Here is a 141,852-nt window from a genome sequence, read left to right as displayed (position 1 = left end):
CGAGCTTGTTTGTTTGCTGTGATTATTGTAAGATTGTGTTGTATCTATGTTTTGCCTTTTTTCTCCTGTCATGATTTGACTTGTTTTATCATCGTTTCAATGACTAATTTAACGTCTTGCTACAAGATAACAGCTGAAAATTTGATTAACGCTAGCACATTTACACTGTTGCTGATCAAAGTGTACTATCCCTTTAAAAATAAATAACACATAAATATGGTTAGAGTGTTAAAGTGGCAGCTCTAGCCTGTCACATTTTTCTCTGTGTCGTGTCTCCCTCTTTCTCTGGAAAAACTAAATAAAATACCAGATGAGGGTGGACCCTTTGCGGTGGAAAAATAACTGGGGCTAGATTATTAAAAAATGACCTAAGTACAGCTTCTGCCAGGTTTTGTGCAGCACAATATGAATGGCATGCTGACAGTTGATCATCTTTCAACGTTCATGCTAGCTGACGTGGCCTGAAGAGAAAACCTGGACATACAGGATTCACACGAGAAGAGAAGTGGAGACATCCTGTTTTTAAGACTTGTGTCATTCCAGGCATTTATAGCCAGCAGTGCATCAAAGCCTCCTGACTCTGGAGGGGGGGGGGGGTCATCACGACTTCCTACTTGGAAACTTCAAACTGCATCTCATGTCTGGAGGAGAGGAGACCTATAAACCCCGGGGGCTGTAAACTAACTTCTAGATTGCTCTGATAGCATCTGCGAAGTCTGTTTTTATGTGAAGTGTACAGTGCTGAAGTGGCAGCTGTAATGGGATGACTAATTGTACAAACATGCATTCAGACGCTGTTTTAATGGCACTGCAGTTGAGCTCATCAAAAGCAATTTGATCATGAGCCACGGGAGTAGAAGGGATACAGAAGCGGGGGTTGGAGATGAGAGTCAGTTTCCTCTTCTTTGGTTTAAATTTGTTTTCACCATGTTTTATTATCAGGGTTTAGAGAGTCAAGCCGTTCAGGCTTGGAACCACATTTGACAAATGAATTTTGTCATCGGGAACAAACAAAGCCACAAAAACCTCGAGACACAACTCCAACAAACCTCCTGATTGACTGGAGTCTTATATTTGACATTTGCACGGCAGCACTTCAAGGATGATCACATCCTGGGAATTAACTACCTTAAAACATCAATATGACAGTTTGAACAGCCTATATGAACTGATGGAGACTGATGTGAATGCCATTGTTCAGTGTATGTTTGTGCACGACCGCTGAACAAAAAATAAATATGGAAATAGATGCGTGCCTGTGGCAAATGTTGTTGGACATGGGGTTGTTGACCTGCATGCGTCCTACATGCAGTGTGTGTGTGTGTGAGGATTTGCAGATGTTAATATCAGTTCTACTTCATTGTGTATTTGCAGGTGTGTAGAGGCCCTTAACAACACACTGTACTGTATGTCTGCCATGATATGAAGCCAATGATGCAATATTTGCATGTGTAATTTTTGGAAGCCAAAGCAGTGAGACCCATTTATCAGCTCTCTACAGAGTGCAGCTGACAGGCCATTAACCTAAAGAAAAACTGCATGCTGTTGTTCATAGTTATTGAACTGCACAGTCAATATCAATCACTACTTTGCTTGTGAAAGACACTCACCCCTGTCCCATCGTCCGGGCTGCACAGAGACCGGCCCGGAGACAGACTGGACTCGATGTCGCTCCCTGTGAAGTCGTCCTCGGACTCCTCGAAGGACGAGGCGGAGGACAAGCCGATGGAGGAGGAGTTGGACAGCTTCCTCGGGGACCGCATCAGCGCGGGGGACCCTCCGCAGCCGCTGTCCGAGCAGGGGGACTCGTCATCCGGGTGAGGGTCCAGACACGAGCCGGTGCTGAGCTCCGTGCGGTCGCTCAGCAGGGCCGGTGTCCCCTGAGAGCGGGTCGGACTGGGGTCTCTGGTTATGATGAGTTTCGGGATGGTTCCTGGGTAGCTTTGGCCTCCTGTGGGGCCATGGGGGGCCTGATTAGAGTCCTTTTCACCCGGACAGCAGTTGTTCTGGTCTCCGGCTGCTTTGGGAGCGGAGCTACAGTCAGTTTTTGTCATGTTAGCCTCCGCCACCGACAGCCCGCCGGCCAACGCTTTATCCGGGGGCAAGTCAGACAAAGTCCGCTCAGTGTCCGGGTCAGAGGTGAGCAGCGGGGTTGAACTCACACTAGTCCCGGTTAAATCTCCAACTTCACCCACAATACGACCCTGGTTGTTTCCCCCCAGTGGCTGATCTTCCATGGCCCTCGTCGGGGGGTCCGAGGCATTGTCCTCTCGCTCGGGTTTCGGCTCCTCGCAGCCCGCTCCGCTGACTTCTCCGGTCCGCCTTTCCAAACCTGACGCATCGGACGGGCCAGCCGCTGCCTCTCGGTTCACAGCCTCGGTGTTATCATCTAGGCCGGGCGGTCTCTCAAAACAACCCGGGGATGCTTGGTGTTCCCCACTCGTCGACACAACCTCGTCCCTCGGCAACTTTCCTACTCTGTGATCGCGGCGCGCCGCTGGATCTCCGGCTCCGTTTCCGCAACCTAAATCCGCTTCTGTTTGGCTGGAGTCTCGCTTTCTCCTCCCCAAACACGACAGCACTTTATTTTTCATCGGATTCCTGTTTAACTGGTCACTGGTCCGTCGCTTCTCTCCGCTCCTAGGTCTGCGGATACGGAGCCGCTGGGCTGTCTCGCCTGCTTTCCATTTCGCTCTGCCAGGGGTGGCGGCGCTGTGCGAGAGATCCGAGCGCGTTTGGCCCATCCTGCATGCCGTAGTAGTAACACTGGCCCAGACACACCCTCGTTGGTTGATCTTGAATAGTTAAAAACCACTTAGACTGTGACTCCTACTATGTACAGTAAGCCATTACTCACACAATCCACTCATTAAGCCTGGGAAATTTTACATTGCTCCATGCTTTTCTTCCATTGTCTGAATCTGTGAGGACAAAGAGATGATGAATAATTCAGTAAACACATTCAGTGCATGAAAAACACCCTGCTTTAAACAACACACCCTCTTACCTACCTTCAAGTGCATTAATCAGACCCATAATGTAATCATTAACAGCACACATAAAGCCAAAGTCAACACTGGCTGTCATTAATCACTGTCTGGCTCATTAATCTGTGATTTATAATCAGCTCTGATATTCAGATCTGATTTCCTGGAGGCAAAGAAACTGACAGGGGAAAGTCAAATCAAGTAACCAACACCGAGAGTATATTCACAGGAAAATATGACAGGATTTAAAATATACCAGTAAAGTAAATAAATTCAAGGTAAATTCTGGGAGTTTCAGACTCAGTTTCACCAGAGTTAGTCAGTGTAACACTGCCCTCCAGTGACTGGACACTGTGTCCTTGTCCAAGTAATTAATTAATTAATTAATTAATTAATTAAAGGAGCACTAAAATGATTAATCAGAAGAGAAAGATCTTCAGTGACTGATTTTAATGCCTCATCCAACAAAATAAACAAACTCTCTTTGTTTGTATTACTAAATAAACTGAATAAACAATCTGACCTTAAAGGACAACACAATGTCATTCTGTTTTACTTTATTTATATTTGGCGGACCCTGCCACCTTTCTAGCTTAAAACAGTATTCTGGGGACCTTATTCTCCTCTGAGAACGGCTTGTTTATTCAGCTATGGAAAACATGTCTATTATTACCTCATTAATATTGTAAAGATTCAAATACTGAGTTTAAATTTTATTCTCCAAAACTACATAGTGCCCCTTTAATACTGCATTTTTATTTAGATCCAAGCTGCTGTCTCTAAGTCATGATGACGTATTCATTTGTCCAAATAAAACCACAAGGCGTGTTGACGAAAACACTATTTTTAGCCAGTTCTTCATTTAACAACAAGTGTTCGGCTCCAACTAAGGAGCATTTTCAGTAGCAAATCGATTAATCTTTCACTTTTTATGATTGCATTCGTCTTTAGTCACAACTTCCAGCCGACTGAGAGCTGTTCACAATTTTACACAGCTGTGAGATGGCAGCTGTCATCCTATTAAAGACACATTTCGTCATTTTACAGGACACACAGCGCAGCATCCTGGAAACATTCACAGCATTTTTAAAGTCGACTACTGAGTGTCATTCATTGTCATTTACTGTGGCAGCGTTGCAGTCACCCTGCTGTCAGAGAGGAATGCTCTCAGATAGGAAATGAGACAGGAAGGATAACAATGGAAAGAACAGCTCATATTGAAACACACACACACACACTTCATACTGAAGTACATTCTTGTGTAATGAATATCATAAATAATCATACATGATGACTCACGCCGGAGTAAATGACTGAGAGTCTTGTGCCACGCCAACATTAATTGGATCCTTTTAAACACAAGTGTATGTGGACATGCACGGATGCACACGCAGCAAACAGTGACACACACTTTATGGGAAGATGGTCACTCCTTGGCAAACATGTCTAACACAAAATGATCTGTGACTAAATGACAGTATCGTCTTTCATCTGGTGTCTATATGTGTAATCACTTGGACAAGCCATGAGGCCACAGTGGACAACATTTAAATAAAAATGTCTTTATATACATTGAGGGCAGCATTAGTATACTTTGCATTTTGGGGATATAGTTAGATCTTTAACAAAACATTGCCTGGTGAAGTTCAGGTGGAAAACTTCTTCTTAAATGTATATATAGTGAGATTTTAAGCCTAGGTGACAATACAGAGACAAATGACAATATACAGGACTTCCTAAAGCTGACCTTAAAACTGGCAAAAGAAGAAACTATACTAGGTTTCTGAATTTTCAAAACAATGAAATATGATGTTTAATTTACTGTGACTTTGTAGGTAAGATCATTTGACACATTGTAAAACTATAAATCAGACTCACCGGACAGATCCTCCCGAGTTCCTCATCCTGTGTGAAGCAGCTGTTCAATGCCTGCAGTGATGTGGAGGTTTATAACTTACAGCAGGAGGGGGATGTGCCTGCGGCTTATCTCTTTAGCTAGCAGTGTGTGCAGTGCTGCTGCGTGGAGCATGTGGTTTAAGTGAAAGAGGAAATGCTTGTCAAAACAGGGGCAGGTCTTTGCTAACATTCAAGCTCTGATACTGCATCTGACAACCGTGGTGACAGCTAGCCGGCTAGCTAGCTATCTAGCTAGCTAAAGACTCGAACTAGCTAAACTCAAATTAAAGCGGTGAAGTTAAAACGTAATTAACTCGTTAAATACAGTTTTTAAGAAGTGACCACAACATCTGGCCATTGGTTTAAATGTTAACACCCAAATTAAAGTGTTTTAGTCATAAATTGTGTCTAAATACCGTTATGACAGCACGCGACATGTGGGTAAGGTGGCTTTAAAGGTGCTGCCTTCAAATGCTCCCGGAAATCTCCCTTTGGTGACTTTATTGAGGACATTTAAAGAAAACAATGTTTATTTTTTAACTGGCAGACATAAAGTTGACACACCCTTTAGTCAGCCCAGCAGCTTAAATTAAAGTGACTCTACAAAATAAAAGTGACATTATGAAAAATGATCTATTGAAATAAAACAGGCTATCAATCAAACTTTATTTGTATAGCACTTTTCATACATCAAAGTAACACAAAGTGCTTCACACAGTAAAAACAATACCACAATTCCACCGCCCACCCCCACCCCCCCACACACATACATACATACATAACAAGCAAAATGTAAAACAGGAACTTAGGGCACTGAGGAAGCTCCACCTTGAGTAAAACACACAGTTAAAACACAGCCATTAATAGAATAGAGGGACAATACACTGTCAGTAATACTTAAAACACTATAATTCACAAAAAATGGGGTCAAAAAGCCTGAGACCCCCATCCAGAACCCGTCCCAAGGGCAACACCACCCTCTCCACCACAGGCGACGACAAAGGTCCAACAAGAGAGGTATGGTATGGTAAAACAGAAATAAAACCCTGTTAGTATGAGATGACATCACATGTCATTTGAATAAGGTTGAGCTTTAATGACTTCTTGAATTTATTCATATCATTTTTCATTCATTCATTCATTCATTTACACATTTTGGGCCCCTGTATTGGATTGTTCACAAAATGCATTTTAATGCATCAATCTGTTTAGTGTTCTCTGACAGCACTTGAAAGCAGCATTTAGCTCAACGCGCGTTTTCTATTGTAGTTTTGTAGTTTTTGCATTTATATGTTTGTCTCTAACGTCAAAATAAACACATGAACATGTTTGTCACTCACAAACCACGTTTTGATCCACTGCGGTTCTTTTATAGGAGCATCGTTCATGTTTTAAAAAAACGCAAACATGTGTAATTTTGGCACGTCTGTGTTTCCGTAGATGCGGAAGTCGTGTTTCACAACCATCAGCAGGGCCCCGGCGTGACATTCACCGGGTTGTCAGAGTCGGGGGTTGTGTAAACGGAGGATTACGACCACCCTGTGCCCGACCAAGCAGTCTTCAAAATGAGAGTACTAAAAGCGGGGCTGTCTTTGGCAAAAACGCATGTTTTGGCACCGGGAAGCGTCACTCTGAAAAAGGTAACATTAGCTAACCTGCAGTTGAACTGATTTGACATCAAACCTCTGCCGAGCTGCCCTGCCATCAGTCCTCTGCGTGTCACAATCGGTAAACAGACAGAAAGTGGGTTGAATATCGATCTTCTTCTGTTTCATCTCCTCAGGTGCTGATCAACAGCTGTCGGACATGCTCCTCCGGTGTCTTTCCCAACGAGAGGATCCGAAACATCGGGATCTCGGCGCACATCGACTCCGGGAAGACCACCCTGACCGAGCGTGTCCTCTATTACACCGGCAGGATAGCTGAGATTCACGAGGTGAGCACCGGGGCAGTGTTTGCCAAGATGTGGCTGTCAGGTGAGGGTTTACAGGTTCACAGTGTCCAGCATGAGCTGTGTTTCTTCTCCTGTAGGTGAAAGGGAAGGACGGTGTTGGAGCCACTATGGACTCTATGGAGCTGGAGAGACAGAGAGGCATCACCATCCAGTCAGCTGCTACATACACCGTGTGGAGGGATCACAACATCAACATCATTGACACACCAGGTACTAAATATTGTGCTTGATGTAGGGTCCATTGTGGACAAAATGTTGCATGTGACCCCTAATGATTGACCCCCTCTTTGTGGTAATTTTGCAGGATCTGCCTTTAAAGGAAAAGTTCACCCAAAAATGAAAATTCAGTAATTATCGACTCAGCTGCATGTCGATTGAAAGTCAGGTGAAGTTTTGAAGCCCGCAAAACTTTTTTTTGGGAGCTTCACAGCAAAACAATGTTGCAGCATTCTCCTAAACGACTGAAGCTGATGGGGACTTGTTTGAAAACATAAAAAAACAATGGAAAAAAATATACAAAATGGCTCCGTCTGGTGTAATCCAAGTTTGCAGAATCCTGTAGATCCCATAGTAGTTTGAAAATACATTACTTACTCCCTCTAACGCTTTTAGGTTAACAGCTTCAGTGAAGATTTCTGATTTACAAAGGATGCAAAGAACATCTTTTCATTTTATTTTCACTCAAAATTATAGAAATATATTTTCTAAAATCAGAGTTGTAAACTTTTAGTCCCTAGTATGGGTGAAGCTCCAAAAGTATTGGATCATACATTTCCCATGACGCAATTTGATAATATCTCTTAATCCCTACTTGTATGGCAAGTGTCCTTCAAACCAAATGCCCCCAGTTTGTAACACAGACTCTCTGGTCTTGAAGCCCAAACCAAAATAACCCTGATGACCTCAATACAAATATATTTTTCAGACTTTGATCATCTAAAAAAAAAAAATCTGTGGAGTGTCCTGGTAAAGGCCCGTACCGTCTCATGTGATGTTGCACTTCAGTGGTGTGTATTCTCAAGAAGACACTGGAGACTTTGGCACAGAAACCAAATAATATAAGATTTCATTTTGGAGTCTGGTGCAAGAAAGAAGAGTAAAATTTTCATAACGTCATGATGTAATAATAATCAACAGATTGACTCATGGTTATTTGTTTAGGAAGTTTGCAGTTGCGGTGTAGAAGTAATTTAGTGACTTTCAAGAGACAGAACTTACCCCTCTTCTCATTTCTCAGTTTGTACATCCTTGACTTCTTTCCCTGCTTCGCCGTCTTAACAACTTCCGCAAAGTACACACCTGTGCATCCTCGCTCATAGCTCCTCTAGCAAGCCTCCTCTCTCCTCAAGGAACATTTCAGGAATTGAGATATCCTTCAGTATGGCACACTGAGATTGATTTTTAGGTCACAGGCAGGAGGAACAAGGAGACGAGGAGGCACAAAATAGAGAAATGAGGAGAACCCTTCGATTTGATTTCACTGACTGTCTCGCTCTCATTTTTCAGTGCTTTACTGTTTAATTATGATTAATATGATGCCCACAAAAAACACAAGCTGCAGAAAGTAAAACAAGAGAAGGTTCAAGCCAATATGTGAACAAGGATGAAATGATGGATCTTTACCAGCTCTAGGACTGAAGTTTCACCTTTTCATGTTTACAGTGTTTTTCTTTCTAAACATCAGTGTCCCTGTTGTTCCTCCAGGTCACGTGGACTTTACCATCGAAGTTGAGCGAGCGCTGCGAGTGTTGGACGGAGCCGTGCTGGTTCTGTGTGCGGTGGGAGGAGTCCAGTGTCAGACCCTGACGGTGAACAGGCAGATGAAACGCTACAACGTCCCCTTCCTCACCTTCATCAACAAGCTGGACCGCACGGGCGCCAACCCCGGCCGAGCCCTGCAGCAGATGAGGTATACACGTACATACCACAGTGAATCCAGTAGGCCCCTTTTGAACATTTGCTGATTTATACGTTTTAAATGAACCAAACAATAGACATGAAATTCTAAACATTTGAAGGGAGACTGGATTTAGACTCATGTAATAAACTACACCTACATATCTTTACCTGTTCACATGAGCTCATTATCCACAAACAATGTTGTAATCAGCTGTGGTTTTCCTTCCTTTATTTTTGTTCACAATTACTATATATATAAATATATAATAAATAAATATGTTTTGTCTTCTCAGAACCAAACTAAACCACAACGCAGCGTTTGTGAACATTCCCATCGGCCTGGAGGGGAACATGCGCGGCATCATTGACCTTGTAAAGGAGAGGAGCATGTATTTCGAAGGACCTTTTGGGTGAGGGATTCCTACTTTGGTAGCTTGAAGGGCATGAAGAGGTCCATTTCTGACATGCTGTTAATTTTTTAAAATCTGCATTGTAAATAACACTCTAATATGTTTTCGTGTTTATTTTACTGATTCTTTAACTGCAAGGGAAGGTAGTTTTAACTGTAAATGGGATTGAAGACAGCTTGGCTACAGGCATCAGTGACAAAAATCATTAAAATAATGATCTGTCAAATTAAAAGTGTTCATTTATATCCTTGTCACAAAACTCCTCAACAATGCAAAAGCTGATTCAAAGAGTTTCTTCCTCCCTGCAGTCAAAATATCCGTTATGATGAGATCCCGGCAGATTTTCGTGCTGAGGCTGCAGACCGGAGGCAGGAGCTGGTGGAGTGTGTGGCTAACGCTGATGAGATCTTGGGAGAGATGTTCTTGGAGGAAAAGATTCCAACCAATGACGACCTGAAGGTTTGTGTCTTTTAAAGAGAGAGAATGTGTGTGAAATCTGAGGGTTTTCTGCAAATTATAGCAAGAAAAGCACCTTTCCTCCTGTCATAAGTAATGAATTATTCATCATGGGTTTTAAAATAACTTTCATAATGATTTTTTAATATTACATATTAAGTAAACAAAACTAAAGAGTGTGAGGTTGTACTCACACTGTATGTGTATACCTATATCAATTAAATTAATCAGTGTAATCATACTAAACCTTATAATTTCCAGAATACTATAATTCTACTTTATGCCTGGTATAAAAACCTTAGATAATGTAAAAAACATCAAACACTATTATGTATATTGAACGTTTCATTTATATGGAAGTATATTTTATATGTTGGCAACCAGCACAACATACACAAGTCTTAACATGCTTGGATCTCAGATGGGAGCCGGCTCATAGAACCAGCTCATTCAGGACCGACACATCACCTGTCTATTCTCTAAACTCAACAAACGCGACCGTGAAAACTGTGAAAATTGAGACATGAACCCTGTTTGTATGTCTCTCGTGACTCCGCTGTCTTCTAGGCTGCAATCCGCAGAGCCACTGTGCAGCGTCTCTTCTCTCCAGTGTTGGTGGGCACAGCATTAAAGAACAAAGGCGTCCAGCCTCTCCTGAACGCTGTCCTGGATTACCTGCCGAACCCCACGGAAGTCAAAAACTATGCTATCCACAATGACGAGTAAGTATAAAATAGAGTCAAATTAAATGCAATTTTTCATTTAACTTTTTTTTTTACAAAATCTTCAAAATCTTAAACAAATGTTGTGCACTAATGTTTCTGTTAGAGATTCCAGTACAACAAAGATTGAAATGGATCCGACAAGAGATGCTTCAAACCCTTATGTTGGTCTGGCCTTCAAACTGGAGGTAAGATACCTTTCTTCTTTATTTGTGCAATGTTGCTCAACAGGAAGATCTCAATCTGTCATGCTTTGTTGTTTCCTGTGCTGTTTTTTCTCAACAGGCGGGCAGGTTTGGCCAGCTGACATATGTGCGGGTGTACCAGGGCTGTCTGAAGAAGGGGGAGTACATCTACAACACACGCACGAGCAAGAAAGTCAGAGTTCAGAGGCTTGTGCGTCTTCACGCTGACCAGATGGAGGTGAGGACGTCAACAGGCTATCAGAGGTCACAGTTTTCCATCTGTGGTTTGCAGTTTAAGCATCAGAGGAACATGACTGGTCAAAATGGCGTTGTTCCTCTTTTGGCAGCAGTCGAGTGTCAAGATAACAACCACATCCCCTGTGACATCAGAGTTTCCATCCTTGCATCAAAACAACACATGAAAGTGTTTAATATTCATTGAAAATAAGACATTTGGATCAACTCACATCATTTTTTTGTTTCCTTTCTATCCATGCTCTTTCAGGATGTGGATGAGGTCTATGCAGGAGATATTTGTGCTCTGTTTGGGATCGACTGCGCTAGCGGAGACACTTTTACATCCAAATCCAGCGCTAACCTCTCCATGGTGAGTAATTTTAAAGGAGAGCAATTCATTATTTTTTGTTTTTTCCCTTCCTTCAGTGTTTACATATGGGTACTTGTGCATGTAAGAAATCTTGAAAGTTAAAGAGGTCAAAGTCCGCACCAACAGAAGCTCCCCTCTCCCACAGAAAACACTGCTCCTGAAACGCCTCGTCAGTAGTCCCGCCTTTATTTCCGTGACTTTGTGACATCACACTACGTCACCATGTCAAACATTTACATAATTAAGTTTGACATATAAGAATTGATTTAGCACAGCTGCTCTGTTGTTGTTAGCGGTGCTGGCTCAGGCGTGTGTGAGCTGACCAATCAGAGCAGACTGGGTATTCAGGAAGAGGGGCCTGAAAGAGACAGGTGCTAAAACAGAGCGTTTCAGACAGAGGTGCTGCAGCACTGGACAGTATGAGAAGTCTAATGTGTTTTTTGAGCATTAAAGCATGTAAACACTATTCTAGTAGTAACCCAAAATAAAATTATGAACCTGAATATGAGTGTAATATGTCTCCTTTAATGTTTTTACCTGTGAAAGTGCAAGAAACCTGCTCATTTTAAGATGTTTTGGGGAATTATTCTGATTTTTATTCCTTTACTCAAAATTTGTTTTTATCTCACAGGAGTCTATTCATGTCCCCGAGCCAGTCATTTCCATGTCAATTAAGCCAACCAACAAGGTAAAAAAAAGTTAATTTACCCATATTTACTGTAAAAATCCAACTCTAGAGTCTAAACTGCATCTTTTAACTCTTCTGTTATTTTCTTGCTTCTGACTAGAACGACCTGGATAAATTCTCTAAAGGTATTAACCGTTTCACCAGAGAAGATCCAACGTTTAGAGTGCATTTTGACACCGAGAGCAAAGAAACCATCATCTCAGGCATGGGCGAGCTGCATCTGGAAATCTACTCTCAGGTACGCAGTCAGAGGATGTTCTGCATGTTTAATTCACGATTTCTCCGACTGATGGTGTTTTGATATCTAGCGAACTTGTGATTTGTTGAGGTTTGGAGTTGTCAGATGTTCTCTGATGACTGTCTCACACTTATCTTTGTAGATATGATTTTGTCGTCAGTGACTCTTAGTAAGAGAGACACCACAAACCAAATGCTTCCTAGCGGCGCTTTTGGAGTGAGATCTAAACAAGATGTCTAAACCTCAGAATCATACTTCATATTAATATCAGTCTCTGCAGAAAAAATGTTTTTTTTCTTCATGTTTGAAGGATTTGTCCCTTTTTAAATCTCACATACCTTACCTGTTTTTTCCCCTTTTTGTGTTTTGGTTTATTGTTTCAGAGGATGGAGAGGGAATACAACTGTCCCTGTGTGATGGGAAAACCCAAAGTGGCTTTCAGAGAGACGGTCACCAGTCCTGTATCGTAAGTGCTGATCTCCTGACACATACACGAACTGAGGCAATGGGGTCTGTATAAACAGTTTATTTTGGCTAAAATACTATAGCAACCAATAGTAGCAGATTTTACAGATAACATTATATATGATGGATTCATCCACTTTTTAATAGTACAAACTTTCTGCAAGCATCAGCAGCAAGTCTTGGCTTGGCACCCGCAGAATTTATGCTTCAATAGCTGAATACAAAATGTGAGCACCATCAGTGTGATGAATGTGAGCAGTTTAGTTTGTGTTTGGAGGTTTTTCACAATCATGGCAGTGTGGCAGCTGTTCCATCTGCAGCACTTTAACTCCCTCCGCAGGAGACCAGGTGAACAGCAGTTTCCAGTGAATGATTTCCTGCAAGAAATAACAGATTGTCAAATTAACACGAGATATAGTAAAAGTAAAACTGCACCTCAGGTTAGCATGTTCTTCTTAAGTAACTGGTACCAGACCAGTCCACTTTAAGATGCCATTATGGTGTAAATTAGCTTGAAATGGGTTTGAACAAGACTTTTTCTTCAGTCACATATTAGTCTGAACAAGTTAAGTTAACACATAAGTTGTGGAAGTCATCAGTGCTTTGATAGATGAATGAATAGATTTAATATTTGTTTCGGGTTACGGTGAGTTGCAGCTCTCGGTATTTACCTGGGACACCATCTCATGCAGCGCTATGTGATAGTCAAACTTCAGCTGGTCATTCTCAGTTGGCTGCAGCAAAAATAAAGCCAAATGATAGAAACTGAGTTCAGTAAATATGTCACAGGTTTCATCGTCAAAACGTCACATAATGGGTGAATAATTGGTCTGCCTTTCATACAAAACCTGCCTAGTATGCCTGAAGAATGTCTTAAAAAGATGCTAACTCTAATGTGCTGAAGCTCTTGATTGCAGCAACTTATTGTGGAAATGCACAGATTATTGAGCAGACGCAACCACAGACAGGACGACCTACCAGCTGCGTGACGTTTGCCACCTGGGCCATGTTGTACAGCGTGTTTTCAGTGGATTCGTTGAGCATGATGAAGCTGGAGGCCACAGTACCGAGGTGCCAGAGAGGCTTCATGTCAGGCTCGATGTGACCATAGCTATCTGTTGGTCAGAACGTCAGAGTGTTATGAAGGAAGTTAATGCATGCACAATGAAAGATCATGACGCTTAGATCTTGTCATATAAACTTACTTCACTCAGAGTTCACTCAGAAACCACAAATTCAGCCACAGCTGAAAACCCCAAAATGATGCAATTTCAAACTGCTGATGTTGTGCAATACCTGACTTTTAAGTGTTGATTAGGAGCAATAGTGTGCACAGTTTGCTTTATCCTACATACCAGGTAGATATTGTGCCGACAGCAGGCTTGGGTTCTTCTTGTACTTCTGGTAAAACTCTTCTTCTTGAGCTTTAGTGTCGATCTTATGGAGCGCCTCACACGAGGCCTGGACCTGGGCCGAGCGCTGCTCACCCCTCGCAAAAATAACCTCTGCAGAGCACTTCTCAGTAGTCTGGATTGATTTATAAAAGGGGAGGACAGTGAATTTTAAAAGAAACAAACGTAAAAAAAGTCAGGTTTGATAAGAAAGAGGTGAAGGGGAGTTTACAGAGCGAAGGCGTTGTCCAGACAAGTGAGTCAAGGTTGCATCACACTGCTTCCTTTTATCTGCTGTTTAGTTAAATCTTGTCAAACCTGCTCACTCTGAAGCCAGAGATTATTCAGCTGCACAGTATAAACAATACATTTTGTGTAAAATATCTTCCCATAAGCACGATGTGAATGCAGTGCCAGAAGCTGTTGCAATTTTAAAGATAAACGTAGCCAGTTAAGATCAGTTAAAACTTTTTAACTACCTCCACAGATGAACCCAAATGACTGCTCAAGTAAATCTTGCAGTGCAGGTCAAATGTTTTTAATTCTCTGGTTCAGAAACAAAAGTAAGTAGTTCTTTCTCTGTTTTTATGGTGCTTTTTAACTTACAGGCAAGGATAAGTGACTAATTTACAGGTCGTTCTGTTGATTATAACTCTAAAACCACAAAACAACTTCAGAAATTAAACATAATCTAACACACATTTGTGAAATCTACATGTGTCATGCTACTCTAGTCTGATGGGTTCTTGGCTCTACCTAACCCACATGTGTAATAAATAATCCTTTCTTACGTTGCCGATCATCTCCTGCACTGAGATCTCCAGCTGATACTTTCTCCTAGAGTCTGCCACATCCTTAAAAAAGAAGAAATAACCTCAGTTGATGATATTTAGAGCTCGTCTCCTCTCACCGTACACTAAAATGAAACAGTCAACAGACCTCTGCGTTCCCGCTGTGGACCCTCTGCAGTCCGAACAGCCTGTACGGGGAGCCGTAGCGGGTGTTGAGGTAGTGTTGGACCACTTTGGCTGCCCTCTGAGCGGGGTAGTGATTGGGGTTCAGCTCTCCAGTCGCCATCACATCCTCTTCAGCCTCCTCTTCCTCGAATAATTCTGCCTGTTATTCCACAGAAAGTACAGACTGTAAGAGCAGAGTTATGAGTCTCTATGTAATGAACAGGGATGGGCTTCAAACCCCCGATGGACTTTAACCCTCAGGTGTCAGCAGGGTGGAGTTCATCCATAAAGCAAAGTGGAAAGGAAAGCTGATTTGCAGAGGTCGAAGATAAAGTTGGAAAAAGAGGTTTACAGCTGAAAAATGTGATGAATAATGAAATAAGGGAATCTGATCTTGCCTGTAACTGGAATGCTGAAACTCCCTGCCTCTGAAATCGACAGATGGAAACTTATCTGTCCAGTGTTCAGTGTCAGCTGCTCCTCATGCAAACCGAAACACTACTTCCTACTTCCGGTCTAACACCAGCGCTGTTTGAGGGCAGCCCCCTTTCTTAAAGAGACAGAGCCCTTTTCTGACTCCTATCCTCCCTGTTAAATCAGCTCCTCATAATAATATAGGCATGCAGAAACTTTAGTCTGTCAGCCTGGTGTTAAATTACACGTAAGGATATAACTTATGCAACTTTTAATTTATGATTTTAATAAAATGATTATTGTTCTTCTGTTCCTACAAAAAAAATGTTAAACCAAGAGACTCTTCTGTTTCATTCTGTTAGGGTTCATTGTAAATGACAATAATAATAGTTAGAATAATTGCGTGATACTGTGAAACCTTGATATTTTCTGGAGACGGTTATCGTACCGTTTAAATGTCATCCCGTAATACTTTTTAAAGTCAAATTTAAACAATTATCAGATCAAAGTAATTTCCCTACGAAATCAGCGTGTTTGTTTTGATTTGTGTATCTTGTGTGGTCAGATTTGTAATTATGAAAAAGAAGGAATTTAAATTAGCAGACCGAAGCAGAACCCGTTCAGTGTTGGTGGAAAGGGGGCCAGACTGAACCCTGATTGACGGATGTTTCCACTTTGTCACTCCAGATGGTTCAAAATGTGGATGTTTTGCTCCTTTTTCTGCAGGTTTGACTTCACTCATAAAAAGCAGAGCGGCGGCTCTGGGCAGTATGGTAAAGTTGTTGGAGTCCTGGAGCCTCTTGAGCCAGAGCATTTCACCAAGCTGGAGTTTGAAGACCAGACTATCGGAACCAACGTCCCAAAGCAGTTTGTACCAGCTGTTGAAAAGGTTCCTAATTTACTGTACTACAGCGATACAGATGTCTTAAAACTATTAGAAGTGATTTGAAAACCTTGAATTGTCTTTCATCACTTGTTTTTTTCCCATCATGCTTCAGGGCTTCAGGGAGGCCTGTGAGAAGGGACCCCTGAGCGGACACAAAATCTCAGGCATCAGATTCCTCCTGGAAGACGGAGCTCATCACATGGTGGACTCCAACGAGATCTCCTTCATCCGTGCAGGAGAGGGCGCTCTTAAACAAGGTGAGGGCTTCCTCTGATCTGACCTCCTGCTTCATTTGATTTCAGTCTGTGTTGTCATGAGTCTATGTCAATGCTGGTTTCTATCTGCTCTCCTCAGCTATGGAGAAGGCCAACACGGCCATCCTGGAGCCAATCATGTCGGTGGAAATCGTCGCGCCTCAGGAGTTTCAGGGAGTAGTGATCGCTGGTGTAAACCGCCGGCACGGTGTTATCACAGGACAGGACGCAGCTGAAGGATACTTCACTCTGTACGCTGATGTGAGTCCAGTTGATAAGTTGTTCACAAACACAAAGTATCTTCTGTCCTTTAACGTACAGTATCTGTTCTCTTAGCCTTCTCTACTATCTGTATTTGACTGATTTCAGCCTGTGTCTCCTAACAGATTCCACTAAACGACATGTTCGGCTATTCTACAGAACTACGCTCCTTTACTGAAGTAAGTTCAACCTCAAACACCCGACATCTGTGTATGAAGGCTAATCCATGTTCTTATGTATCAGTCTTGCAGTTTCATTCTTATGAAACTGGTTATTAAGCTTTCCAAAGTAGTTGTAGTTGTTCTGACTGACGACTGAAGGAGACAAAAACCTAACACGTTTTATCGTTGTGTCTTCAGGGAAAAGGGGAGTACACCATGGATTACAGCAGATACCAGCCCTGCCTGCCGAGCACACAAGAGGAACTCATCCACAAATACTTAGAGGCTACAGGTCAGCTGCCTGCCAAGAAGAACAAGTGGAAGAGCTAAAAAGAGTCCCAACTGTTGAACTTTGACATGACCACCGTCCCTCATCATTAATTGGCTTTAATTTGTGGAGCCGTACAACTTTGACATTTTCCTTTCGTTTTGTAGTTCAAGCGATTCCGTCTCCCTCACGTTTGACCCCTGTAGGAAATCTATTTATTACCTTGATTTTAGCCTGATTTGACGTCTTCTCGGCTCTACAGCTGAATGGTGGTTGGTAAGGAAAGCTCTGTGTTTTCACTTGAGCTTGAAATGGCTTTTGTACTATGTACAGAACAGTCTTGATGTAATAATGGTTGCAACAAAGATATATATCAGTCTTTTAAAGTCTTGGTCTTTTTCTGTGCACATCATTTATGTGTCGACAACTTGTCACAGTTTTCCTGAGCAATTTGTGTCGATTTTTCTCATGAGCAACGCAACTTCAAAAACAGATGAAAGCCCGCAAAAGGAAACATTTACACACCGAAGCCAGTGGATCTAGTTTCTTCCTCACCTGTCCAAAGATTTCAGTTTCCTCCACTGTCTCTGGGACGCTGTTGGGATGAGCTGTTGACATGTCCGCTGAGTCAGCCACAGGTCTGATCGTCACACTGGGGCTCCCAGTTACCCCAGTTAACACAGCCAGAACAACAATGATCCTCAGACTCATCGTAGTAAGCCTGAAAAACGCAGATGAAGAGAAAAGAAAAAGAGCACCTCTGTGAAAGAGTGCAGGCAGCGAAGTGAGCCAGTGTGGAGTTATGTAACAGAGGAGGGAGGGAGGGGAAGCAGAGAGGAGACACTGTCCAGATCCTGCTGTCTTCCTGTTTATTTTTTGGTCCTCTAAACTAAACAAACTGCTCCACTTTGTCTGGTTCTGTTCTTCGTACGCCCTCGTGCAACTCTATTAAGCTGTCAGACCCTAAGACGTTCAGCATCCTCACGAGAACAGCTGATTAGTTTAGGAACAGTTATTCTGTCAGAGCTGCTGCTCATGAAGCAGCTGTGATTAAAATGTGAGCTTGATGGGTTGCAGCCTCGCCTGATAGATTGAATGTATTGGGAGCAGGAGCAAATTAACTGTGTCCTGGCAATATGGGAGAAGTTAAAGCCCAAAATCCCAAAAGGAGAATTGTGTAAGATCAGAAAAGTGGCTAGAAAAGTAGGAACCTCACAATCAGACATTTATCAGAATTGTTTCGCAGAAACAAGACCACTTTCTCAGTACCTGATTTTCTTAAATAGTTGAGTTCATGAACCACAGACTGACATAATGATAGGCCAAACCAAGGGATGTCCTGCTTGGCTTTGTCTTAATATTATTTTCTGTGTTTGGCTGCTGAAAAGTTTTTTGTGTATGGTACATTAAAGAGAATTGAGAGTGAAAAGATAGAATTTTCCTTTAGATATAAAGTTGATTCTTGAAAACAGTAGTTGACAAAAACATTAGTTTTTGATTTGTCAACCATCAGATTGGCAAGAGTCACAAGTAGCTGTAATATCATCATGCAGCTGCATTATCTTTTCTGCACACGGCTAAAAAGGAAATGCACATCAAACACAAACTGAGCCCTACAGTAGTAGGACTGCCCTCATACGGATATGAACGAATCAGAATCAGAAAGAGGCTCTTTAAGATGGATCCGCGACGGCCCCATCGTCTACGTGATATGGAAGGACAGGAGGGAAGTTTCAGTCTGCTCCACATTGCACACGGCACACTGTGTGAAAACTGTGCAGAAGAGGATGAAACTGCCAGATGGCTCACTGTTAAAGGTACAAATCCTTTCATCGACCAGACCTGCTCATCCAAAATAAAACAGACCATGGGCGCAGAGACCTGTTTCATCACCTTCTGGACATTGCCACGACCATCAGCAAACAAAACAGGTGACACATAAAGCGTTCATGTAGGAGCTGACAGCTGAACTCTTTGGCAAGCCTCTCCACGCATCTCCTGCCCGGGTGTCAGCAGGTCATATTCCTCTTCCTTTCATCGATGCCAATGCAGAAGACTCCAAGGATGAGAGTCAACGTGGGAGGTGTGAACACTGCCACAACCAAGGCAGGCGAAAGACCACACCGTGGAAATGCCTGTGCCTGCAGCTGGACAGAAACTGTTTTACAGTATGGCATAACAGATGAAAAAGTGCACATCATATAACATAATATGTTCTGTGTTTTTTTTAATACATGTTAAATATTTTGTTTGAAAAAGAAAAGCTGTTATAAGGCTCATTGTTTATTTGCACACATCCTATAAATCTTGATCGTATATATATATATAAACATCTACTCAAAAAAATGTATTACAAAATTTCATTCCAGTCATGTATTACAATTCCCCATTAAAAATATAGCTTTATATGTTTGTTATAAGCAGAGATAAGAATCAGAACAGCACAACAGAAGTGTGTCTCCCTCTCAGCCTGAAACGTGACAGGAGGCAGTCGTGCTCGTACCACATATGTCCACAGGGGCCGTCACAATCTACACAAATGAAAGCTCAAACAAACTATAATCACGACCTCTGTGCTGAAACATATCAGTGAACGAACTCTTCTAAGACAGCATCAACAAACACAGAACATTATAGGCATCATTAAAATAAGTCTTTATGGCACAACAGTTTGGACTGCATCAGATTGTACAGGTGTATCTGTATTTACACTTTACCTCTGTAATCAAAGCTTAAAAACTACATTCAAGACATAGAGCACATCTCAGCCAACTTGCTCTTCTTCCTCCTCTTCTTCACCTGATGGAAACCTGGCATACTCTGAGCATCATGTCTACTTGTGCAACTTGTCTCTGAGACTTGATTCTGCTGTCTTTTACATTCATCCTTGTTATTTTTCCCCAGCTGCACGCTGCGGGGCAGATTATCAATAAGTTCGTAGAGGGTAAAGATGCAGAAGCAGATTTCGTCGTAGGCTGTTCTGGTGCCACACTCAAACAGGCAGGCGAAGGCCACAGCGGGTGGTGCACCAGGTGAGGGTGGCAACTCCAGATAGGCGAGGTCAGAGTAGGCGCTGGGGCCCTCGTAGATCACCCAGGGGCCGCGCCAACTGTCTGGATCACGGGGAAATAGGCTGAGGAACACGCCCAGATCCTTGCGTGCGGTGGTCCATGTTGGGTGGGAGTATACCACCCAGGTGGGGGTGAGAAAGTCTGGAGGGGAGGTATGACTGGGTGAAACATTAGTAGTGATTTTTGGAGAGGGAGAGTTGGTGTGATTTGAATAGTTCATGCAGGAAGTCCAGTGTCTGCAGTGATGTATAGGCTGGTGTAAGTGATGGTTAAGAGAATGACATAAATGTATAGGGGCAGGAAATCCCACAATGCTACCATGGCAACCATTTCGGGGCTCCACCAGCCGCTGCACCAGCTGCCCCTCCTGAAACACCGCTCCGTCATCCAGACTGAGGGCCTGCACCCTGTATCCCAGAGGGCTGCGAGCATTGCAGTACAACACGTTAGTCCCATCCTCTTCATCCACAGACACCATCTGACACTCCACGCTCTCCGGCCCCGGCACTGCCTCCCCGAAACGCCAGCTTCGCCCGTGGGTGTCACTGTGAAAGCAGAAGGCATGGGGGGTGGTCTGGCAGAGCTGTCCGAAACACTCTTTGCACTCGATGTGGTAAGCGTAGGCAGGAATCAGCAGGCGGCCGGACTTGAGCTGGATGCCATGGCCCGGGCCCAGAGCAAAAGTGGCCCATTCTGCAAGGACAGAGGGGGAAGAGACAGATTCAAATGTAGTGACACAGTCATGAGTGATACACTTGAATTAAACAAATAAACTAAATAGGGAAATGGCATAAGGGGCCATGACACTTAAAGGATAGGTATTAACATGTTTTTGGTCACTGTAGTCATTTCTCCTGCGCATAGAAGAGATCTTTTCTTTACTCAGTTCCAAAGTAAAAGACGAGAAATAAAATCCACAGTCCTCTTTCAATACTTTGAACACAAACAAGCAGGCTGCTTAACGGAATTCACGGGGAAAGAAGGACAGATGGACGGACCTGCACGTAGAGGGGTTTTACAACTACATTAGGCTGCTTCTGTACATGACAATGGTAGTACTCGACAGCATCACGGATGACTGGAGGCAGAACCACTTTTTTTCTTTGCCTCTTCCACCACAGGTTATAGCATGGGACAGATACATATCAATAACTCGCAACCTTCATCTTAGCGACCCTGATATGGTAGTCCGTTACGACAGAATAAACCGACCATCTCAAAGACATCCACCTGAATCCCCTGATAGACACCATGAAGAATGCATGCAAGTCATTTCATCACCCCCACAGAGACCTGGTTGTGCATGAAACAACGGTTTCCTCCAAGGCTACAGCTGGGATGGAAGCAAAACCCTCATAGCAGGGATTCAAGCTGTTTGCCTTGGTTGATTCTGAGACTGGCTACACTGTGGACTTTACAATTAACACCAGCAAAACAGACGTTCCCTCTGGACATCCTATGATGTTGTGATGTCCCTTGTGCAACCAGGATACCTCAGCACAGGCTACCACATCTATAAGGAACAATTTTTTTTCTTCAGGGCTCTTCATGAGCGCAGGTTTGCTGCCTGTGGGATTTACAGGGAGAACCGCAGGGGCTGCCCTCACACAAATATGAATGCCCTCACAAAACAATCCATAAGATGGATCACCGACGGCCCCACCGTCTACATGAAACAGAGGAACAAGAGTGAAGTTTCAGTCTGCTCCACAATTCACACTGCAACTCTGGTAAAACTCTACAGAGGAAGATGAAACTGCCAGATGGCTCACTGATAAAGGTACAAATCCTGTGTCTCGACCAGACCTGCTCAGTCAGTATCACTCTGCACAACATAGATCGTCGTGCAGACATCTGTTTTATCATTTTCTGGAAGTTGCCATCACCAACAGCTTCATCATTCACAAAGAACTCTGTGCACTCCAGCAAACAAAGCCCATGACACAGAGCGTTTAGAGGAGCTGACTGCTGAGCTTTTTAACATGCCTCTCCACACACCTCCTGCTCTGGCACCTGCAGGTCATCTTCCTGTGCCTGTCATTGATATCAGTGAATTAGGACCCTGTGAGAGAGCCCCCGTGGGTCGCAAGAGGTGTGAACATTGCCACAACCAAGGCCAGCGAAAGGACACACCGTGGTAATGCATGGAGTGTGGTGTTTGCCTGTGCCTGCAGCTGGATGATATTCATTTGCACACATTGTATGAAGCTTAATCTGTGGTATTAAGTCATTATTCATTATTCAGTCCCTCTTACATTTGATGAAAGTAGAGTGACAGACAACACTACTCAAAAAACTGTAACTGTCAGATTGGGAAAAAACAGCACCCTCTGACCTTTGATAGTATCTCCTATGACCTTCTTGGTTAAGTCGGTGACAGGACTCCAGGTGTCTCCGTCGTCAGTGCTGCAGATGTAGCAGAGACGGGTCACATTCTTCCCCGTCACCAGCTGATAGGACTCTGATGTGTGGCCGAAGACGGCGATGAAGAACAGGAAGAGAGTACCCGTGAACTCATCGTACACCGGGCACGGGTTCATGGACCGGTGGCCTGGCAGAAAGGCAGTGCCAAGGACACGCATGTCCTCCCACTGGAGCAACAAAGAGAAGAAAGAAGGAATTAAAAATACCAGATTATATCTAAACAGAGGAAGTAAGCTCAGAAACAAGCTGGATCAAGAAAAATAACCAAAATTAAAGGATCGGTTCACATTTTTGCTTTTACTGAAGTTAAATAACAGTAGAGTTCACTGACTAACACTGACCTCCACATAGTTCCTGTAGAAGGTGCCTTTCCTCATGACCAGCAGGTGAGCCTGAGAGTCGGACGGGCTGAGTCTCTCCTCACAAAAGGCCAGGAAGGATCTGGAGCGGGACAGGTAGAGCAGCGCTGGGACTCTGTACGTCACTCCGTTTGCCTCCTTGCGGAAAAGCACCGTCCTCGCTGGGAAATAGGGCGACCTCATGCTCTCTGGTGTGTGTTTTTTTTTCAAGGTAACTCTAAATCCTTTCACGAGGAGAATCAGAATCAATATTTCAGGATTTTGATGCTTCATCTTGACTTTGACTGCTCTGACAACTTATGATAAAGATACGAAAACATGCCTGTTATGTACAGGAAAGTAGGTTCCCAACTCCAGTGTTGCTAATCCTAGACTAACCTCCTATTTTAAAGTTTTAAGAATACCAGTTAACACCAGCTTGTTATAAACTACTGTAGGTATTATTGTGCACTTGACACTGAAACAGAAACCTGTTCCTATTTAAATCTGTGGAGGCAGAGAAGGTGTTCCTGGCACAGTTTCGCCTACTACCAAGCTGCATGGAGAAGAGAAAAAGTCTAAAGAGGTCAAAACTCCAGCAAGACTTGTGGCATACAAAACAACTTTATTATCAGACCAATGCATTTTGGCTTGATGCTTTCATCAGGGCCATCCAGACTCTTTAAATCTGCAGGAATTTTAATGCTAAGCTTCCAGTTTCTTCTACCAATGACATGTTCTTATATAACTGTTGTTTAGAGGTAGTTAAACATCACATCCTGCACGACGATACAATGATCTTTCATTCTTGGCGCTTTTGATCATTTACATGCAAGAGAATTAAAACCCCAAATACATTTTAATCCAAGCACAATGTCCTAAATATGAACGATGAAGTTTAATATATGGTACATACCTTAAACTTCAAGCTTTACAAAAGATCCAATGAGCTTCATTTCTAGACACAAATAGAAAAAGCATCCTTTCACTCATCCCACGGAGAGGAGTTGTGACAAACTGTCACAAAACTTGCTGACAAATTCTCACTGTTTTCAGCAACTACGGTATCACATTTAACACATATCCATCTGCTTAGTGAAATCTGTCATTGTAACTGCATTATAAAGAGGAAGTAGCATCTGATGCACAGGTCACGAGCAGGAAAAAGTAGAATACTTACATTCAAAGTGCTCTGTGAGAACGTGCAGCTTCTTTGTGAGGATATACAGTATGTGTCAGCATTTGAATGTTGGGTTGACAGTGTGATGTGTGTGTGTAGTTAGTTTGTGTGTGTTTTCACAGCCTCTCCGCTCTGTTCCCTATTCAGTGCGGCAGTGTGGCACGCTGCTCACTGACCCAGAAACTAACCACACTCATCACATCTACAGCTTTGGATGAATCAGCGGAGAGCAGCCATTGTGGAAATGAAGGCCAGAGGGGGGGACCCGCTGAACAATCATCTGATGATCTGACTCCTCTGTGTCCTGTGTGCTGCTTCGTTTTCTGCAGATTGTGCTTGGCTTGTATTTCATGCTTGTTGTGTTTGAGATAATGTTGTAAACTTATGGGACATAATGTGCAATAATGGGGCTCTATGTGCAAAATCATGGACATAATCACTGAACATTTGAAATAACCATGTATTTAAGATTTGACATCATACAGATATATGCTACTTCTCTCTCTCTCTTTCTCTCTCTCTCTCTCTCTCTCTCTCTCTCACACACACACACACACACACACATCCATTCTCATCCTTTATTATGATATATATACCAAGATATATGTAAAATATTTTACAGTTTGCAAATCTCTGCTCATTTATTTCCACATTATTATTATTATTATTATTATTATTATTATTATTATTATTATTATTATTATTATTATTATATAACGTACTCCTGAGGGAATCAGTTATATTGTTCAGACCCACAGCACTGTGCATGAAGCACAGAAAATCTGTTTGGTTTTGACCAATGACAGGAACATTTTGCCCTGAAGTTTTCATTTCAGGCAGTGTTTCCTCACATTTTTTTTATTACCCAGCATCAACTGCCACCTGATAAATATTAAAAGTCAAGGATATAGCAAACTACATCGATGCTAGGTCGATAAATGCTGGTAAATGTCTGGCATTCCTGGCGAAAAAGCAAAATAAATCTGCCTGGCATACAAAACACAGGGCATAGTGAGCTGACTGAGCTATGACGACATCAATGAGCGACGTAGCCCCACATGGCAGCCTGCTGAAGTTTTGACGGCACTTGCAAAGGTAGCGTAAATCTGTAGCCTTAAAGTTATCAATAATATCAGAACAGTGTTATAATTGATTTTCAATCAGCAGATTAACATAAACTTGTTTTTAATCGTAGCTAAACCGTTAGCTGGAAGTTAGCTAAATGTTTGCTTGTAGGCTAACACATTAGCAGAGCTGCTGTAGAGCGAGGACTGTTTGGTTTGATCTGGTTTGACATTTAAATTCTGTGTTTTCAGCAACTTCTTAAAATAGTAAGTGAGGCTCTTGGGTATTTAAACGTCACGTGGCGTAAAGCTGAGAAGACAGCTGACAGGAAACCATTTCGTTACAGCTCTTTAGCTGCAACTTTTGAGCACTTGAATACATAAATCAAAATGTTTTCATGTTTAATCATGCTTATCTGCCTTCTGGGTTATTATGTTCAGTTTACGGCTGCAACCAATTATTCTCTTCATTATTATTCAATCTGCTAATCATTAATAAAACATTCAGTTTCTTGATCAATCCTTAAAATACAAGACAATGGTGACAATGCTCATTACAAGTTCCCAGAACACAATTTGGCTCATTCAAACCCAAATATCTTCCGTTTACTGCCACTGAAAACATAAAAAACACCACAAACTCATGTTTCTCCCTGTTAACTTCCATGTCCTAGGGTCAGCATGGCCAAGCAGTGGTCTGAGGGCCACTCCACGTCCATCCTGTGTGTTGGAGCGTCTTCAGGCCCAGAGGGTCTCCTTGCTTCAGGCTCCGAGGGCGGAGAGGTTACTGTGTGGAGCCAAGAGGGAACCATCATAGGCCGTCTGACGCTCCCTGGTGAAGAGGACAGCACGAGTGTTGTGTTTTCACCTGCAGCTCCGAGCCAGCTGTATGTGTCGCATGGAGACACAGTGAGTGTGCTCGACCCCCGAAACCTGAAGGGCCCCGTGGAAGAGTTTCAGGGTGCAGGGGAGGAGGAGATAAACGCTTTGGCACTAAACGAGACAGGGTCATCCCTGGCAGTGGCTGATGACTCCGGGGCAGTCCGGGTATTGGAGCTTCCTGGGGGGAAAGTGTGCAGGACTCTTCGTAGGCACACAAACATTTGCTCCTCTGTGGCCTTTCGGCCTCACAGGCCCAATAACCTTCTGTCTGCTGGATTAGACATGCAGGTAAGGGATGGTTTAGAGAGTTAAACCATTTGTATACATGCCATATGACAACACTTAATGATTTGTTTTTTGTTGCTTCAGGTGATGCTGTGGGGGCTGCAGAAGACGCGTCCTATCTGGACCCTCAACCTCCAGGATGTAGCAGAGGAAGAAGACGACCATCAGCAGCGTCCTGGTCAGCTTTTCAACCCGCCACTGGCCCACTGCGTTTCTGTGGCGAGTTGTGGGAACATTTTGGGCTGTGCTGCAGAGGACGGCCGGGTGCATCTGATGCGGATCGGCAGCGGCTCTAAACTGGAACAGCAGGGAGCGGTCAAGGCTCACAGTCAGGGCGCCTCACAAGCCCACTTTGTTAATTTCCTCCCTCACCCTTACTGGCTCGTCACTGGGGGGAATGACGGCCAGGTCGCCCTGTGGGACCTCAGTAAGCACCCGGTGGTGACTCCAGAGGCAAATCCCAAAACACGAGTGACAGCAGCCCCACGCAGGAAGGGCAAGAGCAAAGCAAAGAGGAAAGAACAATCCCAGGACAAAGCAAAGAGCCCACCGAAGGCTGAAGCAGAGAAAGAAGAAGCCGAGGATGAGGTGGCTGCAGGTTCAGAGGAGGTGATGGAGGAGAAGCCTGGGCCCAAACTGAGCATCAGTCACGGGGACAAGGTGAACTGGTTGTGTCCTGCTGTGCTGAAAGGAGAACCCAGTGTGGTCGTAGCAGATCAGAGCTCCAGTCTGACGGTCTACCCTCTGACTCAACTATAGACTCGAGCACTTTGCAACATATTCTGTAGTCTTTTGTTTCAGTCGTAGCAATACACCATTTCCACTTGCCTTATTTTTAGTTTACATGCATTTCTGAAATAGTACACACTCCTGTGTTTGATGCTGTTAGAGCTGACAGCATCGATATTTAGACTTCTGGTCTAAATGGCTATTGGTATAATGTTGTGACAGTAAGATCCTGGTCTCCTTTTAATTAAGACTGAACTGTGGCCAGTAACGTAAGTGGTACAAAACCAGTACAGGATGGTAGATCTTTACAGATGCAGGCAGACATCACATAAATTGTTTTTTTTTTAGTTTTTACACAATATTCAACAAACTACATGTGTAATTGATGTTTCGATTTCATTGGAAGCAGCTCTACTAATTTGATATGGCTTATCTGATGGGTTTGCGTGTGTGTGTGGCCTCCTTTCAAACATCCTGCTGTACTTATGCATCTTTGTGGACTGTAAAAACTACCACATTAAGACAAAAGAAATCTGCATGTTTAACTGAGTGTGTGGTGCTTTTTATAGAGTAAAAACATCTCAATCTAAACCAGGTGCCAGACAGAAAGACAAAGTTTTTAAATAAATGAAAGCTGTTCCTAAGATGTGACATTTCAAACACACTGCTCCGTCTCAGACTTAAGATATTTAAATATGCACTGAGCTTTAACACAGATCACACAGCCACATTTCTAAATTGCTCGGGGCTCTGTGGCGACCTCGTCCTCTGGGGAGCTGTGCTGCTATTTTTAAAATTAATATAAAGCAGCACCTCGTGAACCAACAGCGAGCTAACCCTCATGTGATGTATGCTTAAGATTGGTTTCTGTGTGTGTTAATGATTAAATCATGTTTGCTGCTTACTAACCATTACAGGCTGAATCTATTTGACACCAGACGGACTGTATCTCTTCTGTTCCTGTTGATCTGTGGACTTTACGTCACCGTCAAGCATCAAAAACTTTATATTGTCAGTTTTTAAACAAGCCAGACAACTACAAACACAAAATCTGAATAAATTCATACATTCATTGCAAATGCACTGTATTCACGCAACACTTTCAAACAAATAAACGTCATTCTTTTGCAAACAAGCAACACTTTTCTATAATACCAGAAAAAAGGCACAAGGCTGACTGTTTGAGTTAATGAATACAATTCACACCTATCTGTCTTAACAAAGGCAGCTTATACATCAGACTAGCTGAGTTTAACACAAAAATGGTGAAAATATGTGACAGCCAATAAGAATTTTCCTTTAAATCGCAATTATAAACAGCAAATCTTGTAATTTACCTAAATTCTTTAAACCATATATTCTCTAAACAAGCCAAATAAGCGTTTCAAGGCGGATGTTCACAGTAAGATTTACACTGAATGAGCACACGATCATTTCTCAGCACTGCAGAGCACCCTGACGAAATGCTACATCAGTCTTTTTGGTGTGTTTTGATTGAATATGTGTCAAACATTCTTCCACCTTTAATGTCATTTTATACTGACAGTCAGCACAGATTGGACCGCTGGACTGCTTTCCCTGTCAAATAAATCCTCCACTGAGATGCAACTGTCATTTGAGGTGACAGTGGACACTGATCCTTTGGGGCAAATTCTGCACCGAGGATGTTCAGTTGCTGATGTTACAGTTTAGCCAGGCTCTTCTCCAGGCTCTCCAAGTCCGCATCTCCGTCTTCACCCTTGCTGCCGCGGGCGCTGCACTCCAGGAACTCCACCTTGAGCGGCAGCTGGCTGAACTCAAAGTCCTTTCCTTTTTTCCCCAGGTACACACTGCCGCCCACAGAGCCGTCCTGAGAGCTGAGGGCTGCGGAGCGCGTCACTCGCAAGGTGTTCCTATGAGAAACGAGACAGAATTGAGGCAAAATGGTAGTTCAATCCCAAACTAAAGTGTCCGTGAGCAAGACACTGAATCCTGATTGCTTCTAATGGCCAAGCCAGCACCTTGCATGGCCTCGAATAGTGTGGGTGAATGGGAAAAATTCTATAAAAATGTTAATTTACCAAACAAAACATGACAAGCAACTCTAACACTTGACTTAAAGGCACTAACATAACAGGAAGAAAACAGTAAAACCCTCCAAATTATAAATAACTTCATATGTCTTTTAACTTATAGGTAATTTAAGAAGAGTCATAAGTTTTATTTGTCTACAAGCCAAAAGATGATCCATTTACTGTCATAGTGGAGGAAAGAAACCAGAAAATATTCAAAGTTATGAAGTTGGAACCTGAAAAAAAACACTTTTGAACTGTTACTTGAACCCATTAATCAATTATCAAAATAGTTGAAGATCTAATTCAATAGTGTACGACATATTGACTGATTGTTGCAGCTCTAATTATTAGTCATTATAATCTACCTCAAATAAAGATGATATGGGGTTGAGAAATACAGCCCAAGAATACAGAAAATGTAGCAGTTACTCACAATTCCTTTTCCAGCTGCTGCTGAATCAGTTTAGCTGATTTTGCCATGGTGATATCTGTAAAAATAAAAATAAAAAAGGAGACAAGTAAATAATGGTGCAACATAACAATCAAAAGTAGGTGTAAGCCGAAAATTACAGTTGTTCCAATACAAGTATTGGAAATGCCCCACATACAGCCTGTATTAGTACACACACAAGTCAATGCACCGATCTGATACTGCATAATTCATTTATTAGAAACAGGATCCTGCTACTTCCCAGCAGTGTCCTGTTGTTGTTTTTTTTACCACAATAGAAGCCAATATCCAGAAATGGCAAACGACTGTTTAACTTTCACGTCCATAACATAACATCCATACAGGATTAGGTGTATAAAGATGTTATGTAATAATAATATATATATATATATATAACCAAGTATCAGAATTTGATAAAATAAGATAAGATATGATAGAACGTTATTAATCCCAAAGGAAATTATTGTGCTGGTGATTACTCCCCCTCATAAACTACAGTAACCTCTAGGATCAGTTTTGGGAAGGAACAAATGGTATCAGTACGTCTGTAATGAAAATAATGAACACGAGGTAGAAAATGTTCCCAGTAAACGTGTTGTTGAACCTTGTTTGTTGCACGCCAACAGTAGAGCCGGGGCGTTCCTGGAGATCACAGTGTCCGTCAGCAACATGTACAGGAACTCTGCCACGTCTCTCACTTCCTTCTGGAAGATGCCGCTGTCCACGACAAACACAATCGCTCTGGAGAGACGAGTGAGAGGGGTGATGATGACAACAGGGTGTGATCAGGGCGAATTAATCAGGTCACCTGTAACTTGACATGACATGTTCTCACCTGGCTGCAGATTTGAACTTCTCCAGGTACTGCGAGCGAAGGCTGTCATGTCCTGGCAGGTCTATCAGAGTCCAGGTGGAGGCCTGTGTGCAGGAGGGAGAGGGTGAATCTGTAAACCATGATCATCACGAAAGGATGATAACTGATGATAAACTTAACTTACCTTGTCATTTTTGGCTTTGTATGGAGCACTGCTGTCAGTGATGGAGGTCTGTGTCCGCTTGTACTTTCCTGACAACAGCTGCCAAAACATAAAATTGGCAATCACTTACAAACATGCATCAGTCTTGCATCAGCAAAGCATCCTCTGCTAGACAACGTGGCGATGAACACCACGTTACAATTACATGAACTCACCCGGCTGAAGATGAGGGTTTTCCCAGAGTCACACAGTCCGACCAGCAGCACAGCACTCCTGACAGTTTTACTGGTTAGAAAGTACTTCAGAAACACTGAAAAGAGACAGCAGTGTCTGATTAAAACACCCTGTTGTCCATTAACCAATGATAATAAATCTGACTGACTTCCGTGCAAAAAATGCCGATTAGGTGTGCAGCTGACAGCTGTTGACGTTAGCTTCGACTTAGCAGTTAGCTTCCTAGCGTGCTAACTTAGCTAATGGCTATAAAGCACACATTATTTCATCGAATTAGCATTAAAATTAAATAAAGTGTCAGCAATGGGTGTCCTGACAAAACTGCTTTCCAACAACCCACTTTGTAAGCTAACAATGCTAAGTTAGCTCAGCGCTAGGCCTAGCCTGCTAAGCTAACGCTAGCATGCTACCTTCAGCTCTAACGGTAAGTCCTCACCACAGGTAACCACAACCACAGCCAGGGCGACGATCACTGCGATCAGAAACACGGGGTCTTGGTCTTCGAGCTGCTGGCGAAGAGACTCAATGTAAGGTTCAAATGGATTTTCTGCCATTTCCACGTCTTCTGCTTTTATTCCCATGTTGCCTCCGGTGCTGTCTGCCTCCATCTCCCCCGCTGAAGCTAATCTGAGAGTGGGACACGTCTTCTTCCTGCTGCAGCCTGTAGGGAGCCGCGGGGCTCAGCAGGGGGCGCTGCAGACCAGGATGGATTATACACTTCAAGATTGATTTCACCTTTGTCTCTCTCTATTTGTCAACAGGGGTTCAGGATACATATGGAAAGCTTATATCCTTAATAAAAGTGTGAGATAATAGTCAAAAGTAATGAGCAAGGTAACAGAACAATGACATATTAAAGGGCCCCTCCAGTCAAAAATGTATTTTTCTTCTTGTCCCCAAAGTTAATTGTTTGAACGTCCCTGTGCTGTTTTCACTTTCATTACTTAAAGTGTAACTTTTCAATCATGCTTTTTCAGCATGATTTGTGACATCACAAATAGTTAGGAAGCCAATCCTGGTTAAATATTCAGCAAACAGCGGCACATGTAACTGTCCATACTGCTCTTTAAATACTTCTGCCCCCTTTCCTTTTTTGTTTTTTGGAAAAGAGAGAAACTTATTTATTTACGACTGTGGTTATTGTGACTGATACCTTCTGGATGTGCTTGTTTTTGTTTTTTCCTCTTTCTTTTCTCCTTTATCTCCTTTTTTTCCTTGTCTGCTGTTATTTCTCCCATTCTCAAAAATAGTAAATATATATGACATAAATATACAGCAAACAGGAGTGTGATGTGGAAACTTAAAGCCTTCAAGTGCACACTATCTATCTATCTATCTATCTATCTATCTATCTATCTATCTATCTATCTACCTATCTATCTATCTATCTATCTATCTATCTATCTATCTATCTATCTATCTATCTATCTATCTGTCTGTCTTCCCCTTTGTCTGAAGTAGATTTAAAGGACAGGTTTAAATTAAGTCCCCCTCGCCTCATTATAACATCAGTGTGTGAATGAGGAGACATTAAGAGAGAGACGCTGCTGTGGGGTTAAGTAACTATTCATCATTGGCCCTCACATTCACATTCACATTCACACCATAGGACCTATATGGGTCGTGGTTTTTTTCGATCGGGACCAGATGCGCTTTTACGCACTCCGTCTCCAGCCCTCACACTCCGCGCGCTTTTTACGCACACTGGATATTTGACTCCTCGGTCCTCGGCACGATGTCAAACGTCAGAAAACCGCATTATTCTATAGGAAGAGGCTGTGTGTCATTCATTCTGGGCTCTTGAGAGGGCCAGTTTGCTGCTCGTCGGGGAGACGAAATGACCGACGCATTGATGGTTTCAGTGCGGCTCGCTTAGACTTTATTTCCCGGTTTCTGTAGGTCTAACATAAAGGGTTTTTATAACTTCAGGAGGTACTTTATCGCGGATATCAGGGATAGATCAAAAGGAGATGATGGCTTTATCGCTTCTTTACGCGCTGTGCATGTGGATCAGCTTAGTGTGTCCGTCGCTGGGAACAGGGTTTGTTTATCGCTTCCCGGGCATCACTGTGCAGCGGCAGCGCATCAAATCGGAGCAGAGCGGCAGCACAGGACCGCCAGGTACCGGATCCCGTACTACCCAACTCAGGTGAGCACATGTGCAGACTGGAGATGGCGCCTTTTCACTGCAGATTTCAAAATAAAACCCTGATTCTGGGTCTTGAATGCTGCAGCAACATTAGATTGCGTTTCAGTTCGTTGTTTGTCGTGTTTTCTCATTGATTAAGCATGATTAGTGAATGTGACATTTATTTAATTTGTGTTTTAGGAACTGGTGCCAGTATACTGTTTCCAGAACTGTGTCCTGTCAGGTGCACAATGGGACAGAAACCACAGTGCAGAGGGTGTTTCAGGGCTGCCGGTGGCCTGGACCCTGCTCCAAAGTCATCAGGTAGGTCCTCACAGCTACCCCCTCCAGCCCAGTCCTCTTCTCCTGTCAGCTCTCTCAGTTGTCTGTGGTGCTGACACTGTCCTGATGCTAAGAATCAGTCATGAATATCGGGCCAAGCAGAGATTTATGTGGCCACAGGACCTCTGTCATGTCTTATTTGTACCTTTTTTCTGATTGGAAATGTTGGTATTGACAGTAGTAGTAGAAGGTCTTTCACAAGAGTAAAACTATCCGTACAACGCTGTAGAAATGTTCTGTTAAAAGTCCTGCATTCAAGTTTTTACTCAAGTGACAGAAGTTTTATCAATACAACGGACTTAAACTTCTTTTGAGAAGTCTTTTAAAGGTTTCCCCCTGAATAAAGTAGACTGAATCCCTCCTCATTGAAGTAAATTAGAAGTAAAACGTTGCATAAAATGGAAATATTCAAGTCAAGTACAAGTAATTGTCATGTTTACAGTTCAAATCTTGCTATTTCCACTGGCTCTCTCCAGTTTTTTTTTGGTCCCTGGTTCTCATGTCCACTGTCAATGAAGCAAAAGTGCCCCAAAAGTACTAAAACAGAAGGAGTCAGACATTAATACTTGAAAGTTAGCTCATGTCTGTGTGTGTGTGTGTGTTTCTGTCTGAAGCTACAGTGCATGTTTCTGAAATCAGTGACCATGTGCTGTTTTTTTTTCTGCAGCTACAGGACTTTGATCAGGCCGTCCTTCAAGGTTGCCTACAAGCAGGTCACAGCGCTGGAGTGGAGATGCTGCCCGGGGTTTGTGGGAGAGGAGTGTCGTGAAGGTGAGAGAAACTCTCCTCTGCTTTTTTTTTCTCCTTCTCTCAGACATCGTAGGGGGGGGAATGTGGTTGGAGGCTAAATCTCTCCAGGACTAAAATAAAAGCCATCTGTGTCTTTTTAGCTGCTCTACCCACATCAGGGCCTTTTATCATGTTTGGTGGTGTGTAGTCGGGCAGTTGGTCTTTTGATATGATTGTAAAAGTTGTTTTGAATTAAGATTGAAAGCCTGTTTTTGATTACTTTTGGGAACTCTGGCTGCAGTTAAACTGCAGTTGAAGGGGATCCTGCGCTCTGCGGTTTTGTACCTTTTTCTTTTACAGCTTCTGTGCTTGGAAGGAGAATCACTAACCGTCTCAGTGAAGGAAAGTAATTTATACATTTACTCGAGTACAATTTGGAGCTACTTGTACTTTACTTGAGTATTTACATTTTCTGCTGGTTTATACTCCCACTCCGCTACATTATTGAGGCAAATATTGTTCTTTTACTCCACTAGAGTTATTTGAATACCCATTTTAAAAAACACTTATTCTGATAATCAGAAAAATACTGAACATCTGATAATCAGTCAGACGGGACAAATCAGATAAATTACTTACTTAAGTGCATTTATTGCCAGAAAATTACTTTTAGATACTTCAGTACACGTTACATCAGATACTTTTAAGGAGAACTATTATGCTTTTTGTCTTTGTCCTTTCATTCAGTGTTTATAGGTTCTTGTGCGTGTGAAAGATCCTGAAAGTTAAAAAGGTCCACACCAACAGAAGCTCCTCTCTCCCACAGAAAACACTGCTCCTGAAACGCCTCGTCAGTAGTCCCGCCTTTAATACTGCGACTTTGTGACATCACACTGCGTCACCATGTCACATAATTGCAGAATTTATACCCAGCAGCTAGTTTTTCATTTAAAAATTGATTTAGCACAGCTGCGCTGTTGTTGTTAGCGGTGCTGGCTCAGGTGTGTGTGAGCTGACCAATCAGAGCAGACTGGGTATTCAAAAGGGGGGTCTTAAAGAGACGGGAGCTAAAACAGAAAACTGATGTGTTTTTGAGCATTAAAGCATGTAAACCTATTGTAGTAGCAGCCCAAAATAAGATTATGAACCTGAAAATGAGCAGAAAATGTCTCCTTTAAAAAAACATTGATTGAGTACAGTTGATACTTCAAGACTTTTACTCAAGTACTATTTGTTAGGGTGACTTTCTCTTTTACCAAAGTAACATTTTAATGTGACAAGTAAAACTTCTGGGTACTTTTTACGACACTGCTTTCTTTCTTTGTGCATGTATGTGTGAGTATGTGCACCTCACTTCACACACATAATACCGTCGACAGCACAGAGGCAGTTTTGCCTGTCTCTCTGAATATCATCATGGCTGCAGAAGAGCAGCTTGTAGAGTGGGAGGTAGTCTAGATCTCGGTGATGGGCAGCTCTGCTCCTGGATCCCGCAGACCGCAGACTCTGAGCCCAGAAGAGGCCAAAACGTTCACCCAGGGGCGAGCCACCACAGTCAGAGGGAGGGTGGATGGAGGTCTGCTGCTCATTTATATACACATTTATATATATATGTGTCCACTGCTCACAACCACAGTGACAAACATGTTTTCACATATTGTATTTTAGACATTGTGGAAACCTGTAAAGGGGTGGTTCAGGCTGAGAAACGGTTGCTTAAAATGCCGAGTTATTTTAACGGCTTTCTATTGAAATTATGTAGCACATGCAGCAACTTGGTGGATATTTTTGTGGGCTGCTTACAGTAATTCTTGAGTAATTGAAAAATGCTGGCATGGCCTGTCCACATTTGTCCAAGATTAACAGTTACCTCAATGAGCAAACTTACTGGTCATAATTACCACACCTTGTTCCGTTTTGCAAAAATTATTCATTGTTGCACTTGGATGGGCGAGGTTTACCACAAGTTAAGAAAACACACATTAATACTAATGGAATAAACACAGACATTATTAGAAAAGCCTTTGGAAACCATTATGGATATACAGCCGTGGATATTATTCCACACAAAGATTAACACATAGCTGTATCCGCTGAGGCTGTAACGCCAGAGATTATGGTTCACTTGAGACCAAAGTGGTTGCAGGAGTGTGAAGAAGTAATCTGGCTGTTTATTTAACGTTTGCTGAGATGTATTTGCAAGTTCTGATGGCTGTGGAGCAAGAGGAAAATTGCCTCCATATGGAGAGACAGAGGGCCAGGAGGAGACAGAGGTGGATGACACAGGACAGCCTGCTTCACACTGAGGAGTGGAGGGAGAGCTGGCAGCTGGCAGTGGAGAGGAGAGGAGAGGAGAGGAGAGGAGAGGAGAGGAGAGGAGAGGAGAGGAGAGGAGAGGAGAGGAGAGGAGAGTGTAACGACGAGTGTTTCTGTCCCACTGGGCTCCAGCTGCTAATCTGCCCAGACGGCAGCGGAGCAGAGAACCGGTTCTGTGGGAAAGTGGCCCCACAGAGACTAATGAGCATGACACTCTTCCACCAGGTCTTTGTAACAGACGTGACCGCGCTAAGATCAGGCTACAGCTCTGAAACAAAGACCGATTCTCGTCCAGTAGATTAACCTCTGTGCAACAGAGTCAGCGAAGTATGAACGCATATCCGGAATACCCTTAAAGTAATGTCTGTTCTTCATAGTGATACCACAGGAGAACATTTCGAAGTTGCACAACAAACTTTGTCATCGGTTCTTCAAAGAAAGCTTTCAATTACAGACACGTTTCTGCTTTCAGTTGTCTTTTGTCTAGTTGTTATTGGAGGAGACAGTATGACGGTTGTAAAAGTAAGTCATGCATCATATTTAAAGGAGACATTCTGCTCATTTTCAGGTTAATGATCTTATTTTGGGTTACTGCTAGAGCAGGTTTACATGCTTTAATGCTCAAAAAACACATCAGTTTCCTCATACTGTCCACTGCTGCAGCTCCGTTCTTCACTTCACTTCTACCCTGAATATAGGCATGAATTATGCAAATGTGTGACATGGTGACAAAGTGTGATGTCACAAAGTCACAGAATTAAAGGCGGGACTACTGACGAGGTGTTTCAGGAGCATTGTTTTCTTTGGGAGAGATGAGCTCCTGTACAGTATGTGCTGGCTTTGTGCTTTTAATGTTCAAGATCTTACATAAGACACTGAAGGAAAGGACAAAAACGTGGTCTGTTAATTATTGAAGCTATAACTAGCAGCCAATTAGCTTAGCTTAGCATAGAGACCTCAGCTGCTGGTTAAGAACTAGTCCGGCACCAATTTTATGCTTCAGTTTATTTTTAGATTAAACCAATGAGGTATAGCATGTTAATTAGTGAGCTTAAGAAAGATTATTACCTTCCAACAGAGCCAAGCTAGCTGTTTCCCTCTGCTTCCATTCTTTGTGCTAAGCTAAGCTAATTTGCTCTTTGCTACATATTGACCATGCGAACACAAGAGTGGTATAAAACTTCTCGTCTAACTCTTGGCTTTAACAAGCACATTTCCCAAAATGTCTAAAATGTCTGAACTATTCCCTTTTGGCGAGTAACAGATTCCTTGTGTCTTTATGTCACTCAGCCAACACTGAGCATGCAGCAGAAAGCGGCTTTGAGCCAGCTGTTTTATCAGAGCGGGAGAGGACAGCCTTCACCAATGAAAATGACATCACCTCTGGTTTTAGTTTGATGGGGTTCTGGCTCCACTTCAGAGGCCCCCGAGGCCCTCAGAGATGTAGATACAGATACATAAAGAAGGCTGGAGAGCAGAGTTAAGACTGTGTAAGCTGAGGAGATGCTTGTTCCTCTCACCTCTGCACACACTCCAGTTTTCTGGACCCTGAATCATTATGTGCCTGGTTCTGGTTCTTATTCTTGTGTTACCGTTGTTCTGACTAAAAAAACTTATAAAATAGCCTTTTATGAAGCTGCAGAAGATTACCTTCTTTGGGTTTGTTGTGATCTGAAAAGTGTTTTCTTTGTTTTGAGTTATAAAGGGATGTTGTACGTTTTTATATGCATGATATCAACAATTTTACAAAATGTGTCATTTCTCCTTCATATTACATGAATATGAGCTGACTTCCATGTCAGGAAGGTGAGGGAAGACAGCTGCTAGGCGAGAGACCGCTGTTCGAGATGATGTTTCAACATTGATAAGTGCTAAACCACAGGATATCTTTAATGATACATGGAGACAATTTCTGTTGTCTTTTTAATGAGACATCCTGACAATTTGTAGGTGAAAACGGGATATTTTTAAAGAGACGTTAGGGTGATTTCCAGCCGTGTTTGTGACAAGAAAATCAGGTAAGCAAAAACATTATTGTTTCCTAACCCTAACCAAGTGGTTTGTGCCTAAACCTAACCAGAGCAGAAGCACAACATTGTCACAACATAAAATTAAAAACTGAGTATTGTGACGTAACACAAAAAAATGAGACCTTCCCCGTCTCTCTCGGTTGCCTATACAAGCCTGTAGCTGATTTCTTTAAGATATAGGGGTAATCATCGTGAGACTCTGTGTCCTCAAGGTCCCAAATATTGACAGATTTGTTGAATTTGTTTAACGCTGCTGGACTGTGGATTTCTTTGTGAAGGATTTTCCAAGACGGTCCAAAAGATGTGACTTTATGCACGTTCTCGTCTCAGTGCCTCTCTCCACTCCGCTAACAGAGAGCAACAGTAGCTAATGTTAGGTTAGAAATGGAGTCTGCTAACTTAAACTAACAACCGGCTTCCAGCACAACACTGAAGATCCACAGAGCCCCTTTAAACACAGAAGAAACACATGGTTTCAACAAAAACGTGCTCTTCCGACATTTATTCTGACGATTGGGTTGTATATTTCGTCCAGTTTGTCAGCTGTGAGTTTTTTCTGCTTTCAGCCTGAAAATTGTTTGACATTCAGCACTTGAATGTGAGCGAATCAGAAAAAGTGATGCTGTACTTTGAGCTGGTTAATGCATCAGTCATTAAACGTAGCCTCACAGTTGTTTTTGGCTTTTCAAAGTCCTCTAGTGTGTTGGCTGCTTTGTGTTTTATCCTCTGTAATAACCTTCTATCATGGAGCTTGTGGCCGAGCCCCACGGCGGAGCTGGTCGCAGCGCCTGGATTTTTCTGTGTTTGCTAATGGAAAGTGGGCGTTTTCTGAATACATTTCGTTGACACCCTGACCCGTCAATATTCTCGACAGTCTGGTTTGTGCTGGCTGTGTACAGTGCATCTCAAGATTTACATTTTGCTTTCAGCAGAGTTGTGTTAACACATGACGGCATGGAACACATTTTGGAGAAATGTGTTCGCAATTTCCCTGCTGTTGGCCCGCTCCTCCTCCTCCTCCTCCTCCTCCTCCTCCTCCTCGTCCCCCCCGCTCCATCACGGCAGCACCTATCTGCACACATGATCATATTAACAGCAGGGATTGTGGGTAACGTGTGCGTATGTAATAAGAAAAGAGTGCCAGGACCTCCCGTGATGAGTGTGGTAACCTCTGATCTCAGGAGAAGGAGTTTAACAGAGTTTAATGCCGGGTGTGCCAGCGTTGGATTACTTCTGAGAAGTTAACGAGGAATTTCATTAAAGAAGTGAAAAGTTGGCTGAAAGCTTTGGGTGTCAAACGTGTTAATTTGTTAATGTTACAGCTATGAAGCTGCTAAAGTCACTGTTTCCCCTCTGCAGCTGGATGAGGAGGACATGAGGGAGGTGTGTTAAAACCCTTTGGGATTATCTACAACAGCAGCTATATTATATCATTTCAAAAATACCTTTCTTCCATTTTTCCATTTTCTCATCTTCTCTCATCCCCTTGCAGGCCTTTATCCTTGCTTTGCCCTTGCTTTTTCTTGCCACCGCCGGCCTCTTTATCTTCTTTATTCCTTTACCGCTTTCCACTTATCTTACTTCCTATGTCCTTTAGATCTGCCGCTCTCCTCTCCTTGGAGTAAAGTGATAAAACAGAACCTTATCCCACATGTGTGGATGTGACTGATGTCTCTGTTACATCTCTGCCTCTGCTCAAATATAGGTCAGATGGCACCCTTTGACCTGCGGGGAGTTATGGGATAGCTCAGCTGGTCCTGGTCCCGGTCTGATCTGCCTGCTGGATGATGATCTATCTGTTCACACTCCTTCTGTGTTTTTTCATTTCTTTCATAAGCTTATCGCCAGGTCTTCCTGCCTCCATTTGTCCCTTTAGCTTTCTGTCTGCAGCTCCGTACATCTGCTTATTTAGCAGGTAAAGTTCCTAAAAAGGTTCCTGGAAAGGTTTCCTGAGTCGATAAGAGCCACATGTGTCCATGAAGGTTGGTGTAATCTGTGGGTTTTTGCTGCCAGGAGCCCTGTCTGTAAGGGGTCTATCTGTCCAGTTGTCTGCAGCCTTCAAGCCCCACTGCCAAATTTCCCAGTTACAAGTTTAGAAGTTAAAAGACATGTTTGTGTTCTGTTTTGTTTTGTTTGCTAAGAAACAAACCACCATTGTTTGTGGTGATTTCTCTTATCAACACTGGGACTAAGCTGTGCACGAAATACAAACTAGACATGACATCTGTTTCATGTCTGTTTCTCATGTCTGTCTGTTTTTCCCAATGGAAGGTTTTTTTGGGGAGTTTTTCTTCGTCCAAATTGAGGGTCAAAGGACAGAGAATGTTGCATGTTGTAAAGCCCCGGGAGGGAAGTTGTGATTTGTGATTCTGGGCTGTGTAAATAAAACTGACTGGACTTAACTACAAGTCTGCAGCTATGCTAGCAGCTCTGTGTTCAGGTATAGTGAGACTTTTAGCTAAATGCTATCACCAGCATGCTAACAGGCTCTCAGTGATAGTTTTAACATGCAGGTATAATGTTTATCATGTTTTGTACACACCGTGGCAGACCTAATTGGTTAGCATGTTAGCATGCTGAACTGAACACTGTTGAATTGCTGGCTTCTACTGCCTTCACACCTTCCATAAGTCTATACTTTTTTCCGTGGTTGACACGCTCCATGCTCTGAAAATCAGGGGTTATGGAGAATTGTGTATTTCTTCTACGTACTTCCAACCTTACATATTCACAAAATTTCCAATACGTCTTGTTAGCGGCTCTGTCTCATTCTCCATTTCATCCAAAAACCATTTGAACCTCAAAAACGTTGACCTTATTTCAGCCGATCACTGGGATCGTCTGTCTTCACCAAATTCACACCACATCACCTCATAGCATGACGATGACTGTACGTCTGCCTGTGCACCAGCAGGGCCATCCATCGAGCTGTGACCGTTGTGTTGCTGTTGTTTCAGCACCAGAGCTTTGTGTGCTGAGATGGACTGGACAGTGCAGCGTTTCGGGATGAGTGGATGACAGAAGAATTAGGTGCACTTTTACGTTGGAGGAGATTCAGTCTGTCATTGTTTCAGGACTACAGGAAGGAATGTCAGATTGATGCTGGTGCCTCACTGTGGGTTTCAAGTCTATTATTTAGTCGTTTACCTTTGCTTACTCTGCATGAAATAATGACTCCATGCATCAAATTTAATGGCAAATTCCACTAATTGCAAAGTATTTCTTCCTTGCAAAGCTTGAGTTTAAAGAAATGCTGTGTGGCCTGTCAGCTGGCATCATGGTGAAGAGCAGTAAATGCTCCCACTGTGGACGACGAGGCATCTTGGTTTGCAAAAAAAAAAACGCTCTGTTCACCGACCTCCACCAGCCACCGCAGCCAAAGTGGGTGTGTGATTTAGTGAGTGAGAGAGTTTGTGACAGTAGGAGTGTGTGTGTGTGTGTGTGTGTGTGTGTGTGTGTGTGTGTCTGTCGGTGCATGTTTGCCTGTGTGTGTGTGTGTGTTTGTGTGGGTGTGTGTTCTGTGCCAGCTGTTCTCCGTGCCAGCAATAGCTGACCACTTGCTGGCTGGGGCCGACACACAACAGGCTCCTGGGACGCAGCCAGCTCTTGGAGGCCGACCGAGGTCTGCACACACACACACACACACACACACACACACACACACACACACACACACACACACACACACACACACACACACACACACACACACAGAGCTTACAGACTGGGCACACACTTGTCTGTGTATCTTGGGAATGTGACAGCGACTCTTAAGATGGTCCAAGAAGATGTTTCAATACATCATCCTTCTGTCCGGCTCACACATACGGACAGAGCGAGTATTTAGTGGCGATGAAAGTGACTGTCCCCAGCTGTGTGCGTCACGGTTTGTTTTGTGGTTGTCTGTCTGTCCGTCTGTCTCTCTGTATGTGTGTGTGTGTCTGTATGTGTGTGTGTGTGTGTGTGCAAAAAACTGCAGGAAACAGAGTGATGTCTTTGATCTATATCCAGGTCTAATGTAGGAAATGTTGCTGTCTCAACAGACGATGCCCACAGTCTGACTTACACTCCTGCCAAAATATCCTGTCTTGTACTGTAGATCAGAACAATAATGGAAGCGATGATTCATTTAGGCGGTCTGTGTTTTTGCAGTTTACCGAGATGAAATATGGTGTTTGTTTTGGTTCCTCTGATGTTTAAATGAAGATTTATCCTCCAAGTTTCAAATCTTATTTACTCTCACTGTTTGTTTCCTGTAGGGAGTTTGATCCGGTCTGCTCTAGTCTCAGTTTTCATAAAAACCAACGTCAGCTTCGCAAACACATTTCAGAATACACATTTTGGTAAACACAACGACATTTTGGAAAACACAACATTTCACAAAACACACCAGCATATTGGAAAACACAACAACAACATTTTAGAAAACACAATATTTCGGAAAACAAAACACCATTTCACAAAACACAACAACATTTCAAAATACACAACGACATTTTGGAAAACACAACATGTCACAAAACACACCAGCGTTTTGGAAAACACAAACAAACACAACAATTTTCCAGAAAACACAACATTTGTACAAAGCACAGCAACATTTCAGGTTTTTTTACCCAAATGTTGGCGTGCTTTGTACAAATGTTGTGTTTTGTGAAATGTTGTGTTTTCTGAGATATTGTTGTGTTTTGACCCTCAGGGCCACCATAGTATCGTCTTATTTAAGGACATGTAATTTGCCTCATTACCCAGCAATCTGATATTTTTATTAATTGCATTTTACACAATTAAAATATTCTGTGTCTGTTGTAGCATTTTCACATGTTCTTGTCTTCTGTACCGACAACATGCTAGACTCATTGTCAGTTTTAGCATCTGAAAAACAGCTCAAACATAACAATCTTTCCTTCTCTTCCCTTTGGAGCAGAAACTGTTCCCAATTCTCTCTGTTTATTTGGCTTCCCACTAAAGACAACACGATTCTGAATCTTTCCCATGAGCTGAGCGCAATCCAAGAAAAATAACCCTGTCTTATGTTGCCATGGTGTAATTATGGATCCAAACAGACTCTATAGCTGCGGTCCCGTTCTAAACATCAGCTCGAGCACAGCGGAAGTTTGGTTTTCTAACCCAACATAATTAAATTCCAACTGCAGGGACGGAAATCCCGCCCCACCACCTTTAGAAAAAAAAAAAGGAACAGTTGTTTTGCTCTGCTTCACATTTATGGCAGATTGAGTCAGCCCTGGTGTTTTCCTGTGGTATGTGTTTATGACATAATAAGATATGGCTGCTGTATTTCTGGCTCTCAGCGGACATGAAATGAAGATTGGACAGGTTAGCTCGTTAGCAGCGACGAGTGGACCTTGTATGATGCATTTTGAGTGAAAGTACGACACAGTCACCATCACTCTGCACCTTTATTTGAGCTCTTTGAAGCTTTTATGAGAGGTAGAGTGAAAAAGGCTGAACTTAGCACTTTGAGCTCAATGCTAACGTCACATGACAATACTAACATGAAGATGTTTAGCATGTAAATAGTCAATGTCCTGACATCACATTCGAGCTCGCCTCGTCATGGCGGTCCGTTGAATAGTTGGACCTTCTAACAGACATTCCCACATCCACACCGCTATCGTGACTGAAACCTAAATGTCACCACATCATCATGAAATAACTGCTGGAATGTTTCACAGATTTGATGGACTGTATATAAGAGAGAGCGTGTCAGAGGGTGGAGACTTCCTCTGGGCTGATGATGAATAACTGAGGAGGAGATGAAGGCTTATCAACTCATCAGTCCTCTCACATTGTGGGGCTTCATGATTGCCCACAGTCTTCATGTTGTGCTGTGTCCTTGGTGCAGTCAGTCACATTAAACCGCTCGTGTGGGGTCATTTTGGCCTCGTCGGTTGAACAGCTCAGTCCTAGGGTTGATGAATCCTGAGGAATGTGTTTTGGGTTGAGCTGTTGATTGTTGTTTCCGTCTGCGGCCGTGCTCCTGGGCGAGATCCAAGATGTTGAAATGAGGCGTTGAAACCACACCCACGCGGTCTGATTCGCTGCAGGACTGGATGGAGATGACTGTAGACATGCAGACATGGCTCAGACGTTCACCCCGTCCTATTTCAGTGAAGCAGAAACCTCAGCGGCTGACATTAGTGTCCTGTGTGCTGCGGTCAGAGACGATGATTTCTGCAAAGCAGAGCCGTTTGGGTCATTTTCGTTGTCGGGTTATTTATGAGCACCAGTTGTTCCTCGTTCTAGGTATCCCCGCTATGACCACAATGTGGGTGGGTCCCGTCTGTGGGACTGACAGCTGACATTCCAGACTTCTTATGAGCCATAGACCAGAGGACGGCTCAGATTCAGAACAAATACTGGGTTTTTCTGTCAAACTGTGCTATGCTGTGTTTTGGATGTTGGGTTACAGCTCGTGTAAAGGATCCAAAATTGCAGCACAGCGAGGAATGTATAGGTATCTGCGGCTTAGTGGCAGCTACACTGGTGTAATTTGTGTTTAGAACAGGCAGAAGATAACATAGCAGAACAAGAATTTCAACGAGACCCATGCACATAAATATTTTGCTGGTGCTGACAGCAAAAATGAATACAAGCAACCTGAGAAAATAAGCAAACCGTGCCTTTTTTCCCTCAAGTGTGAACACTGTTTCTGAAAGGATAAGTCTGGCTTTATTCAATATTTTGGTTATGTAAACAAATTCTATAAAAAGAAGAAAAACAACAACACAGTAGCTCGACCTGATATAAAGCATTTCATCGGCTCTCAGCTTATTGTTTTTGTCTGACAGCCACAACTCAACGGTCTAGTCAGTGTTGTTTTCTGCTGCAGCGGGCTGCTGTTTTCTACAAAATGCTCTGATAAGCTTCCTGCCCAACACTAAACAGCAGACGGACGAAGTTAGAAAATAGCTGGTGAACATAGTTGAGCATTTAACAGATGAAGAGGCAGATATTTTCCTCAGGAGTTGAGGGAGAATAGCCTGGCATCACCAAACCAGTTCCCAACTGAACACTGGTTTTGAACATTTTGATTTTCCTTGTTTTTTTTTGTTTAATAACTTTTTGTTTATTAACTTAATAAACATAAACAATTCGATTTCCAAGAATTGGTATCAACAAGCACAGACCCAAATGCCTCTGGGCACTATTTGGTGGAACTACAACCAAATCAGAACAACAAAAAGTGAGATGCAGCGCTGTGACGAGGTCTGACACACTAGACTAGGACCCAAATGCACGGCTCGAGACAGATCAGGCTCAAAAAGGCAAAAATCTTTACTGGAATCAGGTTCAGTACACAGGAGATCAGTCAGCGGAGCAAACACAGACAAAGGGATCAGGCGGAGGCACAATGTCAGGAACAAAATCAGGTCAAAACACTAGAAAGGCTGTCAGGGGAGACAAAGACGAACTGGCACAGAAGACACAGAGCGGAAGGGATAACGAGACACAGGTGTAACACGGGACAATCACAGTGGCGGGAAAACACACAGAGGCAGGAAGGGGTATGAAACGAGAGCAGAGTTAGACACCAAAATAAAACAGGAAACAAAAAAACAAAAGCGTGACCTGAAGATAGACGAGACGTGACAGCGCTGAGCTGGTTACTGTGACCGCAGAACATGCGCAGCACAAATCACGGCACATGAAATTTAAGCTTGTTAGCTTAATCGTAATTTGGGGGAGCTGGCTAGCTAGCTACGAGTGATGTTAATTCAAAGAGCAGCGTGAATCATGGCCTGGTGCTTTGTCGTCAACTAGAGACTTGTCCTTTAAATTGCACATTAATACCATCAGGACAACCAGGCGCACCCTTTGTTAGACTGATGTAGACATTTAGAAATGGCAGCAAAATGACAGTATTTGTATGATGGTGCGTGTTTGTTTGCGTTCTCATGTGCAGTGGTTTTGGTGTTGGTGTTTGGAGGAGGATGTGAGTGTGGGCACACAGGCCATCACTGCGAGTGGGCAGACGGACAGAAAACATGCCGAGTCAGGAGACGTGCAGGTGTGTGCCAGGCTTGTGTGTGTGTTACACAGAGAGGGAGAGTGTGTGTATGGGTGTCAGCTGGAGAGGGAATTTCACGAGAGATCTAATAATATTTATCCTGTGAGTGAGTGACATGATTTAAGGAGGAATTCCTAATAAATTCTTGGGTCTGGTTTGATGGACATTGTTCTTGTGTGTCTTGGCTCGAGCGGCTCGGTGTGAGATAGAGAGATACTGCTGATGGTGCCAGGATGAAAAAAGAAGCAGGGATGAAAGAGACGAGGCAGAGACGGGGGAGAAAGGGAAAGACAGATGGAGAAGAAGCAGCATGTATGCCTGCTGTAATGTGGAAACTAAGCTCGTCTTGTGTTTCTTCCTTACAGAGTGTTTGAACTGCACCAGCTTCACTGACATGAACAGCAGAATAAAGACCATTGAATCAAAGGTAAATCCGTCCTCACCCGCCTGTTTCTTTCCCATGAATAATTTGATGGTGATCATTTGTACACAGATTATTTCACGTCTTCATACAGAGTAGAGATGTGTCTGACATTTGCAGGTCTTGTTTCAGATCAAGCTGTTAGAAGAGGGACGTTCCTCCCTGCCGACAGTCAGCAGTTTACCAGAGGGCTCCACAGATAATGAGGTGGACACACCACAACCCACTCCTATTGGACCGCCATCTTACCTCCCACAAGGTGTCAACACATCAAATATGCTTTCAGGAATATGTACAGGAGATGTTAAAGAGCTGTTTTTTTAATGCCTAAAGAAACCCCAGCAAATATAAATAGAAAATACAAACTTCAAAGTTCAAACTCGGAGAAAAACCTCCTTTTATTCAAGGTAACGTCGTTATAACTTCTGGGGAAACATCAGATGATCAACAGAGGGTGAGGCAGGACGTCGGTGAACGTGACTCAACATATTAAACTTAATTAAACTTAAATGCGTCACCTCGTTCGTGAACATCTCTGCCTGTGTTGTGGTGATTGTTTAACAATAAAGACAACAATACCGATGATCACACGCTTCTTTACATTGTCATCAACTCTTTTGTTTTCATCGGTTTGACTGAGAGTCCCCTCGAGACAGAAATTACATACCGTGTGTTTAATATTTGAATATGAATTTACAGTAAATCCACAGTTTGAGTTCAAAAGGTTTAAATCAAAAGGAATATTTCACTGCAATTTAATGCAATAATAAACTCTCAAAAATTTGTACAAAAATGACCTGAATACCTCCTCCTTCCTGTGGCCCAAAGCTCCTGTGCAGGTGCTATAAACACCTGCACTGCTAACTGAGCTAACAAGCTAATGGCATCTACAGTTATCAGTAGTTAGCTTTTTACTCTGGTTATATGCTGCCCCCTATTTGTTTGGAGTATGAATTTCATGAAGGTGGCCAACTCTTACATGTAGCACCTTTAAGTCAAGCCTCCAATGAAGTTTGTTGAAAAAACACTATGGGTCCAAAAGTCCAACATTTACATCCTCACTGGCTTTATTTAGCTGGTCCTGCTTACTCCAGAGACATCAAAGACAAATGCTGTATTTTTCAAGTCAACTCAACTTTATTTATAAAGCACTTTACTCACAATGCATCGATTACAGCACTCATTTACAGCACACAGAGCAAAACAAAACAGCACAACACAAAAGAAGGAGACAAACACAAGAGAGGACAAGGAGAGGACATAAGAGTGAAGATAAAATAATGATAATAAAAATGAAAAATCATTACTGTTATTATAGTCGCAATAATGATACTAACGATGGCACTAATGTAATTATTAATAATATATTTCCACCCTATTGTAACAGCAGCAACAACAGCAGTAATAAAAACAGTAGAGAGTAGTAAAGAACCACAGATGCATGATATATTATTTGAAAATATCATGATACTTTATTTATTCCTCGCTCACCATCATCAGTACTTTGGTGAGACACTGAGGTGCAGCAATTTAGTAAAAACAACAACAACAAAGGGAAATATTGAAGCAGCAGAGGTGGAGATATCCTGATTTTTAGTCCCAGTCAAATGCTGGATTCTGCATTTCCAACAAAGCAAATCAATAGTTTCCTTGATTAGACCCTGCTTTGTGCCAAATGCTTACACAGCCTTGCAGTCTTGCACCCTCGCAGACTTGACATAATGACAGTGAACACATCACGGTGCCTATGACTGAAGGATGGACGTTCAGATGCAACCTAAGATTTCCCACCTGTACCTTAAAATCATTTTGGAGTGAACTCCTCCTTGAGCTCTACAGCTGACTCTGGCTATCTCTTTGTTTTTTTGGAGCACCAGTTGGCAGAGGACCTCCAGGGCCCATCGGACCACCGGGGCCTCCAGGTTCTGCCGGACCTGCAGGTCCGGCTGGAAGATCAGGCCTCCCTGGACCCGTCGGTAAAATATCATGTGACAATTGTGACTAATGGCAGAAAAAACATCCTGTTTGCTTGTTTAACTGATTAATTGATTGATTGTATTTTGTGTTTGGTGCTCAGGACCAAAGGGGGACAGAGGTCTACCAGGAGAATTAGGTCTCCCTGGCCCTCCTGGTCCACCGGGTCCTCCAGGGCCGAGCTCCTCTCGCATCCGAGAGCGTGGTGACGTTTTTCATGTGGACAATCAAGGTAAGTGAACAATTCCACTTTCCAAATTCACTCTTTTACAGTAACTGAGGGCTAAATTGTCCCAGATGGCCTCAAATGAGAACATAATAGAAGTAGATCTTATACACATGGTTGAATTTTGACCCAAGAACAATTGTAAAACCATTCAAGCATTCAGTTTTTAGATGGTCTGAATTGATGCCAAAACCGCAGGTCCATTTTCACAGTTCATCCTACGATGAGTCATGTGCTGTAGTAGTTTCACACACTCTCATATCTCATCTATTATGTCCATCCTATTGTTCTCTGTGCAATCATTGTGTCAGGCAGAAGATGAACCCTGGCCAGGTGGATTTCTATGTATGGAAAATGGGTTTAAAAGGGGCACAGGTGGAGGCTAAAGCATACTGCAGCTGTTACCAAGTGCTTAAGTGAGCAAATTGTGTCGTTAGCTTTTAGCGAAGGACTAAAGAGAGAGTATTGTTTCTTTGCAGCAGAGGGCTGGCTTAGATTTAGTTTAATTGTTTCCGTGTGTTTTTGCTGCTGCTGAGCCACTGTTTACTGCAACCTCTTTTAGCACCACCACCAGCAATGGAGCCAAATACCAGCACATAAATCACAAGATTAGCTCAGGTGGTTTTGAAGGGACTGAATCAAAAAAAAAGAAAATTATATTTAGACATTTCCACATCAATACAGCTTCACTTCTTTGTCTGCTCTCATCTCAAACATCTGTACAATCAAACATGTAAAGCAAGTGTGAAAGCAACAGATTTTTGGTGTGAGTTGCAGAGTTTAAGAGATATCCCCCCTGTAGAGAGGTCTTCCTTCTCCTGAAGATAATGGAATTAGATTGCGATCTTTCATTTGTTTTATATTTACATAAAATGTTATTATTGTACCCTTACATGGACATTGGTGAGACATTTTCAGTCATTTTATTTTATTTCAGCACATTTCTGTTGAGCTAACATGTTTCAGACTGCTTATCATTGGACTCTCGCTTTAAACAGTGAGTGGGAGATGTATGTTTTTTAAAAAACCTTTGTCTTTTTTCACTATTACTATTTTGTTCTAGTTTTCATGGCGTCTGCTGATGAAATAGAGAGAGAGCAAAAATAAAACTTCAAAAGACATCTGTATGATGCTACAAAGCCCTCCGCTTTGCTCAGTTTGTATCTGAAAATGGATCAAACGGGTCTAAAGATGAAGAAGAAATACGCATCCAAAATTCACTCCACTTGGTGCAAGACTTTCCAGTTTTTACAATGTAAATTTAAGATATTGACTTTTGATCGCTTTTCATCTATGCTTTCTGTTTTTATTTTACTGTCAGCTATGAATTTAAGCCATATTAATAGTCATTTTACTTTCACATTGTGTTTATTCTATTAATCTGTGGTGTAGGTTTATATGGGGGCAGGGGCGTTGACGATATCTCCCTATTTGTCACAGCCTAATGTTGGCAGTTCTTACATGAAGCTGTTCACAACAAGGTCCATGGATTATCTTGAGTGACTGGGTCATGATTTCTGGAAAGAGACACCGGCTTTTGAGTTTTTCAAATGTATTTATTTTGGTGCTGCTGAGTGCAATTTATAGTTCCTTTATATTCAGGAGAAGGCAGACATTATGGCAATCCGTCCAGTGATCAACATCCTCTGTCCTTAGACCCTCGATTCGAATAAGGACGAACTTGCCACATTGAAAAAAAACCCTTTTAACAATTGAGCAAATGATGGAAGAAACCAAGATAAATAGCCCTACAGGTAAGAGGAAACATACGTTTTCTCTATTTTGGGGTGAACTGTCCCTTTAAACATAGAAATAACAGTTTTTTTTGTTTGAAGCTTTAAAAATATAAATGACAGAAGAAAAAGCCCTGTGCAGAAGTTCTCTCTCAGCGATCACCACAGGGAGGCAGCATAACTCCACGCTGTAATCATTACCTCATGAGGACTGCTGGCTCCGATTAAGCTTTTGGCTGCGTCTGCCTGTCTGAGCCCGGGACTGTGTCTGCGGGTCTGGAACTATGTAGATTTGGGTCTGTGGGACCATGTAAGCTGAGGGGGGCCAACTGGCTGTAAATCAGGCCTAATTTGTTAGCTGTCAGCACAACAGTCTGCGTTTGGGGGAACAGGCCGAGGCCCAGAGCCAAAATCTGGGCTCGCTCTGAACGAGAGGGAGGGAGATAGTCTGCCACTCATGTGGAGTTTCTCGGGGAGGCAGCCAGGCTCGAGGAGACTGTAACATTAGAAAATTAGTTCCAGAGGGAGATCTGCTCCTTCTAGACCCTTTTCTGTGGACTGTAGCCATAATGTAACAGCGCTGTCTCAACACGGACTGATTCTGAGCATATGTCGGAGTGGAGAGGAAGTGGAAGTGTGGCTGCAAACAAAATTTATACTCACCAGCATGCTTTGAAATAACCTACATGCTGGGAACAAGGCCCTGCTTCCACCTCCTGAATGTTTTCTACGAGGAGAGATCATGTGTAAGCATTTACAGCTCCATTAAACGGGACCTGTTTTAGATTGACCAGCTGTTCCCGTCGATCGCACTGGATTTAATCCGGCTGTTGACTGCTGATGAAACCCTGTGGTCACCCGTGATGTCTTAACTCCTCTCTTAGGTTGAAATAAGGATCCTACTCCCTGAAGTCTAGGCTGTTTGAGATCCCAATAGTGTTAGTATATGGATAGATACAGCCAACAATTATTTGAAACGCGTACTGGAAAATGTAAAGACATGCCCAAGATGGAAATAAGATTTAGTGTCCTTGGCTCCAGGTTGTGTGTGTCTCTCAAATGCATCATGAGTGACCGCTTCTGGTTAAATTTACCTTCTTTCTAATTTGATTATATCTGTGATTAAACTGTGTTCGCCGCCACCGAGTGCAGAGTTCAATAGCTGCTTTCACACTACACTACATGGTCACATGCATCTGTGGTCACCCTGTGAGTGTGACTTGAGTTATCGGGCCCTAGTGTGACCTTGTTGTTGGTGCATTTAGATCACCCATGATGCACTTCAGTGTGCCAAGAGTGAACCAAGTGTGTATTTTTGTTTGGGCTGAGACAAAGGGATTAGTTTTTGTCACCAGCTACAACATTGGTGTCAATAAAAACAGCAACATTTTGCGTAGTGACTAGTTTGACACTTAAGAACTGATTTAACACAGCTGCTCTGTTGTTGTTAGCAGTGTTGGCTCAGGTGTGGGTGAGCTGACCAATCAGAGAAGACTGGGTATTCGGGGGGGGGGGACAGAGGAGGAATACAGAGCTGCAGCACTGGACAGTATGAGAAAACTGATGTGTTTTTTGAGCATTAAAGCTTGTAAACCTATTCTAGTAGTAACCCAAAATAACACTGTGAACCTGAAAATGAGCAGAACCTGTCTCCTTTAACTCTGACAGATTTTAAAGGTACACTATGCAACCTTATCACAGGCCTATAAACAAGGAGATAGAGCTCTTGATTGATGAACAGCAGTCTGCCAAATGAGTTTTAGATGTACTTTGTATTTGCAAACATTAGAGCAAAACAAGCCTGTATTTTGAGTCATGGTGGGTCGAGAACAAATACAGTCCACTTCACATCTACAGGTCCAACAATTCAAGAATAAAGAGCTACATAACCGAAAGTGTTACTAAAAAAAGTTACATAGAGTACCTTTAAATGTTTAAATGTCAAATTATAATTATAATTTGTACCTTCTTTCCATTAACATTCCCATTTGAAGCATTGTACTCTGACTGGTTTTACTTAAGTTGATCTTCAGGTCACTGGAGGATTACAACCATGAGGTGGTAATTCTAGTTCCTGATCCGTCACTACTCTCCATTGTCTTGTGCAAAGGTTAAATGAGACCTTTTGTTTGCTCTCCTGTTTCTGTGTTTCACAGAGGAGATCCCCGACCATTCAGCACTCCCTGCTCCTCAGATCGTGGTTGGGCCTCCTGGTCCAACCGGTCCCGTCGGTCCCTCAGGTATGAATAGAAAATAATTCTTGCTCACAGGTTAGAGCGAAACACCACAGCTCGTCCTCAGTGTACCACGCTTCATGCAACATACATATGTGTTATCTATGTATATATGATTGAGCATTGACCTTCTGGACGGGTCCATCATTATGAATGGACGTAGTGCAGCCAGGTGCTGCTCAAATTCACAAAACTTTTTAAATGCTAGTCAAGATCCTAAAATTTCCAACTGTAGGAAACATGTCATACTATTTCAGAAGTGGGAAGTAATGAAGTAGATTTGTCAGGTATCTGTGCTTTATTTTTCTGACAACTTTTTTACTTTTCTTCCCTACATTTGAACACAAATATATATGAGGCGCTTTCAAAACAGGCTTTAGTTTTGATGCATTAGAGGGGAATTATCAATTATTTTTATTTTGCATCGTTGCACGGCACCCTCCCAACATCACAAGACTGAACTATCAGTGCATATCAGACACGGCACTGGTAACAAGACAGAAACGGACAAACAAAAGTATCTGTACTTCTACTGGAGTAAAGAATGTGTGTACTTTTGATATGTCTGCTGATTTGTAATGGGTCCAGAGAAGCACGAAACACTTGATCTAATTATGTAGCTACAAAAAAGTGACCTTTTGAAATGTTAAAATATTGCTATATCAGCATTATTCTATAAAACAAAGGTACAAACAGATCCAATAGATAAATATGTGTCTTTGTTCTGTGAAAACATTTATAAAACCACCTTATTTAAGGGTAATTTTTAACTAAACACACTAAGAAGGTTTGAGTGGTTAATCATGTTTATTTTGTAAAGCCTGACAAACCTCTCCCACAGGACGATATCATTTCTGAATTAAATTAAACTGTGTTAAATTGAATGAATTACATTTTGACGTTGCACAATTTTTTGACGTCCTCCTCATGTGTAAATGTGTTTTTTTACAGGCCCTCCAGGACTGAGAGGCCTGGCAGGGATACCAGGCCTGCCAGGTTCAGATGTGAGTATCTGCATCTGTTGATTAATAAAAATATAACATATATACTGGCATTTATAACGCGTGCCCTTCTGTTCATCAGGGCACTGAAGGCCTCCAAGGCAAGCCGGGGGAACCTGGGCCTAAAGGAGATCCAGGGGAAAGGGTGAGGCTGTTTTAAAAATCGTCCTCCTTATTGGATTATCAGGCTGGCTGAACATATTAGAATCTGATGAACTATCAAAATGCTTTTTGTTCTACGGTTTGTAAATGGTCCGAGCTGTCATGCAACCTTAAACACATTAAAGGTGAACAAGCTTTTCTTCAAAGACGCAATCCAAGCCGTGACTAATCCCCCCCCCCCCCCTCTAGCTCCCTCGTCCAAGGCCAGGCCTCACTAATCAGGGCGGCCATGTCTGGTCCCCTCTTTTATCCGGCTCTCTAGTGGGCCTCTGTCTTTAAACCTGATCCCCTTCCTCTACTAGCATGATTTAAGATTGGAGATCTGGTGAAGAGGAAGATTAGTACGGGGGATAAAGGATGCAAGCCGGGGAAATGTGTGTGAGCGGGAGTCTTAAATTATTTCTCTCTGTTCTTCCTCTACAGGGGCCTCCAGGTGTATCAGGCGAGCAGGGCCTACCTGTAAGTAAAAGGTTACTCTCTCGTTTGAAACACACTTACTGTATATACACAACACAGATTACTTTACTCTGTTTTCACAGGGAGCACCAGGGCCAAAAGGAGATCCAGGAGAAGGCTTGAATGAGGTAAGAGACATTTATATCTTTTCCTCCTGCCCCCATTTGAAGAATTGTCCGACATGAACATGATGGTGTCATTCAGGGCGAGGCTGTGCAGCAGCTCAGGGAGGCCCTGAAGATCCTGGCCGAGAGGGTCCTGATCCTTGAGCACATGATCGGCGTTCACGGTGAGGAGGAAAACAGAGATGCAGGAAAGCATTTTTCCAGAGCTCCGAATGATTAAGTCAAAGGAGTAGTTTGACATTTTGGGGAAATATGCTTATTTGCTCTCTGGGGGAGAGTCAGATGAGAAGATTGATACCGCTCACAATTTTGTCTGTTAAAGCTACAACAAGGGAATTTTTTTTGTTGATTTTGGCGGCCCCTGTGGACAATAGCAGTATGAGCACCACCACCTCCTCCTGTCATAAAGATCTTGATCCTGCTAGTGTGTGAATTTGTTTTGAAAGTGAGTGACAGAAAGCTACAGCCAGCAGCTGAAGTTAGCTTAGCTTCGCTTAAAGACCTGGCTCTGACAAAAGGTAACAATCACTAACATTTCACTGAAAGCTTGGGTTGGTAAGTTATTCGAAAAGCATTTTTTGTCATATATGTAGAAAATCTCTGAACGTCCTGACAGCAATCAATAAATCAAATGCTTTAACAAATACAAGAAAAAGGCAGATGTACTGCTAAAGCTATTAGCGAGCTAGTTGCACAAGAATGGCAAAGAAAGTGAAGCCAAAATGTGCCGATACGAACATACCAGCTTGACAGCAGTGAGGACTAACAATAGCCGTGTTTGTTGTTTACGTAAATTATGATAATATGAGGTGTTTTTTTTATATGTCGGTGAGACAGGAGGTAGTTGGGTACGGTTAGTGGTTAGGACAATGTGGCGGACAGACTACAGCGTACAACAATTCATTGTTTTAAGAGGGATTTAGAAATAGTCCGGCACATAACTGTTGTTTTTAATCTTCGGATTTTGTGCGAATTAAACGGAGGAGATATGACGTGTTAATTAGTGAGCTCTAGTTGTGCTGATTGGAGGATTTCTTTACCTTCGACCCAGGGGAGTTGTTTCTGCCAGTTTCCAGTCTGCTGGTCGTAGCTTCATATTTAACAAACAGACAAGAGAGTGGTATCGATCTTCTCATCTAACTCTCCTCCAGGAAGCAAATTGGTATATTTCCGAATATGTCAAACTCTTCTTTTAAAGCAGTGTTTTTTGGTGATTGTTTTTCCCGTCTTTTCCACAGACAACTCTGAAGGATCTGGATTTGGCAGTATGTCGGACCCCCTGTCTTTCTCTGCCATAAAGATCAAGCGTCTTCAGCCTGTTCAAACCCCTCCAGTGCTGGAGGAGAGACACAGACCAGCTCCCCTTTAAGAATATTGTCTAGTTTTGTATGTATGTGTATAATTGTGATGGATGTGGCATATTTTTGTTTTATATCATGTTTCTTGTACCTTTATTATTACTATTTGCCTATTATTGTCCTTTCTTATCAAATAACTCTTTGCAGACATGAGATGTTGAGCATTTCATCCACACCCTGTTGCTGCACGATCCTACATAACCTTCGCAGCAGCCCTTCGTACAATGTTGTACAATGAAATATAATCTCATAAAGTGTTATGAAGGTTTTGGCATCTCTCTTTCCTCAGATAAAAGACTGCCTAGTAAACACATCAGTCTTCTTGGCTGATGTTGCAAAGCTCCTCAGGCTGTGATGAGAGTTCCCGAGAGCTGGACCCAAAATATACTATTTAGTGTCGAACACATTTTTGGAACGACCTCAGGGTTCATCTCGTGTTAGCCTGTCAAACATATTTCTTCCTCTCTCTTCTCTCTGTCTCTCTGTGGTTGCTCTGCCTTGTTAAAACTGAGGTAAGACATGACAGGCGGCCAAGAATATCTGCTTAAAATAAAGTTAGGTGAAATGAATAGCATCTGGAGACCGCACATCTGGAGAGCAAAAGGAAGAGACAGTGAAACAGTTGAGTTTTGGCCTGGAAACCGTAAACCCTGCTCGTCTCCAGTGCACCTTCACGCGACTGGCTCATGGAGAAGTGAACGTGACAGGATTACATGGACTTTTCTTCCAAACTGATACGATTATTGTATAATGAGTCTCTGAGAGACCAAGCCTGTTAAAGCTTTGACCATGTGCAGTACAATCTTTGTTTTCTCCATTACAGGGTTCATATGTAACAGGAATAGTGTTGCATTTTGGGGATATAAACCGGGAGTTGGATGAAAGGATCAATACTGGAGCCAACAGCTGAGCTTAGCACAAGGACTGAAACAGGGGAAAGAGCTCACCTGGCTGTTTCCCCCTTTTAAAATCCTCCTATACGCACTTGCAAACTCACGGTGATGACAATGCTGCGCTCATGTCGTGTCAAATGTCAACAAAACATCGGACAATGTGCGAAAAGTCATCATCATTACCAGTTAAATCTAAACATCCAATATAATGTTAATAAACCATTTAATCTATGTTACTTGTTAGTGAATGGTTACAAATATGTAGCATACAAGTGACTACAAGTTTAGCAGTGGTGGAAACCCATTTGAAATAATAATAATGATGTTTTCCTTTTCCTCCCACTTTACTAACATTGTTTGGATGCAGACTCCACAAAGTCACTGCACCCAGCCAACCACAAAGTGTCATTGTTAGACTTAAGTGAAGGAGTGCTAATTAATGTTAATTAATGTGGTGACTGGCACGGGGTTGTTGTGTGGAGTATCTCTGGGAGAGTATCATAGTCTGGTTCATGAACTCTGCCCGGTTTTTGGCTCTTCCAGAGAGTTTTTCTCGATCCGCAACAAGTTTGCAGAGATCAGAGATCTCCTCTCCCTCCTCTCTCCTGGCAGCTTGATGTTGTTTGAAGCACTACACAACATAATAGATGCTAAATGTTTTTGCATGTGTGTGTTTCTGGCCTATATGGCTGTTTCACCCTGACACCACCGGAGATTTATCATGCTTACCATAAGAAGACATGACAAATCTCCATTAATAGTATCTCTCTCTCTCTCTCTCTCTCTCTCTCTCTCTCTCTCTCTCTCTCGCTATATATATATATATTTAGCTCCCAAAATAAATGCGAAGGTACCATTATTTTCGTCACAACGCAATGAGGACTAAAGGCCCCTTCACACCAGGCCAGTGGTTGGCTGTCAGGCATTGTCCAGGCCATCAGTGAGTGTCCGTGGCTCCAGTCAGCACTGGACGGCTCTTGTCAGTGGCTTTTTGGCCGATTGAGATTGTGTTACATTCATGTTCGGAAATTGTTCTTCCCACTTCGGTGTGTTCACATTCAAGTCGGAATGTGAAAGCAACATTATAGATGTTTAGCATTTTATCGTTCAGAGTGTTTAAACAACACATTGACAGCTGTTTCTGGTATTTGAGTGACAAGGAAGAGCAAAGGAAATGGATCATGTAGGCCATGAAATATATTTCAAAAAATATGCATGATACCATCAACCCAACGTTTACTGTTCTTAGGGGGTGTTCACGTGAATTTCCCTTGTCGGAAATGTGAACGCTGCTTATTAGTAACAGCAGTTTGTATATCAGCAGAGAGGTATTTAATTTACGCAGGCGCAGAATGTACAAGTTTGTTCGCCGTCTCTGCGGTGTGTTGAAGTGCAGCTCTTTGGCCGAGACACAGGAGATATGAGGCGACGCAACAGTCGGCCTTCGTCGCAGCTTGTTCTTTGGCGTCTGTTTGGTGTTTCAGGGCCTTAAGAGGTTGGTGTATTTTGTTAGCCTCGGACAAAGCCATGCTAGCTGATTCACCCCGTTTCTGGTCTTTGTGCTAAGCTAAGCTAACCAGCTGTAGATTGAGAAATATGAGTGTGGTATCAATTTTCTCATGCATTTCCCAAGATGTACAACTTTTCCTTTAACCATTATTTGCAGAAAAGTGGTGAATCTGCCTGTATCTGTTGTTGAGTCTCTGATTAGTTGTCATATGTACAGAGGACTGAGTCTGCTCTTTCAAGTACAGCTGTTTGTTGTGCATGTTTCATTACCTTTAATACTAAACAATGTTCAAGTGCTTTGTTGTTTAATTTGCGTGAGACTCAGCAGATATTTATCTGTGTTGATTATTGAAGTGAGATTAAAGTCACAACAACAAAGGGATTCATTTCGCAGAGTCACCACTTTATTGCACATAATTACATTCACACCCGCTGTAGCTGCACCACAACTTCACAGCCAGGCGAGATTGTTTACAAGCAGGAGCTCCTCGTCCTCCTCTTCTACTTCTTTTCATGCGTCTGTCTCGTCTCCTGCTCTTTGTCCTCTCCGTGGGTGATCACATAACACGAGCTCCTGTCGTCAAGGTTACCAGCGACATCCAGAGGGACGTTTGCAAACATCTGATCTACCTGTAAGCAAACAGGTAAAGGGTTTATTGCACTTTTTTCTGTTACAGCTGTCGTGACGAGCAGAGTTGTCAGGATCACACATGCTATTACATCTACAGACAAATACAGAGCTGGCTTTTGCCATTCAATTAGCTCATCAGAACGGGGAGATAAGTGCAGTTATGTATCATTGTCATATATTCCACTCTGGCCTCTTTGTGCACTCTTTCATCTACGCTCTGCCTGCCTGTTTCTGTCTTCCTCCCTCCTCCTCCACCACCTCCTCCTCCTCCTCCGCCTGTTTCTCTCCTCTTGTTTTTCCTGTCTACTGAACAGAGACATGTTGATATGAGGCCCGCTTGCACGGCCACAAGGGAACAAGTCTCTGGTGCTTTTGATCAGCTGCAAGATCAGACATGTCCACAGCTCCCCCGTGTACACTCCAGTGACTGATCATGCAGTATAATGGGCAGGCACAGACAACCAAAGATGCACACCCACACATGTTCTCTCCATAGATCATATAAGCACACACATACACACACATACACACACACACCCATTGCAGAGGGCATGTGGTCCATGTGTTGGCTCTAGTCACAGTGGGGTGGCTTGTTTGCTGGACACAAGGGAGCGAGAGGGAGATGGTGTGTGCGATTTCCCCTTTCTTGCCCTTTTTTTTTGCCTTTGACAGTAAGATGGATGATTGCAATCACAGGAGCCATCAGTGAGACAGAGTGGAGGTCTATGGGGCAGCGAGACACAGCCATGGGAAACCAGCCGTCAGATTACTGCGCCGTGCTGCCATGGGAACGCTGTGCTGTTTATTTGTCTGGGGGTTTTGTTGTTTCATATGCATTTCCCCCCCTCTCTGTTCCCCCCTCCGTTTGATGTACAGAACATGAAAGCTTCCTGGTGAAATATGTGCAAGGCCGAGCAAGAGAAGGAGAGCGTTTACGTTTCACAACATGGTAAGCCTACTGTAAGTCAATATGTCTCCTCAAACCAGTACAAATGTGACAGATTTCATAGCGATTAGACCGGTCTCTTTGATCCCTTGAGAGAATGAGAGGCAGACTTTTCACTCCCCAGTCAGCGGATGTTTTTAAGAGAAACATCTGTTGCTGCACAAATGAGATTACTGTGTCTCTAGCCAGGGGCCATGTAGGTTATGAATGGCACTGTTACAGAGGAGGGGGTCTGGAGGAGAGCTGAGAAGGATCTTTGTAATAAGCTGTAGCTGGTAGTTAAAGGGTTTAAATCAAATTAAATGGCCTCAGATTCTGGGTATTCATCAGCGCTCACCTTCAACTTGTTCAGTGGGTGTCGCCACCGCTGCCCGTACCTTTGAATCACATATCTCATATTGATACATCCAATATTTCACCCCGTTGCCAAGCAACAACTCACCTCATCCTCTGTAAACTTGTCAGCCTGTGACACGAGGTGATATCTTATCCTGCAGGAGAAGAGCAGGAAAGAAGAATTACTGTTTCATCTCTTTGACTTTGAATTAACTGTGATCTTCACTCAACGAGATATGCATTATCTGCACGCTGGGACTTTGTTAATGATGTACATTCTGTTACACAGTACAAGCTGATTCATTCTGTGTGAGCCACAGAGCCATTTCTGCCGCGTCTGTGCAGATTTGAGAGGAAAATCACACACACACACACACACACACACACACACACACACACACACACACACACACACACACAGACACACACACACAGACACAGACACACTCCTCCCCCCAGAGGACTCCTGTTCCTTCTGGGTCAGAGCTTGAAGGCGTTGTGTATCGTCTCCTCTGGGTCAGATCCTGACAAAACACAGGTAAAGCTGCGAGGAACAACTGCTTATCTGTGTAGACATGATGCAGACTGCGCTCTCACAGTTTCACATGATACTTTATGTGTCATCGCTGGCTTTTCTTTAATATTTTTGATGCTGTTGATGTTTTTCAATCCAAGGCAAGTTTTTCAAGTTTTGGACTGAACTAAGCATGAATAAAGGATCACTTAAAACAATAACACAAACCAAACTAAAAGAAAATATTTTAGATCAAGATACCCAAGATTAGATACTATGAGTCTATGATTATTAGTGATTTCTGCATAAATATGACTTTGTTTTTCTGAGAAATGAGAATGAAATTTAAATCACCCATGTGTCCAACTTCTACTGAAAGGAAAAAGACAAGTAAACTAATGCTGAAACTCCAAAATTGAAAAAAAAAACATGTTGAGCAATACACTGTGTACACAAGTGGCTCCTGAGCACTCCTTCATCATCTCACTGAGGTAATCATTACCAACGTTCAGGCAACCTGCCATTCATTCATCATACTTGTTGACTGTGATCATGTAGGGAAATATGCATCAGTGAAACAACAAATGAAAGAAAATCCCAACAAAAGAAAGTTTCAGATGTACAGCTGCATTCTGAGCTTGTTACGTGCAAATACAAAATGTGCCTGAATGAGTAATAGCTAATAAATACTTGTACTATCGCTCTTATCAGTGCTACTGTCTTTGTTCTGCTCCATAAACATGAACGCCTGCAAGCAGAGGTCAGTTACACAGGTTACCAGAGGAGGCAGTACAGCTCCACACAGCAGGAAGGACAGAGCTGGAGTCCTACATGTACTGTACACACACACACACACACACACACACACACACACAGTGGTAACACTTTATATTATCCCATAACCAGCTGTTTATTAGCATGCATATTAGTAGCATAATGACTCTTTATAATCATTATAAAGCAATTATTCATACCTTATTCTGCATGACTATTATCTAAATCTTCTAGGCCACTATTCTTTAAAAAAAAACCTATATACTTCTTATTGCTTATCTATTCTTATGTAGCAAAACACAAATGTACTAGTGTTATTAGCGTCCACATAAATCTTTCTAGCTTAAAATATGTTCCACAATCTCAGTTGAAGCTCATAACTCACTTGTAGTTTGACATTTATGAACCTAAACAGGTTCAGGTTCAGGTTGAGCAAGGCCTCACTTCATAATGGGGGAAATATTCTGTGGTTGACAGACTTATTTTAGACTTATTTGAGTTATCAGGACATAATTAACACCTGTAGTTTTGTGTTTTTTGTAACAGAAAAATAGTCCGTATCATCCCCATTAAAGCATATTAAAGGATAAGTTCATCCAAAAATTTGTTTCATAGTCCTCAAAACATTTCATGAGCTTCACAGGAAAAACAGTGTTGCAGCACTCTGCCAAACAACTGAAGTAGTTGGGGACTTGTTTTAAAACGCTAACGCTTTTGGCTTAGCAGCTACAGTGAAAATTTTGGCTTGAATAAGGGTGTAATTAAAATATTTGCGAATCAATCTGAGATATCAGAGCTACTGGAGATATGAATTACACTGGACGAGATGTATTGAGCCATTTTTGTTGCTTTTTTCATGTGTTTTTCTAGTGAGTGAAACCAGTCCTCGTCTACTTCAGTTGTTCAGGACAATGCTGTGACGCTGTTTTGCTGTGAAGCTCCAGAAATATTTAATGGACTACGAAACTTCACCTGACGTTCCATCAGCATGAGGGTGAGTAGATAATGACTGAATTTACATTTTTGGGTGAAGTTGTCCTTGAAGTTTGTGATTTATACAACAGCTTCCTTACTTTCATTTGATAAGCAGCAAGTAGGAGGCTCCTGAGGGAAAACTCTAAGTCAGTGTTCTCGTAGCATATACTCATGCAGATGAAGTGCTCTACAATGACGAATAAAATTCCAGTATGTTACTAATATGCATGCTAATGAGCAACAGGTTAATGGTCAACATGTGCTCCGTAATATAAAGTATTACCCACTGAGTTTCACCTCAGCATCTGTCCTCTAGCCTCCTGGATCTGGTTCTGCTTAAACATACCGACCTTCTTCTCGTCCTTTTTGGCCGCCTGTGACAGAACAGATGCGTTCGATGAGAGAGGAGGTCAATGGCGGTTCTCCTTGTGTCAAATCAACAGATGTGGGAACCAACCTCAGTCAGCAGAAACACAAAAAAATGTGACTTCTCTACATCAGGACAGCTCGGGATGGCTGTTTTTCTCTCAATAGATTATCATTTACAAACAATCTAGAGCTGCAACGATTAATCTATTTATCCACAAAACAAGACATGTGAGGATGTCATCACTGGAAATCTTTGGGGAACACTGATCAACAATTTTTTTGACGTTTTAAAGACCAAACAACTAATCGATTTATCGAGAAAATAGTCGACAGATTAATCGACAATGGAAATAATCATTATTTGCAGCCTTAAAACAGATTGATCCCATCATTTTCAGTATCAGTTGCTTTTTACTGCAGTAAAATGGGAGGGGATACATGAGGAGCACAATATTTGCACACTAGTGAGTGCAATACACCTGCAAGACATCCTACACAGCCTGTTTCTGCGGTGTGGATCATCTTTCAGCCTTCTATGTTTCACTAGAAACAATAAGAGGTGTGCCCTTCCTTTATATACTACTAGGTCAACTGTACAACATCCCACAGTGGAGACGTATGGCCTGTCAAGATACTTTGAATAAAGACATGTAAGCTTCAGCTTCATCTATATTAGAAAGCATAAAGAGTGATTTCACTCACAGTAACGAGATATGCTAATAAGTCCCTCATGTGCATGAATGGGATGATGACAGGGATGAGGGGTCTGGCCGTCTGAAAGCATTATTGCTGATAGACGTCAGTGGTTTTTAACAGCTGCTCATTATGGAGCGCAACATTACTCGCCGTCCGTGTGCCTGCAGGAAATATCTCATTTGACAGTGTAAAGTGTTAATTCTGTGTCAGGGCACTAACACAGAGGTGTAAATTTAAACGATCCACATCACAGCTTCTGATTCCTATCAAGTGACTACTGAAGCCTTTTTTTTTTTAATAAAGGGGCAGTCATGTTCAACTTCTCCTCTACCTTTGTTCTGCCTTATTGCTACAGCCTCAACTATATGACATATAAAAGAGAGTAAAAGCATCAGTGGGTTAGTAAAGCTGTCTCACACTATAGCAAGTCGTGCCAGAGGTATGAAGACCACTAAAAAGACACAATCTGGGGTCAAACAACACCTCTACAGTGTTGCAATCAATCAATCAATGACGTGAAGACTCAAAGAACAGGCTTGGAGAGCTATTTTTGGCCTATCATGACTCGAGCATCAACCATATGGCGTTAAGCTAATAGTAGGTCAGATCCAGGGATGCTATCCATGTAAAGAAGCACGTAAACAGGCAGCTTTTACTTCCTGGAGAGAGTGGCAATATTGCCTGCCTGATTTGTGCACACACAGGTTAAACATACTAACACACTCCCTCTAAATACACACACTCCCTCTGAATACATCCATCACCTGCCCTTAATTGCCCAACGTGGAAAGATGTGAAACTAGATAATAAACTACAGTTTTTATCACCATTCGTCAATAACTCGTACTGTCACACCATACAATTTAGACTGCATGATGCTGAAGCTGAAATGTCATATTTGACAACAGTAAATGTTTACAGCGATGAATCATCTCAAGCAAGCGTTGTGTCTGTCAGATGATTTTCTCATTGTAATGCAATCAGATGAAATCAGTGGCTGCCTCAAAACATGTCAAATAATGTAAAAGAGAAAATATTCATAATAGTATGATTTTCAAAACAGGCTGTCTATGTGAGTGTTCAGTCTGATGAGCCTGTGGGACACCTAAGCTTTAGTGGGTGTAGGTGTTTCTCAAACAAATGGAGGTCAATAAATGTATGGTTTAACACAAGCTGTGCTGCAAATGTCCTAATACACCGATCAGCCACAACATTAAAACCACCTACTCATTATTGTGCAGGTTCCTCTTGTGCAGCCAAAACAGATCTTATGACCTGTCATGGCATGGTCATAAGATCTCTGGGGGTGTCCTGTGGTGTCTGGTACATTTGTGGTGGATCCTTTGGGTCATGTTTATTGGGGAATGGGTCCTCCATGAATCAGACTTGTTGTAGCAGGTCCCACAGATGCTCGATTGAATTGGGATCTGGGGAATTTGGAGGCCAGGTTGACACCTTGTGCTCGTTGTTGTGTTTCTCAAGCTGTTCCTGAGCAGTTTTTGTGGTGTGTCAGAGCACATTGTCCTGCTGGGGGGTGTTTGGATGAGTGGTGAGTGTCAAGAGGACCCAGCAGAACATTGCACTGTAACAAGATGATCGATGTCACTCACTTCACCTGTCGGTGGTTTTAATGTTGTGGCTGATCAGTGTATAGACGAGCCTTGAGTAGATGATTCTTCAAACTGGACGCTCCACATGTGTAGACCGCCAAAAAGGTCAGTGACATTGTGTTTAGACAAACTTAATGTTAAGGGTATACATTTTTTATGAATAAAAATATACAGCTCATTTTTATCAGGATGTATTTATCATCCTGCTTTAGGAAATATGTTTTTCAAAAAGTGCGACAGTATGATTTGCCTCATGTGGGACATGAAACTACTTCAGAGTGAATGAAGAGTCATGGATTGCTCAGTCACAGTGGTTATTTACAGGGTTTTAATCTTGTACTTTAGGAATTATATTCAATTATAATCTTATCTCTGGTAAAATGTTATGAGTTTTTTTTATGTGGTTTGATGCATGTGTGTGTAGGGACATAGAAAAAGAGTTCAAACTACTTGATCAAATTGACAGTGGAAGTGTGACACGAGTTAGAACAAAATATAATTAAAAAAAGTCACATGCCAGCAAGAAAAATGTCACTCAATTGAATTTATTGCAAAAGTGTCCACATGTTCACAGTTCATATTTATAAAAACTAGACAAATAAACAACCCACTAATCATGGGAAAGTGAAAGAAATCAACCATAAAATCAAAATATAGAATAATCTCTTCCCTTTTAAAGGAGCACTGTGTAGTCTTGGGGAAGAAATTTTAATCAGAAGAGAAAGATCTTCTTTCACTGATTATTTTTTAAAACAAACTAAAGAAACAAACTCTCTTTGTTTTCATGACTGAATAAAATGAATAAACAAACCGTAGTTTCATACTGTTTTACTTTGTTTATATGTGGCGGACCCTGCCACCTTTCTAGCTTCAAACAGTGTTCTGGGAACCTTATTTTCCTCTGAGAACAGCTTGTTTATTCAGTTATGGGGGAAAAAAATGTATTATTGTCTCATTAATATTGTAAATATTACAATTCTGAGTTTGAATTTCTTCTCCAAACCTACATAGTGCTCCTTTAAGCCTCCCAAATGTTTGTGGTTTCAGCAGTTAACAACAGAAAGGGTTTCATCACAACACTGTCCATCAGTTCTCACAGCTGCTCGAGGTGCTGCAGCTGTCTATCACGAGTGAAACCAGGGGGTCAGGTATTTGACCACATCAGTCCTGCCTCTGTTCCTCCGCACCGCCCTGCAGGCCGTGCAGTAGTGCTCAGACCAGATGGCGGGCTGGTGCACGCTGTACTTCCCTCTCCAGTCCAGGTGTTTCCGCAGCTTCGCCGGGTTGTGCCACAGCTTCAGCAGGTACAGAGCCAGCCCCCTCACCGTGGGGAAGTCATCCACGTGGATGAAGGCCTCGGGCGGCAGGAAGCGCTCGTAGTTCTTCCTGGACGGACCCAGGACCACCGGGATGGCCCCGGCCAGCACCGCGTTCCACAGCTTCTCCGTGATGTAGTCGGTGTGCTGCGAGTTCTCCAGAGACAGGTAGAACTGGTACCGACGGACCAGCCGCACAACGTCGCCCCCGGTGTCCTCTGGGAGCGGCCGGCCTGCGCGTCCGAACACATCCACCTGGATGTGCCGGCGGAGCTGGTGGTACAGAGCCACACGGTAATGAGACTCCGACCAGTTACTGATGACCCAGGCCAGGAAGCGGGGCCGGCGGAGCTTTGAGCGTGAGGGTACTTTGAGCGGGTGCGTGGAGCGGTTCTGGGGACCCTTAACTGTGTGTCCACGAGGGACCAGGTAGCCGTAAGGCAGGGAAATGTCTGAGTCTGTCCGGTAGGTCAGTGTGAGGTTGAAAACACCCTCAAACCTCCACAGTCTGGGCGTGTGCGTGGGGGACTCGTAGTTCATCCATATCCACTTTTGCGCACTCGGCCGCGGTTCCGGCGGCAGCTCGGTGGTGCCGGTGGCGACCTCCCGGTGGTGTATGAGCACCGCGTCAGCCTGCCCGTACGCGCCCCAGTCATCTGTGAGCGTGCACCCTTTGATCTGATAGAGCGCGGCGCAGTCCGGAAGTTTGCGGTGCCGGCCGAACGGATGCGTCCAGATCAGGAGCGTCACCGGGATGTCCTCGTCAGACACCAACGACTGCAGAGCGGGCGGGTCCGGCAGGTAGAGCAGGCAGGCTCCCAGGAATGACACGAAGCAGAACATGGCCACGCACACAGGGGAGCTTCTCCTCTTGAGAACACGTAAACAACATTTTATCCGCAGGGACAAACCTGAGCTCCTGTCTGCTCTGTGAGCTGTGGAGCGGCCCGCTGCTCTCCAATGAGCTCCAACTCCCATCGACGCCCTTCACCTGCAGAAACCTCTCACAGAATCAGCTGTTATTAGAAACTTTTCAGGAAATGTAGTCCCCCCGCATCCTGCTGGCACACCTTACTGCCCTACTTTAATCTCCCTTTTGTTTCAGTTCCATTGAGGAGTGCCGACAATGTTTGTCAACTTTGACACCAGCGGAACAGGTCCGTCAAGCTGCATTGTCGTAATATTAAGCAGCAGTCTCTAAACAGACAAACATTTGCAGCAGCAGTTTACTGCATGCTCAAACATCTTGACGTGGCAGCGGTGGTCCGGGCTCCTGTTACCGGTGAATGGGCCTTTTGTGAGACCTGTTGGCCTCTCAGACACTTTTAGGCTGAGTAAACAGCTCGGGCCAGGGCGCGGTGTCCTGCTGATGGAATAAGCAGAGGACATTTTGTAAATAGAGCAAGACATATTAGTCATTTAGCTTTTAAAGGTGCACTGTGTAGTTTTGGTTGAGAAATTTTAATCAGTAGAGAAAGATCTTCATTGACTGATTTTTAAGCCTAAATAAACTTGATAAACAAACTCTCTTCATTTCGTGACTGAATAAACAAACTGACCTTAAAGGACAACACAACTTCATACCGTTTTCCTTTTTTATATTTGGCGGACCCCGCCACCTTTCTAGCTTCAAACCGTGTTCTGGGGACCTTATTTTCCTCTGAGAACAGCTTGTTTATTAAGTTATTAAAATATATATATATTATTACCTCATTAATATTGTAAATGTTATAATTCTGAGTGTGAATTTCTTCTCCAAAACTACATACTGCCCCTTTAAATGAGTCTGTTTTAGGGTAGGCCTGTGAGACAAATCAGAAGCATAAGGGGCATTACTGGAGCCTAATTAAGAGTTTTGGCCAATAAACTCATATGAAACTAATCCTCAAGTAATCCCTAAAATATGGATTCATTAAAGCACTTTTTTTACACACAGGCCTACTCTAAAATAGAGCAAGTTAAAGGGCAGTTTGTAGTTTTGGAGAAGAAATTCAAACTCAGAATTTTAATATTTACAATATTAATGAGGTAATAATACAAACTCTGTAATATTTATCTTTTCCAAGCCATTCACAGAGGAAAATAGGGTAACAGAACACTCTTTGAAGCTAGAAAGGTGGCAGGGTCCGCCACATATAAACAAAGTAAAACAGTATGAAGATGTGCTGTCCTTTAAGATCAGTTTGTTTATTCAGTCATAAAAACAATATATAAATAAAGATCTTTCTCTTCTGATTAAAATGTCCTCCCCAAAACTATGTAACGCACCTTTAAAGAACCCTTTTTGCACTTGTCAAGCAAATAAACCAAGTTAAAGGACCCTCAATCATCTTTTCATGCCCATATAAACGCTACATGCATCATTGACCACTAGGTGTCTCCCTACACAAGCACAAAGCTGCCCTGTGAAGTGCACTGACATTGTGCTTTTTCCTCAAAACATGCATGTTTAATTTGGCCAATGAATAAACATTTCAGCTCGAAATTAGTCAGGCAGCAGGCGGGCTTTGAAAAGGTTTGTCTTGAATGTTTTATTTATCAGACATGACCCAGCATTGCAACACCCCATAACCAGAAATCATAATAAATGACTCATAGTTTTAATTTGGTGATCTAACCTTAACAAATACAGGAATAAAAAAAGAGTAAAAACAACACAAACCCTCAGACAGTGACACATTAGCCTCTGCGTAAAAATAATCAGCCGTCCTGGTTGAACGCATTCTGATCAAGAACTGATGAAAAAATGATGAGGCAGCGGGGTTGGAAATCCTGCTCTGTGTGTTGTGTCTGATCTCTGGTGGGCAGGAAAAACACGCCGTGACTGGGACAACATTATTCCTCCCCACAGACACAGAGTATGTCATGAAGTCTGACTGTGAGCGGAAAAAAAATGGCAGACAAGGAGGAGTGGGAGGAGATGAAGCAAGAAGCATGTGTGTCTCCACTGGGTCCTCCTCCTTCCTGTTACATCCATTCACTTTTCTTCACTGTGAACTAAAAAAAAGGAAAAATCTTTGTGTGTTTGAGTGCGTGCGTGTGTGTGTGACTAGTTATCCCCATAAGAGGTTTTGTATTCTTTCTGCATTATTTATCCTCCCTTTCATCTGAACGGTTCTATTTTCAGACAATCATTTAATGTCCTGCCCGGGGTTATCTCGAGTTGGGATGGAAGAGCACAGCAGTGTTATAAGTTATGGATACATACCCTAACCCTGACGCTCAACATTATGAAGACATGTGTGTCTTTCCTCAGAAACAGCAGAGGTGGCTGAGGTCAGGAAATGACACATAGGAATGAGTTTTGTTTGTCTTCTTTCGGTTCAGTCTTGTTTATTTAAATCCTTTTTTTTTCTTCTTGCAGGCGGAGGAAACCATGCAAATGTTGCTGGAACTGTGCTATAATTAAAGTTGCACTGATTGGCGATATGGTGACATTTTGTTCAGCTCAAATTACAGCCAGGGTGATACACAAAGCTTGGCATTTATGTTTGCCTCATTTTTCCCTCTTCTCTCTTTCTAGAAAATATCTTTTTGTTGTCAAACAAATCTCCATGAAGGGATCAATCTCACATCTTTCTCTTGCTGCATGTGTACACGGATGCAAGGGCTTCTCAGGTCATTTTATGTGGACAATATCCTAAAAAAAGCACAAAAAAATGACATATTTTGCAGGCTAGTTTTGTACATTTTCCGAGCCCGTGTTTACCTCTACCTTCCTACTCCTACCTCTGTCTATCTCTGTGTGTTTCTGTGTGCGTGTGAATCATACCAGCACAGAGAGAAGCATTCAGTTTTTGATGGGACCCCCAGGTCTTCACTCATCTTCCCTATTGATTTTCTCTTGCTTTCCTTTTTGCACTCCCAGGGGAGGGGATGTCTCAATTGGTCCCGGCCGGTGAAGGAGAGTGTGAGCGATAGACAAACAGATAGGAGATGAGGGAGAAAGAGGGAGAAAAAACGAACGGAGAGGGAGAGGAGGAAGCGGCAGGAGGGGCTTGCGAGCCCCCCCCTGATCACAGAGGCCCTGGCTGACCCCTGACCTTGATCATGACCTCAGAGGTTACCACATAGGTCAGAGGTTGTGTGAAAGTGCCACCGCGGCGATTCACTCCACTGCTGGGTGATGATGATCTTATGCAGCCTCCCCAGCCTGTCTGACATGATCAGTGTTGCTCTCCGCCCGCGGCTCCCAAGGGCCACACATCCATCTCTAACCCGGCCACACAAGGCCCCGCTAAAAGCACCTTGCAGGCAGAGTCAATGAGCAGGAGGAAAAGGGACACAAACAGAGGAAAAGTGGGGAAGCTAAAGGACAGAAAGGCTGTTTTATTTCATCGCCTGTAGCTCTGTCGGGGTATAAGATCTACTTGTATAATGGCACTGACACAAAGAATGTGTGTTTGTTTCTCTATGTTTAAACTTTAACCAAACGTACATGAACTGATGAGGCTTTTCAGAGGCTAAATCAGTGGGCTCCAACATGTTCCTTCTGCCATCCTTGTCAAGAACAATTTACGTTGTTTTTCCCCTCCTCTCTAATTTTACCATAGAGTGTAATAAAAAGACAAGTGAGGAGGAAAAAAAGCCGTCTCAAGTCATTCATGCCAGACATGCATGAGCCTCTGAAGCAGGAACATGATAATTTGTAGGTGGATTGATAACTCAGACTCTTACTTGTTCCGACTTACGCTGTGTACCCCCTACTGCTTCAAAGTAATCCAGAGCCTAGTGAAGCTACAGTCAAATCCTTATGGAGATACTGTTGGCTGGAATTCAGAGTGTTTCAGAGGAGCATCTGGCGGTATAAAATCAGCTGATCTGTAATGTTCACGACAACGTTTGCGTTCGGATAATTTTACCAGATTAAATTATTCCTTTAATGAATACAAATATGGATCAAAATGTGGAGGGACAATGTACAAAAAATGCAGGAATTCATTGATAGAGCCTTGTGTGAAGCAGAATTTAATACAGATCTTCTCAAATAATTTAACATCCAACAACCCATAGAGACAGACAGGTTTAACGGTCTCCCTGAGAGGAAAATACTTGGTTTGTTCTGTCTTTTGGTTGAGAACTGGGATGAAGTCCATTTCATGTTTTATTGTTCAGTGTGTGAGGATTTAAGGATCCCACTTTTTTTTTTTTTTTTAGCAAAATATCCTTAATTTCTAATGACTTCTTTTGGATGGATACTTTCAGAACCTTTTGAGGTGGGGAATATTTTGAGGAGCACGTTTGTTTTGTATAAACTGGGTCAGAATATAGAGTTCTTTGTTTGCAACGTTTTGGGATATGGATGTAATATTATGTTCATTTTTGACACCTCTGTAAGTATTTTTGGTGTTTTGTGGGCTTAACATCCGGCCTGAGGAGGTACAGAATACATATAACGGGATTTCTGATTAAGATATAAAAAAAAGGTAACCGTGTTCAGTTACAGAAAAAAAGATTACAGACACATTCAGTAAGAGAGGGGATTGCTAACAGGATTACAATTTTAAAATAAAGAATGATATTGACAACACTTCAAGAGTCTCACACAACATCACGGTGGTCTTAAGTGAAACCAAACAAACACAATTATTACAGAACACACACTCGTTATTAAGATTAAATAAAAGTCATCTCATTGATGTTTCTTTTCTCCAGTCTTTATTTGCATATGTTTGGTATTGAGGTTAATCCAAAAGTGACACAAAGTAGTTACATTACTTTAATATTTTGATACTTGGATTGCATTACTTACTACATTTTTTAACAGGTAATTAGTAACTGTATCAGAATACATATTTATAAGGAAACCCTCCCAGCCCTGCTTAGACATTAAAGGCTATGTGCATTACACAATAAATAACAAAGCTAAGAAACACAGTAACTACAATCTTACAGTATTGGAAACATACTGTAAAAAGTAAAAAAAAAAAAAAAAAGGGGGGGGGGGCTAATTAATGATACATTTCTCAATACAAATAACACAAATTTTACCACTTTCTTTCACTTGTTATTATTGATTCATAATATATTGTTTCACAGTAGCATCACTGGCGTAACAATGTGTAATACTCCTTTTACTTTTTGGCTTTCTTTGTGTGAGAGTAAGAGAAACCCGTACAAACACAACATAATGGACACACCGCAGAGCTGATAAACCTGTACCGATTATCTCAGACCTGTATTTCAGGTTTGGCTTAATAATAGGTAGCATCACAAGTCATGCAGGTCGAGCCAAGGAAACACTGATTAACATGGTGAAAAAGGGAACAAAATGGGACGATTAAACACAGGTTACTATATGCAGCATTTTGTCCAAAGAGTATTCATACGCCAGACTGCAGACAAGTTGCTCATATATTTTTAACAATATAATCATAAAAAAGGAAGAATCAGTAACCGACACTGACTGTAACACACATCATGACGCTTTTATGTCTTATATCATCTTAAATCTCTTAAAGCAGCTGTTGCTATTTGTTGAATACAGAGTAATTCAGTACACGCTATTAAAAGCATGTGACTGGGTCACGGCCAAACTAAAGCATGCCTTGAATTCACTGTATTATGTCTATAAATGAAGTATAAAATAAGGCCAGCTACCTATTGAGCCTACATATGAGTCGAGCACTGAGCACCATTCATACTGTAGAAGGTGGGAGACACAAACAGCTTCAAATCAAATCAAGTAATGACCTGAAAGTTGAGCTAATCCAAAGCACAAAAATGCCCACCTTTGTATCCACACAAATGCAGTGAAAGAGGTGTTATTATCTATGGCAAATTCTTGTGTTATTTCTAGTGAATGCGATTAAAGTGCAATGAGTGTAAAGAAATGAAAATGATTGGAGAGAAAAATAAATAAAGTGAAATATTTTTGTTCTGTTTTTCCTCTGAGCATTCAAGAAAAAAAAAAAAAGTGTGAGTGCAGGCGTGGTTTTTCCAGGCCTCACAACACACTCGACAAGTCAAATTCGGAAAACCCACAAAAAGCTAAAAATGAGAACGTCGTGTACAACAGATGTGTTACCCTGATAAACCTGAGCAGCTCGCAGAGGCTGAAGCTGAGGCGTGATGTGTTTTAAGGTGCACAGTTTGACACAGGAATTCAGGGCACTCCAGACATACAGTGTGATTAGAAATTCTTTGCATATCCACAAGCTGAGGGGGGTCAGAGGACACGGTCAGCAGGAGTGACGCCTCAGGAGCAGCCAGGGTTCAGTGTGTGTGGCTCAAGGTCACTTCAACCACAGATATGTATGCACGTTGACAGTCTAACCACCGGGCTGCCCTGCTGCAGCAATTACTCGACTGGATTAACAACACAACAAAATTATTTGGATTTGATTAATATCTTTGCGGCAAAAGGAAACCAGGCACTGAGAAAACCCTGAAGATGGAGATACCTTGTGCCAAGTCCACTCCATCTTTTACCCGTTCTTAAATGGCCAAGTTCAGCAGGTCCTCAGCAACCCTGCTATGCTGCATATGCTGAGTTTGTACACTAGACCCACCATTTTATTAAAGAATAAAAACAAATGTATGGTGAAACTCAAATTCTTGTGGTTATTTTTAATTATTTATAAGAGTTGGCTGTTGTGTTTTAACAATTTAGACAGACACTTTTAGCCTGGATTCTATTTCCATTACTGCTAATTAAATCTAAATCTGGTTTAAATTTATATTTAACATTATTATTGTCTCGCAATTGCCCTTCATGAACGTCTATAATGGAAAAAAAAGAAAAGCATTTGCCCAAAGAACACACTACAAAACATGAATAATGATGTATTATTCATAAATTAAATCATAGTTTTGTTTTGTTGTTTTTAAAAATTCAATTTATGCAAGTTATATAGAAAAAGTTACAGGTGTGAATTAGCTGTTTTAAAAAGAAGCATTAGTTTATGAGCCGATGAAAAAAATCCAAGTAGGTGCATAGGGAGAAAAAAAACACTTATTACTAATGGACTTTTAATTTCTAAATCTACTTTTGAAGTAGCACTGATCATTGATGTAATAAATCATTATCTCTGAATTATCCTCTTGCTCAGTCTCTCACAGCTCAGAGGGAACATTGCTCCTGAATGCTCCCCTGGTGGGATCTTTTTTTTTTCCTTTTTAGATATGGCTTCCAAGTAGCCTCCTGGCATTATTTTTATGTGATCTTTGCTCTTCATATAATACATAATGAACACTCAAACTACAACAATAAACACAGACACATGTGGCGCTCACAATTCCGCGTATTTCAACGTGATAAAATGAGCAGTAATTTAATACCAGTTGGGTTATTTACCTGTAATATCTGAATGTTGATAAAAAGCTATTTAAGCAATTATAATGGCGTTATTAAGGCAACACTCCTGTGCGCTGACTCCGTTCCGTACGCCAGCTGTTACCGGGGGCGAGCAGTGGGAGTGATCCGTTCCGGGTGTTCCGGCCGCCCGGTCCTCTCCACTGAACTCCAACCCCCGCGCTCTCTATCAGCATCTCATTCCTGTCTCAATATGTCTCAAGATGGCGGCCAATGCAGGATCGATGTTTCAATATTGGAAGCGCTTTGACTTACAACAACTACAGGTCAGTTCAAGCTCTGTTTAAATCGTCTACCTCGTATTCGCTTCGGCTGTCTCGTCTCTCTCGGCCGCTGTGTTTTGTGTGTTTTCGGCGGCCGCCTCGTAGGTGTTTCGGAAGAGAATTCAAGACCTCTTCCTCACATTGATGAAAGTGGCTCTCTCGCTGATCAGAAATTGATCCTCTTTGTTCAATTCAACATCGATCGGACACTGCAACTGGGCAAGCCGGGGCGACGCCGCGGGGATGCGCCGAAATAAAAACAAAACAGCGGGGCTTTGGCGGAAAGCTTTCGGTTGGCTATCTTTATTGCGTGTTCAACAACTTTTACTGGAGCGAGTAGCCGTAGTTAGCCCGACGCTTTAGCCGCTGTAAGGTTGGATAATTTGGGGGAAAAATAAGTGCGACTCATTATACGGTGGCGCTGTGGTGACACCAACCATTGAGACGGGCAGCTCAGACACACAACAGCTCTTTCGCTTGTGTGTTTTTTGACTGCTTTTTACTGTCAAATCGGTAAGTTTTATTGGACGCGAATGAAAACATTAGCAGCCTTATCGGCTAACGGTATTGGAGCAGTTTATATTGAAGTCGTCTCCGTGATTGTGGTTGATCAACTCGGTCGTTTTTTTTTTTTTTTTTTTTTTTTTTTTCCTCCTCTCTCTCTGCTCGGTTTCCCCTGACGGCAATTATACACAGTGAGGTTTTTTCACAGACATTGCCACGTCTGTGAAAGTAGACGGGACGGGACAGTGTTTAGTTGACGCCGTGTAATTAAATAAAAAAATGGTAGCAGAAAATATGAAAGATCATGACCTTGTTGATTGTGATGAACTCCTGAAATGTCCCAGCCTCACGCACGCCACTAATCTCGGCGTGCACGGAGGGGATCCATGGCACCGGGGAGGATATGAGGAAAATATTGGGCCTATTCAGTGTGTGAATATAGCCTGTGTATATTAGAGCGTGTTTGACCTATCACAAGACATGCAGACAATGGCACTGTTGTGTTTTCCCGTGGCATTTAACGTGCATTGCTGAATTTCAAATCACAATTTATGATTATGAGCAGCCCCAGTCGCCGTCGTCATTAACATAAGATTGCATTATGTAGGCTAGCCCAATTGTTCATACATCATTTTGTAAATTGCACAGAGCTTGGGATTTAAACTTTTATTTAGGTCATGATGCCCCTATGACTGGGTTAGACAAAAGGACAGTGAACAAGTCTTCCCAGCGGGCTTTGTGTCGCACTTATGCCACATCATCAAGGCTTCACTTCTCCTATTTATTTGATCCTGTTTGGTCCTCCTACTCGTGCCCCCTTGTTCATGCATTATGTAAAAAATTTGAGACTGCTTTCTCTTTTCTTTGCTCACTATCTATCTCCCACCCCCTTCCTGCCTGCCTGCCTGCCTGCCTGCCCCCCCCCCCTCACATCTTTCTCTCCCTCACCTCCCCCTCCCCTCCTTTTTAATTTTTTTCCTCCCTCTTCCTTGGCCCTTCACCCTGCTTTCACCCATCTCGCCCTGTTAGAACTGGTGTGTGTGCGTGCATGTGAGTGAGTGTGTGTGTGTGAATTCGTCTGAGATCAGTCTTTTTCGTAGATTGACTGCCAGCACGGACAGTGAAGGCACTGCCAGCAGCCAGGACATGAAAAATGCATCGCATAAGTTTGTGATAAGGCCCTGGGTAATTATGGCAAAGGCCCCTATCACAAGCGATTAGTCAGGACAGTGAATCTGAGCGTGTGCAAAAAGCCTGGCGGTTGGCAGGCCTGTCTGCAGGATAGGAATCAGTCGGAGCTCGTGTGTTTGTGTGTGCGTGTTTGTGTGTGTGTGCGTGCACGCAGAACTGCTCAGAACATTCACTGTCTATTATTGATGACATCTTATTTACTCTCCCTCCCACTGAGAGGCTCCTAGAGGAAAGCCTTCAGAGGAGAATCTTTTTTTTTTCTTATCCAGTTTCTGAGGATAATGTGGGGTTGGTATGATATGATCATGGTGTACACATGGCCTTGTCAGCCAATTGCTTTCTCATTTGCTTCTTCCTTGTGATCGAGTGGACAGTGTGCACTTAAATTCACAGTCTGTGTTTCCTGTGCGAGAGGCACCAGCAAAGGAATGTTTTCTCTCCCTCTTTTTTTTTGGGTTTCTTTTGATGATGAAAATCCAACCCAACCTAGATGTCAGTAGCTTTAAGCCATCATAGCGTCTATTCCTCAGGCTCCAACTGCTGATGTTCATTAAAATCCTATTTGATCAGTGTGTCCCATTCCCTGTGTGAGAAACTAGCTAGGTGGTTGTTACAGGACAGAGAGTGCTTTGAAACAGCACAGCGAGCTGTTAACTTGTCTTTTCTGCATGCTTTTTTTCCCCTCCCTTTCCTCCCCCCCACCACTACAAACACAAATGGGTGCAACAGTGATGCTTTTAGCAAGGTCTCGCACACTTGCAAAATGGATCAGTGATTCAGAGATGATGGCAGGGTGACAGTGAATTACAGATGGAGGAGGTTTTAACGTCTGTAATCCCTGTCCGTCCATTACAGAGTTGAGTTTCTTTAGAGGGGATCATCACTCTTCTCTCCTGTTGTTTTTTCTTTTTTCCTTTTTTTTTTTTTGACCCAGTCAAGCAGTTTGCTAGAACATTGTGTTTCTGCTCGAGAGATTGCGCTTCATTACGGGCAAAAAAACCTTAATAAGACATGAGCGAATAGCTGAGCCTAAACCTATACTTTATATTTTCTGTGTGAGCTCGGAAAATTAAGACCAGACCTTCCTGTTATACACAATTCCCAATTTAAGCCTAATAGCCTACATCTCACCTCATAACATTTCCTGGAACAACGCACCCTAGAGCCATTTTGAAAAATAGTTCACTACGTTAGCGTACGGCTAAAGAGTGACTTAGATGAAAACCGATCTTCAGCTCGTTCTTCTTCACCACCTCCTAATGGGTAAATTTAGGAAAAGGGTTTTGTAAGGTGATCCCGGAGCTGTGGTCAGTGGCAACCTGAGTGGTTTAAATCTCTCAGCGACTGGCCCACTGTTGTCTGTAGGAGTTTTAGTGTTAATTTATGAGCTGGTTGTCTGAACTCACTGGTGGGATATTTTTACCCCTCTGTTGCTGCACAGGCTGGGGGAGCATAGAGGAAGGGGCATCACGTCATGCTTTTACTGTAGCCAACCGCTTCTCTGCCCAGTGACAAAACCTGGCATTGGGACTGAGGTTTCACTGTGTGTCGGTGGGTGGTGAGCGACTAAGCATGAGTCAGAGAGAAGGACGAGTGCATGTCAGGTCTTTGGTCTGCCCCTCAGTCTACTTTGGTCAGGGCTATGTCATCCTACTTTCTAAGAGGTTATAGTGTATCCTCATGACCGATACACTGCATCGGACTGAGAGGAATGTTCAGCTCTCCGAAAACTGGAAAAAAAAACTTCTCCTCATCTACCTTATCAGTTTCTAATTCTCAGCGGAGGCCCACGACTCCCCAACTCCTCAGTGATTGAGTGAACGTCACACTCGGGCTCGGTTTCCTCACCCTCACTCTGCTTTGAGGAGTGTCTGCACTAGACTCAGTTTATCCGATTTAATACAAAAAGTGTATTTTACCCTGTGGAAGTCGATATCTGAGTATTTAATTGAACAGTATTATCGTGCATGGCAAAAAAAAAAAAATGACCAATGTTGTGTGGTTTTTGAACAAAAGATGAAAAGCACTTAACAGAAGTCTAAAAATAGGGGTACCCAAACAGATGGAGTCAGCAGCTCTTAATGCAGGCTTTATGCAAAAGTGTGTGTGACAAACAGACATGTTTCCTTAGAAAACTGAAGGTGTGGAAGTTGTGTTAAAAATATCACATTTTCCATTTTTGTTTCCACAGTTTTTAATTTTAGATGAAGCAACACTAAAACACTGAATGTGGTTTCTTCTATTTGAACCTCCTGTAGTTAAGATGGTCTAAATGTTATATAAAACAACACAATAAGATCATTTTGTCTCCTCTTGTATGGAATAAAACCCCCCAAAGGTAAACCTGGTCATAAGACTTAAAATAATTATCACTTAATTACTGTGAAGGCCTGTCTGTTAACCACCAAGAAAACAGTTTTTGGCTTTTATTTCATTCATAAGTTGAAAATACTTTTCTACACAGGGATTGTACTCAGTCTTAAAGGTTTGGAAAATGCTTAATTTTTTATTTTTCCTTGAAAAATGATTTTATTTTCACCATAATCTGGTGTTTCATCTCAGTCATGTACACCAAAAACTTTACATTTTTTAAATCTTGTTGTCATAAGTGTTTTCTTGTCTCCTGGCTTCAAAATTAGCAAGCATTAAATCATCCCAATCAAAACATACAATCGAAGTTAATATGAACAGTATACATTAATTTCTGTGGTTATAAAGGAATTCTGTAAATTCTGTGGAAAGTTTTCGTTAAGGTGCCTTGAAAGTGCTTGAATTTTAGTTTCAAAAAGCAGTACGTACCCTGGTTACAATATATGCAAGGATAATGTACTGAAATATGCCTGAAAATGGTCCAACTCACACCATTAAGACAGCAAAGTTACTTTTTGTTGCCGTTTGTGTTCTCAGATTTATAATGAATCTTCACAACTGATATCACATGTGACTTATTATAAGCAGTTTCAAATTTAAGCTCCACAAGCTGATTGTGGACATCACAATATATGAGAGGAGGATCTAGCCTAATAACTTTTCTTTGTTTACTTTGTTTCCTGCTGCTCTTAAACATACAAAGACTTTGCATGAAACAGGATTACACAAGTTGATCCTGTTAAAGAAGTCCATAAAAATGTAAAAACGTCTTGGCTAATATTTTCAAAAACACATTTCATGTCTTGATACGCTCAATCAATACCTAAATAAAGTCGTATTAATTTGTGTCAGCTGTGCTGCACTTCACACGCTGCAGTGTGTACTGTAGTTTTTCCAGCTTGGATCACTAACTCTTAAGTATAGTTATATGTAGAAAAAGTGATTTTTCATGAAAATGTGACAAATTTATATTTGATGTGACTCATAATCGCCTGGAGAAGAAAATCTTGCTGTAATGCTTTCATATTCCCCACCACATCATACTAAAACACTTTAACGTGACTACACAGACAAAACTTCCAGCTAACAACCAGCAACAAGAGCACAGGGGGCAATTTCCAGAGGCCTGTTTTCAAGTGGCAGGCATTATTTACAGACCCACTTGGAGTCTCTCACCTACAGCATCATAGAGTTTCAGCGTATCTCATGACAGAAGCATCCATTATTCTGCTGCTCTGTATTCCAGCAGAGCTTCAGTGACTGGACACTTCTCTCTAGGCTCACTTTAGAATATACTCGCCGTTTCCTCTTGTAAGTTTGAGGATGATGCCCACGCTATTTAAAAATCAAGTGTACACTTGAAACGGTGCCTCCAAGGCCAGTGTAATCTTGTATAGTCTATTGTTCATCTTGTAATATTAAGCCCACGGTTTTCAGTAAACAAAAACTTGCATTCCCAGGGGAAAAAATGTCTGCTCTCATCCATAGTTGACTGGTAAAGTAAGAATGCACACACACAGTGAGGTGCAGACCACCAGGGCCTCAGATCCATTCTCATACAGTCGAGCGCTCTTCTTGCTTCTGGTCTTATCTTTTTACTTGTCTACCACATGTTTTCAGCTGTCTCACCCTCATCCAGTTGATCTAAATTAAAATGCCAACTTTTTATGAACACTCAATACCTGTTGGTTTTCAGAAGTATGTCACCTGCTTGTGCACATTTTTTTTCCTGGGGAATCGAATACACCTACTAATAATTAAACTTTATAGATCCCTTTGCCATTGATCATTGTCATACAGAGCATGTTGTTGTCATGTGTTGTAAGTAAAGTAGGGTTGCAGCTAACAATTATTTTGAGATGAAACTAAAGATTATTTTTATTATTGATTAAAATGCTGATTTTTTTTTTCCCTTGAAATATTTCAAAATAGTTTGGTCTCTGAAGTTTTTTGGTAAATAATCAGCAGTAATGTGGATATAATGACGTAGTGTCTAAAGGCAGGTATTAACAAGCACAGTCAGGTAAGATCAGAAAATGACATCACTTACTGTAACGCAGCCTTTTAAACCAAGAAGAGACAACACTTATGCCATATCACATTATAATATAATGACATCCAAAATCTAAGACAATATACAGTGTCATATAATGATAACAATAGATGATGGTATATTTCTCAGGTTTATGATAAGCAGAAAAGCAGAAATCCTCACAACTGTGGAACTGGACCCAATGACTGTTTGGCAGTTTTACTAGAAAAACAGTTAATCAATTGTCAAAATAGTTGCTGATTAATCTTCTGTAATTTGCAGTCATGTATTCTATTTTTCAGTAATGGATCATTCTGTTCTGTATTTTCCATTCTCCAGAGTCTTTTTACACTGTACATGCAGTACATGAGGATTAGAGTTTATGAGGAAACTCAAGAAATGTGTGGTGAGAATAACTTTGAATAATGACGACTTTGGTGAAAAAAATGACTTAAAGCAGCTGAGGAAATGTGAGCTTTTAGAGCCCGTTTGATCGGTTGTTAAATTCTGATGACCCAGCAAGCTGAGCCTGGATGAGATTTGCAGTGTTTTGAGGAGTTAAACAAGATGTTAACATGGAAATATAAACAGAGGCAATGGACCAGAAAACGAAATGGAGTCCCATTTCCACGAGGTACCACAATGTGATAATTTAGACCAACTGCAGACGGTCACACAGTGGGGGCCAGTGTTTGAAACATTTTTGACAAGTTTGGCTGAGCGCACTGCTGAGTTTGAAGCTAATGCAGTGCTTCATTTTGTTCAACAAACGTGTCCCTCTGCATAAGCCTGCCGAAATTTGTTCCTGCAGCAAATACTCCGTGGCCTTCAGCGTCTGGTGTGGCCAAGCTTTTTGGTGAACCACTTGCCCTTCCTAATTTTAGTGTTGTTTATCTCACTGTTATCTGGGCTAAATAAGGCCTGAGAAGGATCCTTGCGTGCAGACCTCATCCCATGTCAACCCATGACTCCAGTATCAGTGTCCTGCGAGATCATTGACCACAGGTATTGAATTCTAATAGGCCTATTGGTGTGTCCTAATGGTCCAAGTATTGAATTATGATATTGGCATGGGCTGATGGCCTCAGGATTGAATTATGATATTGGTGTGCTGCAGGCTAATGGTTCTTAGTATTGAATTATGATATTGGTGCACTTTGATGGTGTAGGGATTGAATTATGATATGACTTGCTATCTGCTAATAGCTCACTCTGTGTAACTCTCAATGTCAATCATGGCTTCAGTTGCGAGATCCATAGCCGGCCTTCAGGCTGAGCCAATCAGTCACATTGGATGGGAGCAGCCTTCAACCTTTAGCCTCACTTCACACTCCAATCTGTTACTCTCTTACTTGATGTTGTCTTCTATTCAGTCCATCTAGGAGTTTATGATTTGCTACAGCAGGAATTGTTTCATTTAAAAAAATGTGTCTCATGTGACCAATGCTGAGGTGCAAAGTTTATTGTTGGCTTTGAAAAAAGGGATGGAACAAACTTTCACATGTCGTCCTCACAGCTATAAGGTGACAAGATGTTTGATGGTTTAATGTGTGTGTGTGTGTGTGTGTGTGTGTGTGTGTGGATTTGGCATTTTCATACGCCGCCATCGCCATGTGTTTAGGAGCCTGATGTTTAAGTAATGGAATTGTAATGGCTCTGAATGTGAGCTAACTTCGTCTCTGTTAGTGTCCACACCTTTGCAGTGTTTATGTTGAGCTCATTCCCATTTTGGTAGTTTAAAAGCAACCAGAGCTGTGATGGTCCTGCTGCCAGCTCACAGAGTAAATGGACGGCCTGCTTCTGTGTCAGCCCGCTAAAAATAACACAGACTGCTGGCTGGGCTCAGCAGAAAACTACCACCGATTATGATGATTCAACTACCCTGTATTCACAGGTGCGTGTATGTGTGTGCTGGATGGGGGTGGTTTATGCTTAACAAATTGTTCTCTGCAGTCGGTATACTATTCACAAGTCTAGTTTTAGGTTGTAGTCGGCGAGCTGTGCTCAGTCAGAGGAACTTAGAAACTGTTGAGGAACTGCTTATGTATATTTTCAGGTTTTGAGGTTTAATCATTTAAGGAAACAGCTGTCTTATTTAAGTTAAGGGAACCAAAGTCAGTTTTGTACCACTAGCTCCCTGTTATAGGGGTGATCAATCTTAAAGGCATCCATAATCTACTTTACAGGTGAATCGTAGAGATTGTGGTTTTTAATGTCCTCTTACTTCTGTTCCCAAACTTTACATTCGAGCTTGGCCAATACTTTTTTAAAGGCTGTTATAATAACGATAGTTTGGAGCAAAAAAAGCCAACAGCTGAGTGCTCGACATCGCCCCTGGAACTGAATATCCAAGTGAAAGTAATGATTACCTAAATCTAAAGATGAATTTCTAAGCAATTAATACTTAGATCTGAAACTAGGTAAGAGCGATTTTTGAGCTATTATTTTCCAGTCAGTAAATCCAGTTTCGAAGCCTGAATATTAATGGGGGAAGGAGAGCTGGTCTGCATTATCTCCAGAAACAAACCAATAGAGTGATGTAAACAACTACATGGCTATGCTGATTGGACAAATAACTTCATGATGCTTTTCATTGGGTGGCCTATTGTAAATATTGTAAACATAAATTGTAGCCAGTGGGAAAAAAGATCATAGTTTAGATCGTGTTTGTAATTAAATAGATTGTGGTGAGGGCTGCAACTAATAATTATTTTAATCTTCAAGTAATATGCTAGTTATTTTTAGAATTAATCGATTAATCGTCTAGTCATATACTTTCACCACTTAAATCTTATTGTCGATGCTCTAATTGTGATATCATTTGGCCAGTTCGTCCACTTCTATCCTGCTGTTATTACTGCTCAGGCTTAGCCTAATACACAGTTAATAACCGTAGGACTGATCCATGGCTTTGTCTACCGATACATGGGAAATTCCATGCAAATGACTCAGTGCTGTATCTGTTAAATTCATTGGGAGTCCTCAGACGGTACCTTAACCTCTCCCTGACATTTGACCTGAGCAGCTGTCAGACTGGAGTCAGGGTTCAGAGGTGGTCTGATCCTGCAGACCTCACTATGACCTGGACTGTCTGACTGGTCAACCTTTCGAGCTAACAGATGATGACTTTACCATCTGTCTTGCCTTTAACAGGTCTAGTCTCCTTGAACTTGAACTTGTTGGGATGTGGAAAGAAGGAAAAAAACAACTCAAGGGAGAAAATCGTCTCACAATTAGCCCAGGCTGTTTTCCTATGCTTATGTGTTTTTTATTTTTAAAGGATGACCGAATGAATAGTCAGTTTCAAACTTAAGTTTTTGTTTACTTATTGTGTGAATAATTTGTGAGCTCCTGCTTGAGTTGAAGGAGTCTCTGTATCCCCAGTTTGAAAACCATAAAACTGGATGTACATTGCTAAGCTCTGCTGTCTCATTTTTAAAAGTGAGAGTTGTCCTCTTGAGGAAGGGGGGAAGGGACTATGTGTTTAGTAGACACAGGCTCATCCGCTGACTGCTGTCTGACCCTGAGTTCAGCGGTATGGTTATTAATAGGCCCAGAGGCCTCAACTTCCAGGAGGCCCTCTGATCAGCTCCAGATGTGGAATGAGAGAGGACAATTCGATGTTAGCCTATCCATGTTTCACATGAAGCAGAAAGTAGGGAGATAGGCATTTGGTGAGACTGATAAAGAGTGGGGGAGGCAGCGAGGGACAGGAGACCTTTCCACAGCAGGAGTGTGTTTTGTGAGTCTTTGTTTTCATGTGTGTGTGTTTTTTCGTTTATTACACTCTCTGCCCTCAGACCAAAAGACCGTAAAAACGTATGGCATCACCATGGTGACCATAATAACTACCTATAAAACAGCGTGTAAACTGTGAAATAAGACAAACAGACCAGAACAGCCCTGACTGGCTGGCTGGCTGACTGAATGGCTGCCTTCCGCCATAAAACTATTTGAGAGCCAGACTGAAGGAATGCCTTGGAGGCTGCTGTGGCTGTCACGACACATGAAAGGATTAGGCTCTGTGTTTTATCTCCTCTTTATCTGATGGTAATGGATAAGCTGAGTGTAGCCTATCATCTGACGCTTGGGCCGGGGGTTTGATGTTTTAGTAGGGTGACGGTTTGTTGAGTTGACCGCTTTGGTCTATTGATTGCTGTTTGATGGTTTTGATATGTAGGCTGTGTGGAACAGGTCAAGTCTTTTATGCAGTGAAGGCTCCAAATAGCTTTTAGCTGTCCTTCACTCCCCCCATTACTCCAGTGGTTCGTTTGATGTTTGGATCAATCAATAGAAAGAGCCTGAGCTCTTACACATGCTCCATCCTACTTCCCACTGAGCTCAATTCCTCTTCCTTCATTGTGCAGGCTTTATATCATATTCTCTCAATGCAGAATAAATGATATAATTACAACCCATTACGTAGCCTAATGCAAGCTAATTATTCTGTCATTACTGTAAGGATTAGCTATGCTCATTCTCTCTTTCTCACTGTGTTTCTCTGCCTTTTCCGCTCAAAAGTCGTGCAAGCAGAGCAGAAAACTCTTACTCATAAAGGCTGAGTAAGACTTAGCCCCGGGACATGCTCTGTTGACGTTGATCGTATAGACCATGGGTGTCAAACTCAGTCAGAAGGCTATTCTATGCTAGAAAATAGTGACAGCATGGGCCGGACACATTAAATGAGTCTAGTTGTATCTAACCTAATGGGGCATTTTTGATATAAGCTTTTGATTTATGCGTCGAAGTGAACATGTTGCTTTTATAGGCTGTGACACAACTCCTGCTGATGTGTCATCATCAGGCGTCTAGAAAATTACTGGATACAACAGATAGACGAGGCTAAATTAAAACGTGGAAAAGGGCATCATGCAGAGCAGGGATCTAATGTACCAGAGGCACATGAGAGCGATGCAGCCCCTTTTTTCACTGTTCTGTAACTGTGCCAATAGCATGAAACTGCTTGTAGTCCTTAAAAGGAAGTTTAAGTGAATTACTTCAAATCAAATAGGCTAACGAATTGAGAACAGATCAGATCTTAACTTAGTTAAGAGCAACTTTGAACACGTCTCCGTTTTGAAGGGTAATAGATTTTCTAGGCCAAAAGGACTAGCTCGTATACGAGTTTTGCCATGAGTGGATATCTACAATATTATAACACTGCGAGGCTGCACCTGTGACCCTGTCATTATCCACCGATGCTTACTTCTATGTGCATTTGATGTCATTCGTTGTCTGAGTCCTTGGGACCCAGGCTTGTGTATATGTGCTTCAGGGCCTGGAGAGCCCCACTCTTCTCCCAGACTTGATTAATCCCTATCGCCCCTCTCCATGATCGCAGTTTCCATTTTTTAGTCCGTATCTGTGCACTCATCCCCTCCCCAATCTCCTCTCACTGGCACAGAATGGCTTCCTGGCAGAATGGAGGCATTAATTCAGGGATGAGAGGTGTGATACTCTCTCGCTTGCTCTCTCTCTGGTTCTCTCTCTCTCTATATCTGTGCTCTGTTTGTAATGCGTGGCCTTTATCGTAGCTGAAACAGCTCACTACCCTCTGATCCTATCTCAGATCTCAATATCCTAGCCGTTCCACCCTGTAAACGCAGGGATGAAAAATCTTGCCCTTTCACCAATGCATTACAACCTAGCATATCGCCATACCCCTCTCCTCCCATTGCACCCACCACACCACTCACCCTTCGTGACACAGGCCTCCAGCTAAATTCGAACTCGGCAAAATGAGACCAAGTGAGCTGCACTTCCTCCACGCCAGGAACCATCTTAGTCTCATTATATTTGTATTTAGGCTCAGTCCTGGCCTCTGAAACCCCTTGTCAGACAATAGGTCGGGCAAAATAATGACTAGCTCTCAGTAAGCTTCAGGAGAGTTAAGGCTTGGATGTTGGGGAGATAAAACAACAACCAGTCTCTCAGCAGAGAAACATGGATCAATACAAACGAGGCTGCGGTGTAAAAAGGCTGTTTTTGATCCAGGCTTGCGTCAGCGTCAGTGAGGTGAGTCTTGACAGCTCCTGTGCTGTTGGTAGATATGGATCTGTGTTCAAAAAAAGGAGCAAAACGCTCAGGGACCACAAGCGTCTTGTTAAGACTGTGGAGAGTGGTAGGCTGACCCCCCGCCCCCAGCCGCTCTGCACACAAACACAGATGCACCCACAGTTTGCACACACACACGCAAAAGTGTTCAGGCCTCAGTTGTCACAGTGCAACTATTGTGTTTGCTTGTGGTAAAGAAAACTTTGCGGCTTTGACTCCAATGGGTGAGAGGAAAAGCAACAACGGAGATTCAGGAGGATATGACTTGCGTCTTCAAACCCTGTGTGGTTTGAGAAAACGGCGTCTGCTGGTACATTCAAAGTTCTGCACCCTGCTATGTCAAAGGTAGGAAGGCAGACAGGCAGCCGGGGTTGTAGTCTCTTATCTGTGCTGCTGTTGTGCTGTGTTTTGAGGGGGCGTGCCTGTGATCTGTGATCATGTACCGTGTCGTTGTAGCAAGCGTGGCTGTCGCTCCTGACTGAGCCGCCACCCCACGACTCCACCCCCACACAGGAGGTTTGGCATACAGAACAGTCAGCCGCATAGGAGGTGGAACGCTCTGAAGGGAGATGGAGGGGGAGTTTCAGAGGAAGGCCTCGTAGATTTCAGATAAGACATCTTTCCAGACGCCTTTACTGTTTACTATCATAACCACATAACAGCCTCAGACATGTCAGAGATAAAAGGGAAGATTAGTGACTGCAGCGGCAGGACAGAAAACTTCATCTCTTAAACATCTGTGTCATGTTGCCAAGTACAGAGGAGACAAAAAGCCTCTCACTTTGTACACAGAAAAGTTTTTATTTTAAAATATTACCCTCTTCTGCCATGTGAATAATATGGTGTTAGCATTACAAAGAAGAAGTGAATGTATTTTCTCTTTCTGTGCCTGGCTTCACTTCAAGAGTGGTACTCCATTAGATTAATGTGTAAAACATGCACCGAATGCGGGGCAGTTAACCTACATTGTGTTTGGACTAAAGGAGTAGTGGCAGACTACTTGGCATGTGTGACTGCAGACGAGGTGTAAACAAAGTGTTTCTAGCAGCTACAGTTCCAATTATTCCACAGAGAGTGAGATCTGAAGCAAATCCTCGCGTGGTGTTCTCTTCTCCTGGTCACCGTGTCGGCACAGACGGCAGCTGCAGTCAGATTGACTTCACACTGTGTACATAACAATAACTTTGTTGTCATTCCACCAGCCTATCTGTCTCGGCATCGGCGGAGCGTGAGGGCATAAGGAATTCCATGAAGTTTTGATACCTCAATTAAAGTGCGTCTGTCTCCTGTTATCTCATTTAGTCTGTAGTCGATATGATTGGCATAATCAGACATGCCTGATTGGTGCCTCCCATTTAATTAATCAGTCTCACTGTATCATCACCTGTGGCTCATTAGAGTAATTAGAGCGAATTAGTCTGATAGAAGGCCTCTCTCTGCCTGCAGACGAGTGGAAGGAATTTCATTAGGAGAGATGAGCACGCACACATACACCTTGGGTCTGATGGCCAGTGGTAATAGGATTTGTTTACCCGTGACTGTTATCGGTGATTAGTATTATTACTACAGTGGTCGGACGGAGAGATACACATTTTCGTTTGGCCCAGCCTCCCCTCCTAGCTGCAAACATAGCTCAGCATGCCAAATTTCGCTGGGCGAACATGTTAGCAGACTTCCTCTTTTGAAACGGAGTTCAAAAGAATGTGGAAAGACTGGGCTCCCCAAGTTACTGCAGCGGCCCGTCTGTGCATTCATGTGAGAGCACACGCGTGTGGAGCAGTGTGCGGGAGGCTTCTTGGCCAAGTCGGTGTTGAAGTCTCTCTAGGGAGTGTTGGCAATCTGTTCCAATCGTCTTTACAGCTGACCAGACGACCAAATGAACCAGGACAGGGACTGCTGCTGTGGGCCAGTCCAGCCAAGCCAAGCAGGGCTGTTACAGCAATCACACAGACATTACAGCCCACTTAATGCTCCCCTGCACACACCATATTCCATCGTCTGCTAAACTAGACAGTGCAGTCCTAACCAGCCATAGCCAGATTTAAAAATAGCGCTGGAGCTAATGTGAACGGTTAAATGAATTAACTCACCAGTAAATTAAACTGTTTTTGAGATTTGAGAAGTAAAATGTTTCAAAGTCAAGCCAAGGAGAGCTGGAGAGTGATGACCTCAGAGAGCAAGCCCAAGGCCTGAGGGCCCAAGCATGAAGTCTTCATGCATGTTTGTTGCTCTGTAGGCGTTACATTGAAGCATCAACACAAGAGCTTGTATTTGCCAATGTAATTAATTATATTTCTTGTCATTCCATTAATTATGTATTGTGAAGTATAGACTCCTTTTTAATTAGTCTGTTTTTGTATTCTGTTAATTAGAGTTCCTTTATTCATGTCTCAACTCCTTGTCAAACATGTTAATTTGGAAAGTTTATCAAACTAGCTTGATGTCAATCATTGATGTCAAACATGACGGAAGGAAAGTCCCAGTGGTATGCCAGATGGTAGAGCCCCCGTAGAGCAGACTTGCCTAAAGTGAACAGTATTCCCCTCCAAAAGTTTGGAGCTTTATGAATCCAACAAAATAACTGAATTGACTTGCTGTTTGTGGATGCATCTTAATAAAGTCCTAAGTATTTATATGCATTTCGAAAATATTCTGAAACAGTTTTCTGAAGTTTTACAAGCCATGTTTGTACTGCTGTAGAGCTGCACCGATTAGCTGATTAGTTGTCAATTAATCAGCAACTTTTTTGATAATCAATTAATTGGTTTGGGTAAAAAAGAGTCAAAATTCTCTGATTACAGCTTCTTAAATGTGACAGTAAACTGAATATCTTTGGGTTGTGGACATTGTTGATTTTATGAATCACTGATCGACATAGATTAATCGAGAATATAATCGACAGATTAATGGACAATGAAATAATTTGTTAGCGCTCTGCTCCTGACCTCTTGGTTCAAACTGAAACATGCAAAGGCTCTAACCAATCCCTCTGGCTGCCCAGTGTGCACTCAGTGTTGCCGTTTGTGTTCACTGTCATGACTGTAGATGGATAGTGACAGATGTCACCATTCCAGTCATTATAAAAATGAAAGGTCCTCATCTTTCTGTTTAGCCATCTATTAATCTAACTATCAGCTATCTTTAGTCACGACAGTAATATAAACTGTGATGTGGGTGTTAGCAAGGATCAGGTAGCTGGACCGATTGGGCACTGACAGTCCTCCCTGCAAAGAATCCAAACTTGTTATCTGTAATATTGATACCTACAACATCATATTAGCGTAAATATAAACCAGTTACAATCGTGGGCCGTGCAGCTCTACTCTCATACAATATTATGTACTTGAGAATATCACCTTGTGAGGAAGTGGCATCTGTTCGTCATATGTAAATGTTCTGAAACCAGTTTTAGAGGAAACATAGTCAGTTTGACACCATTGGTACACATTTAGCCATTGAAATAAAATAGTTGCACAGGGAAAAGCCTTTGTCAAACACTTTGAGTCCACGTTTGTTTTTATAAACTGAAAAACCCCCATCTACCTATAAAGAAAACCTCCAATTTGCCTTTGAACAAGCAGATATTTGTAGCAGTGTGTTTTTATAGTTGGTTGAAACAAAGAACAAAAGGAGAAAAAGGACATCCCCTGTGTGTTTCAAGCTTGAGTCTGCACCTTTGGAACATATAAACTGACCGCAGCTTTATTTTTGCTAAAAACCAACGTTACAAAAACATATTTGTTCAGTATTTCACTTTAGGTGCTTAAATATGACAAGTTATCGTGCTTATAATATGTTGCTTAAAATGGGAAAAGTATTGGTCAGTAAGACTTGGATGTGTATGAACAAGGCAGCAGGGATTGTGCATGTGGATGTTACGCTCTATCAGCAAGATGAGTGTAAAGTCTGCCCGTGTGTCTGCTGATGTGGGCAGAGAGTTTGCTGCATAGTCAAAACCTGACTGGGTCTGAGGGTCCTTTTTTTCCCCCCTTACTGAGACCATGCCCATAATTACTTGCCCACTTGGCACTGAATCAATCCTCTTCCATGTGTGATGTGTTTATTTAGCTTAGCAGTGAGAATTTTTTTTTTTTTTTTTTGGAATGGGGATTTGGTAACACATTGGGATATGTGCAGGGTTTTGGAAAGGGATTGGAAAGAATCAAGGGCGTCAGGGATTGGCACATGACCTCGTAATGCAGAACCCTAGTGGAGGACTGTGGTTATTTCAGTGTTGCTCCGAAACAGAGCTCATTAATCAATTTATAAGATTAGATTAGTTTATTTTGTTGAATTCCTTTGACTTTTGGATAACTCTATTTAACTGAAAATAGATTTACCTGAATTCGCTTGGACTCATTTGCATATCAAAGAGCATTCTGATAAGTTTAATAAAGAAGGTATTGTTTCTTTATTTATTTCAACTCAATAAGCATCAATGTGAGGTTGTGTCCTTATTTAAACCCAAAGCTGAGGCAAGAGTAGAAAATACAAGAGCCGAACAGTGAGAAAGAGGCACTGTAATGCAAACCAAACTTCATTTCAATATATTATGATTTAATTAACTTACTCAAACTCAAACTGTTCTTCAAGTTGGATGCACTAAATTGTGTCCTGAGGTGCACATAATACACGCACACACACACACACACACACACACACACACACACACACACACACACACAGACACACACACTCATAAACACACACACATACTCTATCGCTCCTCCATGGTATTTTACTAATGTAGTGATTCAGATCATGTACTCTCAGAGGGAGATTCTATATTTTTAAAATTAATTCCTAGTGTTTAATGGCACAGCTTGGATGATTAACAGCATTATCTCTTTGCTTTTGGGATATACCTAAAATTGTTTGCTACTTATGCCTTCTGATTTGAGCTCAGGCTTTAAACTGAAGTGTCCCACTGGTTTATTATATTTAAATGATTTTGGAAAGTAAGCCTTAAGGCCTAATACATCATACTGTGATTAATATGTGCCAGTGACTATTATCTGTTAATATCTTTGAACCAACTGGGCCTTATATTCTTGCTCCTGTAGCTAATCTTTACCAATATAATAATTACACCTCTATTCATGAACTAGAGCATTCATTTTTTGACAATTAATTTAACATGATTAAAATTTATTAGGTTCCTCCTTTTCATCAAGCGTTGCACAAGCTTCTGCGCACGCTCGAATTCACTAACAGATAGTGCAGCTGCTCCATGGCCATGGGCAGACAGGCTGCTACATCAACTGCTCCATGGGCAGCGAGAGCAAGATGGCATGTAAGCAAGTGAGCAGTTTTTTACTTTTTTTTTTTCCTCAAACGTCCTGTGCCACTGCGTAAAACCCACTGCGGAGGACAGTCGACCAACATTTGTTATATTTTTTACGGTTTGTGGATAAAACGAGATCACGGCTGGTCAGGGAATTAAACTTAATGCTGATGGGGGGAAAAATCTCCTAATTAGTACTTGATCACACTATTTCTTTAGAGGGTTGTATTTTCTTGTGTGTGCGTTGGGGGGTGAGAGCGATGTGGGGCGGTGGGCTGATGTGTGCGTGAGTGTGTTTTGGGACCTTGTCAGCAGACTGAGCCACAAGGGCCCCTGTGGTAATGTGTGTATTAAATGATTAGTGTGTTAGTTAGCATAACGGCCCTTCAGCAGCGTTTAATCACTCTCAGGGGTGGGCGGCCTCACAGGAGGTGGATGGGAGGGGTGGGGTTGGGGGGAGTAAAGGGAGAAGAGAGAGATTTAAGCGGAGGAGAAGGTACTGCTGGTTGAATAAGTGAGTGGATGATCTGTAGCGAGTACGGAAAAAATGAGGGGGAAAAAAAGTGAGTGAGCGTGACAGAAGGCAAGAATCCAACAGAAACATAATCCAGCAACACACTCAGCAGAGAGAGATACAATCTTTACAAGGCCTGAACGTCTTGTTAATGTCAGCACTTGGCCCATCATCTGGAACAAGTCCCATAAATAGCTATTAATAACAATGCAAAATGGATGTGGATAAAGGCGGGCCCTGCCGCAGCCTTGACAACACTGCTGTTGTTAATACTTGTGCTGTTATGAGGGAGGGGAGGGGTCAATAATTGTTGTCAACTGCGTGTGTGTGGTTGTAGTAAGAGTAGTAGTCTATTGCTACAGATATTGTCATGCCCGACACAGTGTTGACTGATTGATTGACTGACAGGCTGAATGGCTCAGATGTTGGTAGCAGATCAAACTGCTGGCGTAGGCGGGTTTTACTTGGCGGGTGTCGGTGCTGTGGTACTGTTCTGCCGCAACACTTGGCCAAGCTCAGCTGAGGCAGTATGGGTAGTCCACAGCATGCCAGATGGGTCAAGACGTCTGCTTTCTAGTCAGAAAACAACTTTTCGTTTTATCCTGAATGATGCTGATTATAATGACAGTATTGATAAGTGTGATGAAATGTGCAACAAACTAATAAAAATTATGTGTTTGTGTTGCAGAAAGAACTAGACGCCACCGCCACACAGCTTGCCAACAGACAGGACGAGAGCGAACAGACCAGGAAGAAACTAATTGACCTGAGCCGCGAGTTCAAGAAGAACACACCAGAGGTGAGAAAATCAGATATTCACGGTCACGCACCAACACACAGCCATGCATACATCCCGCGATTCTTTTGACAATCGTGGCTCGCCTGTGTGTTTCTCCGTGTCTGTTCTCCTCTTCATAAATGTAGCGGTGATTATTTACTGAGAAAGCAGGGGAGGAGGAGACGGCGCAGAGATGCGGGCTTGGCTCCCAAAAATAGTCTCTCCATTAGTTTCCCTGAAATCCTAAAGAGACAAAACAGAAAACCCCTCAGGAGTTTGTATTATCTGACCTAGTTTTTTATGCGTGCAGAAAGTGTGGTCCGTGAGTGTGTATGTGAGAGAGAGAGAGAAAGGAGAGAGTGCGGGAGAGACGGAGCAGGAGGGAGAGAAAGAAAGAGAGTGTGACAACACTACTAAGTGGGATCAGGAGGGAATTCTGTCCTGTTCCTGTGTTCCCATCACTCCTCCTGGGAATATTTGTTTCATCTCTGTTACCAAGGCAACACATTTTAAACCACACAGCGAAAACAAAGTATTGTTGTGTTATTATTGGTAATGTCACCATGGTGAATTATTGATGGTAGAATGAATTATGTATGAATGGAGTAGACGGTGGATAGAAAATTGTCAACTCTCGACGGAGTTGACAGTGGGCCTATTATAGTTACCACAGGATGAGGATTGTGACTATTGGCTTCAGCTTGTAGCCCACCCCGGTGTCGAGGCATATACACCAGAGAAAACTGTACCTGCATACAAAAGACACTAATTTCACTTCACCCGACACATTCATCTCTAATCTCATTTTCAAGTATAACCACATAAGTAGGAGCACACACGGAGGCAGAGAGAGACGTACATGCAGAGAAGCAGAGGTGCACACACAAACACACAGAGGCAGATAGCCTAGATCACAGAACAGGACACACACATTCATCAGTGTAACAAGGCTGTGATTTAGGAAGGCTCCTCTGGCGTCTGTGTGGCCCCTGGCATCTCCCTGGTATGTGGAGGAGGAATCTGAGCCAGGCCAGACGAGCGACAGGATTCATTACAGGGCTGTAACGGGCTCAATAGGAATCAGCACTAAAACTCCCGGCGTTTGGAGGTGTATAAGCATCAAGGCTGCTTAGCAAATAGGTTGGTTGATAACGTGCGATGGGCTGCGCTTGATTAAAAATGCCCCGATCGTCTTGAGCTGTGTTTTCTGTCTCTTGCATGGCTGTGTGTGTGTGTGGTGGACCCGGCCTATAGAGCAGGGCTGTCAGCTCTCTGTGGTCTGCACCAGTCAGCGGAGATCACAGTCACATCAGATCAGACTGCATTAGGCTGAGCGGGAGTCCGTCTCTGATCCATTATTCAACAACCAGGAGACCGGCCCACGTTGACTGTGTCTAGTCTGCTGAGCTGTACTCGGCGTGAACTGCACTCATGGTCTGCATAATAACACACATACACACACACATGCAGGCTTTTGTAGCATTTTGAAAGTAGTGCAAAGAAATGCAGCGTGAAAACAAAGTTTTCATAATTCATTAGGACTGACACACTGTTGGGTTTTTTTTTTTTGTGGGACTACATCTCACTGTGCCTCCTAAGTTGCCTGAATTATTCATCCAGTTCTTAATTTCCTTTTAGTTAGTCAAGACTCCTCTACCACACTGTTATAAAGGCAAGGGTGGGAATGGTTGTAAAATGTCCCAAAGATTGCTAGCCAGAGGCAGTGGTAGTAAAACAACTTTGTGTGTGCTCGTGTGTGTGCGCGCACGCATGCACATACACACGTTTGTGTTTAGCTGCAGGGCAGACAGACAGCGAATGGGAGTTCCATACTCCCTGGAGGATTCCTCGGGCTGGCCTGTCTGCTGTCTGCCGGCAGCTCACACACCAGCCATCCATCTCCTGCTGCCTGGCCCCCTCCACTCCCCTCACTACACACACACTACACACACACACACACACACACACACACACACACACAGATTGACCACGGTGTCTGTGTGCATTGTTATGTTATATGGTCATAAATCTTTGGAAGTGGAGGGGGCAGGGGGCGGAGCACCAGAGAGTGGACCGAAGGGGTTCAGAGCTCAGGTCCTCAGCAGAAAGCAGTGGCTTGCCTCTGCATGTTATTTGAATGTGTTTGTTTTTGTGGGTGCAGTGTGTATTCAGTGTGTGTGTGTGTGTGTGTGTGTGTGTGCAAGCTTATCAAGCTGCACCCCCAAAACTTGGACAAGAAAAATGTAAGTTGAGTGGATAAACATCTAAACTAAAATAACATTTGAATTTAATTAACTCTGCCTAAAATAAATAATAAGATTAATACAGAAATGTGAAACTGTTGAATAAGTGATGGTCGTGTTGAGGCGGCTCCTCCTCGTGCAGATGCAGTCTCATCAAATGTTGAACTTTATGATTTGAAGAAAGGTAGTAATTATTGGAGGACTACTAGCCGTAATTATTGGAGGACTACTGGACGAGACTGCATTACATTATACAGAGGCTTCTTTTTTTGGTCACTGTGTATACATAAATATTTACCTACAGTTTAAGCCACTGTGATAATAGCACATGTAAGTATAAAATACTGAAATGAAAACGATATTTTAGCGCATTTTGCTTTGCTCCGACAAAACGATGAAACCTAAACTGAAGCAAAATAAGATAAAAAAATGTTTTTCATTAATCCAAACAGGAAGTAGTGCAGGTCATCTGAGAAATTAACTGACAGGAAACGGAATTCCTAAATGGAAAATAATCTAAATCTAATGCAAATGACAGAACTGCCACTTCACTTCTTTTGTGCATGCTTGTCCTCTGTGTGTGTGAGAGGGGGAGAGCCAGAGCAGGGAGAGGGGGTGGGGGCAGGGGCGGGGTGGAGGTCATTATCCCCAGCAGGGGAATATTGAATTGGCCCAGACAAACAGCCACAGCGACCCCTGATGAGGTAACAATGGGCCAGGGTCACCGAGGTCATGACCTGTCCTCAGCCCCAGACAAGCGGCCTGTCTGGACCAACCTGGGATTAGGCCAGCCCCAGACACTGGTCCCAGGTCAGTTTGGGATGCACTCTCCATGCAGCATCGGTTAGGCTTTTAGGCGGAGGTTTCTAAAAGGCGTAGAGTCTCCCGAGCACACATCTGTCGTTGCCCTACTTCACATCTTCATTAGGCAGTTTTGTGAGTATGTGTGTATCCACAAACTGTGCAAATCAAATGTTCCTGTACAGAATGTCCTATTCTGCTGTGCTTTTTACTGTACGCTCCAGTTCAGTTTGTCAGGATGTAGGCTCAGCTAACAGCATGGTGATTTGCATGTTCCCCTGATACATACTCGACTGGCTATCTAATCTGAAACCGCTGACTCGTACTGGAAAGTCATGCAATGGGACTTGCGGGATGAAAAGCACTTGCTTTATAGTAGAAACTTGGCGCGCAGAGACAATTTGCATTAACTGTAGGCCTACTCTGTGGCTCATTCACTCTCCGTCTCACACGCACTAGCGGTGCCTCTGGGTGGCCCAGGTGGTGCTGCACCTGTTCTGATGAGAAACGCAGTCCGCCAGAGCACCTCAGGGTACAAACCTGGCCTCCTCCCTGGCCCTCGTGTTCATCACTCGCTCACGCATCACTCATGATTCATTGGCTTTGGCAAGAATGGTCGCCACTTGATTTCAATTAGTGACTTATTTGATCACGACATGGTCTGTTAATATGAAACTAACAGGTTTTCAGTGCCTCTGAACATCACTGCCACGAGTGCCTGTGTACTATTTTCGGATTAAAATTGATCTGTTGATTATCTCATTTTGAAGACTCACGAACATCTTTTTTTCTTTATTTCTTTTTCAGGATTTACGGAAACAGGTCGCCCCTTTGCTCAAGAGCTTCCAAGGAGAGGTGAGTGTGTTATTGGGATTTTATGTTGACATAGTGATAAGACAGACATGCGTTCCAACAATGCATTTTAAGAAGCCCATTTGACATTCGTTGACTGGTCTTACTCCCTCTCTCAGTGCCCTTCTCTCCTTTTTTCCACTTTGGTCTTCCTCTTAAATCGTCTTCTCTCTCTCCTCTTTTCTCTCCGCCATCTCCTTTTCTTTCTCTCGCCACTATCTCATTTCCCCTCTTTCCTCTCTCGCTCTCTTTTCTTCGCTCTGCTCTGCTCTTGATTTTCTGTCCTATTCATGAAGTCCTGTAGCCCGAGGGTGTGTTTAAATTGCATCCTGCAAAAAAAAAGCACCACAAAACCCCGGCTCTAGCCAGTCACAACTCACCGAATGCTATTTCCTCAGACTTTGTTTGTCTGCATGATTCGGTGGGGTTATTTGCTGTTTTTTCGTTGATTTGGTGAATCATGAGCCATTTTTGTTCATAGTGGCACATTTATTTACTTTCAATTTAATGTTATGCCCCAGGTTTTCATGTACCCTGACCTATAAGAGGTGACTTTTGTGTGTGCGAGGTATATCGTACTCCCACCGTTCCCCTCTATCTCCTCCTCCATCATTTTGGCCTATTTCCATCATGACTCCTCCTTTCTGGCAGCCACGCATTTCCAGTTCACTCCCATATGTGAAAGTCAGAGGGTAGGAGTGGAAGCGGCTGGTTTAGACTGGGGCGTTATTTGGGGTTGGAGTGGGTGGACATTCAGCCTAACAGTATCTCTTCCCTAGCACGCACACACACACGCACACAAAGAAAATCATCTGAATGGATAGTGACAGGGGTGCTTTGCTACTGGCCATAGAATATTACAGTTTAACACTGGGTTAGTTTCCATATTCTTGTGTTAGAGCAGCAACCACAGCCAGTGGTTATGTAAAAATGCTGTAATTTATAGTGGTTCCACCATGTTCTGCTGATGATCCACAGTCTATTTAGAGAATAGAAACGGCAGCAATATAATTGGGGCTTTGTCAGCTGTTTCCACCGTCCTCATGTTGACACACCTCGACGGCGTGCACACCAGAACACGCTGAGGCGCATAGTGGGTGGTCGCGGAACTGAGAAAGACATTATCTTATGATTATTGAGATAATACTGTACACCCGCGCCAGTCTCAGAGCAGCCCATCAATCAGTCGACTATTCTGCGCGCTTGCATGCCACAACACGAGCAGCTCTGAGAATGTGTAATTTTAGCCTGGCTTTGTTTGCTTACCCCTCGGTGCTTTGATCAAGGACAAGACAGTGCCAGAAACCAGAGGGTCTTCCTGTTGGAAGTCTCACAGTAACTCATCCGTAAGCATTTCACCCAGGAGCCCGAATCTTTACTAAGTGAATGTGGAACCCAGACAGAACAATAAAAAGTTTTAGCCCAGGAACTTGGAGGTCTTGATACTCTGTTTAATCTTTGTCATTGAAAGGTGGATGCCCTCGGGTCATAATTATTACTAATAACAGTACTGTTTCCACAAGGCCTCAGTTTGGTAAACGGGTTATGTGTGCGTCTACGTGTGTGTATGTTGCATGCTCAGTGTTTCTTGTTGGTCCATCGATCAGATAAGCTTTTCCATTATCCAAGGCTTCAGTCTCTGCTTCCCATAGCCTCCCCTTATCAGACTCCACTGGGGCCACACACACGCACATGCACGCACACACACCCATGCACGCACACACACAGGTCAGCCTGATGCCCTTCACACACTATGGGTTAGATAGGGGAGCGAGGCGGTGCTGAGTGATGGTGGCACAAGTTGCTGACGTACGTGCGTGTTTGTGTGTGTGGATGTGTCAGGGATACCTTTTGCAATTGCAAGCACTTCTCATCGGTAACCTACTGATACTGGTGAGGTATCATTTGTGTCACTTCATTTGTTTTGCTTGGTCTGTGTGAGAGTGTGTGTGTGTGTGTGTGTGTGTGTGGGATGGGGGCAGGGGAGCATGTAATAGCAGATGTCATTGGGATTGGTTGAAAGAGCTGCAGTTTGGAACAGCAGGGTTGTATTTGCAAATCCTGGGTGGTCTTCTAATGGCTCTGGTCCTGCAGTTAACCTGCCTCTAACTGTAGGGTGTGTCCTACATTAAATGTCTATTTCCTGCCTCCCATGTTGGGCTATATAAAGCTGCTGTACCACTGACCTTGGCCCAGTCATTGTACAGTCACGCAGCCGGCTTCCTTCACCGCCATCGGCAGATCATTTTTTATGTGTTGGTTTGTGAGCGTTTCTTCTTTATCATTAGATTGTGTTATGGTCCTCTGAGCCTCTGATCACATGCTCTTCTATGCACATATGTACACACATTTCGACACTGATGAACAGGTTTGGCGCTGGTGTGTGAGAGGTATTAGTGCTCGGCATCAGTAATCTCCCATTAGTGGCCTTGCATTTGAGGATCCCGATCGCTCAGTGTCACACAGCACATGAAGAGGGTAAAGTACATGATGCAGCATGATGTGAGAATGAGATATAGCAGTGGGATAGTATGTGTGTGTGTGTGACAGGGAGAGAGCACTAGACAGGAGCCCTGTGCATGCCAGTTAGACATGAGTGTGTGACAGAGAAACATGTGAGAAAGACTGACACTGAAAAAGATTGAGGGGAAAGAAAAAAATGAGTCAGTGAACATGGAAGTGACAAGAGGGAGAATTCGAGAGAGAGAGAGGGAGAGAGAGACATAGAGAAATAAAGGGGGGAAAAAAGAGGGAGGGGTGCTGGCACCAGCCTACACAGGGCCAGATGTTTTGCGGCTAAAAAACTAGAGATGAATCAAAGCCATGTGAAGAGATTTATTAGGTTCCCATAGGAGCCCAGGCAGTATTACATGTAGCCCGCTCTGTTTACAGTGGCAAGAACCCCTAAACCACCCATCAACTACACTACTGGCTTGGCTGGGAATGTGAAGACTTTATATTTGGACTTATATAGGCTTTTGTCTTTATTCCTTTTCTCTCAGTGAGTGTGCTGGAGGAGTTGGAAGAGAAACACAAGGCTGTTTAGTCTGAGTGCGTGAGCCAGAGTAGTCAGCTGTAGCTCTGCCCAGTACAGTAGCACCATCTGAATGTCTTTATTTGGCATGTGTTTCCCTCAATTTAGACTTGATTTCAGATGCGTCTCGCCTACTCTTGTCTGCTTCTCATATTGAAGTGTGACACACAGACTATGGTAGAGCTTGCTGCCTCATGTTTGAGCATTGACAACAGTGTAAAAGTCATCCCCCAGAATGATTTTGGAATTAATCTCTTATGGATCCATTCTAATGCTGTCCATTTCAATAATATCAGTGATGGAATGCATGCCGTGCCCTCTTGTGTTAATGGCTGCATCAGTAATGGATCCACACTGTATTGCTGCTAAGAGCTGACTGAATAATCTGCCCCTGCTGTGGCTGGAAAGACTGAGCCAGCTGTTTAATGATGTCAGCGTGCTGGAGGGGAAACGAACACACACATTTCGCACACACAGGCGCACACACACACACCGAACGACTGACGGACTTAGGCATACTCACTCGAGGACAGACCGACGCGGACACGCACGGGCACGCGGCAAACGAAACGCATCCGTCATCGGCTGAACAGCTGAACAGACTCCACGGGAAGGAAACACCAACGAAGCCACTGTCAAGACAACCGCGATCGCATGCAACATACCGACGCATAGTGTGGATAGACGGATACAGACGGGTGACAACATGAAGAAAAAAACCTAAATAAACGGGTGGAGAAACATGACGAATGCAGATGCTTCCACACAGGTGCACTGCTAGGTACAATTTAGCAATTAACATCTGATCATGCTCTGTGGCATGTATAAAAAAAGCTGAGCAAGCCCAGTTGATTCTGATTTTGTTTTAAGATGACAAGAGGAAAAGGTCTAAGTGACGTTGAGAGAGAGAGAAAGAGAGTTCATTGTTTGGTCACGGATGGCAGGAGCCTCAGTCACAAAGACTGCTTAACTGTCTAAAGTGACATCTGCATTTAGATCTATGGGAAAGACTTCAGTATAAAGGGTCAGAAAATAGGGATGCATGATAATCTCAGCACGTCATCTGTATCGTCCAATAAAGGCTTTGAAATGAAATAACAACATTGGCCTGAAATGAACTTTTCAAAGTGACAGTCAAATAAGATGATGCTTTAATAATGTGGATGCGACTCAAAACTGTTGACCAAGTAGTTTTCTTATTTTGCCATGTGATTGTGTACATTTTGAAAAGCATTGTATGTCTGAAGACATCTGCAATCAGCCGAAATGACTTGGAAAATATTTAATAGTTTCATTGAGAATTTCCCGTGGATATTTAAAGCATCGACAGATTAATTAATAATACATATATTTACTGTCGCATTTGGCTATTAGTGAAATTATGAGTGTCATGAGAGACGAGGATGGGAGGGAGACACCAGCATTTTTTATCCTATCCGGCCTCTAAATTCTCAACTTAACGAGGGAATGTGTGTTGAGCTGTTGCACTCACGTAGTTAGGGTCAAACTCGCACTTGTCACAGCCCCCTACTCGCAGCAGAAATACAGCCTTGCAAGGATGGTTTTCCGTTCATGGATACTATCTATACTATGTGCATGCATAATGTGCAAGTGCCTGTTTTTTATGTGTGCAGGTTTTGAGACTAATTAAACCCCAAAGAGGAGCTCCATTTCTCATTCTTTATGAGTCTTTTGGTTTGGCCTAAGTAACGCCTCCTTACTCTTCCATAAAAAAAAAAAAACGAACCCTGTTACATTTGAATTTGGACTTGGATGTTGATAACCATGGCAACAGTAGAGACTTTAAAGCATTCAGGTCAGCCCTAGAAAATATCGTATATCAGCAAAAATCCAATATCGTGTGGCCTTTGTGGTGAGCACATATGATAACCATGATGCTCTTGTAATAGTATGATATTTAATAGAAAAGCAGCTCTTCCATAGGTGACCAAGATGTCAGTGCAGGATATGATCACGCTGTCACTGCAAGAACAGTTTGTCAACAATTATATAAGGAGGGATCGTAAAGGAGAGTTGCAGTGCATGAACCCCTCATTAAAAAGTTTGAGGGGCTTATAAAGTTTAGAGACTAGAGAAGATTTAAGATAAATAAGTTTATAATGTATGCACATTTGAGAGAGCAGTGGTGCAAAAATCCTAGGCACTGGTCTACAGAGATGTGGAAAAAGATGATATGGGTAGATTAGTCATCCTTCATAATAGTCTTGACAGATGGGCGAATGCATGTGTGGCTTACACCGTGAAAACAGTAGAAGCCTGAATGCTTGACCCCCGCTGTGAGGGGATCTGGGCGCTCTGTTATGTTGGGGGCATTTTGCTGGCATGACTTTTAGGCGTGTGGGGAAAAAAACGATTGTTAGATGTCTGATGATGTCTTGATGCAGAAAAGTCATCCATTGGAAATTTAAAACTCATTTCTCAAGATTGTTATTGCCTGTAACAGTTTTGTTTACATTTGAAGCTAGGCTAAATCTTCACACTTATCTGAGTGTGAGCAAATGTAATGGAAGTAAATTAATCTGTAAATTTAAATTACCGGTTCACTTGTCCCCTTTTAGAAGGCAAATCAAATCAATACAAAGTTGTTCTGATTGATCACCTTTATCCTGTCATTAAACATTCCTATCCTGATGGGAATGGTCTCTTCCAGGATGATAATGCCCCCATCCACAGGGCACGAGGGGTCACTGGATTAATGAGTTCGAAAATGATGTGACTAATATACTGTGGCCCTCACATACCTTTGGGAGATTTTGGCCCAACGTGTTAGACAGCTCTCTCCGCCACCATCATCAAAAATACCAAATTAGGGAATAACTTTTGGGAGAACGGTGTTCCATCCCTCCAGTAGAGTTCAGAGACTTTCAGAATCGATGCCAAGGAGCATTGAAGCTGTTCTGGCAGCACACGGTGGCCCAACACCTTGCTGAGACACTTTATGTTGGTTTTACCTCTGCAGCTCGTCTGTGTAGACTAGTCTTACTGTGAAATTAATGGGCTGCCTTTGGAGTGTATGGATGTGACACTTAGATGTGAGGTGGTGTAACTGACAATTAACCATTCTTTTTTCTCTCTTTGCAGATCGATGCGTTGAGTAAGAGAAGTAAAGAAGCAGAGAACGCCTTCTTGAACGTGTACAAGAAAATAATCGATGTCCCAGGTAAGGCCACGTCTAACGTCTGTGGTGCGTGCATCCCTGTGTGTGTGTGTGTGTGTGTGTGTTTGTTCGAGTGTGTTTGTCTAGACACCTCCTCAGTCCAAAAAACGTGATCAGGAGACCCCCTTATCCATGCTGACAGCACCAACAGGGGAAGAGAAAAAGCATGACACCATCCCTCTGGTGCTCCTTCGCTGTGCAACCAGGCGCGTGCGACGCCTTAATATGTCCCCACGAGATCTCATCCCCACTGGTGAAGCCTTTAGAGGGTCTTAACAGAAGGTGCGTCCTGATATGGATGACAAGTGCGCCCACGATTGGCTGCCGCAGAACGCACACACGAGCAGTCACGTTCAGCACACTGAGGCCGAGGAGGGAGTGTTACAGAACACACACACAGTCAGAGCTACTGGTTGGAAATTTTCAGCTGTATGGGAGCCCTGGAGGGGCCCTGTATGTAGGAATGAGAGAGGAGTTGAGTTCATCTATAGCGTAAGGAGGTCATCATATTCCCACATGGATAGACCTACAGTAATATCTTTGGATTGTACTGCTCCCAATAAGTCAGCGCCAGCTCTGACGGGGCTATTCTTAACTTGCAGCGAGACAATGATGTAATGCCTGATGCACACACGCACACAGACACAGACCAGCCTGACTAATGCAGCAGTCTTGAAAGAGGAAACAGTGTGTTTTGTTCTGTCTTCTATCAGCTGAAGGCCTGGTTAGTCAGCCCAGTGTGCTCTGCTTTAGATTAAAGGTGTCTGGCGAGAGCGCTCAGCACCAGTGGCCCACAAGTCAAACTGCTTTTAACAGGCTGTACAGTTGATTTGGAGGGGAGGGCGGGGGTGTATGTGAAGGACAAAGGTTTGATAAGAGGGAGAGAAAGTTGATTTTCAAGGGCGCCGAGGCACATAGGAGTCCAAATTCAGGGCGTACAGTTATGTTCCTTATATTCCTTAATGTTTGTTTTTACTTGTGTGTTTTTGTATGAGACTGTATGTGAGTGCGCACATGTGTGTGTTTGTGACAAGGTGTGTGTGTGTGTGTGTGTGTGTGTCAGAGCTTAGCCCTGCATGGTGTGTCACCTTGACAGCACAAAATCAGCATGAAATTCCCCAATCGTTCTCTGCTGATCTCTCATTAGCATAGTTAAGATATCTAACTGCGTCAGACATGAGACACGCACACACACACACACACACACACACACACACACACACACACACACACAGCCCTTACCCCCAGCTGTAAGCTGTCAGTTCCTCTTATCTGTACAACACACACACATAAACACACGCGCACACACAAACTGCTCTTTTAGCTGGCATGCTGATGAGCGTCGCCCGCGTCTCTTGGCTGCCTGTCACCAGTCTGCCACCCATGAGCACCAATCAGATGTGATTGGCCTGACTGACAGGGCTCTCTTCATCACACTGACAGTTAACCCTGCTGTGTGTTCACAGAGATGTTGGTAAAATGCCTCCAGAAAGTTGTCTTCTTCCTTCTGTCTCGGTTTCTTTAATCTTTTATTTACCTTTCGCATTGCCTATTTCGCGGCTCCACTTTGTCCATCTGTCTGCTCCCATGTTTTTCTTTTTTTTTCCTTCCTTTCAAGCTGCATCACAGTGAACACTTTAACTGATCACAGCCCAGTAATCGCTGTTGTTAATATGTCTCATCTATGGTACCGTCTGTGTCGTTTATCTAGTTATCTTGCTGTGTCAGCACTTGACGTATTCGTTTCTTTTCCCCCCACATACAAAAGTTTATCTCAATACCCGACAATAGTTGCTGTTTATACAATGGCTGATAGTGTGTCATTCAATAACCTTTATGGATAAAGTTTTTGTTGATACAGAATGTGAAAATGAACCAGTGACCTTTCAGTGTTCTCTGTTCTGTTCATGTTTTTACAGTAGACCACTGCTGGATATAGTTTTTGTGAATAGCTAAAATCCAATAACAATGTGTTGGCCAATATTAAAATTAGTGTGTTAAAGGTTCATGATAGACATGATCAGGGTAGGATAAACTTTATAATGAAAGATGAAATTGTGATAAATGGAAGACCAGTAAACCAAGCTGGGAAATAGATTATTACATATAATAACCATTAATATAAACACAAATATAACATATATTTAACCTGAAAAATGAAGGTTAAAAATCCAGATTTCTTTGATAAACCAGTATTGGATGACATGATTAGTTCTGCATATAGTTACTTATAGTCGTCTGATGCAGGAGTGACTGTACATATAACTCATCTCATCAAAATATTGTTAGTAATTTGTGATCTTTTTTGGTCCTTGCTGGCATCAGTAATTCTCCAAAGGGAGTTCAGAGGCCACGGTCAGCTCTAGGACACTTCTCCTGGAGCTGTTAGAGATTCATTGCCTTGCTCAAGGACACTTCACCAGGCCAAACGCTTTTCTCTCCCAGGGCCTTGAACATAGTTATTCCTAGCTCACCACACCACCTCGCCGCCCTTGTTTGTGTAATCTGCTTTGCACTGTGTTAACGCGGTGTACGTTGTCTCCGCCAGATCCTGTACCTGTGTTGGAGCTGGCTCAGCAGCTGCAGCTGAAGCTCCAGAGGATGCACGACATTGAGACAGAGAACACCAAACTTCGAGAGACACTGGAGGACTACAACAAAGAGTTTGCAGAGGTCAAAAACCAAGGTTAGAGACAGGACACATGCAGAGGCACACACGATGGGATTTTACTGACTTTGATTGATTGTGCAGCCTACATCCATGCCCCTCACATACACACATGATCACATATCAAAATTTCATACACCTGCAGTCAGTTTTTGTGTTGTTGGACAGTGTTTTAATGAAGTTAAATTCTCTAGTATATTGTATCTCCCTCATTACTATAACCAGTTACAACCACTGAATTTTCAGAGATGGTGGAGAAGGCAGCTCCTGTGAGAATCAAAACTCATATTGTTATTTGAATGGCAAATTTAACATCTACTGTTCAACTAAACACTTGGAAATTAGCCTTTTGGCTAACACCGGCACATTTACATGATGTTGATCCGTGTGGGTTGTCCATGTAAAAATACATCAAATCAAATCAACTGCAGAGTGACCTGAAGTGAAAGTGTAAGTCCCGGAGTGAAGGGTTTTGCCAAGTCATGAATATAAAAATGGAATTTTAGCCCGAAACAACATTTAGCCACATACTGATGAAGAAATATGCAAGTGGCTGGTAGATTTGTCTCACTCATTAGCCAAAAAAACCAAAGGTAATCTATTGATTTGCTGGTAAAATTTAAACATTCACTAGCCATTTGCCTAGCGGACAAAAAAGTTAATATTGCACCCTTGTTTTAGGTGATCAACGTCTGTCTTTTGCAAATACTCCACAAGGCAAGATGAAAAACAATTTGCATATTTCCAATTTGGGTTGTGATGACTCCAAAAGTTAATTTGTTTCAAGTCATTTTAAGATGTTCCACTCTAGCAAAAGTAAAACGTGTAAAATGTGTCAATTATAAATGTTCAGGTGCAGAGTTGCAGAAAACATGATTAACGTATGAAACACAGACTTTTATTTCCCAATCAAAAACAAGTTATTAACGAAAAGACTGGAGTTTCTCCAAAGTGGTGCTTGAGGATGACCTCACCACTTTGCCTGCATGTTGATATATAGACAACTTTTAAATGCAAATATAAGGTCAAAGAAACATATTTAGAAGCCCTTTTCAAAGAAAGAGGCCACATTTCAACATATTTTAATGCCTCATAAATTTTTCAAACACACAAAAAATGTACAAGGTTTTACATTTTCAACTAGGTTTTCAGGGGAAAAAAAACATGAGGCGCAGTTTCATGAATAAAAAACGACAGGCTACCTCGGGGTAAAGAAAGATGGAAAAACTGACAAAGGCAGAGGGATGAGTGAGAAGCCGTAATAAAAGTGGTGTAATTTCAGTCGAAAAAGGAGGAGTGAGTGAGCGAGGAGGGAATGTTTTGGAATCCCCCTTTCCTCAGCGAGAGTTAATTGGAACAGCTCGATAGCGGCAGGGTTCCATTCTGCCATTGATTTTCCTGTTCCCTCATCCTTTATCCCTCCTTCCCGCCTCAATAGATGGGGGATATTTAAACCCCAAAACACACTGTGGAACTCCCACTCCTGTTAAACACACACACGGACCTGCCCGCACACTTGCACACGCACGCACACACACATACAAAGAGTGCAGGGGCCATTGATCCCCGCAACCTAAATGTTTAAAGTTCAGTTAAGCAGTTAAGGGGTAAGAGGGCTCTGAGGGGACTCTCCTCTATTGATTATGTGTCAGAGCAGTGAGACTGGAGTTTAAATCACACGCACACACACACGCACACAAAGTGCTAAGAGCCCTCAGTCAAAGGCAGCAAGCAGCAATGCTCTTTATCATTGTCTCACTCACTTATATCTTTCTCTGAGAAACACACACACACACACACACACACACACACACACACACACACACACACACACACACACACACACACATGGAGGCCTATTTATTACCCCAGTTATGTGTTAGATTTATTTCAGGCTGCCCCATACAGAGCTCAGCCGTCAGCAGGTTATGGGGTTTCAGCACTAATGCAGCCCTAATGAATACAGCATATCTACTGTTGGTGAAAGTCGAATATTCTATACCAGTCGTGGATGTAAAGATTAGGCAGGAGCCATAGGGGCCACGGCCTTCGTCTGTGCTGACAGAGGAAGAATGCGGGATATGAAAAGCTGCTCCTTAAGAAAAGGTCAAATGCCCCTAGTCAAAACTGTTATCGTCATCACTGCCATTTATCACAACTAGGAAACCGCTGCCGACTGTTTATTTGAAAATTGCCCGTGTGTTAACTCACCCTTTATTTCCTCTAAACGCTGGACTTTCTGCTTTTACCTCCTCCAGAGGTGACCATAAAGGCCTTGAAGGAGAAGATCCGAGAGTACGAGCAGTCTCTGAAGAATCAAGCTGAAAACCTGGCCCAAGAGAAGCAGCTCCAGCTACACAACGACTATGCAGAGAAGGAGAGGTATAGCTTTGTGTGTGTGTATGTGTGTGTGTGTGTGTTTTGTGCTGTGGCTGTGTTTCAAGTACCAACCTCTGCATTATTTTGCCATTTTAAACCTTTGGGATATTGTGCTCTCTGGCAGACCTGCTATGATTCTGATCTTTGAGTGCTAAGTTTAAGATTCCTGACTTTATTTAGCAGAGTTATTCACAACTTATAATTTCATCTCAGCTAATAGTCCTTGGACTTTTTCTTGAAGTTATCAGTTTAATCAGCAAATTGTTCCCCGGCATTGCCTCCCTTTTACAGCTGAATGCAGGACTGGAAAATAACCTACATAAAAGACAATGCCAGCATTTTTGTCATGTGGGTGCTTGCCATTCTTGTCTTGATGGGAATCAACACCGCAGACTCCCATTTTCTGTCTTTACCACGATATATTTCAACCATTTTACTCTGAATAATTGCTGCCACAGCCTTCTACTGTGTCTACAACCCCGAATCAAACCCACCAAATAACTGTAATGGCAAAATTTGTGCCTCCCTGTCTCTTTATTTTGACACAAAGTAATATATTTTGGTTTAATAGGTTACTTCCTTTTCAAAAACCCATTTTCAGGGCATTTTGAAGTTTGTGTGATTTTCAGATACACAGGAAGCCAGTGGCAGTAATAAATACGCTCAAAATTGCTGCCAGATATTTTGTGAAGATGAAAAAAGCAATTCTAACTACTGAAATGGTGTGATTAAGTCTTACAAAGGCTAGAATAAGTCACTTCTGATACTGTCCTTTCCCAGGAAGGAGCCCATTCAACACAAAGTTAATTAAACTAATTGCCCAAGGTGTGAGCTGCCATAATACTGGCTCTCTTAACAACAGACTTTCACCAGGCACTGTTCCTCCTAATACATCACTCAGTAAATGCAGATTAATATGATTATGGCCAGTTTAAATGATCATGTGAATCCAAATTAAGTTCAGTTTTCATGTGCAGGTGGAGAATTGAGCCGTCAATCTAAATGTAGTTATCCTTGATAACTATGTGCTCCTATTTTAAATTAAAGGCATAAATATACATGTGCGCAGAGTTGAAATGATGAGCCCTCATACGATTAGCTGTTGCAGCCTCGGGGCTTAAAGAGACGGCACATTTTAAGTGAGGGTGAGCAGGAGTTAAAGGCTGTGATGGATGTATCGAATCTGAAAATGTGTCGTAGCGGAGAAATGGAGACAAATTCTTAAAACAACAAATAACAAATAGATTAAATTCAACATGTCAGGTGTAAAGCTCAGCTACACAGTATGGCGAGCTTCTCCAGTCATGTACATGTACGGTTTGTTACACCAGATTCCACCATGGACATGTAACAATTAGGGCTGCACGATAGCATCATATTGCACAATATTTAGTTTGATTGTCAGAATGATATATATTATATCTGTAGGCTACACATAATGGTTTCAGGTCCTCAACATCAGTTTTGTGGCAAACCCTATTTGTTTTTGGGTCAAATTCTCATAACAGTACTCAGTGAAAAATGAGTACTGTCAACAAACAAGTTCTCGTTGGAAGTTTGGCTGGAACATCACAAAGTTTTTAAACTGCGCCTATTTCTCACAGATTTTCAGGTTCTTTGGTAAAACATGATTGCTCACAGTTTTTCCAACTTTGTAGGTGAAAACCGAACATGTGTCTGCCTTTCTTTGAAAGTAGGGAAACTTTGATTGCAAATACAGATAACTGGCTACACCTGGCACACCTGACTTCTACTGGATGCAACTTGTTTCCCAGCAGTGTTATGCTAGTTATATGGAATGCCCCACCCTGCAAGTTAATGGGACTGGTTCTTCTAGGTTTCTGACGTATAAAACTTTGGTTGTCTGAATCTGTGTTTTAGACTCATTGGTACACTGCAGTTACAAAGCAGAAATGCTCAGCTGTGGCATTGACTGCTTATTTAGCTCATGATATTTCTTGTATTTTGCTCGTGATATTTCTTGTATCATATATAACCATATGGACAGGTTAACAAGGTTAAAAACTTATTTTTGTTGAATGGGGTCTCATTTTTCACACTGCATCAGTTTATTACGCAGAAGGTAACTTCATCTGTGGTTGTTGATCATTTAGCTGTATTTTGAATACTGCTCGCAACTTCTACCAGCATACAGGTTATCAAAAAGTTTTTCATTATCACAGTTTTTCTCAAGAAAACATGTCAGTGGTTTATATTATGTCCTTACAGTTGCATCATATTCTGCTTTAATTCTAAACCACGAAGCACTGCCAAAGACTGCCACTGATGTTTTCACACTCCATTACAATCATTAAAGCACTTCAGAAGAAATCTCCCTCATTGATCATTTTGATAAAAGTCTGGCCCGCATGAAGTCAATTTTATAAGATTTGTGTTGACTAACTTACAATACAGATCTCATATTTTCCCCTCATGTCAATCATCTTGTTTCCCGCGAAGCTGCGTTGAAGCTCGCTGCCCCTTTCAGGCGTACTGTAGAAGATCAATTGTCCAACTGTATTTCCTTTACGTCAGTGTTTTATAGGCCCCTTCCTGTCTGCAGAGAGCTGACTTCCTGTGTCTGAGAGGGGCAGTAAATGGATGGCACCTCTGATGCATTTTATCCTGCAAGGAGTGAGGGAAGGAGGGAGAGAGAGGGAGAGATGAAAGGATGAAGTAGAGGGCAGAAAAATAGAGATGACAGGAGAGACAGATTGGCGGTGAAGGGGGGCATCAAAGAGTGCCATAAAGACTGTCTTTGTGCTAGATTATTGATGTTTTTACACGCAGTGGCAATTTCTCAGCAGAGCCCAACTTTTTATATGCTAAGAATGAATCTATTTTATCCTTGTGGTTTGCGCCCCCCCTTACTCAACCCCTGCTCTCTCTCTCCCTCTCTCTCCCTCTCTCTCTCTCTCTCTCTCTCTCTCTCTCTCTCTCTCTCTCTCTCTCTCTCTCTCTCTCTCTCCCCCCGGGTGCAGTGTGCCCCAGTGGCCAGACATTCCTGCCTAATAGGGCTGCTTAATGAGGAGTGGGTTGTGTTTGGGAGGATTTTAGTGGGGAAAACACTTCAGAAATGGTGGGAAAATAGAGAATAGTTGCCACAAAGTGTGAACCCAAGATTTACTGACTCAGTATCTCTATCTTTGACTTTCTGCTCTTTTCTTTTTCCTGCCTTCTGTAGGAAACTCCAGGAGAGCCAGGACTCCATGTCCTCAAGGTTGGAAGAGGCCGAGCACAAGGCCCAGTCCCTTCAGACAGGTACCAGCCTTCTTTACAGACCTGGGCACTGTTTTAAATAACTCAGAGAAAATGGCAACCTTATGGCTGAATATGAGTTGGTGCTCTAAAACTGAAATCTTAAGTATGTCTCACTTTATGTTCCTTCAATGCTAAAGTGTGGGGGAAAAACTCATCCATTTTTTAATACTTAAAACTTAATCTGCATCATCTGGACTGAGCGGGTGTGGTTTGATCAGATTTACAGTGACCGGGAAACATTGGCTAATGGCTCCACAACTGTCACTTAAAACCAGTGAGGAAAGCACAAAAACAGAAATCCCTCATGTGAAAAATTAAAGTTATTTAACAAAATGTGTTTTCAGGGCCTTTTAAAAAGTATTGTTTACACTAAAGTTCTTCATTTTACTCAGCAGGGAAACTTACGACTGACTCTCTCCCCGTCTCTTACAGCACTTGAAACAACTCAGGCCGAGCTCTTTGATTTGAAGACCAAGTATGACGAGGAATCCACAGCAAAGTACGTGTCTCGCTGATCTATGTGTGTGTTTGCGGATGACTTCTCCCCTCTGGCTCCTCCTGACTCTGTTGCCTGACATAATCATCCTGTTTAGTGCATCTCCTTGCCCGGAAACTCCCCCTTTTCTCCCTAACAGCTGGATCGTCTCCCACAACACTCAGCAGCCTCCGAATCCCAGCATTACCCACACACTCTAAATACTGACGCGGATTGTGATGCAGTCTGCCGCCACACTGAGCACCAAAATAGAGACATTTTTTGTGTGGTGTAGGCTAAAGCGCCCTGTGATTCATCAGGGTCACGACAGAGGCGAGGCTGACGAGGGTCACTTTGAGATCTCTGACTTAAAGCCGCACAGGCTTCTAAGATAAGGTAGCTTCAATTACTTGAGCTGTTGGCATCTATCATTATTGATCTCATAGTGGTGGCAAGGATGAGAACAGAAGCTTTTCCATGTCAGCACTCCACACTGCGAAGTGGCACTTTATGGCATTCACACCCCTTGTTCCCTCGGGTTTAGTAGCGGGAACCAGAACCACTCAAACATCTGAACGGCATTCAGAAAGTTTACAATTTTGAGAAGAAAAGCTTTCATCACCAGATCGCACCTTCCTTTAAACATCAAGTGTCTTATAAATCCAAAAATGATCAAGGGTATCCTGCATGTGCCACGTACAGAAAGTGTGGGAGAGTATCAAGTTGGCTTTTAAGGTTTCCCCCCACCCCATTTACCATGCCCCAAACTCACTGTGTCTCTCCATTAACAGAGTTGTTAAATTGATTGGCTGTTAAAAACAGATCGATTGCCCCTCTCTCTCCCTCACAGTACTTTTTTCTCCTGTTTCTACCACCCTCACTCCCACACTTTGTCTTTTATCTCCTACGTTGTGCGTTTGTGAGTGTAAGAGGAAAGGCCACAGGAAGATATTACATGCAGTGTAATGGCACTAATCAATAGGTTTCACCGTCTATCGGAGCCCCCCCCCCCTTTTATTTTCTCTCCCCATGACTGTATCGCACCGCTCCTCTTGTTTTCCTGTCCTTGTCTGTTTCTTTTCATGTCGGAAGAAAACACATTTTGAAAGGACACATATAGTAAGGCCCCATTTGCTTACAGAAGCTAATAAACACATGCCGGCCCACATCCACACACACACACACTTGCGCACACACACATACAAATACACGCACTCACTCGTGAGCCTGAGGCAGTCAGGGTCCTTGACTATGTGGCGTGCTGTGATCTGAAATTTTAATGCAACGCTTTAAAGCACACACAAACCCTCTCTAACCCTGCACCCTCCCAGTCCTTGGAGTCCTTTCCCCGTTTACTGCTTGGCTGAGCAAATCGCCAGTGTTTGGCTGAACACAACTTTTAACCCTTTGACTGCATACATTTTGGCGCTGCAAAACACAAACGCCATACATATCATGGGCTTTTTCCACACAAACACAGACACACACTTGCACAAACACACACTTGCTTTAAACTTTCCACTAAGGAGGACATTGCGTGACAAATCCCCCATCCTCTTGCTGCATTCGGGTAATCTGCCTTTTAAAATACACACCAGCACACGCAACACGCACACACAGATGTACACACACTCCCTGAGAATTTTGGTCGATGTTGCAGTGCCCAGAGTGTGTGTGAGCTTCAGTGGGAGGCGGGCCTGCAGATGTAGCGTAGCCCCCTCTCTGTGTTAGCGCTGTGAGGGTCTGACTGGCCGCGTTTTACCCGTTTAGTCCCTGTTAAAGATTAATGATATATTGATCCCCAGCCCCACAGGATGCTCTCTGTGTGTGTGTGTGTGTCTGTGTGTGTCTGTGTGTGTGTTTGTGTGTGTGTGTGCATGCTCCTCTGTATGTGTATGTGTAGCTTTATCTGCGCATAAAGGCTTGATACCATTTTGGGAAAAGCATTTAATTGCTGATAATTAAGCAACAGTCAATAGGCTTTTCCTGTGTCCATTTGAAGCACATATAAATACAAAATGGCGCACAACACAAACACACACACACACACACACAGGCACACTCTTGCAGCTAGCTTCTTTTTAAGCCTCCTTGAAATCCCCAAGGTAACACGCTGTGAAAACGCAATGTGGAGAAAGCCAAGGAAAGAAAAGGAATGGAGTGATGAAAGCTAGAGGGCAAAAAGCAAGTCGGGCTGGAGGCTACAGCGAGGAAGAGGGGATAAGAGCGTGATAGAGGAGGGAAATGAAAATCTAAATCAGGGGAATATCCTGCTGGCACTGAGGACAGAGGCCGAGGAAGAGAGGGCGAAAGATGAGAGAGGGGAGGTGGAAGGGGGTGAAAAAGAAAGATGAAAGGAGAAAAAGTGGAGGGCAATGGGAAGGGAAACGGGTTGAAGGGGGGAAAGGATAGAGGCAGGCAGAGGGTGGAAAAAGAAAAGGAGCCGGTCGAGTGAGGAGCAAGAGAGAGGAGAAGATGATAAGAGATGAAAAGGCCTGTCTGAGATGGAGGAAGTACAGTAGGGGCTTAGAGGCTCTGGGCTTGTTTCAGAAGTCCTACAGTACTCACTGATGTCACTGGGTGCACCCATTGGCTGTCATGGTACAAAAGAATGTGTGTGTGTTTTGGTGTATGCGATTTTTGAGTGCAGCTGTGCATCTACTCTATAGCTCCTCCCTGTGGCTGCTATATGGAGCTTTATCCATAAAGTTTTGGTGTCCTAAAATCAGGATTTGTCATTACGAGGGACCCTCCCTTTACTGTTCAGTGTTTGATGAATTAATTCCACCGGGTGCATCGGCTGGCCATGGACAGTTTCCTGCCCTGCCCGGCGACTGACTGACTGTATCAGGATATGCAGAAAATCCCTTCCCTGTGATCTGCTTTGGCCCTCAGCCTCTAGCTTTGCCTTTATAATTCCCAAATACAGCCAAATCCAAAGGTTATTTAAGAAGACTTTGTGCATCTGTACTTTGATTAAATGATCACATTTGGAGCAGGAGCGGTGGTGTATTTGGGTTGCATTACTACCCATAAACGCTCTCCATTACAAGCTTTTCTGGCTTGTTGGCTCCCTGACCTTACGTTTGTGTGTGCGGGATCGCGATTGAGTGCACACGTGGTTCCCGCACACTATAGCTTAAGACAGGATAAAAGCTGGTGAGGTAGTGTACTATTATGTTGCTTAAATGCATACTAGATCCTTTTAACTGTTAGGGAAAAGAATAAAAGCAGAGAGTGAAAAGCTCTCCCACCCACATCTGATTCTTTTTGCTGCATCGCCTGTGGCACAATGTTGACCTAATATCAACTGTGTCTGTTTTGTTAAACACATTCAAATCAGTAGTACTCAGGCCTATGGGACATAACACTGTTTCTCATACTGTGACACACAAATACAAAAGCTGTGTGGGTTATTGGGTTCACTATCAAAAGATTGCAGTGAAATCAAAAGGTCTTAATGGACGCAGTGGTGCACATATGCACTCACAACTCGGTGTTTAGTGCCACCCATGTACTCTTATTAGCAAGTAATGTCTCAAATACACACACATGCACGCACACTGCGTTTTTGTAATGCAATGAACGGCACCCAAGGAGTTTTGTAGGGATTTTATTGACATTTTTCAATTGTAACTTCGTCATATAGCGAAATGTATTCAAAATGTATATTTGTACAAGCACAACTAGTGCTTCAGTTAACGATTTTTTTCATAATCAATTAATCTGCTGATTATTTTCATAAAAAATTGATTAATTGTTAAGTCTATAAAATGCCTCCAAGTGACATCCTCAAATTTCTTGCTTTGTCCGACAAACAAAACAAAAAGACTCTTTTCTATTATAAATGATGAATAAAAGCAGCAAATCCTGACATTTATGAAGCTGGAACCAGCAAATGTTTGACATTTTTGCTCAAATGTTTAATTGATTTATCAGAATAGTTGGCAACTAATTTTATTTCGATCGACTGATCGATTTAATTGATTATTTATTGTAGTTCTACTGACAGCTAATGAACAAAGAAGGTAGTCATATGTAGGCATTTATTTATTTAGAAATGTAACGCAAGTCTTTTCAAAATTCATGAAAGAAGTTTGTTAAACAGTTTCTCCAGAGTGTTATTATGTAGAGATGCACCGATTTATTAGCTGAACATCTGCATTGGCTGATATTTGCCCTGGTCACTGCTATCGGCAAGTAAGATGAAAATCAGTGACAGTGGTTTATCTGTTGTGTCACATTAATTTTGCGCTGGCAGATTCATGAGCTACTTGCTGGTGAGACGTGACATTTCTGCCGTCACTTTGTAAGGCTATCTAAGTGCTGAACAATTCTTCTCATTGAGCAGATAGTTGTATAACAGGCTAAAAAGGCTTCTGAAGCAGTTACTTTTAAAAAAAGGGAGCCTTTTTAATGTGAAAGGAGGTAATATAAAGGGGTTGCTTCATAAATTTGTATGATTGAAGTTGTGCTCTTGCAAAGATAGTGTAATGAAACCTGAATGACTCTAAAAAAGTTGAGTTAATATCTGAAGTTAATATTTTTCGCATTTCGTTTCCTGGCACAAAACGGGGAATAAAAAACAATTTTATTTTAAACAACATATCAGTATCAGCCAAGAATCTCACAATCGTGCATCCCTAGTATTATGGGGATGTATTCCTGCCATCTGACCTCTAGCAAGTGAGAGGTGAACCGTGGCCCCCATCCAGACCATTAGTCAGACACAATCACACAGCTTCATAGCAGATTAGTCTGCTGTATTAGGACTTAGAGCTCTATTAATGTAATCCCTCTGTTTTAGTGTGGCCTGGGTTTAGGGGCTTACATGTGCACACCCACACACATAGACACACACGCACACACACTTAAATACATGTATGCACGCACACATACAAGCTGTTTGGGTTATGGAGTTCACAATCAATGGATTAAGGTGAAATTTAGACAGTAGCTTAATGGACACGGCACCAGCATTTTCCAAATGTGTCCTCTCTGAACAATCGCACACACACACGTGATGTGTGCACAGTGTACTCTTCTTCCTGTGAATCATCTCTGTTCATCCATTCCTTGTTTTTATTTGTGTGCTGTATTTGAGTGAGTCTCTTAAAAGCCCTTTCACATCCTCTGTTGTAACAATAAATGTCTTTCTCAGGGCCGATGAGATTGAGATGGTGATGACAGACCTGGAAAGAGCCAATCAGGTAACTTAACATACCGACTGTACATTTATACACAGCATTGTCTAAATTGTACACAACACCAGGCTCCACTTGTTTTATTATGAAAATACAGAGAAAGCAACTTAGTCATTGACTAAAATCCTTAGAATAAAATGTGCGGATTTACTACTACTCAAGGATCTAATCGAATGATATTCTGTATTTCTCTTCTTGTCAACAAATGTTGTGAAAAGACGAAACCAACAAGTATTGTCTCTGTATGCAAAGGCCCATATGGCTTTTTGTACCATTGATTTAAAAACACATCAATGAGCCACAAAGTTGCACAGGGTGACATGTTCTTTCATTATGTTGAACAATGGCTTTATTTCGAGTTGCTCATGTTCATCACCCTACTGTCATAAATATTCTCGACCAAATGTGTATTAATCCACAAAATAGTCTACAACAAATCGTCAAGTCGTCTCCTGTTTGAGAAACACTTGTGAAAAACCAGTGTCGAGCTGTTACTTAGAGAAATGTTAAGCTTTTTCTAACAATCTAACAACGATTTTACTTATGAATCATCTTTCACATGACAATGACAGTAAGCTAAAAGGAAACGGGAAATGATCAAAAAAAGCAGATAGGTCATGGTCATGGGGTTATCAGTAAATCGGGCAGATTTGTCGACTTTAAAATAAAATGTCGCACATGGTACATTCAGTAATTATAACCTGTCTCATTGACTAAATAAACACATTTTTCACACGTTTTTCTTTCAAATCCTCTCGGAGCTGTATGGACGTATCGTCATTTTTCTTGTAGATGTAGGTGTTTAACAATATTGACAAAGAGGTCAGCAGTATTTTGTAATGGCCTTTTTGCTTGCTGCCAGCAAGTTCTTACAGAGGTAGGTATCATTTTTACTCAGCCTGTCAGGGATGTTTCCAAGATAGAGGGATGTGAGTCATGTTGTACTGACACTGAAACCCTGGGTTTTTAAGGAGATAGTTGTTCCTTCTTCCAGAAACTCTGAATAGAGGAAACATGAGCATTATCAACCACGTTATCTCCAGATTTCCTCCAGCCTAACAAATATATTATTGACCCTTTTTAAAGATTTACGTCTTCAGTAGGAACAAACTGGGGCTGAGAGGGTCTGGGAAAGTTGGAATATATTGATATATTTTCTGTATTTGTTATCTATACTTGAGTCTTTTTTTATTTTTTTTACTTTTTTTTACTTTTTTTTATTAGGTTTTGTCAGCAGAACTTTTGTAAAAAATAAAAAGGTATATATATTCAGTTTATGAAAAGACATTTGAAAAGTAGCCGTTCACATGTCGCTAAACACCAAAGCAGCATGCAAAGACTGAGAAAATTAAAGTAACGCAGCCATAGGCAAACAAACTAAAACACAGAAAAAAACCCAAACAAGAAACAAACAAAATCAGCCAGTAGTGTATGTCCTTAATAGACAGCAGCATATCACCCACACCGGAACAAAAACAATATAGATACCCCTTCAAACCACAAAAGTTGCTCCAGTCAGGAATAAGTGGGGAATTTATTCTGCTAACAAATAGGAAAAATGAACCCCATATTTTCCCAAATGTAGTGGAGGAGCCATTTAACAAAACTCAGGGATATCAACAGTAGTCTTCTTGTTTGGGTCTTGTTGAGTGTACCAAAAATATAACGCATCACCAACGTTATCTTTAAAAATATAAATAGTCGTATCCGTTCAGAATCTATGAAATGTGGCCTATATTAACAAATAAAGACTTTCTTTATTTCTGTGAGGGCTGCTGTTTGTTTTACATTTTTATTACACACCTACTAAACCAGCTGAAATAAGCCCCCCAGCGCGCCCTCTGCCCTTGTGTTGTAAATATTCCTGTGGTATCTGTTAATGTCATTGTTGTTAACTTTCATTATTAGCCCAAGAGTATGATTTGTGGCTAAAGGGGTAGCATAGGCATGTAATGTTAATATTAGCCTGAAGGTTAGCGCTCCAACTATAATGCCACACACACAAACACAGACACAGACACACACGCACACACACACACACACACACACAGACACACACACTATTCACACTTCTGATTTGAGGTTTAGAGAGGATGACAGCGTGGCCTCCAGCTCAGTCACAGACTTTTTATACGCTTTTATAAGGAGAAAATGGAAAACAGGATTTTTCTTGTGCGACTAGCAGTCCAACTCCCACCCAGTCAATAACAGCTCTCAATATGGTTGCAATTAGGAACACTGTAGAATCGGCTCCCTGTAACTCCTAATGATGGTAAGTTGGCCGGTGTTGCAGATGATTCCCAACTGGAGCGCGCCAGTCAGGCCATAAATTCGAGGCGTCGGGTATCATCTCAATCCTCAGGACTAATTTAATATTTTCAATTAGAGAAAAATTCACTGTCTGCCATCGTTGCACACTTTCTTTGTATTCTCTCTGCCTCTGCTCTGTGGTAAACACTTGTTTATGCTGGAAAGAGGAATACCTCCTTTCCTGACAGACACACAGTTGGCTGGCAGAAGATGGTGTTTTGGAAAACTTTATTGCTTCAATTTGATTGCCTTTTTGGCATTCACTTGCCTGACACCTTTTAACTTTTTAACAAGAAGAACTTTTTCTTTCTTGCTCCTACTATCAGTCAGTCTTCTCTCTCTGTCTACATGTATTAACTAGGGTTTCAACTGTTCTCTGGGGCTAGTGGAAAATGACAAAAAGCACATTACACAGTAGCACTGAACTGATCATGTTTGACTATGTTACAGTCTGCACCAGTTGGTTTTTCCCTTCAACTTTTTTTCTTCTCCTTCCAGCGAGCAGAAGCAGCTCAGCGGGAGGCGGAGTCGCTCAGAGAGCGCCTGTCCTTGAGTAACCAATCCCAGCCGCTCAGCAGCCCGGCCAAGGCCGACCCTGACACGGTAACACATCTCACTGCTTCACTGATTTACTAGATGTCTGACGAAGAGGTATTGATAGGCTAAAGATCAGCTTGGCCTTTTTGTGCTGCTGGCGATCAGCTGATTAAAGCTTCAGTTTATGGATCACTGATCTTAAAGGTCAGACACTGGAGACATTGGGTCAGTAGGTGACTGGTGTATTGATTAACTGATTTATTGGACCTGCACAAGGTGAGACTAGTTAACTTTCAGACTGACTGCTGCACTGAAGTATCTGCTTGTGATAAACCACATCTGATTATGGATGTAAAGAGGGAGGCCTTTTGAAAAGTTAATCAGTACATAGATCAGCTTCTGTCTGGCATAGAAACACTGATTGCTGCAGTGATTAATTGAATCAGAAATCCGGACCTTTTATGGCTGTTTTTGTAATTACTTGTGTAGGTTTCATTTTGCCTGTAAGATTAAACTGTCATCCTTTTTTGGCTTTTAGGAACAGGCGGCTGAGGTGGCATCTCACTCAAGTCTGGAGGCAGAGCTCAGGGCCAAAGAAAGGGAGACCGCCCAGCTGGTGGAGGACGTCCAGAGACTGCAGGCCAGCCTGACCAAACTCCGAGAGACCACCAGCTCCCAGATCACACAGCTGGAGGAGCAGCTCAGCAGCAAGACTGCCACTCTCAAGGTAGTTACAAAACACAGTTATTTCAGCTATTATTTTCTAATAGGACTATTTCTGTATTCTTGTCTTCTTCCAGCTTTGTTTTGTATTCTGATCACACCTGTGACTGTATTCACACATTTGCTTGCTCTGTTCTGTTGTCTCAAGTCAAGTCACTGAAATAAGTACATGACACGTAAAGATCCAAGGAGTGCTTTTATTATTTTATTCATTTTCATGTCATCTTGTCTCTTTGTAATCTACAGGAACTGGAGGAGAAACTGCAGAAGCAAGCTGACTATGAGGAGTTGAAGAAGGAGTTGAGGTGAGGAGCACGTACAGAGGAGTGTGTGTGTGTGTGTGTGTCCAGCACAGGTCTATTTTTTGCATGCGTTTGATGTCTTTAATGATGTTAAACAAGGTGCGTGTCTTCATTTAAGATGTGTAACTTAATTGAATGCCCTTTATGAAGGTGAAGCTTCTATGACTGTAGCCTAATATTGTATCTCCTGTCTCCATTATCCTTTCTTTGTCCTTAAAGAGACAGAAATAGTGAGGCTAGCATGCCACACGGTAGCTGTATGTGTGTGCATGTGTCTTTCTGCGGTATTGATTTTGAATTTCTCTCTCTCTCTCCTCAGTATCCTCAAGTCTATGGAGTTTGGAACATCTGACTCTGTGCAGGTAAAAGCTACAATCTGCAGAAATAAGTGACCTTTAGCACTGGAGCGTACGCGTAATGTTGCAGCTATAGTAAAATATGTCATTGATAAAACAAAATTGTATAGCTAGATCAGTCAAAATGAGCAATTGAAGGCAGAGGCCAGTGGAAAGTTATTTTAACTTCTGTTCCATTGTTCCCCTCCATCAGGATTCATCCAAACCTCTTGAGGTGCTGTTGCTGGAGAGGAACCGTAGTCTTCAGTCCGAGAGCGCCGCTCTGCGCATTGCCAACTCTGAGCTCAGTGGTAAGTGTGCCCAAATATAAGGTTGTGGTAAGGGCTGGATTCATCTGGCCAGACTATCTTCACAAAAACGAAAGAATGCCTACAGAAGTGGAGTCCAGTATTCATGGGAGCTTAGATGAGGGCTCAGCTGCAGGTAAGGCCGTGTTGCATCAGGGTAGTGCATACATACAATACATAATGTATGTATGCATGCAGATTCTTTTTCTCTGAGAATACTTAACCATTTCTGTTTGTATTTGGAATGATTTTGGTCCTCAATATGCAAAAGAAATGCTTTATCATGGTATTGAAATGTTGCTATAGTGCCTCACTTCATAAAGAAGAAGGAAATGTATGTCTGGTGTCTTTGAATTACCACAACAGGAGGTCAACCTGAACAGTAACAAAGTTGCAGTACACAAAAATGAGGACACCATACTATCGGCCCTGCGTCAGGACTCCTGCCCTCTGCAACAGTGTTTATGGGTTTGAAATGTCATGGCTTTAGGCTTGAATAGTTGAATAGCTTTGAATTGATTAACATTCACAGTAAGGGGAGCTTACTGTCTTACTCAATCATGTTAAGTCTCAATGGTTATGCATTAGAATAATATTTCTCCCAGCGCTTATTATCAAGATGGATTCTAGTAGTTACAAGACCGAGAAAATAGAGTTTATTTCTCTATTTGTTTTGGTGAATGTAAAAATTTAATCAGTCTTAACTATTGAGGAAAGAAGTGAAATGAGGCAGAGCCGCACAGTCTCTGTTTTTTTTTTTGGTGACATGCATCTGTTTTCTGTTGAGACATAAAAAATGTTTTTCAAAACAGTTTTATTGCTCCATTTTTTTTCCCGGATGTGTTTTTATGAACTAAAGACTATGATACTGCTTCTACAATGGGATTTATCAGTGTTTAGGAACACGCAGCAGCAGCATGGAAGAGGACTCACATGGTGTATTGGCTATCTAAGGACATCATTTTACCCTGTCCACTTACTTCCACTTTGCCTGCGAGACAGTGAGAGAGAGAGTGTGACTGAGCCCTGGGCCAAGCTAATCTGCCTAAGTGGCACAGTGTCAATTGTTTTGTTTGTCCTTTTTTTCTTCCAGGCTGTGGCTTACAAGAAAGGTTGAAATCACAAATGCATGGGCACTTTGTCTGGGGGGGTTGGCAAAAAAGGAAAACAAAGTTCACTAATTTGAAAAAGACCTGATTAAGATAACTTTCAACTTTTGTTAATTTTTTTTTCCTCTCTCTTTTTGGAACCCCTTTTTTGTTGACTCCCCCATAATGCATGGTGTGTTTGACCTTTCTTGTAGGGTCAGCCGGGCGAAAAGGGACAGAAGAGTCCACGCTGAAGGAGGAGACCGTGCCCAGCGACCCCTCTTCCTCGCCCCCTCCTCCCCCTCCCTCTCTTCCTTCCTCCTCCCAGCTTCCCCTGTCTCGCACTCACACGGACCCCCTCAACACTGCCACCACCACCAGCAGCGGCGAAACGCACCCTTTCACTCCTACGGGCATTGGACAGGACTTCTACTCTCCCGTCTTCCCTATGGTGGGTGGTAAGATGGCTTTGAACTCCCTGATTCAGCGGCAGCTGCTCCAGACCTTCTACTCCAAAGCCTTGCAGGAATCATCTGGAATCCCCAGTGGGGCTCTACTGTTCACCCCCTTCACCCCGACCCTCAGCTCTATCCCTACCTCCACCCCTGGCTCTGGGTCCGCTGCCATCCCGCTGGCAGCCAGCAGCCCCCAGCCCCCTCCAGCCAGCCCAGATATGATTCCTGTTAACGGGAGCAGCACAGCCGGCAGCGCCCCGTCCCCGTCACCCAGCCACTCTGACGCCACCACAGGAAGTATTTTGGACGGGGAGGACATGGACACAGCAGAGATCGCCCGGCAGGTGAAAGAGCAGTTGATCAAGCACAACATTGGGCAGCGCGTGTTTGGCCACTATGTGCTGGGACTGTCCCAGGGTTCAGTCAGCGAGATCCTGGCCAGACCAAAGCCGTGGAACAAGCTGACCATCCGAGGGAAGGAGCCTTTCCACAAGATGAGGCAGTTCCTCGCCGATGAGCAGAACATCCTCGCACTGCGCAGCATCCAGGGACGGCAGAGAGGTGAGCCGGTGTATCTTTAATGTGTCAGTGCGTGCGTGAGAGTGGGTGTGTATGTGTCTTGCATGTGTGTGTGTGTGTGTACAGCCCTGCACAGAGCCATTGATTAGCCTGTCAATATGGACTAGCTTTTTATTTTTCTTTCTCTTTCCTTACTCCCATCCTGTGCCACACCTGTGTGTTTTGAGTGAGTTCCTAGTCACGCACTGATCCCCTGAGCCTCTCCTAGCTATCGCAGTCAATACAGAAACCTTTCACACATCAATAGTATTGATCGGTAGGAACTAGGAGGAAGGCAGGGGTACTGTTAACTACGGGTAGATTCGATTAGCCAGGGCCTGCTTTTGTTAACGCATCAGGACATTTTTGATTGAAGGTGGTCTCAGTTGTACAAAAAAAATAAAGCAAAGTCTACCACCCTAGTTCTGGACAATAGCCCATGTTGAAAATAAGGCTGCAGTTTAATACGTACTATTAAATATTTTATCCTTCACTACTCTGTCTTTGTACTAGTTTAATATTCCTGTTGGAGGTTTGATTCCTACCGGGGCCACAGATGGTGAAGATCAATGCATTTATGGTACTATAATGTGCATTGGATGGAAGTGTCCACACATGCCATATATTTGCAGAGCATCACAGGCACCATATAGTCTAGCTGTAAAAAAGAAAAAAAAACACACAAGTGCTGTAACATAGTGTGTGGTATATTGTTTTTAACAGAGGGCTCAGGCCAGCCCCAGCTTAGCCGAGTGTTTCAGGATGTTCCGAAGCGGAGAACCCTCTCCAATACAGCTTCACACACAGGTCTGTCCCCTTCACACACACAGATTGTAGCACGTTCTGTCTGTGTGGCATGTTTGTGTTGGGATGAACTGTATCTATGGTGTGTATGCGTGTGAGTTGGCGTTTTATTAATTTGCGAGCAGACGCACAGATATACATGTGCCTTGAAGGTAACCGCACAGTTTCAGTGACTTGCGTCAAAGGAAAAGCCAGCATGTGTATTTAGGGATTTTATTGGTAGTTGTTATTCTGTGGGGAGCGTTTACTGTACGAACCCTGTAGCACGTGTGCATGTGTGAGCTCCAGAGGGACCAGCGAAATTATGACAATCCCTCCAGTGTAGTCGCCTTGTAGCTCAGTGGTGGGAATGTTGTTCTTTGTGCTGTGCTATGGTGTAATTACTTGATGTCCTTATAGGCTCCGTTTTTGTTGGTTATGTCTGCTTTTTAATCTGACACAGTTTTTCATCTCCTCCCATTCCCTCTTTCTCTCCCTCCAGGTAACATCACCGCCCGTGTCCGCACCCCAGAGGCTGGTTCAGATGAGGCTATCAAGTCGATTCTGGAGCAGGCCAAAAGAGAGCTGCAGGTGCAGAAAGCAGGTGAGTCGTAGTTTTTTTCTCATCTCCAGACGACTCAAAGTATTGAAGATGATACATTGTGGCTGTGAGTGTTAGTGTGCATCTCCCGTGACAACCCTTTTCTCCTCCCACGACAGACTTCTCCCATGCTCAGCCCTCGTATGCAGGACTGAAAGGAGGGGGCGGAGGCAGCACAGGAGGTGGAGGTGGCAGTGGTTCAGACGAGGCCATCCGCTCCATCCTTGAGCAAGCTCGCAGAGAGATGGAGGCCCAGCAGGCTGCACTGGAGCCCATCCTCAAAGCCTCGTCTTCCTCTTCCTCCCTATCATCGCTATCTCAGAGGGATCTCCTGAGCTCCCAGCTCACCGCTCCCCTCCCTCCTTACAACCCCCTGGCACTCTCCCTCAAGAAGCCTCCTAGCTCCCTCTTGTCCTCCCCATCGTCCCCATCTCCCATCCTGGACTTCAGCTCCAGTGTGAAGAGAGAGGGCAGGGCTTCAGACATGTCTATTGACGGAGCTCAAAGGCTGGGCCGGAGCTCCGAGGGGTCGGCCCGCTCTGGAAGTTCTGGAGGAGTGGGATACTGGAGAGAGCAGTGGTGGAGCAACATGCATACAGACCAGCACCGGACCATAGCGGCACAGACAGGAGAGGATAACCGCAACCAGGAAGACTCCAAAGAGGTGAGGGGAGGCACAAAAAAAAAACGTGTGTGTGTGTTTTATTACTCTGTTTTCAGTCTACAGTGGTTGCATGTCTGAGCTGTTCTCCGGTTGTGTGTTTCAGGGAATATTGAGTGACGGTTTGTCTCGACTCAAACCGTGGAACAAGTTGAACCAGAGGAGCAGAGAGCCATACCTCCGCATGCAGCCGTGGCTCAATGGAGACCAGGGGCAAAACGCACACATCCAGCAAGCTCAGAACCAGGGTAAACAAATCACATGCACACACACAAACACACAACCACACACACCAGCAGCACAGAAAGTACATGGATTCACACAACCAGGGTCCTTGGGCTAGAGCATTACTCTGAAAGCCTGATTAGAGCTAGTGGCTAGTTGTTACTGTCAGTCTGTCACTCACCCACCCTCCTCCTCCCACCACCACCACCACCACCCTCCCTCCATCCTCCCTCCTCCTCCCACCATCCCCCCATCTTCAGTGCTGTGGCAGTGTCAGCCAGCAAGCTGCTGGTTTGTCATGTCATAGACAAGTTAGTGTTGCAGCGCCAGATGGCAGCTCTGTGTGTGTGTGTGCGTGCGTGTGTGTGCGTGTCTCTCTTTCTCTCTGGGGGTGTAAACAGCAGCTAATGTACACTGACAGCTCCTCATGACTGCTCTCTTCCAGCCTGCTGAGCTGCACAGCAGTACTACACAGACAGAGACAGGGAGATGAAGGAATAGAAGGAGGAAGCCAAAAAAGCTTCAAACTGAAAACTTAAGCACCTTTGCTGTTTGTTTAACAGGAATTAAATTAATTGATGTAGTATGACTGAAGTCCCTCCCAAACCCAGCAGGAAGAGGAGATGAAACTCGTTCTCTTACACACTAACATGTCTTCTAACCTGTACGGTCTCTCTCGCCCTGTCTGTTCGGCTCAAGCAGAGGGTACTCCCAAGACGTCAGCCAGCTGCAGCCCCGCTCCAGAGTCGCCCCTCAGTTCAGCTGAGGAGTCTGTCAACGGTCTCGCAGGGGATCCACTCGCCTCGCAGTCCTGCAGTCTCAAACCGTTGTCTGAGGATCCCTCAGGTGGGGAGTCTCAGCTTGGCACCCCGCTGCCTGTACCTGGTCATTCGGGTCTCAGCATCCAGGAAATGGTCGCAATGTCTCCTGAGCTAGATACTTACGCCATCACTAAGAAGGTTAAGGAGGTGTTGACTGATAATAACCTTGGTAAGAAACACAGGGGATAATGTCTGTGTGGTTTTGTCTTTCTCAACCTATTGATGAATTATTCAGCTTTGAAATTGGTTCTTTGAAATGACCATTTCATTTTCCCTCTCTCTCGTCCAACCAGGCCAGCGTCTGTTTGGGGAGACTATCCTGGGTCTGACTCAGGGTTCTGTCTCAGACCTGCTGGCCAGGCCCAAACCCTGGCACAAGCTCAGCCTGAAGGGCAGAGAGCCCTTCGTCCGCATGCAGCTCTGGCTCCAGGACCCACACAGTGTGGAGAAACTCATGGACATGAAACGCCTGGAGAAGAAAGGTGTGTAGTCAAAGCTCGACGATGAGGCACAAATGCACGCTCCACACAGAGCAGCATGCCTTCAGAGATAACAAACAAAAGACTGAGACAAAAGACAAAACCGTCATGTTATCTGCTTAAGCATGCAATTACTTTAAAAATACATTAACAAAAAAGACAAACAGCAGCCTTTGAATTACACATGCACATCTGCACACACAATATCCTTTGTGCAGGACAGCAGAGCATGTTGTGCAGATCACAGTCATCTTGGTGTGATGTCAGTACCAATCAGGACTGCAGACATCACATACTGTATTAGATGTGACAGCTAGGGGACTGCCGGGGGCCTGCTTACTCACAGTCATCAGCACTCCTCTTCATCATCGTCATCATCATAATAATCACCAGTGTCTATAAGCTCGTATTTTTGTCATTCGTTAGCCCCCGCACTATCACTCCATCATTCTTTATTCCCTTCTGTTTACATGATGTGTTTAAGAATCAGCAAAGCCGTGAGGCCTCACCCTGCTTGCTGCCTCACAGTGACCCCTGACTGCTCACTTCCAGCTCGCTCTGTAGAGATGGGATACGCACATTTAAACCTGCCAGTAGGCACAAGCATCCAGGATCAGTTTACCCTCCTGATATCACAAACTACGCACAAGGGCGAAAAACAAAACTAACCTCACACCAGTGTGTTTGGGGCATTGGATGGGTGGGGTTACTCTCCATTCAACTTCGTTTTAGATTATTGACCCCAAAGTAATGTATCCAAATAGCAATGGGGAAAAGTCCTGCCCAACAGCAGAGCCCGGAGGAAAGACATGGACCTAGTCTGGAGTAACCGTATTTGACCTCTCACCCTCGTGGTACAAGCCTGCAAGGCAGCACACAACTTTCAGAGTGGTCTAACCTTGCTCTGAGGGGTTTTTCCCCACAACACTAATATATCTGGCAGCATGTATTGGGGTTGAGAAAATGTCAACCTCATGCGAAGCTGCCATGAGCTGTTCATTTTCAGCTGCTGGTGCCCGGAGTGAATGGTGCTACTTGTTTGCTATAAAATGGAAGATATGCTTTCATTGTTAGAATTCCTGAGAAAGACAATAGCACCACCTAGTGGACGGAGAAGAGGATGGCCAGGTTATATTTTTAACATTGTCTGATGCACAACTGATAACACAAAACATTTCCTGGTGGCATGCACCCCTCAAACACGGGACAACCACTGTGACCGACTTCGGATGAACAAGACCGTCTGAACCGCATCTTGAAAAGGTTTACGACCTACAGTCTGTTTAGGACTGAAGTTCAGCTCAGGAGAGTGTCTTTTATGATGATTAAAAACACAAAATTCTGCTTTTTGAAAATAGCAATATAATTGCAAAATATTTTAAAACAGCCTAAAAAGATACAGCTTGGTCTAGGGCTGCAACAAACCAAAATTATTAATGAATTATGGAATTAATAAATAAATTGTTCGGTTAAAAATGTCCAAGGTGATGCCTTCCAGTACCTTGTTTTGGCAGGCCAATAGTCCCAAACCCAAAGTTATTTAATTAAATATCATAGAAGAGAAAGATGACGAGCAAGTAAATATTCAGCATTTTTGTTCAAGCAAGTAATTGATCATGGTGCCAAATAATCGTCTTTTGATCAATTAATTGAATAGTCGACTGATTGTTGGATCTCTAGTCCAATCATTTATTTCATAATAGCTGTTTTGGACTGGACAAGTTTTACTTCACATGAATATTGCGTGTCTGATTTCATGCTCATCAACCAAAGATATCAGCTTCTGTTAACTACAGCTGAGAGTTTCATTTTTATTTTATTTCATGTTTGGTTTAGTTTAGTGTATAATCTCCAAAACCAATTTTACAAAACAAAAAATACATTGTGAACCAAACTACTTGAAAAAAGAAGATTGGATACTAGATCACCAATCTGCTGCAGATATGATTTTATTGTTGATACTCCATTTATTTATTTGTTTCTGACTTCCCTTTCTTTGTTTTTGTGTGCTTGTTCAGCTTACATGAAGAGGCGGCTGAGCTCCTTGAGTGATGGCCATTCTGTGGACCCGGGCTTAGTGGGGCCGGAATACATCCAGGGCTCCCAGAGTCCGGGACAGCAGCATCTGAAGAAGCCCAGGGTGGTGTTGGGCCCCGAGGAGAAGGAGGCCCTGAAAAGGGCCTACCAGCAGAAGCCCTATCCCTCCCCGAAAACCATTGAGGAGCTGGCCTCCCAGCTCAACCTGAAGACCAGTACAGTCATCAACTGGTTCCATAATTACAGGTGAGCATTTGGAAAAGAGATCCACTTAAATATGAATCTAGTGTTTCTAGTGCTTTAAGTAAATTTTCTAGAAAGAAATTGCCTTGCTGTATTGTCATATAAAACATTGTCTTAGATGTTACTGACAAACTGCGTGTCAGGGTTTGAGTAGCGTGACTGAATTCCTAACCTAACTTGCATGTCTCTACTAGGTCACGTATCCGGCGAGAGCTCTTCATAGAGGAGATCCAGGCAGCTGGAGGGATGGGACCTGGCAGTGAGGGGGGCTCCCCTTCCCTCCGCGGGTCCAAATCAGGAGAGGGGGACAGCTGTGATGGGACAGAATCTGAGGGCACAGTGGAAACGCGCCAGGGACTTGGCCTTGGCCTGGAGGATCACAGAGGAGCATGCAAAGACCACGACATGGAGGCTGAGTCTGAGGCAGGGGGCTCTAATAACTCCCCTGCCGAGCTAGACTGCACCACCTCAGGCTTAGCCGGGCCAGGCTCCAGCTGTGGACAGGCTGGACTGGGGCTCTTCAGCCTCACAGAGGCATCCTCCAGTAGCTCTGCCTCTAGTACTAACATCCCAGCCTCTGGCCCTGCCAGAAACCCCAGGGACAACAATCTGCGCAAGAAGAAAGCAGCCAATCTCAATAACATCATCCACAGGCTGGAGAAGGCTGCCAGCAAAGAGGATCCCTCAGAGTGGGAGTTCTAGCTCCCCCTGACCATCCTTCATCCCTCTTGTCTCATAACCTCACGACCTCTAACCTTGGACCCCTCCTGCTCTGTTCCAGTTGGAGAGTGGACACAGCCAAAGTCAAGCTCAGCAGCCATTTTTATTACATAGAAGCTTTCCCAAAAGAGGAAAGAAACAAAGAGTGGTTGGAAAAACCCTTAAAAAGAAGATTTACTGAATACTTAGAAGAACAAAATAAGAGAACTTGCGTGTCTCTCCTTTTTTTTTAAACTGAGTTTTGTTTTTGTACTGAGAAAAGCACTTAGCCGTCCTGCTGGCCTCCGGCCCTGCTGTACCTCCCCCTATCACCAGCCACTGGTGCACCAGACTGGTTAGTCCTGAGCTGGGGTCTGACCCACAGCTGGGGTCGAAACCTGGACTCAGTAACACAGGCAAGGCCTGACACAGCAGCTGTCACAGTGATAGACACTGATAGATGATAGATAGAGACAGGAACTCTCTTACAAGAACTCTCACTTTCTTAAAGGAGATTTTTTCCGCTCTTCTTCTCACCTCCCAAGTGTCCACAAACCTCCCCTCACTCAGTGAGACGCCTCATTTTTCACACTGTAGAGTGACTGTTACAAACCCTTTGCCTTTTTCACTCACTGCGTGTGTGTGTGCTTGTTTGTATGTTAGGGGTTGTGTCAGTGTGCACCTGTGTGTTTGTGTGCGTGTGTGTGCACACCCAAAAAGGGTGCGTGTGTGTGTGTGTGTGTGTGTTCTCTTCTCAATGGCAGCATGTTTTCTTTTGTATCTCACTCCTACACTCTCAGAGGGTAGTGGAAGGCCTGCCGGCTGAGCTGCCATGGTTACTGATGTAAGAAAGATGAACTTTGACCTGTTGTGTCCCATATCCTATCCTGCTGACAGCCATGTGATGGCCAGAAGGATCTCTTAATTCCTCACAAACACACGCACTCATCTGAAGAGGAAGGAAGGAAGGAACCCTCTTTTTGCCTCCTTAAACCCTTCTTTTAAGGATGAAGGATGATCTCTTTTTTGTTTTATATTGCAATTTGGTTGCCAATAAGAGATTGCACAGTCTGTTGACTCTAAAGAGTACAAAATAGGGAATTTTAGGAAGCATTTTTAATTAGTACAAAATAAGAACAGAAAATAAGAGAATAACGAGTTACTGTTTTTAAAAAAAGAAAAAACAAATTAGAATGGAATAATGTTGCGTTGTTGAAATACGATACGATGAATTCACGTAGTACTGTAGCTGTCTGACATGGTGATACTTTACGTGTCTCTTGTTGTTTTTAGGTTGTGCACGTCACAGCTTTACCCAGCACTGGACCTGCTGGGTGTGTGTGTCTGCACCACCAACAAATTTGTTCACAAACACACATCTTTTTATAGGCCAAATCAGGAAGAGTGTGTGTGTATGTTTGTCTCTGTGTGTGAGTGTGTGTGTCCCGTGTGCATTTGTATTTGCCTGCATGTAAGTCAGGGTCGAGGTCAATTCACTCAGAGTTAAATTTAAGAAGTACGTTATCAATGATGAACTTTCTGACTGAAAAAAATGGGTTTTAGCGAATAAATTGCAATGTACAGTACTTGATTAATCTGTACTTCCTGTAGATTTCTATCAAAGTGAATTCACCCCCACCCTGGTGTGAGTAGTCACCACTCTCCTCCAGTCTATCCTGTATCCAGGGATGTAAGTCTTTTGCATTGAATTCTACTGTATACACTACAAATTATAAGGCATATCACCTCCTCCCTGTCCCACACAAGCCCTCAGTGCCTGTCAGCCTACTGCCTCCCCTTTGTGTGTGTGTGCGCGCGCGTGGGTGCATGTACACACACGCCTGTCGATACATGCGTGTGCACAAGTGTGTGTGTGTGTGTGTGTGTGTGTGTGTGCGATCGAGGAGTGTTCAGTGTTTCCAATGAGTTGGGTCATATTTCGTATCTACTTGCACACACTACTAGTGCACAACTGACACCCTTCTTTAAGCTGTTTGATGCGTTACCATTACATTAATCTTCTCACAAAGTAGTGTAATACTATGATTTACTGTAGCTTGGTTTTATTGCTATTTTGCATTTATAGTTTGGTTTTTATTCTGCTTATTTATAGGTGCTGTATTTTTCATTTAATGTCTTATCATTTGAGTTGTCTATTTTTTAAGGGATTATACTGTTCCTGAGGGCAAGTAACATTTTTATTAGACGTATAGACTGCCGGCAGTATTGGTTAATATTTACAAAGATGTACTAGTTCTCATTTGTTTGTATATTCATGAATCCTAAAGTTTAGTGTCATTTCAATAGCTTTGAAAAATGTGTTTGCTACAGTTCATGCTCCCGTAAGCATAAAGCTTTTACCACAACAGTTATGCTCTTAAATTGCTAGCTAGAGAATCAAAGGACATATCAAGATCAGTGAATATATGATAGCATATCTCTTTTCCTGTTTTCTATTCTCCGATTATGTTGTTTTTTTTTGTTTTTTTTACTTTTATTTGTGGCTGTTTCTTGGGCAAGCCCAACACTAACGCTCGGCAGGGCATGCAGCTTTCTTTAGATGGAGTTCGCCCTCTCATTAATCACATTAACATAATTAACTGGTCCAAATGTATACACTTTGTCGAATAGGTCAAATGAAATTACCTAAACTTGAGAACACATGTTAACTTGAAGGAGGTCATATCTGCCAAATTGAGATTAGAGAAGTGTACCAGCGAGCAGGTGTGCTACGCCAGATTGAACAGATAGCCAGCCTATGATTATGCAGAATTTATATTGCAGTCCGTAACAAAGCACTTATTGGGATCTTACCTTGGACAGGGTCTGTAAACACTACAACAGAGTACGATCCCGGGATCCTGGGAAATGTATGCCTTTAAAAAAAAAAAAAAAAAAGTGGTTGTGAACCAAGCACAGACTCCGCATCCGCATCCTAACACTAAAATTAAAACATAAGAAAGCTGTATCCATGTTTTCTACTCATACAGCAGCCCCTTGTTTCAAACTACAGAGAACTGTGTGACAGAAAAGGGCCATTGTCCTGTACAGTTGTAGATATTATGAGTTGGTTTCTATCCAGAATCTCCTCAGTCCATCCTTAAGCCTCCCCTTTCCCCGAATGTACATCCAGATATATTGGCAGCCTGTCAAAAGATACCGATAACCTCATTGCACTGCATTAAGATGCATTAGCCAAAATTGGATTTTCTAATGTATCTCATAATTGTAAAATTCCACAAACATTTCGGCTCTTCCTGTGGACGACTGATGTGAAACATCTGTCTTCTGCAGAATACTGAGGGCTTATTGCCTTCTGTTGGACTGCTTGGACTGGACAGCCACAGTGTGTTTTATGGTGATGAATAGCTACTGTAAAAGTATAAGCACTTAACCCATTTTACCATTTTATAGCCAGATCCATCCACTCACCTAAACCACGTGAGATCATCAGATTTGTGCCTTTAACTGCCAAGCAGGGCACCAAACTAGTGATGTCATTAGATGTCGACGACCTCACCTGATTTGTTCGTGATATATCCCGCATCTTGATCCAAATTTATTTCTCATCCACTTCATATTGGTACTTTAAAGTTGATCTCGGCTCTCCGGAGAGGGTTGTATATAATCGCTGGAGTGCAGTGAAAGAGTAGAAGGAGAAAGCAAACTCGTGTATTCTCATGACTGACCTGCGGGCGCGTTTCGGTGCGGGTCTTAATTCAGACAGTTGTTTTCCCACAATGCATTTCTTACGTTGTACATAACCTAACTAGCAGCGAAAGGCCAGAGCATTGAATGAAGGAGGAAGCATGCAGAAACAGCGTACACTGTAATAACACTGAATTTATTCATAGGGCATTTTGTATTTTTCTGTTTGTGTCAGGTTTGCTGTGACATTAATAACGGCACTACAGGTATTGATAATGACGCGTGCCAATTCTAATGGTTATTTGGAAAAGAGACGTGTAAATACGGTCGATCAAGTAGCTATTGATTCACTATTTGTCACAGTATGCTTTTGTTTTGAAGGCAGGAGGAGAGAAGGGACGATTCAGGACTTTTCCATGATCCACAGATATTTTTCTACAAATTTAAATCAGATGATTCTATACACTGTTGAATAACATTGTAAAGGTGTAACAGATGCTGTATATCATATCATGTTTTCTGAAGTTGTAAAGCTTTACTGTATGATCTGTTGAAGTAGTGGTTATTCATTTGACATATTAGTTGTAATGGAAGCCCGAACAGCAGCACTGGTCACCATATTCAGGAAAAAAAAAAGAAAGAAAGAAAAACCTCAGATGTTTTTTGTAATACTTTTAGAATATATCTTATGAAGTGGGTTTTGTAAGGAAACACTTTCCGAATCAGTGGTGCTGTATGCATAGCACACTCAGTAATACATACACACATAATACAGCACAATACACTCATCCTTTAAACTTTCCCCCACCCTACACCTTTTTAACTTGCGTGCTTTTTATTTTTTTATTTCACCTCTCACATTGGCTCCAGCTGTTTTTAAGTCTTAAACCATTTCCTCTTATCTCTTTTAGTTATTTCATTCATAACTGTACAGGTTTTAACAGCCAGAGATCGACTCTGGAACAATAAAAACATTTCAGCGAACGCTCGCAGAAGACTTAAAAAGAGGAAGCAAAAAAGCCAAATAGTGACGTAGTTCTCCACCTCTGTTGAAAGGTTGCTGACAGTTTTTCTTTTTCTTTTTTTCTGAACCTTGTGTCGTCGCTTCAGTTTCACCCATAGCTTATACCACAGTGTAGTCTGACAACCAAATGACCTGGGGAGATCTTCAGCCCCCATCACCCCCTCACCCCCTCACCCCCTCTCCCTCTCCCCTTTTGGAAAGCTTTAAGATGCTTGTTGAGGCTTTAGCGAGTTCAGAGTGTTTTTAGAAGATTTTGTCCAACCTGTCATCAACAATGTGGAAGTAATAATTCTCATAACTTCTCCCACTGCTTTTTTTTTTCTTCTTTTTTTGTGAGTGTGTGTGCGCGTACATGTGTGTTGTAGTACAAAAGGCTGCATGACTGTAAAGGGATGGTTAAGATGTTTTTTGGAAGTCGTTTCCCTAGCACTTCTGTCACTCCTGAGATGCTTTTTTCTCCGTCGGGGTCTCCCTCCCTTTCGTTTTTCCTCATGTATCATTGTTTCTTTATCTTTCTATTTACTAAACGTATCATGTTGTTTGTTCTCAGCACTGTAAAACAGTCCCTTCTACAACATTGAAAAGCAATATCACTGTATGAAACGTTCACAATGTATTTGTTATGATTGACATTTGATTCATCATCATTATTATTCACATGCACCCTAGGTGTGATAATTGAAGTAAATCTCTTTTATACAAATACTAAAAGTGTGCTGTGTTAGTTTTTTTTCTTTGCCAAAACAATGTTGGAAATGTCTTTTGTTGAAGAGTGTGAAATAAGTATTCTCAGAGAAAGAGGTCAGTTAGAAAGTCAGGAAAGACGAGAAAGTAAGGGGGAATCTTTCAGGGGTTTCATGATGTTGGACTCCCTCTGCCATTTACTGCTTCCACAGGTGAGTAACTTTGGGAATTAAAACAAAATATGAAGACAAATGTGAATCCTGAATAAGAAATAATCTACAAATTGTCTTCGTCTCGACAGGTCGTTATGCAGACCTGCAGGTGGAGTTTTCGTCCGCAGTGTCCACCAGCGCGGAGCAGAAGGAGCTCATCCTGAAGTTGGAGCACGACCTGAGCACCATCCAGGCCATGTCCTCCATGCAGCGCCCCGACGCAGACGGGTCGGAGGTCAGCGACATGGGGAACATCCCAGAGCCGATCAAAGAGGCCACTGCCATGTTCGCCGGTACGTTGTTGAATTAATTAAGTAGGCTGAACATGTTTTACTTTGTCAGACATTTTTAAAAATCAAGCCTTCAGTACTATTACACAGTGATTCTCTTTGGACACTTGTCTTAAAGAACAATTCAGCCTCCGCTCAAGTGATATAAATGTTAAATTTAATTCAAACCCTTAAATGTGCCTTCAAACAGTAAGTGAAGTGAAAGCAGAAACAAAAGCTTACACAAAAGAAACGGCATCCCACGTGTTGTAGAGTACATACGGTACACCTGTAGTTTGCGGCAGTACTATGTTTGTAAGAATGATATGATTTTAAATGCTGAAAAAAAGGCATTTTGTATTTTTCAGATTAAAGTACATTTCTTTTGTAATCTGGTGGATTTGGAAGTGGAAACAGAAAGAAAAATCGAGTGCACTCCTCTGACAGAGGGGTTTAAAAAGCCTTCATTCAAATGGCTATTTCATGCTCCAATGCTTAAAACAAATGGCAATGCATGTTAAAAATGAGCTGAGCAGCAACCCACACGTAGCAGCACAAAAAACATTCTTCAGGGTCACACCCTTACCATTTAAGACCTTCCCACACTGTCCCAATATTTAGATGTGCTGTAACTTTAAAGATTGATGACTGAATAAACAACGAGAAGTTAAAGTTGGAAAACAGCCGTTACCACAAGTTTAACACTCAGCAATAAAAATGACTGTGTGGTAACATTAGCCAACAACCCCAATACTTTAATCGCATATTGATTCAAATATTGCTAAACTCTGATTGTTGCACAGAAGTACGTGACAGCCGCTTTTCCCAACAGAGCCCCACCCACTTTAGTCCAGTGAGAGGAGCACATAAATAAACATCTGTCATTTGAAATAACCCAAACTGTTTTAACTTGGACAGATGTTTGTTGATGAGGAAGCACATCCATCATAAAGTCCTGCTTCAAGTTCTTTGGGACAATTCAGTTGTCTGCTCAGTAGCGTCCTGTTCCTGTTCCACATGTCAAAAATGACAAAATATCATGCGAAGACCGATTATAAACTATTTGTCCTGAAAAGAATGTTTCTTTTAAAAATGTTAATATGCAGGTTAAACGCTCGATGAATCTGTCATTGTAGTCTCTTTTGAAATAATCTCCCAGCTTTGCTGCTTGTGTGAAATGTCTTTGTTCTTAAAAGAGGTTGAGAGCACATGATTGTAGCGTCAGTCCTCGCAGGCAAAACAGCGCAGACACTGAAGTCAGCACATCTTCTCTGATTGAAATGAGGTAAACCTGCTGAGCTGAGGCTCTGCAGGGGGGCTGTCTGTTGAAATACTGCAAACCAGCCTGATTAGAAGGGTTTCAGTGCTTCTTTTCTTCCATGTGACAGTCAAGATGGAGTCCAGATTTTAAGTGTTCACTACAGTTAAATAAAACGGATAACAGCCTCAATTTTGATCACAAAATCCAGCTAAATTAACCTGATTTCAAAATATCGTAAATCATATCTCCAGGTTCAGGTGTGGGCCCTCATCCGGAGCTTCCTCAGGGTCAGATGGACTCTCTGCTCTCCATCATCTCCAGCCAAAGGGAGAGGTTTCGCTCCCGCAACCAGGAGCTGGAAGCTGTGAGTCACCATCTGTCTCACACACTCTGTATCCCTGCGTCTTTTTCTGAGGGGGACTGTTTTTCTCATCTGTTTGTTTCCTCTGTTTTCGCCCTGCAGGAGAATCGCTCCATGCAGCAGACCATGCAGGCCCTGCAGAGTGAGCTGGACAGCCTGAGAGCGGACAACATCAAGCTCTACGAGAAGATCAAGTTCCTGCAGAGCTACCCTGGCAGAGTGCGTCAGTGTGTGTGTGAGACTGCACGATGGGACTGTGCTCTACACGAGTAACGTTTCTAATGTCATGTTGATTTACATGTGTGTTTTCTCTGTGCTGTAGGCTGGAGGCAGTGACGACACCGTGATGCGTTACTCCTCCCAGTACGAGGAGAGACTGGATCCGTTTGCTTCCTTCAGCAGGAAGGTACGGGATGCACAAATGAAAATCTTCTGCCTGTTATTGGTCCATTTAGTTGTTAACTGTCATAGTTTTTTACAAGTGACCAAACATGGATTCCAGCACAGCTACAGTCGAGTCTGATCTGGTGTCAGTCCTACAGAATCATCGGCCAGGTTGTCATTTGTAAATTCTCCATTTCTCCAGAAATAATTCATAATTCTTGAGAATAAGATTCCAGTTTAGCCACCTGAGACCAGAGTGCAACACAGCATGTTGTGTTTTCATTCAATTGCTGTCACACAACTAATGACGGTGATGCATTTATGTGCTCCTCGGATGGATCCATTTCCTGAGTCACGAAAGTTGTTGATGTGGTCAAGAGCTTTTTAGTTGTAATGTGGAAACAACACGAGCACTACAAAGAGAGGGCTTATATCACAAAGTGATTTCGTCCTAGACTTGTTGCTGCACCAACACACTCCTTAAAACCACTAAAACATTGATTTACCTGAGTTGTTGTCGGGATTAACTCAACCTTTCTAACTCATTTGGGTCGACCAGACATTTACAGTTGTCTGCCACGTTTCTGCATATATTAGAATAAAGTCGGCAAGTCGTGTACTCGGGCTGTCTGCATGATTATCGTGGGCAAACAAGCTCAAATAAATTTCCATTAAAATACGAGTGTAGGGAGGAACTACACAGGAACAAGAACAGTTACTATCAACTTCTAAATTACTAATGAAAAGGCAAGACAAGGTGATAATATTATTATTATTATTATTATTATTATTATTGTTATTATTTTGCGACACCCCTTTAGTGCACCAAACCAGTGGCTCCAACTTGAGGAGCCTTCACGTCAAGTTTTTCTAGTCGGGAACTAATTTTTCCAATTACTCCGCCACCACATGAAGCCACAAGTCCTGTCTCATATTTTGGGCTTCATTGAAAGTCATTCTGGGAAATGTAGGTCCTGAATTAGAGGTCTATAAGATGTGTTGAAACGAATTAAACCACACTGAAGCAAATTTTCTGGATAAATTTGCAGTACGTAAAATGTAAAAACATCTGCAGGCGCTTTTTTAGAGTTTATTTTAATATTACTTGTGGTCGACATGTATTCACACTTTTCAAAAGTCTGTGTATTTTTTATTGAGGTTAACTACTGTTTGTTTGCAGGAGCGTCAGCGCCGTTACCTGAGCCTCAGCCCCTGGGATAAAGCTACTCTGAGCCTGGTAAGACACAAACACAAACACACACACACACACACACTTAAACTTTTTGTGTTTGGTGCAGCTTCCTGATCCTCCTGTTTTCGTGTCTCTCAGGGTCGTGGGATTCTCTCCAACAAGATGGCGAGGACCATTGCTTTCTTCTACACCCTGTTCCTGCATTGTTTGGTCTTCTTGGTGAGTTTCCTGTCGACCCCAGTGACATTTCTGCTTCTGTGTCGTTGGCTGGAAAACGTGCAAACTGTGACTTTTTTTAAAATTTCAGGTGCTGTACAAGACAGCATGGAGCGAGAGTATCGGCAGAGACTGCTCTGCTTTCTGTGCTAAAAAGTGAGTTTGTTTATCTTGCAACTGGATGAATTGAATATGATTTAATACAAGTTTTTTAATGTTCCTCGTTTCCCTGTTACTCCCAGGTACGCTGACCACCTCCACCAATTCCACGAGAACGACCAAAACCTTTAAGCTGTCCCACAGTGACAACACCTCTCCCCAGTGGGAGGAGGCTGCTTCTACATTCAGCAGCGTGCATGTCCTTCATAAAAAAGTTTACCTAGTTGTGCTCCTGACGAGGACAGAGCTTTACTTTTCTTCTTCTTGCAGTAGCTGACATCTCCACTAGGGGGCAGTTTAAGCTTGTAAACTTCAAATCAAACGGTTGGTTGGTTCAAAATAGCTTCTTCTTGCTTTTATTTGCAGATTCTTGATCTTTAATAAGTTGCAATTGATATAGAATTACACTATAAGTTAAGATTTCCTCTTATCCTCGTATATAGACATGCTAGTATATGAAGTTAAGAGTGTTTATCTAATGGACCACAATACTTCAGGTTGTGTTGTGTTTTTTTCTGGGTTGAGCTGGAATTTATAAGGATTAAGAGAATTTAATCAATAAAGATAAAGTTGATAATATTGATTATTAAAGGCGGTATAGTTACCATTATAATATATGTTTGATAGAGACTGTGAGAGGTGGGTTATCAAGGATGAGGTGGTTATTTTAAGGGATTCTGGTGGTGGAACAAAATATACAGTAGCTATAAGTTTACATTTCATTCCTCTGAGATTTGTCCCACTTAAGTTTGACTAACTGATTAATTGGTAAGTACTGTAATGATTTAACGGTTTATGTCTTTAGTGCAGAAATCACCTTGTTACTGTCACTTTCTGCTCCTCAGCTGATAGATGAGGGTTTGCAGCAGTAATATATTGATGGTTACTGAGTCTATGATCCTGTTATTCTTCTGTCAGACAAAGTACTGTGCATGTTTACCTGCTTCTTTCTTTTCTGACTAATATATTCCAAATAAAGACTATGCAGTAGTTTTTCTTGTGTCGTTTTCAAAATTTCCTACTACCAAGACGTATTGTCTGTGTAGCAGAAGCATGATACAGCTGGTTCCTCTGTGCCATCAGGGGTCAAAAGAGGAAAGTTTTCTGGGGACAGCAATAGTTATGCTCATCCTAAATAGGCAATGTGATTATCATCAGCAAAACATAACCTGTTTCATGATGGAAACCTCCTGATAATGGTAAGTCTTATTTTTTTTCCTTTGCACAGATTGTCAAAAGTGCACTGCGGGGAGCT

General features: G+C 42.7%; 9 protein-coding genes across 12 annotated transcripts in view; 4 read left to right on the top strand and 5 right to left on the bottom strand.

Annotated features, from left to right (window-relative positions):
- The window catches only part of itpkcb (inositol-trisphosphate 3-kinase Cb), a 20,786-nt gene extending 15,837 nt beyond the window's left edge, over positions 1 to 4,949 (bottom strand). The window contains exons 1-2 of the mRNA XM_073487624.1: positions 4,866 to 4,949; positions 1,611 to 2,921 (exon numbers count right to left, since the gene is read on the bottom strand). Coding sequence (XP_073343725.1) covers positions 1,611 to 2,744 — 1,134 coding nt within the window. The 5' untranslated portion in view covers positions 2,745 to 2,921; positions 4,866 to 4,949. The remainder of the gene's footprint in view (positions 1 to 1,610; positions 2,922 to 4,865) is intronic.
- Positions 4,950 to 6,359: 1,410 nt separating this feature from the next.
- On the top strand, positions 6,360 to 17,484 carry gfm1 (G elongation factor, mitochondrial 1). The gene is made up of 18 exons (XM_073482700.1): positions 6,360 to 6,523; positions 6,667 to 6,819; positions 6,915 to 7,047; positions 8,542 to 8,746; positions 9,030 to 9,146; positions 9,455 to 9,605; positions 10,170 to 10,324; positions 10,431 to 10,512; positions 10,610 to 10,747; positions 11,015 to 11,116; positions 11,748 to 11,804; positions 11,905 to 12,042; positions 12,426 to 12,508; positions 15,995 to 16,157; positions 16,267 to 16,411; positions 16,509 to 16,669; positions 16,795 to 16,848; positions 17,029 to 17,484. The coding sequence occupies exons 1-18, from the start codon at positions 6,449 to 6,451 to the stop codon at positions 17,158 to 17,160; spliced, it is 2,244 nt and encodes a 747-aa protein (XP_073338801.1). The 5' UTR covers positions 6,360 to 6,448; the 3' UTR covers positions 17,161 to 17,484.
- Positions 12,553 to 18,017, bottom strand: lxn (latexin). Of its 2 annotated transcripts, none has more exons than XM_073482720.1 (7): positions 17,654 to 18,017; positions 14,838 to 15,014; positions 14,690 to 14,752; positions 13,863 to 14,034; positions 13,486 to 13,622; positions 13,179 to 13,241; positions 12,553 to 12,884 (listed from the first exon to the last, which is right to left on the bottom strand). In XM_073482720.1, the coding sequence occupies exons 1-7, from the start codon at positions 17,807 to 17,809 to the stop codon at positions 12,768 to 12,770; spliced, it is 885 nt and encodes a 294-aa protein (XP_073338821.1). In that variant the 5' UTR covers positions 17,810 to 18,017; the 3' UTR covers positions 12,553 to 12,767. The 2 variants fall into 2 exon arrangements, with proteins under 2 accessions (XP_073338821.1, XP_073338813.1); XM_073482712.1 differs by lacking the exon at positions 17,654 to 18,017 and adding an exon at positions 15,253 to 15,335.
- A 1,826-nt stretch (positions 18,018 to 19,843) lies between these two features.
- On the bottom strand, positions 19,844 to 23,135 carry neu4 (sialidase 4). The gene is made up of 3 exons (XM_073491037.1): positions 22,935 to 23,135; positions 22,505 to 22,760; positions 19,844 to 20,862 (listed from the first exon to the last, which is right to left on the bottom strand). Exons 1-3 carry the CDS (start codon positions 23,133 to 23,135, stop codon positions 19,844 to 19,846), a joined length of 1,476 nt encoding a protein of 491 aa, XP_073347138.1.
- A 2,011-nt stretch (positions 23,136 to 25,146) lies between these two features.
- Positions 25,147 to 27,975, top strand: wdr53 (WD repeat domain 53). The gene is made up of 3 exons (XM_073488922.1): positions 25,147 to 25,206; positions 25,850 to 26,345; positions 26,427 to 27,975. The coding sequence occupies exons 2-3, from the start codon at positions 25,857 to 25,859 to the stop codon at positions 27,099 to 27,101; spliced, it is 1,164 nt and encodes a 387-aa protein (XP_073345023.1). The 5' UTR covers positions 25,147 to 25,206; positions 25,850 to 25,856; the 3' UTR covers positions 27,102 to 27,975.
- Positions 27,976 to 28,059: 84 nt separating this feature from the next.
- On the bottom strand, positions 28,060 to 31,440 carry srprb (SRP receptor subunit beta). Its single transcript, XM_073488923.1, has 7 exons — positions 31,224 to 31,440; positions 30,769 to 30,863; positions 30,575 to 30,652; positions 30,412 to 30,494; positions 30,181 to 30,317; positions 29,559 to 29,613; positions 28,060 to 28,963 (listed from the first exon to the last, which is right to left on the bottom strand). Exons 1-7 carry the CDS (start codon positions 31,393 to 31,395, stop codon positions 28,753 to 28,755), a joined length of 831 nt encoding a protein of 276 aa, XP_073345024.1. The 5' UTR covers positions 31,396 to 31,440; the 3' UTR covers positions 28,060 to 28,752.
- Positions 31,441 to 32,372: 932 nt separating this feature from the next.
- col26a1 (collagen, type XXVI, alpha 1) lies at positions 32,373 to 56,356 on the top strand. Its single transcript, XM_073491724.1, has 14 exons — positions 32,373 to 32,936; positions 33,117 to 33,239; positions 33,925 to 34,028; positions 46,730 to 46,791; positions 46,918 to 47,044; positions 48,663 to 48,761; positions 48,863 to 48,991; positions 52,875 to 52,958; positions 53,904 to 53,956; positions 54,036 to 54,098; positions 54,539 to 54,574; positions 54,655 to 54,699; positions 54,776 to 54,860; positions 55,935 to 56,356. The coding sequence occupies exons 1-14, from the start codon at positions 32,758 to 32,760 to the stop codon at positions 56,063 to 56,065; spliced, it is 1,320 nt and encodes a 439-aa protein (XP_073347825.1). The 5' UTR covers positions 32,373 to 32,757; the 3' UTR covers positions 56,066 to 56,356.
- Positions 56,357 to 65,836: 9,480 nt separating this feature from the next.
- LOC141016743 (alpha-(1,3)-fucosyltransferase 4-like) lies at positions 65,837 to 68,001 on the bottom strand. The gene has a single exon (XM_073491277.1). It carries the CDS (start codon positions 67,599 to 67,601, stop codon positions 66,432 to 66,434), a length of 1,170 nt encoding a protein of 389 aa, XP_073347378.1. The 5' UTR covers positions 67,602 to 68,001; the 3' UTR covers positions 65,837 to 66,431.
- Positions 68,002 to 75,117: 7,116 nt separating this feature from the next.
- On the top strand, positions 75,118 to 141,590 carry cux1b (cut-like homeobox 1b). 3 transcript variants are annotated; one of them, XM_073482635.1, is made up of 22 exons: positions 75,118 to 75,203; positions 93,838 to 93,948; positions 97,779 to 97,826; positions 103,960 to 104,038; positions 106,584 to 106,721; positions 108,962 to 109,085; positions 112,267 to 112,343; positions 112,776 to 112,842; positions 117,980 to 118,028; positions 120,831 to 120,935; positions 121,408 to 121,596; positions 121,839 to 121,897; positions 122,214 to 122,256; positions 122,444 to 122,540; positions 136,845 to 137,048; positions 138,537 to 138,649; positions 138,749 to 138,865; positions 138,969 to 139,052; positions 140,211 to 140,267; positions 140,361 to 140,441; positions 140,530 to 140,594; positions 140,681 to 141,590. In XM_073482635.1, the coding sequence occupies exons 1-22, from the start codon at positions 75,141 to 75,143 to the stop codon at positions 140,727 to 140,729; spliced, it is 2,019 nt and encodes a 672-aa protein (XP_073338736.1). In that variant the 5' UTR covers positions 75,118 to 75,140; the 3' UTR covers positions 140,730 to 141,590. The 3 variants fall into 3 exon arrangements, with proteins under 3 accessions (XP_073338736.1, XP_073338728.1, XP_073338720.1); XM_073482627.1 differs by lacking the exons at positions 136,845 to 137,048; positions 138,537 to 138,649; positions 138,749 to 138,865; ... (3 more) ...; positions 140,530 to 140,594; positions 140,681 to 141,590 and adding exons at positions 123,841 to 124,641; positions 125,924 to 126,025; positions 126,142 to 126,686; ... (3 more) ...; positions 130,227 to 130,491; positions 130,683 to 136,838; XM_073482619.1 differs by lacking the exons at positions 136,845 to 137,048; positions 138,537 to 138,649; positions 138,749 to 138,865; ... (3 more) ...; positions 140,530 to 140,594; positions 140,681 to 141,590 and adding exons at positions 123,841 to 124,641; positions 125,924 to 126,025; positions 126,142 to 126,686; ... (3 more) ...; positions 130,227 to 130,491; positions 130,683 to 136,838.
- Positions 141,591 to 141,852: the final 262 nt, after the last annotated feature.

Source organism: Pagrus major, chromosome 2 (genome assembly GCF_040436345.1).
Source record: "Pagrus major chromosome 2, Pma_NU_1.0".
NCBI lineage: Eukaryota > Metazoa > Chordata > Actinopteri > Spariformes > Sparidae > Pagrus > Pagrus major.
This window is presented reverse-complemented; position numbering and strand designations above follow the sequence as displayed.

Bases quoted from the DNA above. Each gene is read 5' to 3' on its own strand.
- gfm1 (XM_073482700.1), top strand. From the start codon at position 6,449: ATGAGAGTACTAAAAGCGGGGCTGTCTTTGGCAAAAACGCATGTTTTG. The intron at 12,043-12,425 runs GTACGCAGTCAG...TTATTGTTTCAG, and splicing joins ATCTGGAAATCTACTCTCAG to AGGATGGAGAGGGAATACAA. The intron at 16,849-17,028 runs GTAAGTTCAACC...TTGTGTCTTCAG, and splicing joins AACTACGCTCCTTTACTGAA to GGAAAAGGGGAGTACACCAT.
- lxn (XM_073482720.1), bottom strand. From the start codon at position 17,809: ATGAGTCTGAGGATCATTGTTGTTCTGGCTGTGTTAACTGGGGTAACT. The intron at 14,753-14,837 runs GTCTGTTGACTG...TTCTTTTTTAAG, and splicing joins TCCACAGCGGGAACGCAGAG to GATGTGGCAGACTCTAGGAG. The intron at 14,035-14,689 runs GTAAGAAAGGAT...AAATCAATCCAG, and splicing joins TGCAGGAGATGATCGGCAAC to ACTACTGAGAAGTGCTCTGC.
- neu4 (XM_073491037.1), bottom strand. From the start codon at position 23,135: ATGAGGTCGCCCTATTTCCCAGCGAGGACGGTGCTTTTCCGCAAGGAG. The intron at 22,761-22,934 runs GTCAGTGTTAGT...TTGTTGCTCCAG, and splicing joins TCTACAGGAACTATGTGGAG to TGGGAGGACATGCGTGTCCT. The intron at 20,863-22,504 runs GTCAGAGGGTGC...CTGTCCTTGCAG, and splicing joins CATAGGAGATACTATCAAAG to AATGGGCCACTTTTGCTCTG.
- wdr53 (XM_073488922.1), top strand. From the start codon at position 25,857: ATGGCCAAGCAGTGGTCTGAGGGCCACTCCACGTCCATCCTGTGTGTT. The intron at 26,346-26,426 runs GTAAGGGATGGT...TTGTTGCTTCAG, and splicing joins CTGCTGGATTAGACATGCAG to GTGATGCTGTGGGGGCTGCA.
- srprb (XM_073488923.1), bottom strand. From the start codon at position 31,395: ATGGAGGCAGACAGCACCGGAGGCAACATGGGAATAAAAGCAGAAGAC. The intron at 30,864-31,223 runs GTGAGGACTTAC...GTCTCTTTTCAG, and splicing joins TGTGGTTGTGGTTACCTGTG to TGTTTCTGAAGTACTTTCTA. The intron at 28,964-29,558 runs GTGAGTAACTGC...CGTTTCTCATAG, and splicing joins CAGCAGCTGGAAAAGGAATT to GAACACCTTGCGAGTGACGC.
- col26a1 (XM_073491724.1), top strand. From the start codon at position 32,758: ATGATGGCTTTATCGCTTCTTTACGCGCTGTGCATGTGGATCAGCTTA. The intron at 33,240-33,924 runs GTAGGTCCTCAC...TTTTTTCTGCAG, and splicing joins CCCTGCTCCAAAGTCATCAG to CTACAGGACTTTGATCAGGC. The intron at 54,099-54,538 runs GTGAGGCTGTTT...CTTCCTCTACAG, and splicing joins AAGGAGATCCAGGGGAAAGG to GGGCCTCCAGGTGTATCAGG.
- LOC141016743 (XM_073491277.1), bottom strand. From the start codon at position 67,601: ATGGGAGTTGGAGCTCATTGGAGAGCAGCGGGCCGCTCCACAGCTCAC.
- cux1b (XM_073482619.1), top strand. From the start codon at position 75,141: ATGGCGGCCAATGCAGGATCGATGTTTCAATATTGGAAGCGCTTTGAC. The intron at 112,344-112,775 runs GTACCAGCCTTC...CGTCTCTTACAG, and splicing joins GGCCCAGTCCCTTCAGACAG to CACTTGAAACAACTCAGGCC. The intron at 122,257-122,443 runs GTAAAAGCTACA...CCCCTCCATCAG, and splicing joins GAACATCTGACTCTGTGCAG to GATTCATCCAAACCTCTTGA.